The sequence below is a fragment of the Schistocerca serialis genome, chromosome 2, assembly GCF_023864345.2.
Source record: "Schistocerca serialis cubense isolate TAMUIC-IGC-003099 chromosome 2, iqSchSeri2.2, whole genome shotgun sequence".
In the NCBI taxonomy this organism is placed as follows: Eukaryota; Metazoa; Arthropoda; class Insecta; order Orthoptera; family Acrididae; genus Schistocerca; species Schistocerca serialis.
In genome coordinates this window covers 702,603,963-702,748,141 of record NC_064639.1, presented here as the reverse complement: position 1 = coordinate 702,748,141, position 144,179 = coordinate 702,603,963, and the positions used below count along the sequence as shown (strand labels likewise).

Below are 144,179 nucleotides of genomic sequence, written 5' to 3'. Positions count from 1 at the left end.
AAAACACAGCCAATGAAAGGGTTTTCTTGTCCGTTTCTTGCTTTTAAGAAGGATGTGATGTCTGCATTCACTTTTCACTAGAATCTTTCCCTTTGATACTGGAAGTATAAGTAAAAAATTAAAGAAGTTTTTTAATCTGTCTACTGATATACTGATTTATTAAGGGGAACGACCAAATCTCGTGATTTTTCAGCTTGAGCAACGGTTGCTCAACCTAATAATGAAATTGCTACTTTTCATACTGATATATTCACGTTTTTCAATAATGTCACTTCCTGTTATAATTGTTTACGTGATACGAGCGTTGACTGCCCTCTGTTCTGCAACAAAATCTGAGCTATCTCATGTTAGCACTAGCAAACAGCATTACGCGACACAGTTAATGATAAGCGTCGACCGTTGCTACAACGGTCGGTGTTCTGTACGCGCTTTTAATTTGATTGCTAAGCCAAGCAGCAGTTCAGTCCCATTCCTGAAGCGTGAAGTATATCAGTAGTGACTAGTGGCGAACTTTCACTTTAAGTGAATATTGTTTTGCTACGAATTACGGCTCCACGGGACAGTTCGAGTCTCGGTCCGGCACACAGTTTTAAATTGCCAGGAAGTTTCATATCAGCGCACACTTCGCTGTAGAGTGAAAATCTCATTCTGGAATGAGGGTGTTGTTTGCATATAAGTAGTAACAAACAGCTGAGGATTAACAAAGACGTTACATTTTTTCAAGTGACGAAATGATTGACAATATTCAAAAAAGGTGAAGTAATGACAGATATCGAGAAATTAGAACCCACAAAAAAATTAATTTAAATCTGTTGTGCCTCAGGGCACGGCATTCCCCAACTAGGTAAAGTCTGAGAAACTTCAACAGACTGATACAGAGCGGCGTTTTTTACTCAACAGTGATGTCCTATTTGATAGTTGCAAGCAAGACTTTTGTAATACGGTTATGAATATGAAATACGAAGACTACAAGTCAGTCTTTCCTCTTTTATCGCAGTGTGTGTGTGTGTGTGTGTGTGTGTGTGTGTGTGTGTGTGTGTGTGTTTCGTCAGTTTACTTACTGAAAACTAAATCACGAAACAAACTGGCAACAAACACGCTATGTGGACTATTACACACCTAAAAGCTATTATCGAGTGACAGTTGTTATTCATTTCCTGTAGCCAGTACAAGGACAAAACGAGTGAGTAATGCTTCATGTGTGTGTTGAAAGTGAAGCCGACCGTTGTGACCGAGCGGTTCTGGACGCTTCAGTCTGGAACCGCGCGACCGCTACGGTCGCAGGTTCGAATCCTGCCTCGGGCATGGATGTATGTGATGTCCTTAGGTTAGTTAGGTTTAAGTAGTTCTAAGTTCTAGGGGACTGATGACTTCAGATGGTAAGTCCCATAGAGCTCAGAGCCATTTGAACCATTTTGAAGAATAAAATTCTATCAGTATCACTCGCTACAAGGGGAGGGATAATGGGAGTGGGTCAGATTTATTAGTTTTCATGCCATATTCGTTTACTGTTCAGTTATCCTTTGTTTTATCTGTTCCCCTCCCACTCCCATTATTTAATTTATGTGGCACCTATCTTTCATGCCATTTGTATTTATGCTCTTAATTGTGAAAAAAACTTTCCATGCAGAACGGCGGTGGACCATTTTTTGAGATGATATGGACAGTTATTAACTGAAGGCTTCGCTGGTTATTAAATACCTGGAACTTCTGCAAGCATTGTAACCTCCATATGTCGTCAAACACACCTAGCTGTGTACATAAATACTATTCACTCTAACCCTGTTATAATAAAATGTTCACGATTTTAGTGATGTCATCTTATTCACAACAAATGCAATCATCCCAGTCAACTTGAACATTTTTGCACATTTGTACATTTATTATTTTTAAAATTGTTTTACGTTATTTTCTTCTTCAGATTCAAAATATGTTTGCAAATCTGACCACTTTCTTTCTTGGGAGTGCTAATGTAAACTTTTAACGAGCAAGGCGAGAGTGTAGTATATTTACTCGTACTTACGAGGGGGGATCAAATACACTACTGGCCATCTAAATTGCTACACGACGAAGATGACGTGCTAAAGACGCGAAATTTAACCGACGGGAAGAAGATGCTGTGATATGCAAATGATTAGCTTTTCAGAGCATTCACACAAGAATGGCGACGGTGACGACACCTACAACGTGCTGCCATGAGGAAAGTTTCCAACCGATTTCTCATACACAAACAGCAGTTGACCGGCGTTGCCTGGTAAAACGTTGTTGTGATGCCTCGTATAAGGAGGAGAAATGCGTACCATCACGTTTCCGACTTTGATAAAGGTCGGATTGTAGCCTATCGTTAATGCGGTTTATCCTACCGCGACATTGCTGCTCGCGTTGGGCGAGATCCAATGACTGTTAGCAGAATACGGAATCGGTGGGTTCAGGAGGGTAATACGGAACGCCGTGCTGGATCCCAACGGCCTCGTATCGCTAGCAGTCGGGATGATAGGCACCTTGTCCGCATGGTTGTAACGGATCGTGCAGCCTCGTCTCGATCCTTGAGTCAACAGATGGGGACGTTTGCAAGACAACAACCATCTGCACGAACAGTTCGACGACGTTTTCAGCAGCATGGACTATCAGCTCGGAGACCATGGCTGTGGTTACCCTTGACGCCGCATCACAGGCAGGAGCGCCTGCGCTGTTGTACTCAACGACGAACCTGGGTGCACGAATGGTAAAACAACATCTTTCGGATGAATCCAGGTTCTGTCTACAGCATCATGATGGTCGCATCCGTGTTTGGCGACATCGCGGTGAACGCACATTGGAAGCGTGTATTCGTCATCGCCATACTGGCGTATCATCCGGCGTGATGGTATGGGGTGCCATTGGTTACACGTCTCGGTCACCTCTTGTTCGCATTGACGGAAATTTGAACAGTGGACGTTACATTTCAGATGTGCTATGACCCGTCGCTCTACCCTTCATTCGATCCCTGCGAAACTCTACATTTCAGCAGGATAATGTACGACCGCATGTTGCAGGTCCTGTACGGGCCTTTCTGGATACAGAAAATGTTCGACTGCTGCCCTGGCCAGCACATTCTCCAGATCTCTCAGCCATTGAAAACGTCTGGTCAATGGTGGCTGAGCAACTGGCTCGTCACAATAAGCCAGTCACTACGAACTGTGGTATCGTGTCGAAGCTGCATGGGCAGCTATACCTGTACACGCCATACAAGCTGTGTTTGACTCAATGCCCAGACGTATCAAGACCGTTATTACGGCCAGAGGTGGTTGTTCTGGGTACTGATTTCTCAGGATCTATGCACCCAAATTGCGTAAAAATGTAATCACATGTCAGTTCTAGTATAATATATTTGTCCAATGAATACCCGTTTATCACCTGCATTTCTTCTTGGTGTAGCAATTTTAATGACCAGTAGTGTATGAAAGGAATTTTTGTTCCTGAACATCAACAGTTGGTGGGACTGGCCACGCTCTTCTGGTATGGTTAGGCGGGACCGTTAGAAGTGAGGAGAGCGTGCTGTTAGATATTTCCCGTCGTTTCGCTAGTAACGATCACGATGTCTGAGCAAAAGGTGCACCTCTCCATTGCGCAACGCATAATTATCAAATTTCTTGCTCGTGAAGGAGTTACAGCGGCGGAAATTTGCCAGATTGACTACACTGTTCGGTGCTAAAACATTATCAAGGACGAATGTGTTTGCCTGGCATAAAAAGTTCAAGGAAGGACAAGAACGTGTGGAAAATCAGCAACACGATCGCCGTCCTCGGACTAGCATTACAGAGGAAAACATTCGTGCGGTTAAAGGTATTATTGACGACGATCGACGGGAGAAAGTATCAGAAATTGCACAAAAAGTCGGAATCAGTTATGGGAGCTGTCAAGCGATTTTCACAAACGACCTACAGTTCCGTATAGTGTATTCCAGATGGGTCCCCAAACTTTCGACCGAAAATCTGAAGTTTGGAGGTCTTTCAGAGGCTTACAGAAAGTTTTGCGGAAGGTGCATTTTTGAGTCGGATCGTCACCTGCGACGAAACATGGGTTCAATACTACACTCCAGAAACCAAACATGCCAGTAAGGAGTGGCGGAGGAAAGGGGTGACAGCACCAGTGAATGCCAAGACTCGACTGTCAGCTGGCAAGGTTCTTTCAACCATTTCTTTCGACCAGCCAGGCACTTTGCTGATTGATTTTTTGCATGAGCGGTGCACAATCAATGCTGCTTACTACTGCGAACTGTTGAACAAGGCTCTATTGATAATCGCCACAAAGGATGAAACCAATCGATTTGACAGGTCAGTAGTGGGACAACCGGTGTGTCACCCCATTGACGGCATCCAAGACGGCGGCCGTGACGTCAGCTGATGACGCGAGTACGGTTACCCAAGTTGGCGGCTTTTGGCGAGAAAGTGCCACGCCCCCCTGGCGGGAATTTCGAATTTTGAAGGGAATTTTGCTCTAGGAGCTTAGTGCTGCAGGTGAGGGGAGTTAGGATGGTGTTGCCACCACTAGAGACTGCTCATGATGCCGTTCAATTCGAATATAATTTGTTTAAATTTATTATCTACTTACAGCATTAGTGTCGTGTTACCACCACAAGAGGCTGAGATATCAGTTGTCAGTGTAGAATGAGCATGAGGAAATGTTGTTTCAAGGCAGGGGAGTTTTAATAGCTGTATTACATGCACTCATTCAGCTGATGAGTGCACCCATAACCTCCTACATGAAGAATGGAAGCGAGCATTAATGCTTCAACATATGAAGAGGAAGGGTATGGTCCTACAAATAAATGCTTTACATAACACAATGCATGGAAACATCTGTCTCAGCTCCCACCCCACAAGAGACAACTGCATAGTGATTCGCTGCTAGGGAACACACGCAGGTGTTCTTAACAGCGATTAAGAAAGAACTCCTTCAAAGCTCTTCATTCGTTATGCTTCATAACATCGAGAAAACATTTCCAGACCTATCTAAGACTATGAAATGCGTCTATTAAACACATTAGATATTTAACTCCAGCTCTAAAGAGTTCGAAACATATAACACTTAAGTACAAAAGTTATAACCATGCACTTCGAGAAAAATTTTTACCAGATTCCTGCTACGTGTGTGACAGAACAAAAGAATAATAATTTACAATGGGCTTTCCCTTTAGCGTTCATCCCTTTATAATTCTCTTGCACGTATCATTCTGCCACTCAATCAAGATGATATTCACCTTTGAGAAACATTTCCAGACTTAACAAGACAATGAAACACATCTATTAAACACATTAGATATTTAACTCCAGCTCTCAAGAGTTCGAAACAGTTTAGTACAAACGTATTCACATTTAGTTATAACTATACATTTCGAGAATTTCGACGTAAATATTATCCAGCATCATGGTAGAATAATTTACTAAACTGTCAGTGGTCATATAAGCCGCCTATTCCACCGATAGCGCTACTTGAAATTTCATCTTTTCCACTGTACACCTTTCCTAAATAGTAAAATTCTCCGTTTTATCATCTGGAGACTTTGTAAATCACTTGCTTCAACGTTTACGAAGCTAAGCTAAAAGTAAGAAACACTAGTGTTAATACCAGCAACATAGAATTTCTCGTATATAACATTCACCGTGGAAAATCACGAAGCTCGCAGACTTTGAGGGAGGTGCAATATCTCATCAACTGCACAAGAAGTGTTGAAAACATTCTTGCATCCAGTATGGTTGTAAAAAAATGCTCCCTTCCTTCATCCAGAATTTTTCTAAAGTGTTACGAGCTCTAATTGCATTCTCCACAGCTGAAATATCTGCTGAATGCACTGAGCTCATAATACACATAATGATTCCAGATGCAGACGTTGAATTCAACATCATCCAGTACGTATGCGAAATAGCATCGTTACTCGTAGTGTGAATTCTATCGCTTTAAATCCATAAATTATCAAAGACTCAGGTCTGTTAGAGGTTTGGAACCCATCTGGCTAATTTAAGTTCCAGTCGCCAGGGATGCTAGTGGGCTCACACCAAGAAACTCATCAACCATTGGTTAGCATTTTGGTGACGTGTGAGGACGCTTGGCATCCTATTTAAACCCCAGCATGCTTGTATTCCATCTCATTCCGATACAGTCAGACAGTCCATCAGTCGGCTTTTCGTTTTCGCAGTTATCATTCAGATGTCTTCAGCCAACTGCAGGAGTGAGGGGAAGCACCCTTGCCTGAATGGGGTCCCACGTAAGTTATTACTTTCGTATTACTTTAGTATGTGAAGCCCCGTTTAGAATACAGAACTGCTCTGTGCACCTCTTCGCTGAGGTGCTGGACGTGCTGGATGATGCGACTGGGAAGGGGGAATCTGACCCCGTCAGCTCAAAAACGTGAGTATGAAATTTGTTCTGTGTTTTCGTAATATCTCGAGTGTCCGATAATATCACAATATAATGTGTACTTCATTGTAGGTGTTGTAGATGAATCGGGTTCAGTACAACCCTCTAATTTAGAACATGGAGTTATTCGCCAGGAGGAGGTGCCATCTCTCCTGCATAATATTCGATTTCATCGATACGTAAATACATTTTTTCTGCACATACACTTTCTCTAATTCTATTTTTTTTTCTTTTGCTATTAGTGATTTGGATCAGCTTGATGATTTAAATGTGCAATTTCAGCGTGATGCGTTTATTGATGCACAGTTTGCCATGGATGGGGACTTCGATCCCAAAATTCACGATGAAGTGCTGATTGCTGTGACTGAGCCATGGTCCGGGAACAAACAAGGTGACTATTATTATAGATTACATATTCTTATTACCATTCATACTTCCATATCAGTCTATTTGTAATTATTTAAACATACTCTATAATGTGATGCCTTTTTTTCACAGAGGTGAAGCATCAGATGGCCGTAGCGCATGTGGCAGGTGGCAGGGCGTGGCACTCTGTCATTAGAGCCCCAGTATGAGGAGCAGAGCCATGCGTTGTACCCATCACCGTGAAGCTATTGGCCAAAGTTCATCCCGCCCGGACCTGCGCATCACGGAGTCAGTCATTGCTGGTTCCCCACCCCCCATCCGCCCTGCTCTTGGTCGCCCGTGAAGACTGCGGACAGTGGTACCAGATGACCACCAATGCCTCAGCAATTGGTGGTGGACTGGCCATTCAGGGGTGAGCCGCAGCCTCAAGCCAGCGTTATCCGCTATACCCTGCCTGCAGCTAGGCCCAGCTGCTCCCACTGGCTGGGCACTGGCGCTTCACCCTTGGCTCCACCCACCCACCAACACCAGCGGCTACTTTGCAACCTCAGGCGTATGACACAGCAGACTGCATTGCCAGCTCAACCTAATATTAGTAGTAGTAGTATTAGTAGTAATGATACAGAACCCATGGCTAGTGGCAGTTCCCTATCACGTCCTTTTAGTGAAGGGCATCAGGTCAGTGATACCATACCACAGTTATAGTACTCAGTGACTGCAGACACTTTTGAGGAGCGAATATCGTTCAGCAGGATTGAGAACCAGGCAGGAGGATACTACAGCCCTGTTGGTTTTCTAAGGGCATGCCTTCCTGTCATGGGAACAGAGCTCCTCAAGGTAGTCAATGATCTGCAGTTGTGTTTTGTTGTTGTGGTCTTCAGTCCTGAGACTGGTTTGATGCAGCTCTCCATGCTACTCTATCCTGTGCAAGCTTCTTCATCTCCCAGTACCTACTGGAACCTACATCCTTCTGAATGTGCTTAGTGTATTCATCTCTTTGTCTCCCTCTGCGATTTTTACCCTCCACGCTGCCCTCCAATGCTAAATTTGTGATCCCTTGATGCCTCAAAACATGTCCTACCAACCGATCCCTTCTTCTAGTCAAGTTGTGCCACAAACTTCTCTTCTCCCCAATCCTATTCAATACCTCCTCATTAGTTACGTGATCTACCCACCTTATCTTCAGCATTCTTCTGTAGCACCACATTTCGAAAGCTTCTATTCTCTTCTTGTCCAAACTGGTTATCGTCCATGTTTCACTTCCATACATGGCTAAACTCCATACAAATACTTTCAGAAACGACTTCCTGACACTTAAATCTGTACTCGATGTTAACAAATTTCTCTTCTTCAGAAACGATTTCCTTGCCATTGCCAGTCTACATTTTATATCCTCTCTACTTCGACCATCATCAGTTATTTTACTCCCTAAATAGCAAAACTCCTTTACTACTTTAAGTGTCTCATTTCCTAATCTAATCCCCTCAGCATCACCCGATTTAATCTGACTACATTCCATTATCCTCGTTTTGCTTTTGTTGATGTTCATGTTATATCCTCCTTTCAAGACACTGTCCATTCCGTTCAACTGCTCTCCCAAGTCCTTTGCTGTCTCCGACAGAATTACAATGTCATCGGCGAACCTCAAAGTTTTTACTTCTTCTCCATGAATTTTAATACCTACTCCGAATTTTTCTTTTGTTTCCTTTACTGCTTGCTCAATATACAGATTGAATAACATCGGGGAGAGGCTACAACCCTGTCTCACTGCTTTCCCAACCACTGCTTCCCTTTCATGCCCCTCGACTCTTATAACAGCCATCTGGTTTCTGTACAAATTGTATCCTGTCATTAAATGCAGTACGGTGCTTTGCATCGAACAATCACCCCCCCCCCCCCAAAGTTAAGCCTGCTGTTGAAGAGACAACTCTTCATTGTCTTTGGGGGGGCGTGATAACATGGAGAACACCAATCACCGAGCGGTTTCGTAAATCCACCTTGAATGCTATACTGGCCCAGTTTTCTGAGGTGGAAGTCAGAGGGTCAGCTAAAGCACTCAGCCGAATACTAGACCTGGACATCCATACACATGTCTACATTCTGGTAAATGGAGGGTCAAGCTATATCAAGCTCCCTAAAGATATAGCTAACAAGAGGGCATCCATTAATGTCGAAAATAGAAAATATCAGGCTTGTTTTGCATGGTCAGTCCTGGCTTGCGAAAGGAAGTTCAATTACTGAGATCATCCTGAGTAAGTACATACGATGTAGGTGATAACATTTGTGGGTGTTATAACTTTAATGGTATAGAGTTCCCCCTCAAGCTCCAGGACATACCTAAATTTGAGGCACAGAATACCAGCATATCGGTCCATGTTTATGGTCTGTTTATGCAGGTGCCACTCCAGAAACTCGTTGAAACTCTACCTTGAGGAGGATATGCATACCACTCGAGCTGCATTTCCTGACAAGGAAAAGTTTAACTTTTGAGTAGGAATAGGGTTTTCCCATATGAGTATGTGAACAGTATGACGAAACTCAATGAAACCAGGCTACCCGACATAACTGCATTCTCCTGCAACCTTACAGATTATGCCGTAACGGATGCAGATTATGAGCATGCTGTGAATGTCTAGTGGGAATTCAATATTTCAACTTTAGGAGAGTACGCATGGCTTTACATGAACACAGATATGCGCTTGCTTGCAGACGTTTTCGAGAAATTCTGGAGTCTATGCATGACCACATATTCCCTGGATCCTGCCTTTTATTACACGTCACCTGGATTGTCTTGGGACGCAATGCTCAAGAAAACAAAGTGCAGCATTGAATTATTGATTGATGCTGATGCACTTCTTTTCTTTGAGCAAGGGATCTGTGAGGGACTTTGCCAATGTGCTCATAGGCACACGAAGGCAAATAATCCGCGGATGGGTGACAGGTTCAACGCATCCCTTGATTCGAGTTACATAATTTACCTGGATGTGAATAACTTATATGGGCACGCCATGCTGCAATCACTGCCGATTCGTGAATTTCGATGGGTGCCGAAAGACGAATGCAAGGGATTAGGCGGAAAAATCATGGGGGGTATGACAGCTGATTTTGATGTAGGGTATGTAGTGGAGGCAGAACTCACATACCCTATTAGTTTGCATGATGCGCACGCCGATTTGCTGCTGTGTGCAGAGCAACTGGTTCCACGAGAAGGCTCCACCCCAAAACTGATCACAATGCTGGGGGATAAGTGGAGATACATCATTCATTATCGTAATCTCCAGCAGTGTCTCAGTTTGGGTATCGAGTAGGTTAGAATCACCTGGGCTATCTCCTTCAAGCAGTCCCCCTAGTTGAAGGAGTATACTGATTTGAGTATGAGACATAGAGCTTCCGCGACGTGTGACTTTGCAAAAGATTTTTTTAAATTAATGAAAAATTCAGTTTTCGGTAAAACAATGGAGAATTTGAGGGAACGACGTGAAATTTTTATTAGAACCGAATGGGATAGGAATTACGGCGTAAGAAAATGCATTGCCAGACAAAATTGTAAGCGGGTCACCATATTCAATAAGAACTTTGTTGCTGTGGAGATGGCGAAGACAGCAGTAAAGTTTACGAAACCTATTTATGTGGGGACGCGCATACTAGATCTATCCAAACTCCAAAGGTACTGCTTTCATTAAGAGTTTGCGAAAACTCATTTCGCAGATCCTGAATTACTTTACATGGATACAGATAGCTTCATCTATTGGGCAAATAACTGGGATCCATGTGAAGTAATGAGTTCGTTACGTCCTCATACATGGCCGATAATCCTTATGGTATTATTCCACAGAACAAGGTTATCGGTCTTATAAAGGACGAGGTGAATGGATTTTTGATTATGGAGTCTGTAGGTCTGCGCTCAAAAATGTATGCATGTCGCACACTGGAAGGGGCCACCCAGAGGTGGGCTAAGGGTGTGCGTTGTATGGGATTGAGAGCCATCTCTATCACTATTTGCGGTGTCTGTGCAGCAGCGTTCGCGGTGCTGCACAGCAACCACAGCATATGGTACGGCAGACCAGTATTCGATCGAGAGAACAAGAGGTGTACACTGTGCTGCAGTCTAAAATCGGTCTGTCGCCTCATGACAGTAAAATGGTCATTCGTGATGACGGGATTGAAACTCTCCCATACTCACACTACTTGCTTGTAGCGAGAGAAAGGGTAGGTGACTCTGACTGAGTGATAGTGAGAGAGAGAGAGAGAGAGAGAGAGAGAGAGATTCCGCAGAGTAGTAGTATGATCCTTTTTTCATACTGTAATTCTGTGTGTGTGTGTGTGTGTGTGTGTGTGTGTGTGTGTGTGTGTCGTGTACTATGTACTCGTGTAAATACATACGTAGAGAATGTTGGCTAAAGGAATGGTAAAAAAAAAAAAAGAACAAAATTTATATATGAAGGTTGGAACTTTAATAGTGGCAACTATTTATTTACAGCTCGTACAAAATAGATACTTATTTCAAAGCTTTACTGACCTTCAACGTAGACACCTGCATTGGCATTGTGTATAACCCGTTGCCATCGATGTGGAAATCGTAGGATACACTTAGCAGTGCCAGTTGTGTTGACAGTTCGAGCGGCGCGATCTATTGCCCGACGAATTTGTAGCAGTTCTGAAGCAAATGCCGTGAAGTGCTTTCTTCAGTTTAGAAATCGAGTTGAAGTTACGAGGGCTTAATTCAGGGGAGTGGAGTAGGTGGTATAGCACTTAGCAGGCCTGTCAGTCAAACGAATCAGTAACAGCTTGCACTGTACGTGCTTGAGCATTGTCCTGCAAAATGATAGTCAGGTCCTGGTTCAAAATGGCTCTGAGCACTATGGGACTTAACATCTATGGTCATCAGTCCCCTAGGACTTAGAACTACTTAAACCTAACTAACCTAAGGACAGCACACAACACCCAGCCATCACGAGGCAGAGAAAATCCCTGCCCCGCCGGGAATCGAACCCGGGAACCCGGGCGTGGGAAGCGAGAACGCTACCGCACGACCACGAGATGCGGGCAGTCAGGTCCTGCAGAAACTATCATCACTTCTGTCTCTATGCTGTTCATTTTTGGAACACAGCCATCAGTTTCCTCAAATGTGCAGTCCAGATGTAAGAAGCTCTTACAAGGTTGTGTTAAAGCGTCCTGGTGTTGAACAACAATCCTAATTTCATCATTTTTGTTAAATGTGGTTGAAGTGTAGGGCTTATGTGGGTGGAATTCGTGACGTATAATTCGATCATCATACCCGACTGACTGCGTTACGTTGAGTGACGTCATCGCACGGCTTGAGACCAATTGAAATAAGGAACTCAGAATTAAGGCGTGTTATCACCTTGCGATTTTGTGGCACACTGACTGTGAGCTTTATACCTTACCCCCTGCTTGTCTTAGATGCAGACGTACAATGATTTATTCACCCCGAAAGTCGACAAGTCGATTATTCTGATCCACAATACGTAGCTCCAGATAGTCTAATGTCTGAACTGTGGGGGTCTGAACTACCTTATATCCGGTTCCAACTGTACGGAAGAATCCGTAAATAGAGTGAATCAACTTATCGTTGAGATAAGTGTTTGTAGCTACATTACACTCAACGTGGATTGTGCTGACTGGTAGTATGTCCACAGCCGTATCTGATGCGTAAAATTTACTGTAATCTTTCACCAAAACACAGTCTTTCGCAAAACCTAACAGTGAACCTACTGAATCTTTCTGCCAATAGTCGATCGTCGCATTCTCCATTTGTATTTCAGATTTGAGCGTATTGATATTTGCGCGTAGTTCAATTCCTTTTCCAGAGTGTTTTAAGACTTCGTTTGAATCATCAATGTCGTAGGCACCAGGTTGTATTTCTAGACTCTCCATCTGACCGTCAATTTTCAGATGCTGTTTATTGTTGGCCTTTGTGATATTTGGGATGCTGTTAAACGCCTCCAGAGCAATCAGCGCAGTACTCAAATCACCATAGCTCAATCGGCGAAAAGTAATTTGCACGTAATGCAGACACTCGGTCTTTTAACGTCAGAGTGTACGACATCGCATCTTAGCCTCAACTGATGGGGGGCACGTTCAATGATTGCTCTTATATACGTCATCCTTCCTGGATGTTGAGCATGCAGTTATCTTTGGTGTAGTTTTACAGGCTGTTTCATCAAGGATGTGAGGAGTAACATGATGCAGAGATGTCCACACAAGTATGTGTTAAAGCCCTGATACCGCAGAAAATTGTAGAAGACTCTCTTTTGCTGGAGAAGTATCATTGCAATTCTTCATGTGGCTGCAAATCTCGAAATGAATCAAAATAATAAACTGTATTTGCACTTTTCTTTACATATGAGACCCAAAGGGTTCCTGGACCGCCTACACCATCTAAATTCACAATTCCACATTCATTAGTTCGCCACATTGTCTTCGGTAATGTATCTCACATAAAGACACCACGGAATTCTGGAATGGGGAGTTTTTCTTTAACAACCTTAGGGAGATCTTTATTCGTGAACGCTCGGTCAGGTAGAATCGCTAAGGTTTTTTTTTTTTTTTTTTTTTTTATTTATGAAGAGGTCCAGTCTTTTTTTGTACTGTTTCAAGTATAGACCCTTTCCAATGGCTGCTGCTTCCACGATACGATTATGCCTTCTTGCCTCCTCTAGCTGTGCTTAGGCGTTTTGAGCATTCTTGACTGTTTTCACTACATCTGCAGCCCCTCCTGTGAGTGAGCCTACTACTGAGAGAGCCGCAAGAGCTGGAACGAGGAACGGAATAATTCCGCCTGATGTCTTGGGTAAATTTAATTGTACCCTTCTTGTTGTTGTTGTTCTTCTTCTTACTCATCATTGCATGCTTAGCTGCACACATCGAGGTGAGAATGCAGCTTTTTCAAGCAGCCTGATCTCTTCTTCTTCTTCCCCAAAGCGGACCGCGCTGCTTTCATAATTCGTTTGAAATTCATCATTCCTAAGCCTAACTTAATTTTACCACGCATGGTTTTATCAACAACGAATGCAGCCATACATTGACCTATACCACTATCTTTTCTTCGTCTTATTTCCTTGCCTCTATCAGCTAAAATTCTGTCTGCGTCGTGACGTGCTGGGAGGTCTTTATTTGTGGTGTAAGCTAGGTCGTGCCCCAGGCACGTTTCGTCGAGTAGGTTAACACCTCTGTCGCCATGTGCCAAACGTTTCTGAAACTTTGTTCCTTGTACACAGAAGTTATATCCTGGAATGTGTAATTCAACTGATAATTTGTCGAGAATACCACATCCACCTCATTATGGTGTGTCACCTATCATGCATTGTACGCTACTGAGGTGATTGAGATCTACGCATCCTATTATATAGTAATTCGTCAGCATCAGTCCAGCTATTTTCTGATGAAGGAGATCCCAGCCATTAAATTAGTGCTCTGTTCCCACGACGTCTTATTACACGTTTGATGAGGGTTACATCTGGTACAGAGCTCTTCTGCAATTCCTCTGTGTAAAAGCATACTGCAATTTCTTCACCCTTGCTATTCTTTAAGATACATGTTCGGGGGTTCGTTCTCGGCACTTTGGGTACTGTTAATATTTCAGCTGACCAGTTTCGTAAGTACGATTTCTCAAATGCAGTCTTGTGCTTTGAAATACGTACTAAGTGACCTACATTAAACCTTTGTTTGCGTGGATCCGGCATTTTAATGCGGAAATTTACCGACTCTATGAGTAAATTGTCATGAACATCAATCGGTCTCATTTTTATTGTACTATGTTTGGTTCGATTATATCGTGCTATTATCTGCGGTAGGATATCCATCCACTTTTACGAACCACGAAGATTAAATCGCTTCCACTGTTCTGTTCAGACGCTCCATAATACTGGCTTTCAGGTGGCTAAACGTTGAGTAGTAGTGTATTCCATACCGCTAAATCACAGTCTTGAAATGTTCATTGTAAAACTCTCCACTATGATCGGTTTGAAGGTTGTCAGGACATAGATTCATTCCTGTTTGCAGCAAACGCTTGAATACTGCAGCAACATCTATCCCTGTCTTCGTTCTCACAGATTATGCCAATGCGCATTTAGAGTATGTATCAATGACCATTAAAATATACTTGAAACTTTTATTCTCACAGTTGTTCAGACCCATATTCACAAGATCCTCCTGCCATGTCATCCAGTCCTTTACTCATCACATGTCCGCGAGGGTATGTTCTGTGTGCTGGTTTGAACAGCTCCTGAACTACTGTTTCCATACTTGCTATTACTATTCAATGATTCCTCAATCTCTAAGTTCTGAAATTATTGAGACAACCTCATTGAATGTGCTCTATTACCAGCTGCAGCTGAAGCCATCAACAGCCAAAGTCTATCTATTGGTTCATCTGCCCCATCGTAATACATATATACTGGGGAATGGAACTTGCTGGTGCTGACAGGTTGGATCTCGCTGACACGTGTCCTGATCCTGACAAGCTGGATGGGGACTCTACAGATACATCTGGTGGAGAGAGAAGAAGAATCATCAGCATCATATGTTGCTGCTACAGAAATAATAATAATAATAATAGAGCAAAGTAGATACAATACATACCTTTCTGCTGCTTCCCCCACCTGTTCTGCTGAGCTGACTGGCACTTCATCATCCTGGCTGACTGACCGATGGCGATAGATTTTGAGCAGCTGCTGGGCTCTCCTTATATACACCCTGCCTACGTCATTATGATGCTGTGCTCCTATCGGCTGAACTGCAACATGACCTGTCGCAGCGCTGTCTAGCGGTGAACTTGCGAACTAGCTCAGTTCTTTGGTCTGCTGAATCGGAGGCAGTTGTCTCTTGTGGGGTGGGAGCTTATATGTAGGTTTTAGAAATGACAGACAATTCCAGCAGAAACAGATGTTTTGATGCGTTGTGTACTGCATCTTTAATGCATCTCGATGTGAAGCATTTCCTCTTCATATGTTCAAGCATTTAATGCTCGCTTCCATTCTACATGTAGGAGGCTATGGGTGCAGTCGTCGGCTGTATGCTTACAGGCAACATGGCTGCTAAAGTTCTCCCGGTCAGACACCAACAGCTCTTCGATAGAAGACATCCTGCACAGCCATGAGGATGGGGATGAGCAGCTGCTCTTCATTGGTATGTTTCGCGTGTACGAATATGCTTCCACTGAAGTGAATTGACATCAACTGCCTGCCTCTTCTGTTTTGGGAGAGTGAATGCTTTATGTTGAATATCTCAACAGTTTGTGCATGTGCATGAGCATGTGTTGGTTATGACATGCATCTTGGCTCCATCCCTCTGCCTTGTCGCAATTGCTGAACTGAATTCTTGTGCTTCTTCCTCCTACACTCTGCCGTTATCATACTCTTCCATACCTCATGTAGTGAACTGTGGCTACAGTCCTCATTCGAATGCGTACATGTAATGCTGCTATTGGTAGCTGCTCCATCTTTCACATTCATCTTGATGGCCGAACACATCACGATGGTTCCACAATGACAGGTCAGCAAAGACTGAATGTGCGCCACCAATTCTGGTCACGTGAGTGGAGAAAAGAAAAATCCCTCCAAAATTCGAAATTCCCACCCATTTTCCAAGAGGATGACGCATCAACATTCAAAAAAGTCAGAAAGGGGGGACCTGTAGACGAACATAATTCAGTTTCCCTCCAAAAATTCAAACTTCCCAACGGGGGGGGCGGGGGGGGGGGGGGGGCGGCACTTTCCCGCCAAAAGCCGCCACCTTGGATAATGGTACTCATGTCATCAGCTGACGTCACGGCCGAGTACGTTATTATTTCGCAAGTAGAGAGAGAGTCTTTAAGGTTCCTGTAACTAGCATCTTTCTTCGGAGAAGAAGCTGGCTATCCAGAGAAGAAGATCGGCTGTGTACATAAAGTAAGTCGACTCGTATAAGAGAAGTGGGAAGTTTGCACATACACTTCATACACTCTTCGTCTCAAAATCGTTAGAGTATGCATGGCATTTTATGACTGGCAGTTGTTGACAGATTTGTGTGTGTCGAATGAACGGCGAGTTGGCCACACTTTCTCGAATGTGATTCAGTGTTAGAGGTAGATGATGTTTTAACGGACTTTGTTACTTTACAGAGGCTGCAGAATTTGGGTACTTCGGTTGACAACAGATTAAAACTAACTTCGGTAAGTGGCGCAAATAAGGGCCCTGAAATTATTAAGCAGAAGTGAACGGATGTACACCAGCAAACATTTCACAGCCTTTTTTGTTTAATGTTAGAGGCTGTGCAGAATACAGTGGTCTATGCAGAGCGACCAGTTTTCGTCCAAAGCTCTGGGCGAGACAGTGTTAGCACCTTTCAGCCAGTCACCAATGGCACAATAGAGCCGCACATCCTACAATCTTTCTGAAAGTAGCCTATTTAGATTTTTTAGATGAAAGAATGTAATTTTTATGGGCCATCGATAGATGGTGAAATGGTGAATGCTATGGGGTTTGGAACAACATAATTGCAGACATTACATGTTTATTTTTGTACTGAGGATGTACTTTTTCATACGCTGCTGACCTGACTTTTTCTCAGTTCCTCACTTAATAAACCTTTGTCTCAGAAGTCTCTCACAATTGCATCTGAACAACTTGTTAGTGAGGTGACACTGTGTAAATTCTGCTATGTTTTGGCAACAGAAGCAAATTTTAACATGATAAGAGAAATGTGTAGGTTTTACTCAAAATTACCCACTCGTGATGGTTTTCTCCAAGTGACATATGGTTAACAAGCAAGACAAAAGTAAATCGCTGCTTTTGTTACATTTCCATCAGAATTCTTTCCATATTGTACCCAAAGCAGAGGTGACAGATCATTTTGAATGGTCGCCACACAAGTGTGAGCCTGGAGGGACTCCACTTAATATTTTTTTTTTTTTTTTTTTTTTTTAATGTGAGTGTAGGCTTCAGTTTAGAATGGCAGTACCCCTCCAGCACTCACCATTTCCCCTACAACACGTCCCCATCACCCCCACCACTACTGCACTCCCCACATGTCAATCACAAAAGCCCTCCAGCAAAGACACAGCAATACCCCACGGCCCACCATTGTAACCAGAAAATATTAAAACGACAGAAAAATCTCCCTCCAGAGAAACCAAAGAAGTAGCACTGGCACAATACAGTAACATAAAAAAACGCAACGTAAAACAAGAAAAAATATCAGACTCACCAACAATTAACTAACAAAACTGGGCTTGTACATTTTGCTGACTACTTTCATAAATGCAAGAAATTAACAATAACCTTTAGGAATACTCTTCCTCCAACAGTATTCATCCAAATGGCCTTGCAACACAGAAATCCTTCTCTTTCCCCGCCCGACAATAGATTTTACAGCTCCCCCCCCCTCCTCGATAGTATTAGAACATGCCCCGTCTTATAATCTTATAATCTATAAACTGAATATTGTAATTCACGACCACCAAATGATGATAACCCCTTCCATCCAACCCCTTGTACGAGGCAAACCCATCCGACACGCCTACAGAACCCTCTTCCACATATTCTTCTATTAAAGATGTCAAGACTTCCTTTGTCCGATTTGGTAAACCCTAAATACAACATCAGCACAATCTCCTCCAGAAACTACTACTCCAAAATCCCAAAGCCCAAACAACCTCATGCACCCTTTCGTACTTTCTCTTTCCAAAATGTGACTCATCTACTTCAACTATAACCCCTGCCCCTACCCCCCCCCCCCCCCCTCCAATGACCCCCTATACTTTATAAATTCCCTGCAGACTTCTCTACAAAATGAGAACCAGTCGACTACAGTGCCACGCAAAACCCCTGCTTCATCCATGACAGATTTGCAAGATTATTCCTAGCAAAAATAGCAGGTTCGCATGACATGAATTCGTCGGAAGTTCGTGATGACGCAACCTTCATCAAAACCATATAATTTCCACAGACACTGCACTTGCAAAATTCAGCAAAGAAGTCCAATGATTGCAAAAATTTTATAGTTGATTTGTAGTCACTCATTTTCTGAAGCAGAATTTTTGTTGTAAAAACAACTGATTCATCCATAACGAACAGCGTCAGAAATCAAGACCTTATAAATCACGGCTACTTATAAATCACGACTGCTTTCATTAACAAAAGTTGCCAAAAACAAATTATGAGATGAAAACAAAACAATCTACATCAAATTTTTAATATTTTTAATATACATGCGTAACGAGGAAATCCAGAGAAATCATTTAACGTTCATCGACAGCAATCTGCGGCACAAACAAAAAAACTATCACACATTAAGTCATTGGTCAAAGCCGATGGGTGGTATCAGACACTAGAATTGACCCCAAGATGTCTACACAATACAAAGGTCAAACCAGACACTGTTTGATCTCTAGTCCCACAGATACCCCATTTTAGAGCTATAGCTCGTTGGTATCTGACATCGATAGTGTTGTTGTCCACACAGAGCCCCTACTCCCCATAGTACACAGCGCTATTAAGAGAGGTGACTGACCCACATCGACTGTGGTGTAGTGCAGATGCAGGTGCACGTGACTAGTCATGCCATGACTCGCTGCAGGACAGGGCATGGCTGGACCATTTCTCACTGTCTGTAATGTGGTGGAGGCAGCATGTACTTGAAAGAGCCACGTGTGCTGGAGGTCGTAGTGTGCACCTGAACCATGGCTGCATTGGAGCAGGTGGTGGCGGTAGGCATCACTCGGGCGTTAGAGATGCTGCAGGGGAAAGGGGCATACTGGTTGCTAGGAGGTGTCAATAGATGCAGTTTAAATACAGGTATGATGGTAGGGCCCTGCAGTTGACATGAGAGGGTAACCCCCGTCCCCCCCATCCCAAAATTGCCACCTGGGGCAGACACCCCGCATGCACATGAGCCCGCTCACAACTGCTCGAACGAATCTAATGTAAACAGTTGTGATGCTACACTCATGGGAGGCAATTTGTTGTTATGAAGCATTGCATAGTCTTCCTAGAGCCTTTGATTCATTTTGCTATTTGCAGACGCTTCTATGAGCACTGTGTTTTGTTGTTGTATGCGGCACATTTCCTTTGCAACGGAAGTTTTATTTATTTATTTTTTTTTTTCTTCTCTAGTTCATGTTTTATTGCCGCAGTATTATTCTGCAATAGCGGTATACAGTAATATCCTTTGTTAGAGAACTGGTTCTTGCCAGCCAAAATTACAAAAATTTAATTGAAAACTAAATCAATGAAAAATTCCCGGAATTCTAAAAACTTCCAGGGTTTTTCCTGGTTTTCTCCTGGATGAAAAATTCTCGGTTAATTGGTAATGATTGTCGCAGGGCAGCCAACGTGGGATACCAATGGATTGATGACTGTGAGACACATGGTCGATGACTGCTAATATGTATTTATAGCTTCGTGATTTGGGAAGTGTGCCAAACAGACCCAGACATATGTGCCACAATCGAGTGCATGGTACCTCAAAGCGACTGAGTGTCATTTGTGCATGACACCCGATCAAGCTGTGTTCACATGACACAGGCCTGCACTCATGTATGGCAGTTTCATTTGGTATTAGGCCACATGAATCATTCAGTCATCAGCCATATCATTGGTTGAACACTTGGGTGAGCCAGGTTGTGAATTTGGTCAAATAGTGCATGTAGTCTGGTATGAGGGGCCTCACTCTATTTTGTGAGACCTCACATAGTAAGCAAACATAGATGCGTCATAGCACACTGCTTGATCCATAAGATTAATGTGTTGTTGATGAGTTTGGTGATTAATGGGCTGATCGGTTGATCATGAACAAGTTAGTGTAGTCTATGCGGAAGAAGATTGTGTTAATGCAAGAGAAGTAATCTGCAACAATATTATCAGCTCCTCGTAAGTATCCAACACTGTTAGTATACTGAAAGATCAAGTAAAGGTGATGGAAGTGACGGGTTGATAACCTCTGATGGATTATGTATTGCATCTGCTACTGGTTTATGGCCCATATACATCACTACATGTCTTCCTTCAATGTCCTTGCACAAGAATCATACCGCTTCATACTCCATGTTTTGTTCTTAGTCAAATGCAGACCACTTTGACTATGAGGTTTTAAGTTTCTTTGAGAAAAAATGTACGGGTTGCATCTCGCCATCTATTCCTTGCTGCATAGACTGCACCGATAGCCTTTTCAGTTGCATCTATCGTGACCATGAAGGGTGCATCTGGAAGGGATGGGCAAGCACCATTGCTTTTCCGAGGTTGGCTTTTGCTCATTTGAGTGCAGTTTGCATTTCCAGTGTCCATACCAGTTTCTTCCTGCCATGTATGTTTGGTCTGGCAAGAGCATTGGTGAGTGGGGCTTTAATTTCAGCCACATGTGACTGATGGCAATGGTAAAATTTGAGAATTCGAAGGAATCATTGTAAATTGTGATATTTTTGTGAAGCTGTAGCTGTCAGATGAATTCAGTCCATTGCAGTATGGGTTTAATGCTCGGCGTTCAGAGTGTGTTTGAGAAAGGAACCTCTGATTATTGCAGTTGCATTTTCTTCATTTTTGATGACCCAGTCTCTCAGAGGGTGGTGCGAACTAATTTGAGCTTGCACGCATGGTCTTGATTGTTGTAAGAGGAAATCAAGAGATATGCATAAGAATAATCTAATTTAAAGAGAATACCATCAATTAATCTCTACCATGTTTGGGCAGCATTTTTCAGACTATAAGGCGTGAACAGGATTTCGAACAGGGTAATGATCACTGTTTTATCATCTTCTTTATGCATTTGGTATTTGCAGATATGACATTTTGCAGTCTATCACACTGAAGACTGCACCTGTGAGTGAATAAGTGAAGTCCTGTGTGTTGAGAATGGGGTAACTATCCTATGTAGTTCAGAAATTAAGCACTCTGTAGTCACCGCTAAGTCAGAGAAAATTGTTCTTTTTCACGCCAAGTTTAATGGATGACACTCAGGACCTGTCAGAGGGGCAAAAACAATCCCTGACTGAAGGAGGTCGTTGATTGCTGTCTTGAGTGCTTGCAGGAGCTAATTGGCATGCCTTGTGGCAAGTCCGTAGGCCAGGGTTAGTAAGGAAGTGATGCATTGTGCTGTTGCAAATGGCGCACTGGTGAGCATTTGTGCACATCATGTAGAGGGTAGAATGTGGAGTCCATGAACTGGAAGGCAAAGCAGAAAGTGATAACTAACCTGTGTTTGCTGTGCAAAGTTGTGCTGCGTCACCAGCATGACTGCTTGGTGGCAATCCGATGGGGTGGGGCTGTCAAGAGGGAGGGCAGCCACTAGCATCTTATGTTACTCGAGAACGTATGCGAGATCCCATATCATGTTCTGAAGTTGAAGGTTTAGGTTTTCATTATCTCTGCAGAGAATCTCTGATTGTTGATGAGTGTTGAGGTATTGGTGCTGTGTCGTCATGATTGTGTTGACGACCATAATGCTTTCTTGGATGATAGTCAAGCATTTGTCATTAACATTGTTAATTAACCAGTAGATTCTAAGAAGGAGTGCCTGCCAGAGGTGAAACCAGGGCAAAAAGCCCAGTGATGAGATGTTGGGTCTCACAGCAGCTGCTTGTTTGAGGTCAGGTGAGAGGCAGAACATTGAAGGAAGTCCACAAATAATATGTCAGCAATGAGGAAAGTCCATGAATAGTGTAGATTTCTGCCGAGTTGAAACGTGATTAATTGATCCACATACTGAGATCATGGAGTTGTCAGCAGCTCATGTCCAGCTCAATATGTGTGAGGTAGCTTATTGTTCCTGTGTAGCCCAGTGTGCCTACTTCGCTCCACACTTGGCATTTTGGAAGTAGAGAAGCCAACAGTTGCATGCAGTGCTACCAAATTGCATTTGGTACCAGTACAGTTGTGTAGCACTGGCAGTGGGGTTGGATGTCACTGCGTTGTGAGCTGCAGCATAGATGCCACATGTAACTGGCAAGATCACAGGTTAATGTAAGCGCGATATAAGCCATTGCACGTGTGAAATACTGATACATTAATAACCAGTGTAACCACCAGAATGTTGAATGCAGACATGGAAATGTGCATTAATTGCATTATACCAGTGCTAGATGTCAGTTTGTGGGATGGAGTCCCATGCCTGTTACGCTTGGTAAGTCGGTACAGGGCCCTACAATGGAAAGTTTGTATATACTTTGTAGTTTGAGGGTAAATGTCCCCAGTCCCCCCCCCCCCCCCCCCCTTCCCCCAATACTGCAATGCTTTACTATTTCTAATGTTGAAATGTTTGTAGATTCTGGTGGGTGCTAAGGCTTAAGGCCAGCACTTTCTGCCGTCCCCCTCCCCCTCCTGGGCCTGTGCATTTGTGTGCCTGTTGTGTTTGTGGCATACATGCACCACAACAACAATGTAGTAAACAACAGCAGAATAAATACCTTAACTTTCCTATCATGCATACAATAATAAGAATGTGTGAAGGGGATTATGAGAACTAAAAATATGTTTCAGTCTTAAGTTTTGTAATCGTAACTATTCTTAAAGGCCACTCAATAAAGCAGTTGACTGTAGAGTCAAAAGAATTATTTACGCTCTGATCAGATGGTACCGATGCCAGAACCATCTAGTGGCTCTAACACGCTATACAAGCGTTACCTTTGCAATACTACCAGACAGTTGTATCTTATACACCATTTAAGGTGGATTTTCAATGTTTACAATATGCCCAGCTTATGTAAACAGATGTGCTACTGTGTTTTTGTTATGTAACAATCATCTGATTGGACATGGCTATTTGCCCAAGGTGCTTTGTTTTTAAATATTTTAGTTAAGGCAAACCTTTTGTAATGTGCTATTTTTTATCCACATGACTCCTTGGTGTGAGGTCCAACATAAAATGAACACATTTTATAACAAAAAGATATTTTGAAGTATGTAAATGAACAGTTTCACTTCCATTTTTGTAATGCCAACCTCATTCCAAATATCACATCTTATGTTATGAGACATATTCCATGTACATGCACTTTTTTACAGACCTGATGATGACAGCAAAGTCTCTTGAAACTGGCTGTTTTAAATAAAGAAATATTTATGCGATCTTGGCTTTAGTATGTGTTTAGCAGGTAAAACAGATCGCCCCTTCTGTCTTCTCAAAATGAGAAAATTCAAGCCATTGTTTGTATTTTTTTTTTCCCTCTCGCAGTTTCCTAACGTAATTTTAGCAACCTCCCTTTCTCCATCCCCACATTCAGTGTCCCTTGACTGGATTTACTGATAAATTTTCTCTGTAATACCTGATAAATTTTATCTTTTTCTTTACCAAAATAAGGTATAAATATTTCCAAAGGATCGTGCAGTTACATTTGTAGTTTGTGTGTGTGTGTGTGTGTGTGTGTGTGTGTGTGTGTGTGTGTGTGTGTGTGTGTCACTGCCACGTTGTGAGCACAAAGATACTTTTTCTTTTTATCGATTTCTGATCATAGCTTTACTTATAAGGGTATTCAGCTTTGAAATATGAAAATACCACATTTATGTACAGGCAATTTAACATGTACATGCATGCACATATACATAAAAAAACTGCTAAATTTCTCTGAACTAATAGTGAATTACTGAGACTTTGTTAATATTTACGGATGAACATTGATATAAAGGAGTAAATGACAAGACAATAAGAAAGTTGATTGAATATATGAAAAAAGCTTATATTCTGAAGTAAGCACCACAATTTATTTTCCATCTGAATAACAAACTCCACAAAACGTGTTATATTTAAATCTCATTGAAATTTCAACTACAGAACAATGGAATGTTTAGAAAGCTCTCAGGGTCTATCTTACAATAGGCATATAGGAATGTAGATACCACATTTGTCAATGCAAACAAGTGTCTCAGCTGCAGAGACAGAAATTAACACACCACAATACCCTAGTTATGAGTAGAACATATTTGCATGATCCAGGCTCCTTCCATGCTTTAGGAAATGAGTATAAAACTAATAGCCTTACTTCAACTGATACAGTCTTTAGGGCTGCACTGGTCCATACTCAGTAAACAATCATATGACTCCATTCTTCTTCTTCTTCTTCTCCTCCTCCTCCTCCTTTCGTTTCCAATGTTGTTCTTTATTCTCTTTGGTCCAAGCCCTCCCTGTCTTCAACTTCAGCTACTCCTAGAAATCTTTGTACATTCATGATTTTTTCTCAAGCAGATTGTGCTCCTGGATATCTTTAGGAGAAATTTCCAGTTCTCTTGCATCTTTTTCAACTTTTGTGAATCTTGCTCCACTGATGTCTGTTTTTAATTTTTACATACAGCAGACCATAATATTTTAGTAACATACCATCATCATGATTAGCACCATAATATACTACGTACAGCAGTTAAATGTTGGCGTTGATTTCAGTAATTATCAAAAATTAGTTACAGAAAAGAAGGCACTGTGTAACAATTGCCCATTTACAATAAAATGGTTAGAATAACAGACTTAAATACTAACAATATGGAAAGGATAGATTGCTACTCACCACATACAGGATGCATTGAGTCACAGACAGGCACAATGAAAAGACTGCTATACTTTTAGCTTTCAGACAGAAAAGTCCTCCATCAGAAGCGACGCGCGTGCTCTCTCTCTCTCTCTCTCTCTCTCTCTCTCTCTCTCTCTCTCTCTCTCTCACACACACACACACACACACACACACACACACACACACAACTACTGTCTAAGGTGGCAAAAGCTTAAGTTTAACAGTCTTTCCATTGAGTCTTTCCGTGGCTCAACACCTCCTCTATGTGATGACTAGCAGTCTACCCTTTTCATATTATTATTATTGTTATAATTATTATTATTATTCCATCCTGGACTTCCCATCATTTTATCTTACAATACTTCAGTGTGTGTAAATTACTGCACATATGTTCTATCACAAATGTGTAGTATTACGAACATAGAACAATATGTTCATCATATACACAAAATTTCACTTGTTACAGTCCTTCAATTGTCTACTTCTTGCATAAATAATGGTGTACCATATCTCCTTTACTTTCCTGCTGCAATTCTCTTCATATGATTAAGGGCACTCCCTGCCTTGAACCATTCTATATGCTGCTCATTCAGTGTGTGATTCAATTGTATCCGTTCTTTCCTGCCATCTGCATGTTTCAGTTCTGCAGTTACAGGCTGAAACAAACAGCAAAAATTACAATACTGCAGCATTAAAATATTGTTAAAATGTGTTAATACAGAGTGAGCAAAATGCCAAATAAATAAGGCTTTCATATTCTACATTTACAGTCAGCAAACCACCAAAATGTATGTCAAAGAGTACTTCCCACTGAACCACATATTAAGGTTTCCTCAACTTATGGTCTGTATGAACTCCTTGAATACCTCTGTGCACATTGTAATTTAATCTTGTCTTTTCAGTATATAGGGGATCAGTATGTAGAGAATTCTAGTATATTCTTAGATTCTTCACTTAGTATCGATACTTCAAGCTTCATAAATAGAATTTGATGGTGTAGTTTGTGTGTCTATACCTCCTCTATATACACTCAACATCCACTGTTAGTCCTATTTGGTGAGGTTAAATACACTTAAACAATATTCTAGGATGTGCTGCTTGAAAGTTTTATAAGCAATTTCCTTTCTAGACCTCTTTCACTTCCCCAGTATCCTACCATTAAACCAAAGTTAGCCACCTGCTTTACCCATAACTGAGTCGATGCAAGCGTTCCATTTCAAAAAGCGACAAACTATTATACTCAGGTTTTTAGTGAGATAACCGACTATGACTCAGTGATGTTTTAGTTCTAGGATACTTAGTTTCTGTGTTTTGTGAAGTGCACAATTTTACATTTCTGAACATTTAAACACGTTTCCAATTGCACAACTTTGAAATCTTCATGCGCTGATAAAGTATTTCTGCATTTTTTTCAGACACTTCATTATAGGTAACTGCATAATATGAAAAAGTCCAATGTTACTCTTAATGTTGTCTTCCAGGCCAAGAAGTATTGCATTAACCTGACAGCCTTGACTAGGATGTCATGTGGGGAAAGTGCAAGTTTGGATTTACATGGCCATGTTTTCAGAATCCATGCCGGTTGGCATGGCAAAGGTCATTCTTCTCAAGATAGCTCCTTCTGTTTGACCTAGTAATACATTCTAAGATTCTGCAACAGAAAGGTACTGAATGGTAGTTGAGTGGATCACTTCTGCAACACTTCTTGTAAACAGGTGTGATCTGCGCTTTCTTGAAACTACCAGTCACAAATTTTTGTTTGATGTTTCTATAGTATATTCCAGTTAGCCGGGGGGCTATTGCAGTCACTGACTGTGTATAGAATCACACAGGTACTGCACTTAAGGTGTTTCTCAACTGTCACAAATATCACTGTTACTCGTCTTTGCAGTGGTGCCAGAATTGTAATGTAGCTGCACTCCTGGAAATTCCTTTAAAAAGGAACATTTGAAAAACAGAATTCAGCATTTCTATTTTTGCTTTTGCTATCCTGTGTAAGCCATGAGTGTATGGGTACTAACCCTGGTATAGCTCACAGGCTTTACATACAACCAGAATTATGGGTTCTGGGAGACATCTTTTCATAAAACTTTCCTACAGCAGTTAATTATGGCTTTGTACATTGCTGTTTAGACAAACATGTTTGCCTTACCATTTCTGCACCCACACTCTTGTGCTTTGTTTCACAACTTGTATACAGCAATCATTGTTTATTTACAAGAGAATGTATATCACTGAGGCTCCTTCACACCAAGAACTGTTCTACCAAGTACACCTGTACCCAATACTTGGTCAACCTCCTAGCCTTTCTACCTGTTCATGGCCAGAGCTAAATGTCTGAAGTTACTCTAACAAATATGAACTGACAGTCTCTTTGTACTTTGGTAATCATTGCTGGTAAAACCACATTATGGTCACCAATACTAGCTTCAGTGTGTAGCTCCTTAGAGGGTCAGGTCTATTTGTTACCATGAGATTTAATGCATTTCCATCACACGCACGCTTCCAACTGTCTGTTCTAGATTGTTTTCAGAGGAGGTATTCATACAGTTTCGCAGGATGTCGCATCACATCCCCTTACAATACCACTATCAATTTTTGATGATTGATGAGTCTTCCATGATGACAGTATGATTGGGGAACCTATGTATTAGCAAGCTGAGGTCCTCTCTACAGTTCTCTGTTATATATTAAGATATAATTACCCCAAAAGTTTCACTGTTGCCAACTTCTGCAGCTAATCATTAGAATTTTAGTAGACTCTTTTTTGGATCTTACATAAATATTTCAGGGTGACCTACATATATCAATATCTGAGCTTGATGGATAGCCACCTCATCCAAAATATCCTTTTGTGGAACCCACACAGTGTCTGTGGTGTGGGTAGCCACTTCTGACATGTAGTACACCCCTGGTCCATATAGGGGACCCCCAAAGCTGAGCCACAGCCCAGCTTGCCACACAACATTCAAAGTCCATGGTTCATAAATTCCACTCAAATCAAAACCAGGGGGACCACAAACAGTTTTGGAAACAATTCTGCAGGTTTCCGGTCACTAGACTGACTTAAGTTTGGCTTCTGAGCCCACACAACAGCCATCATTTGTTCCAATGTGTACCACAATATGCAGTTGGTTGTACCCTGTTCCACCTGCCAGAAAAGCCTTTTCAATGTGTTTAATGAAGTATCCACACAAACACAGTGCACCATCTTCCTCCCCACACATTGCTGCCATTTTTATATGAAGAATCATTATTCACTGCACATTCAAACTATCACACTACAGCACTAGCTCCTCACTGACGTGTCACAGCAAGCTTTCCAACAGGTAGAGTGTGTCTCACTGCCCCAGTTGTAAATTTTATTGGGAGGCGGCACCAGAAACTTGGGGATGACTGTAATATTCTGATTTTGTTCTGGTCTCTGGTTTCCTTGTACAGTTATCTATAACGAGCATGTCATCACTGATACATTAAAACCTAATTACTGCTCTGCAAAAACATTTCAAAAGAAAGTGCAACATTACATTCCCCTTTATAAATGAACATAATTCAACATTATCTCAAGTAGCAATATAACTTCAGAGTTCAAGCCATTAAAACAGTCATATTCTTTTTCTCAATGAAATGTATAGACATCAAATGAGAAATGCAGCTGTTCTTTACATGAATATAAGAACAACTCATTCATCAAATTTCATTATGTAGGAATCCAAATTAGAGAACTATAGAGGGACAAAACCAACTACCTTAAATCACACTACCTCAATGAAATACTGATGAAAAATAAACTTATGTTGACAACTTACAAAACAATGTAGAAGGGAAGGTAATATTTGTACATGTATGAAATAGCATTCGACCAACAATATTGTGCAGGATAGCAGGAGCAAGTGTGATATGGGCATCTGGATCAGAAACATCAATTGAAATAATAAAGCAATAAATTCCAAAAAAGAATCCAGGAATGTTTATTCATGAAACGGGAAGTACATCTGAGGCATCTGGGGAAGCAACTAACTGCTTGGGAAGGTAGCCACTATGACCAAGTCTCAAGGATGGCATGTGAGAGCAGAAGAGGGACATGTTTGCAGGTCAGGTGTAGGCAGGCAAGAGAGCGGGCCAGGAGCATGCAGTCCTGGCCTCATACTCCCATTGGCCAGGGACTGTGAATGAAGTCCGTTCACAGCATCTCACGATCAGCAATCCTTACCATGAGAACAGCAACAGGTCAGCAGTGCCTGCTGAAGCCTTGGGTAGGTTGTGAGCAGTCTGCACAGTATCTCAGCTCGGAGCAAAGGAATGGAAATCATCAGTAATCATTTTTAAAATTTACTGTCCCTCTCCCTACCAGCATGTGGTTCCTGTACAATCTACAGGCCAAAAGAGGCTAATTTATATTAACAGGCTAGCAATGAGGTCATGAGGCAGAGTGAGTGTTTTAACTGTGAGTACCTAGCTATCTTCAATTTTTATCTCATGAAAGATATTCAAGATACCATCTTAACTACGGAGAAGTTGTTGAAAGAGAAATAAATTATCAGTGCACATCAATCCTTACCTTTCCAGGGGCAAGATTTTGAAGTCCAAGAAGTGAGATCTTATCTGAAGCCTGTATTTTGTCATAGTCTGCAGGATTAGCGAAAGTGAGTGGCAGTAGACCCTGCTTCTTCAGGTTGGTCTCGGCAATACGAGCAAATGACTTCACAATGATGGCTCGACCACCCAAATAACGAGGTTCCAGTGCAGCAAGCTCCCTGCTGCTTCCTTCTCCTGACAAACATTTAGTGTTGAGTCACATAAGGAATAATAGTCTTTTCTTTCTTTTGTCTTTTTAAAACAGAACACACTCTCAGACACTCTCATTAACTCCTTAACTTTTTTTCAAATTATGTCCCAAAAAATAATATTTTTTTATTACTGAAAAACATCTTATAATGAATGACATTACATGAAAACATATAAAGATAGCTTTAAAAGCTCAAAATAATGAGTTACAAAATTCTGAAGTCCACCAATAATAAAATACTGAGTATACTCATACACTGTACTTTGACTAAAATATCCCGAAACTTGAAGTCATTTTTGTTAGTTTCCGTATAGTTATGGAGTCTAACCGTGTATTTCACAGTGGCTTCCTGTGAACCTGAATCTTGGAGGAGCTGGCTGGAGCACAGCGGATGTATTTATCTTGTACAACTGGTGAGTGCTTGTCACTCAACTGATGTACTGTCATCACTTTCAGTCTCTAATCAGGGTGTATACGCAGATAAGGAAAAAATTCATGGATTTTTTTTCCCAGATTTCCCGGTTAAAAATACATTTTCTCCTGGGTGAAAATACACTTTTTCCGTGTTAATTATACTTTCCCTCGGAACTGTAAAACTTATCCTTTGAGTGGATATGGTTTTATACTGCAGCGGAGAACTTTCCGGCACTTTAGAAAATGAAACTCAGGGTGGAAGAAACACATTTTGGAAAGATCCTGCATACGCAGTAACATGTACGCTGCATATTTTCGTATTATCTTAATTGTTGTTATAATTGTTATAACCTTAGCCGAGTGGTGTGACTGATAGTGACTGAATTCACACAACAGTGTGAATTCAATCACTACTGGTCACACCACTCAGCTAAGGTTATAACAACAGGGTGTATACGACCCGGGACAACCAGGAGAACTGGGAAAAACCTGGGAATTTTTTCATCCAGGAGAAAACCGGGAAAAACCCAGGAATTGTTTAGAATTCCAGTAATTTTTCAGTGTTTTGGTTTTCAGCAAAATTTTTGTGATTTTGACTGGTAAGAACCAATACTCTAACAAAGGATATTACTGAATCCCACTACTGCAGAATAATACTGCAGCAACAAAACATGAACGAGAGGAAACAAAACGAAAATAAAACGTAAGTTGCAAAGGAAATGCGCCATATACAACAAAGCACAGTGCTCATACAAGCATCTGCCAACAGCATAGTGTGTCGAAGGCTTAGCAAGACTATGCAATGCTTCATAACAACAAATTGCCTCCGATGAGCATGACGTGACAACTGTTTAAATTAGAGTCGTTTGAGTAGTTGCGCGCGGGCACTTGCAGTTTAGTCGCGTATGAGTACTACGTTGTCCCACTTCTGGTTGCGGAAGTGTGACTGGGCGCCACTACCTAATATTGCCCCGGTTCGGAAATATAGTAAATCTGGGGCTGATGCACAGAGCAGTTCGAGTTGTGGTGGGGAGCTGGGTCATCTCCACGTGACCCGTGTTTACGTTCAGTGATTTTGTTGTTTTGTCTTCCTTTATTGCTCTCACATTAAATGATGATGAAATTGATTTTTGTGGCCAGGAGCTATCAAATGAATTAAAATACGTTCGCTTAGTAACGGAAGGCTAAAATATGTTATTAGTTTCAGAATTTTTTCCAGTTTTCTGACAGTCAACCATTAATCGCCTTGCAGAACAATGAAGTTATTTTTGTCGGTTTGCTAAAGAGATTTGGCTTTTATTAATCTTTTCTGCTGAGGCAGTCAATTTATTTGAAACGAAGTGTTTAATTTCATACTCTTGGCTGGTTTCAACTGTTCGCTGCATTTCAAGTGCATGTACGGCATTATACCATAATAAAGAACCAAACATGAGATAATACAGCACTGGTACTCCAAGAAAATTTAGATCCGAATGTGGACATACTTTATGTACTATAAGCCGAATTATGCATTTTAGTATGGATCACAAAACTCTGATGCTCTTGAAGTATCTTCTGATTTCTTGTTTCTTTTATGACATGATGTAAGATCTTTTAATGTTTTGTTTTACCCTTACAAACATATGGGCTTCCTGCGTTATCGTAGCTGCGCAAGCGAGGTGACGCCTGTCATCTGGTGCTCTCTTGCAACAGCTGAAATGAAAGTATTTCTAACAGGTCGCGGGAAAATATTGCGAATGGTGGTTTGAAAAGTGTTACATTCAAAGTAAATTTCGTTTTGCGCAAGATCAACTATGTGTGAGAATGTACGATGAATTTCTTAAATCACCAAGCATTTGACTCCATTTAAAAATCAACTCTTTGAGGACGACCATTTAGAAGAATTTAGAGCCCAGATCAGACATTTACGTAGTTATTAAAAATTTTACTGGCACATTTGTGTGATGTATCTTAACTTAAAGCATGAACTTTTCTTATTTGTGTGTTTGCGCTACTTAAGAGTAATCTTGCTATTGGTTGACTACATCACGTGTCTTCTGCTGTCATCAGCGGGCGGCTTACAAAAGCGCATCGCAATCTCAATTTCAATGCTTTGGAAAGTGACATGCGGTGTTTGGTGGAATTCAAATTTATACCATCATAATACGAAAATATGCAGCATACATGTCCCCCCCCCTCCCCCCCCCCCCCCCTCTCCCCCAGGAGTTTCGTTTTCTAAAGTGCCGGGAAATTCTATGTCGGTATATAAAACCATAAACATTCAGAGGATTGATGAGTTTTACAGTGACGAGGAAGAGTATACTGTCACTTAACACGGAAAAAGCGTATTTTCACCCGGGAGAACATGTATTTTGAACCGGGAAATCCGGGAATTTTTTTCTTTGTCCATTACAATATTCTCACAACAAGATTGGTTGAAAGTTATGAACAGGTTGAGTGGTAGAACACACACATTAATCACTGAAAAAAGGCAAAATCAAAATGACAAAAGAAAATTCTGATCTTCGTTTAAGCTTCCGTTTTTCTTCCCTAGGGAATAAATGGTTTTCCCACCCCCTCTTCTCTGTAGAAAGGCAAGAAGCACTTGTTACAAGTTAATGTGAACGTTTCTGTAGGTCTGTTGTGATAAAGACAGAAGAAATTATGTTAAGGTAAAATAACTGGAGTAGCTGATACAGTTCTTACTGAAACAACACATATTGCATTGCTGCTTTAACACCAATCCACCACACAGCATAAACAACAACAACAAATACATAAGGGACAACCAAAAAGTTCCCATTCAAAGACTGTACAGTTCAGAATCCACCCAGGAAAAACTGGCATAAGCACTGAGGCAATCATCCCACTGATGCATCGGTTTGAAGATACCTATTTGGTAAAACAAAATGTCCTCCTGTGTGGAGAAGTCCATAACTACCTGCTGCACATCCTCACCCCAGACATACTGTTGACCCTTCAAGGTCTTTTTTTAAGGAACTGAAGGTGCAGTAAGAACAGCAAGAAAGATCACGACAAGTGGGAGGGGTGCCCTAGTGTTTCCCACTTGAATTGGTGTAACTTCTGCACTGCTACATTTGCGATATTATAATGTGTGTTATCATGAAGCAGCAATACCCCTAGTTGCAGTTTTCCTGCATGTTTTGCCTTAACTGCAAGCTGTAATTTCTCCAGTGTTGTGCAGCACCATTCCACAGTGATGAAGACACTAGGTACCTTGAAATCAATAAGCAATGGGTCCTGGTAATCAAAGAACAGAGTGAGGATCACCTTTCCCACAGATGAATGGCTCTTTAACTTCTTGGAATGAGGGAATGGTGGATCACACCTTTACATCTTCTACACTACCAACTCTGGTTCCCAGTGGTGGCATCATCTTTGGTCGGCTGCAACAGTGCACTCAAGGAATGTGTTCCCTTCAACACTGAAATTCACCATCAGGTGCTTCAAGCAAACAGCCAACCAGATTGTTTTTTATTTCGCATCTAATGCCTGGGGTATGCATTAATTAGCTGCAGAAATTGCAGTAGCCTGACTCCTGCCAGATAATGTGTTGCATGCTACAAAAGCTGATGTCAAGACCCTCTGCTAGTGCACAAATAGTTATGCACTGGTCTGCCCTAATCACATCATCAACCACCCACTTGTTGTCCATAATTGATGAGGCTAGCCTCCCAGACAGTCTGGTGTCTTGTGTCAAATTGTGACAAGCACGGAACTTGGCACACTATTCCAAAATGATGATTTTTGACAGACATGCTGCCCCACCCACCTTCTTCATTCTCTAATGGATGTCGTCTGGTGCTTGTCCTTCAGCGGCCAAGAAAAGAATAACAGCATGTCGGTAATAACGTTGCACAGTTCATGTTTCCACATTTACCGCACACATGTTGGAAAGACACAAATGCTACAATTATCCCTTGCCTACGTGTTGGTGCTAGTGCACCATCTTCAGAGTTGCACTGTGTTGCATACACGCTGCAGCAACGTCCTCAAATGGAAACTGTTTATCACTCCTTAGGCCTATAATGACTAGCAACAACGTGGTTGCAACTGACGTGAAAGCAGGTAAGTTTTGTTTATCTCCAGAATTATCTGACACACCACCAATTTGTGTTTCAGCATGCTAATGGCCGTCAATTGTCATTGTGCCCACTTACCAACAAACAAGTCTTAGTAATGTACGAGACACCAGTGAAGCACACTACTCACCATAATTCTCATCTCCAACAGCTACCCAACGAATACCCTTAGCTTTGTAAGCTCTCGCGACATCTGGGACTGGTCCCCATTCACCAGTAAGTTGATTTTTCACTTTGTTCATTTCACCATTATCAGCATTCACAGCTCTGAAATTCAAGAAATAATCAATCAACCAAACATTCACTCACTCGCTTTGCTACAGCAATGCCAGAAAATTAATGTACCTCAGGTTTCCAAATATGAACCAATCCCCGGGTCTTACAGCGTACACAATGCGAAAAAATTATATATGTATAGTAATCCAATACTTCTACTGTTATGATACCACCAGATGAAGAGACATGACAACCATAATCAAATTCAGCTTGCTCAGAAACTGACATCTATCTTACAGGGTGATCCATTACTCATTAATTGACATAAGTTTCTACTGTGCCCAAGATTAATACTGACCTTAACATTTTATGTATAAAAATGAAAAATTAATGTCAATTTGCTGCTACCATCTACTATGGTCCCATTCCCTCCATACACAGTATCATAGATGATGTTACAACATAGCTATCATCATTTAGTACAACCAGCACTGTTGTCATGCTAAGGGGTGCGCACAACAGGTGCTGGAGGGGTGAGTCAGGGGAGGGAGAGAGGAGGAGGAAACACCCCCCTCCCCCAACCACCACCTCCAGCTCTCAGGGAAAGAAAAAATAGTGTAGCCAGGTGTTTTCTTTCAAAAAGATTTGAAGGTCAGTATTATGCAAGTTTTTAACAGGGTTGAAACTGGAACTTTTCTACGGATGCTAACAAGTCCTACTCATCATCTAAAATTCTAAAAATACTCCATACCCCTTGGTCTAGGCCCACAAACTATTGTATGGGCACAGTTTGCCATGCATTCTCTGAACTGCACCACGAGTTACCGCACACACTCACTGTAGTTACTTTTCCCCCTTCATTTTAAGACATTTCATTCATGAGAAGATGTAGTGATTAGCACATATTGCTATTTGATTCATCTTGAAATACTGTTTAGCCAATAACAAAAATGACACACCAATACCAGTTTCAGTATTGCATGACTGTCTGTGTGTAGTGTCCAAGGCAACTAACATGAACTGACAATCACTGTTGGTGACAACAAAAATCAGTAATGTTGTAAAGCTACTAGGCAGTCTTCTTGATGAATAAACAATTTTTTAAGGGCAATACCATCATTTTTCAAACAACCTTTTACCCTATGATTAAGCTAGCATCTTTTCTGAAAGTTTGCTTTAATGTAATATGAACTTTGTGATTCTATTTTCCCTCCAGTTCACAAAAGAAAGCGAACTTAATGATTAATGAGCACCTTACCCTATGAACAGGTTGTTCGAAATGTTATCCAGATGGCCTCGATATTTCAGCCACGGTCCTGCTGCAGAGATGTGATCAGTTGTGCACTTGCCCTCTACCTACAGCAATGAAAATTATATTTAATTTACAATCAAAACCTATAGCTGTAATGATATTCAGTTCTGTGCTTCGTTACAAAAGCTGAAACCAATGAAGAAAAAATATAGTGTAGCCAGGTGTTTTCTTTCAAGAAGCAATTTCTTTCAAGCACCAATTTATAAATTTGTACTAAAATATTTTCTCAAAAATGCTACACGAACTACCAGACAGAAATTATTCTGGTGACAAAAAAAATTACATTTATAATAAAATGCATGAAAGAAGCAGTTTTAACATTAAACAAAACGCTATCGGCAACTAATACTGCCAATAACCAGTCAATATTTTAGTAATCGTATTTTGTATGTTCCCATATAATTCATATGGGGCTGCAGCATCCTTTGTACTGAGAGGCTTAATTTGCTCTGTCACAGATATTAAAGTAGAGAATAAATTTAATATGGAATGTGCAGGGGTGCAAAACACACACAAGAAGTAAAGTTTACATGGGTATACAAAGGGCAAAATTTTCATAAACTACACATTTTGTGCTTTTGAGTCCATACTGAACAAAAATAATTCCCCAAACTTGAGTGACTCGCTGGTTACCATCTCAAAAAATTGCTGGTGCTGAAAAACATTTGCCCACAGTATACAATAAATTTATGATGTGCATCTCTATTTAGGGACTCAGTGAATGAATGCTATTTTGAGGCTCATTAAGCAATAATTTTAAAAATATAAAAATGTCAAGCCTCTGTTATAAGTCTCTCCCTCATTCACTCTTTTTTTTTTCTTCATATCTTTGTTGTCCTCATTATTGCTCGATGTCCCCCTTACATTATTCCATCCCAAGATGCCTTCCTTAATTTAAACTGAGCTATACAGGGCTAAGCCTATCAAGCAGAAGTAATTAGAACAGCCGACTTTTCTTATTTTTTATATATTCTTTCACAACCAGAAACCCTACCCAAGTGTGCCCATACCAAGGGCCAATTGGGGGCACAGTCATTACCATGGAACTACTTCTATGGCTACACCCCCCCCCCCCTCGATTTTTTTAAGAATCTAACTCCCATGTACACAAGAACTTCAAAAGTCTGATTATTTTACATGTGAGTTAATGTGTTAAACACACTGAAGCACCAAAGACACTGGTATAGACATTTGTATTCAAATACAGAGATATGTAAACAGGCAGAATATGGTGCTGAGGTCGGCAATGCCTATATAAGACAACAAGTGTCTAGCACAGTTGTTAGATCAGTTGCTGCTGCTACAATGGCAGGTTATCAAAATTTAAGTGAGTTTGACATGGTGTTATAGTCAGCACACAAACGATGGGACACAGTATCTCCGAGATAGCAATGAAGTGGGTATTTTCCCGTATGACCATTTCATGAGTGTAACGCGAATATCAGGAATCTGGCAAAACATCAAATCTCCGACATCGCTGGGGCCAGAAAAAGCTCCTGCAGGAATGGGACCAATGACAACTGAAGAGAATTGTTCAACATGACAGAAGTGCAACCCTTCCATAAGTCGCTGCAGAGTTCAATGCTGGGTCATTAAAACGAAACATCATCAATATGGGCTCGCGGAGCCCACTCGTGTACCCTTGATGACTGCACGACACAAAGCATAGGAACATTGGACTGTTGATGACTGGAAACATGCCTGGTTGGACAAGCCTCATTTCAAATTGTATGAAGCGGATGGACATGTATGGGTATGGAGACAACCTCATGAACCCATGGAACCTGCATGTCACCAGGGAACAGTTAAAGCTGGTGGAGGCTCCGTAATGGTGGGGGAATGTGCAGTTGGAGTGATATGGGATAACTGATACGTCTAGATATGACACTGACAAGTGCCACGTAAGTATCCTGTCTGATCACCTGCATCCACTCATGTCCAATATGCATTGCGACGGACTTACACAATTCCAGCTCGACAATGCAACACCCCACACATCCAGAATTGCTACAGGGTGGCTCCAGCAACACTCTTCTGAGTTTAAATGCTTCCTCTGGCCACCAAACTCCCCAGACATGAACGTTTTTGAGCATATCTGGGATGCCTTGCAACATGCTGCTCAGAAGATATCTCCACCCCCTCGTGTGCTTACAGATTTATGGACAGCCCTGCATGATTCATGGTGTCAATTCCCTTCAGCACTACCTCAGACATTAGTCAAGTCCATGCCATGTCGTGTTGCGGCACTTCTGCGTGCTCGCTGGGGCCCCTCCACGACATAATGCAGGTCTACCAGTTTCTTTGGCTCTTCAGTGTGTTTGCTGATAAGAGTGTAAAACATTTATGATGAAGACACAAAACCCTAATTATGTTGGCTTTATTTTACCTCATTATTCACCCACAGACTAACGAAAAATTTAATTATTCACCCAGAGACTAATGAAAAATTTAGAAGTCTTGAAGTTATGTGCAAAGTTTGCTGTAAGTTGCTAAATTATCTCATTCTCAAATACTGGATGAATATAATCTGTGTAATTTGCATACCATGTGTTGCCCTGCCTCAAGACATATACACAGTTTCTAACTAGAATAATCGGTTTATTGTGATAAACCTTTAATGTAAGATTATACTGCTTAATGAGTAGATTACATTGGCATTTCAAATTTTTAGAGATGGTCAATAATTATATGACATCCTGAAAATCAATTTTTTCAGTGATCCTGGAAGCCATTAAACAGGCAACCCGCAACTTCATCCATGCACAGTTTTAGCTGGTTAGTAATACGAACGACAGCCTATTGCCTTCAGAACTAAAATCTACCACCTAATCCCCTATACCATTTTACATTTTATTATTAGTATTTGCTACATGTCACTCTAAGAAAATACTGCCGCCAGAGAATACAAAACTACCATTGCTCTTTAAACTCACAATCCCTATATTTCTACTAGGAATACTGTCATTACCTTTTTTTTTTTTTTTGTTAGTTCACTAAACTCTTTGAAGAAACCCCTTTTAGGAAGCAAGTATCAGATGCAGCTTTCAAATTTCTGTGGCAGAAGGTACGAAAAATCAGTTGATAGAAGTGCTAGACAGTCTAGACATGACAAAAAGTAATCAAATGGGATGGAGTCTCCTACATCACCTGACTAATGGTACAACACAAAGGAATACCCATGTAAACATTTCCCCAAAATCAAAAGCTTCATAAAAATGGTAAAACAGACAAATGGGGCAAAGGACCTAAGAATGCAAGAACATCTAGTAACAAATGAGCTCTAAACTCAATTCTGCAAAAAATCTATACAACAATTTTAGAACTAGGTAGCTGGTTTGGATGACAGACAAATGGAGCCGATAAAGAAATTCAGACCAACTACACTTAAATGGCGTCTGGACTTCTGCAATAACTGCTTAAAAGAGAACAATATTCCACAACCATGGAGGAAAACAAAAGTAATTGCTATCATGAATGTGGGAAAAGAACATTATGACCCTCAGAGCTATGAACCATCTCATTATTATGCCATTTCCGTAAGATATGTGAAGACATGCTTTTAACTGTCACCAAAGAGTGATAGCTTACATGTACATGAAAAGGCCAGTTTCAGACCCTAAGGTAACTGCACAGCACAAATAACTCATCTAGGTCAGCACACAGGGGACAGGTTTGAAAGGGAGAAGATAACTGGAATGGCATTTATCATCCTTTCATCAGCTCACTATACAGTTGCATTGCACAATGATTCACAAAACCTACACTCGGACTGAAGATTATGGTTTTATTAGAATAATTGCCACCTTACTGCACAATCTAAGATTATATGTTGAATTCCAAGGAAGACACAGTTGATGGAGGAACCAAAGAAATCTTCTACTCACAAGGGAATATACTGTCACCTGTGCTCTACAACATTTACACAAATGATCAGTCAAAACCTAATCTGTACAAAAGTTACATATATGCTGATGTCTTTGCTTTGACTGTGCAGACAGATAATTCTTCAGAAACAGAAAAGATGCTGACCAGAGCTCTAGGGATGTTTTCTGATTACTATAACAAGAACCACCTGAAGCTGCACACAGAATTAGGTTTGCATTTTACACCTGTGAAATAAACAGGCAGGAAGAAAACAAAGTGATTTGGGAAGGCATTAAGCTAGAACACTGTTTGACACCACTATACTTTGATTCTAACACTCACTGATGGCACTACCTTAATATCAAACTTAAGGTGTCCGCCCAAACCATCACATGGAAACTTGGTAGCAATTCGGGTGGTTAGCCCCAGCTTGTCCATACTTCTACTATGGCACTCTGTTTCTTGGCTACTGGACATTCCTGTCAGGAAGTAGCTGCAAAAGAAGAGTGTCAAAGAAAACTGAGTTACACCCACTACATGGACATTCTCCACCAAGACCTATGCTGAAGTATATAAAGAGCTTTTTAGTCAATATCTGCACTAAATATACCAGCCAAGAAAGCCGAATAAGAACTGTGAGCAGCTGAAATAAGTCATGTCCAAGCAGGGGTAAAGCCAAAAGAATACTCACCAGTCAGACAAAACTTTGACTGGACACAAGGAGATCATTGAACAGGTTACAAATAGGGGTTCGTTAATCGGACAGCCAAATGTAATGGGGATACTTACAAGTGCTAACTCTGATGATGTGGAGAAGTACAGACAGTGATACATCTGTGTCATTATTTACATTGTCCTTGGAATGAGGAAGATTTGTTCAAGATACAAGAAAATGCTGTAACTGTGTTTCCGGGCAAAGGCTGATTTCAATTTTGTATGTGCCTCTACATATAAATTCCTTTACTTTCTTGCCTGAAATTGTAAATTTCTTGAATCCTGTTTGTACACCCTTGGAATCTTGGTTCCAATAAATAAATCAGTTCCCTCACCAAGACCCTCCCATTCCTTCCACCTCACGTTTCCTTGTGTATGTTTAATGCTAATTCAATGACGACACTGTTAGGTCACTTCGTCCAATGGTCAATGATCTCAATCACCTTCTCTCCATCAGCAGAACACTAAGTGGAACTAAGGGTAACAAACTTATGTGGCTGAATTTCTTGTGAAGTCATTCCTGGATACTGCAGCTGCAGTTTTGTCCAAAATGCATCAGACTGACTTGTTCCCCACTGTTGTTTTGGGCAACTACACCTGAAATGTCTGTCAGCCAAGCCCCTACTACATCAACAAAGTCCTTTGCAGGTCTTCATTTCATACAGATATATGTGCACCATGAACTACTCAGAAGTAAATCAGACTGCCCAAGCGATTAAAAGAAAAATCATCTTGATTTTAGGAGAAATTAATTTACTTCTACATGCACTACATGTGTTTCAATCATTTTGCCACAGTTGTAAATTATATCTTATTTCTTTGTTCCTGTTGGTCTCAATTCCATATATTCTAGTTTCTTCTGTTTGATTACATTTCTTTAAACAATAGTGTATATACTTTCCTGATTTCCAGAGGATATGTCTGTAGGACAAACTTGAATGCATTGATTGGTGTCTTAAAGGAATTGTCTGTAAAGCTCAGTAGTACATCTTACTATGCTCTTCTTAAAGCTAAAGCTGGCTTCACAAACAGTAATCTACAGGTCCATATCATACCATACGACCAAGAGACAGGCCGGTGGTGGACCTACACTCTGGCAGTTTTCAAAGGAAGCCCAAACTTCCTTTTGTTATGAATGTAATTTTAAGCATCAGTTTTGTTCCTGTTCTATCACTTCTACATGATGGCTTCGGTTGGGTTGTTTGGGGAAGGAGACCAGACAGTGAGGTCATCGGTCTCATCGGATTAGGGAAGGACGTGGAAGGAAGTCGGCCATGTCTTTTGAAAGGAACCATCCCGGCATTTGCATGGAGTGATTTAGGGAAATCATGGAAAACCTAAATTAGGATGGCCGGACGCGGGATTGATCCATCGTCCTCCCGAATGCGAGTCCAGTGTCTAACCACTGCGCCACCTCGCTCGGTCTTCTACATGATGTATTAAGTCTCTGCATTGATTCTAAACATTACAACATTTAGTTTTATTTTAGTACTTCATTATAGCTTCACAAACACACACACACACACACACACACACACACACACATACACACACACACATAAACCTCCGACTACACTGACCTCAAAGGATGGCCTTATTATGTTTTGTTTGTGATTTTTTCTTTTTGTTACAGACTTCTATATAGAAGCAACTAATTTTGATTTACCTGTGTGCTTTGTAGCTTAAATTTCTTGCATGTTAGTGTATTTAATATGCACACTCCTACATTTAAATAACTGTGTAGTGCAGACATTCCTAGACTTTCTGTTGTTGCATACTACTTGACATTTTTGGAAATTTGGGTGTACCGCTATAGCTTGTTCACATTTTAACGAACATTGAGGCGGTAGAGGGGGAGTGTGGATGGTTGAGAGATGACTGCCGCAGGGATGCTATGGGGGGAAATATTTTACCAACTTTCTCAGTGCAGACAACACACACACAGTTTTTGTGTCGTGTCAATCAACTACTAATACTTTGTGAGAGCATCTTTTTCCAATTTTTTTTTTTGAAAGATGTTGATGTTAGCATGTGGTACTGATTCGCAGCAAATAATACGAAATTAAATTAAGCCTGTTTGGATACAAACGTTCAGTGAGTGAGAGAGAGAGAGAGGAAGGATATTTAAAATATTTATTAAACTTCTACATCACAAATAATATAATCCTGTTGGGCATGAGAGTATAGTAAATTAGAGTCCAAAAAGCAAAAAAATTCAGGATCAAATCAAACTGTGCCAGTTAATCAAGATTCAGAATCACTAATTAGGTTTCAAACTTAGATTTTGATTAAAGAACATCTACATATTTCAGTTGGAGGCATGTTGCGGTTTATCTTTAGTCAGAGCTTCAAAATCTGCCTCGACTGCACTCAACTTAGTTCTCAAGTTGTCATCAACACTAAGTCTGTCACTGTACTTATTTTTAATATAAGAAACACTTTTACTCCTGTAAGTATCAACAAATGACACCAAAAATCAGATTGCTTGTTTTAAAAGATCCTGCTTTTGTTCCTCAAAAAACAAAGCAGTGTTTTCTTTTAGAAAAGATCTTCTATTGAACTGTTTCTAGCCATGTCGATGGAAGTTTCTTTCTTGATTACTTCTTATTCAATCAATGTCGATAGAGTGTCAACCAAAACTCTGATTTAATTCATACTATGTGTTGTCGACCGGCAGAACGGGTGCAAGCATTAATTAAAAGTAACACCGGAACTATGGAGAACATCAGAAGCATAGCTATGAATAACTGACTGACTTTGCTTCTGTGGGGAAGTTAGTAGAGTGTTAGATCCTCATGCTAAGGGTCCTGGGTTCAAAGCCTAATGACAACTATTTTTTTTATTGTATTATGTGTGAAAGTGTTATACGGGACAACGTGTTTATGACATGTAAAATACCTGTTTCGAGTTTACAGCAATATTCTCTTGGCAATCTGATTTCAGTTTGTTTCTTTGAAAGTAGTGAACCTATAGAGAGCATTTTTAGAGTCACAGAATATACAATCAGAACAGAAAAATAAAGAAACAACTGCGTCACACGTGCATAACTAAACAGCAACAGTAATAGTAATAATTATAATTAATAATAAACAAAATAATAAGATCAATAATAAGTACATAACGTTCAACTAATGAAGCGAAAGCGCCGGCCGCGGTGGCCAAGCGATTCTGGCCGCTTCAGTCTGGAACCGCGCAACTGCTATAGTCACAGGTTCGACTCTTGCCTTGGGCATGGATGTATGTGATGTCCTTAGGTTAGTTAAGTTTAAGTAGTTAAGTTCTATGGGACTGATGACCTCAGTGCTCAGAGCCATTTGAAATGAAAGCAGACTGCCAAAAGAACATTGCTGCAGACTCTGAAAAGTCCTTTTACATGTCAGGAAAATGCTCTCCCATATAACAGTTTCGCACATAAACAGTTAAAAAAAAGTTCTCATCAGTGGGATTTGAATGTGGGACCTTTGGTACAATGACCAAACACTTTACCTTCTCACCCATGTGAGATCTACAATACAATTATTTACATACACATTTTTCCTGTGCTCCGTAGCTCTGGTGATACTTTTAATTACCATTTACACACATTCTACTGGACGATAACACAGAGCATGAACTAAATTGGTGTTTTGGTTCATACTTAATCGACATTAAAACATTTGATACCAATCTGAGTGTCTGAAATCTGGAGGTTTGGTTGTGAGAAACATAAAAACCTTAGGCCTAAGTTCAAATACTCAGTTTAAAATCTTGCTTCAGTATCAAGGAGCAAACTTTTTACAATCAGTTCTGAAGCTGTAAACAGTCATAATTGCATTTGTTAAGAACCAAAGATTAAAGTACCAATAGAAAGCAGTGAAGCCTGAATCATTACAGGTACTGAAAGTTGACTATAGCCTGAGATAAGTTCAGCTGAAATTTTTACAGAGGACCTAACAGTGTTCTGAAAGGATGGTTTAAATACAGTGGTGGCATGTTCGTTGCTGTTAGTAGTAGTTTATCTTTTAGTGAAAATGAAGTAGATTGAAGAAAATGAAGTAGAGGTAGCAGCTTACCTGACAACCAGAATCCATTAATAACTGGTTACTTTTACTAACATTTCCCCCAATTCCCAACTCAAATGATGCATTTGCAGAATGGTTCATAGAAAACAAGTGAGTCATTTCAAATAGGTACCCCACTCATACAATTAAAGTTGGTGGTGACTTAAATCTATGATGGTCAAAATACCTTTTCAAAGTCAGTGACAGGCACAAAGCATTGTCCAAAATCATACTAGATGTTTTCTCTAAACGTTATTTTGATCAATTAGTTTAGGAGCCAACAAGGTGCAAATGGTTGTGAAAACACACTTGATTTCTTCGCAAGAAATACGCCTGAGCAAATTGGGAGCATCACAATGGATATAGGGGCTCGTGGCCACCAAGTCATTGTAGGGAGACTGAATAGAGTAACAACCAAATCCACCAAAAATAAATGAAAACTATATCTAAAACAGCAAATAAAAATGCACTTGTTGTCTTTGTAAGAGACAATCTCAGTCCCTTCCAAAATTACTATGGAAGTGCAAACCAGGTGAGGCCTAAATTCAAAGAAATACACACATCAAAAAAGTTTGCATCAACCCGGTTCCCAGAAATCCTGAAGACAGACGTTGACTGTGAACATTATATCACAGACACAGTCCCTTTGACTGTTCAGAGATGTCATTAAAGCCCCCACACATGTAAACAACCATGCATGCGCAGTGCCTATTAGATGGAGTGGGTCCGACAGCCGATCAGTTCCAGTCATTCCACCAGGAAGGAGGCACACAGCTTGTGTTGTCTGCAATTCACCCACGCCTAGATTGTTCAATCGCTATGTACCAGGAAGGGCTCTCAACAAGGAAAGTGTCCAGGCGTCTCGGAGTGAATCAAAGTTATGTTGTTCAGTTATGGAGGAGATACAGAGAGACAGGAACCATCGATGACATACCTCGCTCAGGCTGCCTAAGGGCTACTACGGATTATGGCTTGGAGGAACCCTGACAGCAACATCACCATGTTGAATAATGCTTTTCATGCAACCACAGGACGTCGTATTATGACTCAAACTGTGAGCAATAGACTGCATTAAGCGCAACTTTCCTCCCGAGATCCACAGCAAGGTCCATCTTTGCAACCACAACACCATGCAGCGTGGTACAGATGGGACCAACAAAATGCTGAAGGGACCACTCAGGATTGGCATCACATTCTCTTCCCCGATGTGTATCGCATATGCCTTCACCCAGACAATCGTCGAAGACTTGTTACGAGGCAACCCACTCATGCTGAACGCCTTAGACACACCGTCCAGCGAATGCAGCACGGTGGAGGTTCCCTGCTGTTTTGGGGTGGCATTATGTGGGGCTGACATACACCACTGGTGGTCACGGAAGGTGCCGTAAGGACTGTATGAAACGTGAATGCCATCCTCCGACTGATAATGCAACAATATCGGCAGCATATTGGTGAGGCATTCGTCTTCATGGATGACAATTCACGCCCCCACCACACACATCATGTGAATGACTTCGTTCAGGAAAATGACATCGCTTGACTAGAGTGGACAGCATGTTTTCCTGACATGAATCCTATCGAACATGGCTGGGATAGACTGAAAATGGCTGTTTATGGACGACTTGACCCACCAACCACTCTGAGGGGTCTACGCCGGATTGCCGTTGAGGTGTAAGACAATCTGGTTTTCTTAAATCCCTTCACGAAAGAAGACAAAGTACATGCTCCAGAACTCAAATCAAGAACACCTGCTAAGATGAGTAGCTTACAAGCACATATCCTATGTGTAACAAAGCAGCTTGAATCACTTAATAAAGGCAACTCTTCCAGCCCAGGCTGTATATAATTTAGATTCCTTTCAGATTATGCTCCTAGTTGCTAAGCATGGAGCAATTGTATGTACAACAACTAACTCAACAAAGGATCTGTATCTACAAACTGGAAAGTTGCACAGGTCACACCAATTTGCAGTTGGATTTTAGAACACACACTGTGTTCAGACTTCATGAATTACCTTGAAGAAAACTATCTGTTGAGACAGACCCAGCACGGATTTGGGAGAAAAAAAAATATTCTTGTGACACACAACTCGCTCTTTATTATCATGAAGTAATGAAAGCTGTCAATAGGGATCTAAAATTAATTTCTTATATATCTAGATTTCCAGAAGGCTTTTGACACCATTCCTCATAAGCAGCTTCTAACCAAATGGCTTGCTTATGGAGTATAGTCAGAGTTGCATGGCTGGATTCATAACATCCTGTCAGAAAGGTCACAGTTCGTACTAACTGATGGAAAGCCACCAAGTAAAACAGAAGTGATAGCTGGTGATCCTCAAGACAGAGCTGTAAGCTCTCTGCTGTTCTTAATCTATATAAATGATTTACGAGACAATATGAGCAGCCTTCTTAGATTTTTTGCAGGTAATGCTGTCATTTACCATTTAGTAAAGCCATCAGAAGATGAAAACAATTTGTAAAATCATTTAGACACGATATCTGTATGATGTGTAACTGACTCTCAATAACAAAGTGTGAATTCGTCCATTGTTGTTGTTGTGGACTTCGGTCCAGAGACTGGTTTGATGAGTACTAAAAGTAATCTGTTAAATTTTGGTTATATAATAAATCACACAAATCTAAAGGCTATCAATTTAACTAGGGATCACAGTTACGAATTACTGAAACTGAAGGAAGAACCAAAGAGAGTGTTTTATTAGTGGAACCCTTAGCAGAATAATAGGTTCACTGAAGAGACTGCTTACTGTACACTTATCTGCCTCTTTGCAATACTGCTGTGCAGCATGGGGCCTGCACCAGATAGGATTGACAGGGAACATGGAAAAAGTTTGAAGAAGGACAATTCATTTCATATTATCTTGAAATAGGGGAGACAGTGTCACGGATATGGGACACATGATGGGGTGGCAATCATTAAAACAATGGCATTTTTCACTGAGACAAGAATTTTTCACAAAATGTCAGTAACCTACTTTCTCCTCCAAATCCAAAAATATTTTGTTGGCACCAATGTACATACAAAGAAATGATCACTGTAATAAAATAAAAGAAATCAGAGCTCATGTGGAATAATTTAATTGTTTCATTTCCCTGCACGCTGTTCGAGAGTGGAACGGTAAAAAAATAATACGAATGTGCTTTAATGAAACCTTTGAATTTAAGTATGAATTGCAGAGTAGTTGTGCAGATGTAGGTACCATTGTGCACATACTTGAGTTACAGTCAATGTACTTGTCTACATCACACAATTTTAGAAACAGAATGTCAGTCTTAGTATTACAGGCACAGCACTATGACCTGGAGTCACAAGGTGTTGTCGTCTTAGTTCAGTGCTCCACTTGATTATGCCGTGTAATTATTGTTTTCGTGAACACGTGGTGTTATGCCTATAATTGCATAGCCTGGCCAATACAGCTCAGCTAAAATGGTGTGACTTAAGCAAATACACTGATTGTAATCCAAGTATACACATTTCAGATGTCATACACTACACCTGTGAATGGTTACACAGCCAAAACTAATTAGTAGTGAACAATATGAACTGAAACAATGGTTTAACCATAACAATAACAGCCAGTGCAGAAAACTGATATCATTCAAGAAAGGCATGTTGTATTTCTTGCCTATTCTAAAGCCTTACTGCTGAGGAATTATGCCATGTGTCAATGTGGTGCTGCAATCCTTTAAACAAAAGCTATTCAAATATTTTATCTATAATATTTAGAAGATTAAATGGTCTGTAATATTTGGATACAATGATATTCTTGTTCTGCCCTTTACTGATAGTCACTAGTCAGTAGTCTTCAAAGGCTCGTGTGCCCTTCCTTTTTGAAGGTGCATAACAGGCTGCAGTAGACGATATCTGCATTAGTTCAGCAGGGGACCCATATTTGGTCTGCAACTATGTTGAAACATTTATCCATGTAGCATTTGGATTCTTTTTTTCTTTATCACTGCTACAGCTCCACCCCCCCCCCCCCCCCGCCCCCCCCCCCCCCAAGCCCCTTGTCTCAATTTATAATTTCTGCACTGCCTCAAATCAAATAAAGGGTGACTTGTGGTTTTACTCTTCTGTTGCTTTATACATGACCTGTTTCAGTTCTCAAACTTTCTAATTTATTGTTGCCCAGCACTGGACATCCCAGTTCGCTTTCTTGATTATCTTGCCAGTAATAGAATGCTTTCAATGCTGTTTCATTTCCTTTCCAGTTATGATGTAGTGTATGATTTTACAAGTCAACTGGTCAATGTTATACCAGTCAATATTCCAGACATTTACATGGCTTACAACTGCGATATTTGCTAGAGTTGTTGCCTTCTATTAGCCTAGTAATTCTGCTACAACATGGACTTTGCATTTGTATTGATGGCAACCACAACAGAGACCTTTCTGTCAAATAATAATGAAGTGGAAAAGGCCACTGATCAAGTTCAAAAAGTACAGCAATATTACATTCTGAAGCATTTGTTGCCTAATGTCCAGACTAACATTTGCCTGAAAGTGACTGACATCCGATTTCACTGAATCATAGAAAGACGTCAGATACAGATTCTTACAGTCACATAATGCTGAGACTATAAATGTAGTTTGTACACTAGCTCAAGAAAGGATTAGTCTGAAAGCTAGCAAAGTTTTCAGTCTTGTTTGTGAGCCTGTCACCAGCTCAATGCCTCTACTATCCATTGACTTGTTACATTTACTACTAAATTAATTCTACTAATGTGAGACTTTCTAGGAAAAGCAGCAATCAAACAAAGCCATCACCACCAAAAGTTACAGTGTGACCCTCTTACATCATAACATGAAATGAGAGGCACGAGGATGTTGTCAGCTTCATGATTTATTTTTTGTGCATGGAAAGGGAGGGAGAAAGGTGGAAAGAGCAAGGTCTTTACCACCTCAGTCTGCCCATCAGTAGCTTAAATAATGAAAGAAGTAAAAGTGTTTGCTCAAGGTACAATTACAATTTTATAAACTACATATCTGAAAGCAAACAAGGACAAGAAGTGAGCATCAACAACAAGATGTATAGTGTTTGAAGTCTCCTTATGCCATTCCTTGTTGGTTTTGGAATTCCAAAATATTTGATTTGGATTGCAAATCAAAACAAGCAAGTTAGGTGCATATTACATGGTCAGAGACAAACGTCACCCATTTTCAATTTTAGATCACCTAACTAGTAACAATTAATTGTGTGTTATGTTTGAGTGTCTACTTCAACAACATTCACTGAAATTATCAATGATAAAATGCAAATTGTATCAAGATTGCATAAGAATACTTTCATACCTTAATGAGTATTGCCATGTCAGTGAGGTCCTTTCCATCCCAAGCATCAAATGGTTCTAGAAGTTGTAGACGTTGGCTCTTAGGATCAACATTAACTTTCAAGTTGCCACCGTCTGCTGGAGGAGCCTGGTATGTGTCCTCACCTGGATCAAAGCCTTTTGGTGGCAGTTCATCAGCGAAGGGGTCATCCAACTTAAATTCCTTGCCTGAGAAAAGAAATGATCCAAATGGCTCTAAGCACTATGGGACTTAACATCTGAGGTCACCAGTCCCCTAGACTTAAAACTACTTAAACCTAACTAACCTAAGGACATCACACACATCCATCCCCGAGGCAGGATTCGAACCTGCGACCGTAGCAGCAGCGCGGTTCCAGACTGAAGCGCCTAGAACCGCTCGGCCACAGCGGACGGCTCCTGAGAAAAGTTTTTTCCTTTAGCAATAGCACAATTTTTTAAAAAAATCACATACAAAAGCCATTAACAAACAATCATTCATGCCAGTGATTTAAATCCAGTATTTAAGAAGTGCTCACAAAGGGGACCAAGACCATCTTCACATAAATAAGATTCCCTCCCACACTGCCCTGCATTCTAACAATATTATGACTGAATATGTTTTGGCAAACAATGACAGAGAGGAGGTTGTTGTCAGAAGTAACATTCGAGGTGGTGTACAAGAAAGCTAGACTTAAAAAGTTGCTGCGGAACCATTAAAATTCTGATTGGCTCTACTGGGTGAGACACTTATACCGAAGGTACACTGGACAGTTCAGCAAGCTGTATGGAGTTCTGTACGGGGTTTAATAGGGGCAGTTAACTACTATAGGCAGGGTCTAGGAAAGAAAGGGGAAAGGAAGAGTACACTATGAATTGTAGTGACATAGGTACACAAAGTCTAGGAGAAGTAATGCAAAATGTAAGGAGCAGAAACATAAAGAACACACCAGAAGAGATGGGATAGAGAGAGCAGTAGCGCATTATAACATAGTTCTAATAAATTATTTAACAAATGCGGTTCAATTTCATGTTTAAGACCACATTTTTCCTCCTTGAAACAGTAACTGAAAAAATAGTCCTAACGTTCCCACTGAAAATACAGGCAGAGGAAGAATGCACTTAGATTAACACTACTTGAAGTAGATCAGATGATGCTGCTATACATTTCTTTACAAGATCTAGAAAATTAAACTTCCATATGGCAAAAAGTGATTAAAAAAAATTACCTCGGAAAAATGCTTATGCATACTCCACAAAACTGACATGTTGCAATTTTTTCCACTTTCTGAAGGTAGTAGCAACAGAATTCGCCTTTTCAGTGTGATGAAGCAGTGACAATTCTGTATTTGAGCCATCCTCCTTTTTGCCTTCTTTTTTTTTTTTTAAATTAAGACATACAAATTATATGGAAGTCTGTACAGACTAAATTAACCTGTCTACCAACATGGTTTGTTAATAACCCAGAAGAGTTGTCTTTGTGAGCCATCATATACGAGGAGCTGTTACAGTTTATATTTGTTATGACATTAACAGCACTACTAAATCTAAGAAACATACCATCTGCTCCCTTCAGGGTATCCCTCCTGGGGTCAAAGTCAAGGGTGCCTGCAATGGACAGAGCAGTAACGAGCTCAGGTGATGTCACAAAGGCATGTGTTGCAGGATTTGCATCATTTCGTCCAGTGAAGTTACGGTTGTATGAAGAAACAATTGTGTTTTTCTCTCCTTGCTTAATATCTTTTCGATCCCATTGTCCAATACAAGGTCCACAGGCATTAGCCAAGACTGTGCCTCCGAACTGTCTTAGTGTTTCTGCCTGAAACATTAATTATAGCACTAAAAATGTTGCAGTTCTCAATAGAGGACTATTATTATTATTGTTATTAATAGTAGTAGTAGTAGTAGTAGTAGTAGTAGTAGTAGTAGTAGCAGCAGCAGTAGCAGTAGTTCCCATTAGTGAAGCAAACAACACATAGCGAATAATTTCTTTCCCTCTTGAACTGATGATTCAGTCCCCATAATGGTCTCATAAAAAGCTATTATCCTAACATACAAATGGGAATTAAAATAACAATGTAAGACCTTCTTCTTCTTCTTCTACTTCTACTTCTTCTTCTTCTTCTTTTCCTCCTCCTCATTACGCACTCATGGAAAATCTTGAGTAAAACTGGGACTAAATGAAGAATCAGCCATAACATCATTTAAGGGACTTTACTAGCATGTGTATACTATGGTCAATAGTAGTAACTGTGAAAAGTTCAATTTCCTTCAACATACAACTTAAAGGTCTTGTCTGTTATATGTGGTTCAGTTTTACAGGGTGGCTACTCAAACTTGCAAAAAATTCAGAGGATTCCAGGTATGGTGTCAAGATTCTCCTGATAAATTAACAGTGAGAGGGGGGGGAGGCAGCATATCACAGTAACGATTTTTGTTTCCTCTCAGCTGGACCATATACCAGCCATAAGCACTAGTTTCACCACAGTTCTCAAAAGCAGTAATTTATATAGAATGATATTCAAATAATTAACACATTTTGAAATATTATTTTAAAATTTGTGATTTATAAAACTCAATAAAATTTAATTTCAATGCTACATTAAAAATTAAGAACTCCCTGAGATTTATGAAATTCCTGGAATTCCCAGAGAAGAATTGCCATCCTCATTTTAGTTCATTAACTGGGCCATATTATAATTATGAAACTAATCTACATTATGAGACAGAATGTAAATTATGAAGGTTAGTACATCTCATAACTGTTTTGTTTTTATGGCCCTACAGAGTTATTCTAAATGATGAACCCATTTTCAAAAATTCATATTTATTCAAGTACAAATCCAAAATAAACAAGCTTTATACCAATGAAAAGATGAAGATTCAAAGTTTTTGGCAGGCAGCAGCAGGCAGGTGGTGATGGTTTCAGAAGTGACCAGTAGAGTTCGCACGGCAATAAGGCCATCGTTCCGTTTCACTGTCAGTTGTGAGTGAGTCGCAAACTGCAGTGCAGCAGGCATTTCATACCAAATTCGGTATTCAACCACCGACTCACAAAAGCATTAGCCATTGGTTTAAGCAATTTAAACAGATTGGGAGTGTGTACAAAGGAAAAAGCACAGGCCGAGTGTGTGTGTCAGAGGATGATGTCCGATGGATGTATGAAAGTTGTGTGTGCAGTCCCAATAAGTCTACCAACAGAGCCAGTCAAGAACTTGGAATACACCAACCATCTGCATGGAAAGTTCTGGGATGATGTTTGCTGTACAAGCCCTACCAACTACAACTTGTGCAGCCTCTCAACCCCAATGACAAAGAGAAGCATCTCGCATTTTGTGGTTATGTGCTAGCAAAGATGGAGGATGACACATTTCTACAGCGTGTAATTTTTAGTGATGAAGCGACGTTCCACCTTAGTGAAAAAGTCAGACAATGTTCGCATATGGGGTTTGGAAAATCCACATTCAACATTGCAACACGAAAGAGACTCACCGAAGATGAATGTATTCTGTGCTGTATCACGTACAAAGGTTTATGGACCATTTTTCTTTGCAGAAAGAATTGTAACAGGAATTATATACCTGGACATGTTGGAATAACGGATGTTCCCCAAGTTATGGAAGATTCCCACTTCATTTTCCAACAGGATGGAGCACCGCAACATTGGCACCATGATGAATGAGGCTTTTTGAACGACTCCCTTCCTCAACGTTGGATCAGTCACAGGGGACTTGAGGACCTGGCTCTGCACTTCCAGCCACCGAGATCTCCTGATCTCACACCATGCGACTATTTCTTATGGGGTTATATGAAGGAAGCTGTTTATGTCCTGCCTCTACCAACCACTCTGAATGATCAGCGGAACCGGATCACTGTCACCAAGCACTCAGTAATAGCAGATACGAATTCGCGTGTATGGGACGAGTTTGGCTACCACGTCGATGTTTGCCATGGAGCCAATGGTGGCCACATTGAACATTTATGATTGAAACTTCCTCTTTTCGTTGCTATCAAGCTTGTTAACTTTGGATTTGTATTTGAATGGGTCCATCATTTAGAATAACCCTGTGTTTATGGATTTCAATTTGAATATGAATGATTTAATTTGAACATTGTCACAAAACAAGTCTTTATAATTTAACACTGAGCTGCACTCACAATTCCATCCCTCTCAATTGTTGCTCGCACTTGTTCAGATCCAGGTGTTACATTGAATGGAATCTTCGATTTGAGTCCATGTTTTAGTGCTTGCTTGACAATGCTTGCACATCGGCCCATGTCCTCATAACTAGAATTTGTGCAACTACCAATGAGACCTAGAAAAAAGAATAGTAATGCATCAATAACAAAATGGCACATGAATGAATGTAGTCCACCATACAAAATTTTCCAAGTGAAAGTTCAATACTGACTACTTTTTAATATTTGTTACAGTTTGCCTATGACAACTGTAAGTAAATAATTTTAATCGTCATGCAAATCATTACGGTAGGAGAATGTATGAATGGAATTGCTGAGCAGCCAAACATAATCACAAGCTGGGGATTTATTTTGTGCTAATTTGATGTAAAAATTGTAGAAAAAGTACTGTGATGACATGCAGTATCCATAAGCACTGAGGAAAAAGTAGTACCTGGTCTGGACTGTGTGTGCAGTGACAGCAGCACAATAATACTCCGGCAGCCACAGAGCATCAGGATGCCATTGTTGCTAAACAAGAAATACGAAATTAAATTATGTACTGTCAGTCACTGGAATGTATTCCTGATTCACTGACGACATGCCTTACACTGAGCCCGCCAGGATTTTGTTCTGTTCAATATCGAATTAGAGTTTAACTGAAATATTTTAAAAAAATTGAGGGAATATATGAAGCATTGCAAGTGATATTTGTTGGAAGAATGTATGTAAAGTCCTTTGTAATATTTATCCTCTCTATGATCTGCAGCTTGAACTTAGTTGTGCGACAATAAGGAACTGAATTGAAGTCCAATAAATTAAATAGTTTTATTTCACTGTGGAAAAAATTTACTCTCTGGAAATGCTAGAATTTCTTAAAGAACTGAAACTTTTAAGCCAGGGTCGCACTCACAACTAAAGTGACGCAACAGCTAGCAGCATACTGCCGTGGCACAACAGTTTTTAGTGGTGTTTCTTAAGAGATGAAACTTCTGTCATGCCAAAAAAGTTCAACTCAGTTGTACTTTGTGACACCAATATCCTTCCCCCACCACTGAGCAGCATCATCCAACTGGTCCATAGTAGCTGTATTTCAAAACACCAACAGTCTGTTGTAGTTATTGTGGAATAATAGCTGCTGTGCTCCATTTGATTCCAATATGTTTTCATATAAATGGTGTGTGTGTGTGTGTGTGTGTGTGTGTGTGTGTGTGTGTGTGTGTGTGTGTGTGTACTTGCAAATGACTGATGACTGACGTATCTTGAAAGCTTTTTGTATGAATAACTACGCACCATAACTAGAAAAGTAAAGTGCTTATAAAACCTTAATTTGAGAGAGCAAGTACTGTATAAATTGTGGATTGTACGTAGGAAAGAGCCCCTGAGTGTGATGTGGCTGCAGCAAAACTGAACATTACAGGTACCATATTCAAAATACTCACATTAACAAATACAATAAAATTCCAAAATCTTATTTAGAAACCAGCTGTTGGTTGGTTTGTTAGACTGCATTTCACCTTCTAGTATCACTTCTTTTATAATTGTGTTTCTTGCCACTTCTCTGTTTGCATGAAATATATTTTTGGATCCAACATTTGCATTTCCCCCCTCCCCCCTTGTATTTAAATCTAGTCAAAACTCTTAATGACCTGACCTGCGCTACAACAATAATATCTGCCCATATTATTTCATTTGATGCCATACTGAAAAGTGTGCAAGTACATTGAATTTGTTGCATCCTGTACAATTGATAGCTCATGGAATGCTGTGAGCTGTGGTATCACTTAAGCTGTGTGTGTGAATCTCAATTCACATTTTGTCCAAAGAGAGAACTTTAACTGCAACACAGTCATATCATTTTATTTCAAGTTGTTGATATAATAAACCATAGCACATGGCCTTGGAGATGTAATATTTGGCCCCTCCTGCAGGATATCTCAATTGGACAGAAATTAAAAATTTCTGAACAACCAGCATTGGGAGTACGGAAGCAGATAGACAGTCTCAAAAAGCATTCTTAATCACTTCATGATAGAACACAACTCTGGCAACTACACACAACTCACAACAGGCACAGTGCCACACACTTTTAGACCATTTCATCTGAAAGGTACAAAAAGTATTAAATTTTAAAGAACAGTCCATTCTGAGAAAACACTGTCAAGTTAAATAGTACTCCAGCCAAACGATGCATAATCCTATGTCTACCTAGCCAATAAATGACTGACATAATTGTTGACCTGTATAATAATTTAGTAATTAAGAATATGAGGCTTTTTGGAGGTTTTGTTATCTGGTTTTGCATGTAATGAGTGTATGGACAGGTGTCATTTGTCTTCAGAGTGGGGCAGCGATCACAGTATTATCATAAGTATCATAAGTGTGGGCCTTATATATGTTCCTTGTGTCATCCAATGTTGGAGTAACGTGGTGGACCACTGAGTAAATGCACAAAACCTAACAATATAGCGTTATGTCTATGTAAGACACAAGAAGAATGTTGAAATGTCACTAATGTCATTCTAATGTCTGAGCTCATGATGTATACTCCTGTGGTATTCCCTGTCTCAACAAGTTTGAAATACAAGAAGTTATTGTATTTTGTGCGATAGTGTATGAGCTTCATTTCAGAAGAAATGCTTTGTATTAATCTATAGAATTTCTGTGTTTGTTGAAACTCTTCAATTACAGCATAAGCGAGACTGCATCAATGAAGAAGTCCAGCATAATTGCACTAGTACGGTCCAAAGAACATTTAATTTTAGTTGTGGATGCTCATGTCTCCAAATATTAACAAGCTCAAATTTGAACACTCATGTGTAAACAGGGGAACCTCACAACATATAGCTACATACCAAATGAAACCTATGAACACACATCCAGATAGAAGCATAGTATGGACACAAAAGCTGACATAGTGTTTTAACAGTAGTAGGTAAATCACTATTGACAGGTCACACTGAACTTACTTTTTTTATTTTATTTAATATTTGTTTTACTGTAGCCACTGTGCACCCCTGACAAATGATAGATGCAGGAAAAATTCTTTTAAATGATAAAGTAATGAATGACACAAAATCTTGAGTTTTTAGTGACTAAACTGTGATTAAATGACATAACACAAAACTGGCAGCACAAAATGAAAAATGTGAAATCTAAAGAAGTCAGTGGCAACTGGTAGCCATTTAATGTTGAAATTACATACTGACTTTTTCATCCTGGTTGATTATAGCACACTGCCAATGTTAACAAGTAAACAAAGTAGTGTACAATAGTAATATGGTTGTCATAGCCGAGTATGGTGTTTCACTACCACTAATGTGTATTTTTGTAGCAAAAGTACCATTATCATGCATGTAAATATACTACACAATTTAAAGTTCGATTAGACATCAAATTTCAACATTCCATGTATGGGTAAAAGCATGAGATCCTCTGCGTCTATCACACGGCAAAATCAGCTTGTAATACATATGACTTATAAAAATATCATTTAATATTGCCGTAATTGTTTGGGTATCAATTTCAAGGTCATTTGAAGCATTTCTGCATTCAGAGAAAAAATGTGTACAACTATTTATTGAGTTGCAATTCATCTTGTTGGTCTTTTTTTCTTATATAGCTGTTTCGCATGAATTTTCAAAGTTTGCAGCAAAGCAGCGCTATCCATATTTCCTCCAAAATTCTCATGAAATCTTAAGTGAGAATATATTTGCCTCTATTCATTGTATCAAACTCTGTGAAGGATACATGCTAAAGTAATTCACAATTGAAAATGTCATAGGCTGCAGTGTGTGCTGATGCCAGGGCATGGGAATTATCACCGCTGAACAGTGCTACCATATGTCTATACTTTATGTTTCTGCGTGCAACTACTGAGCTTGTTTTGCAAAAAATTGAATGGATGAGGCAACAAACTGTGGGGTTGGTGTTTTGCACCAGGTGAAGGAAGGCCTGTGTAATGTTTGAAGTAAGGAGTATAAGAATACAAGATTCACTGCAGAAAATTGCTGCTATTTCCAGCACCATCACCAACTGCACAGAGAAAAAAAACTTCAATCACTTATGGTGCAATACCAACTGGTTATGTAAAACTGGTAAACAACCAAAGATTGGGCAGTGGTTTATACAAACCTACATGGAACGTCTAATGATCAGATGGATGTAGAATCTGAGCCCCTAACTTTAATGAAGAACCTAATCCAAAGACTGAAATTATGTAAACTTTTCATATTTATGGTAAACTGTTGTTATTTTCAAAGTCTGATTTAGTATTAGGCTGCAAATGTAATAAATATCAAATACAAGAGCTTTAGGTATGAAAATAATTATTACTTTCTGTAAAACCATATTGTAGAACATACCAGAAAATAAATTAACTTAAAAATACTTATGAAATTTTGATGGTATTAATTTGTTAAACTTTACCAAAGACTCAAGGATACTGTTAGTATCAACCACTATGACAAAATTAAAGCATAAATCACTATTATTTTGTACTAATTGTTTACAAAATCTACTTTTCAGTCTAAAAATATAGTGCTATCCCATTCTGCTTGTATAAAATTTGTGATCATATTTTGTAGTAAGTGATCCTCTACGTAGATTATCAAAGATGTACAACTATCAACTGTAATTCCAACTATGCTCTCATTTAAACAATGCTATGTAAAATGCTGTGATTGTTGTATATTTATAGTAGAGTTGGGCAACACGATTCTTTTTCCAGATTCGATTCCTACGATTTAATCTCACATTGCGAATCGATTCCTACGATTCGTTCACGATTCATTCTAGTCTGCGATGGCACGATTCTTACGGAATGCAAAAAGTTCTACATCTTACTCAAAGATGGCAGGACAGGTCTAAAATTGTCAAAGAGATATGCCAGAAGTAGTTTATTTATGAGTAAACATGCACATGACGTTACAAGTGCAATTCTCGATTTATACGTGCAATGCCTTAATTGTTGAAGGTCACGTTTGATTTGATTGCATCTATTGTTTTATTTCAGTATGCCAGGAGAGAGGAGTCGATTTGTGCGGAAGGTGGTGCAAAATTACGTGGTATGCCAGTTTGGTTGTGTGGCTTGAACGCGCCTAACTGCAGACGTCTGTTTTATAATAACAAAATCTAGCAGTGAGGCAGATGTGGTTTGGCTCATATCATTTTAAGTTTTCCTGTGCTAAGATGTCTTTCCAAGTCCACATCACCCTTGTAATTCATAACGCAGCTGACAGCCCTCCCACACAGGAAATTTAGCTTAACTTTCATTTCTTCTAAATACAAAGCATAGGTATTTGGTTTTTAATTTGTCTGAGAACTTGCCGCTGTAACTACTGTTTACGTGAGAAGACGACATACTTCTAAACAATAGGATTCAATCGTATACGTCGACATTACTTCACTAAAATTTAATATGAATGTGAACAGGATAACATTTGAAAACTCGAACTGGAAACTATTAATTAAAAAGCTTTTGTTTAAAGACTGTATTACACGGCGATCTGCCAAGAAAGGTATTGGTTAGAGAGCCTATATTCTCTCTATATAGGCCCTGTAATATTGGTCTAGTGCGACAGCCATTTAGTGGCGGGACTTGTGGAACTAACACAATTAGCAAATTAGCAGTGAAGTAATGACGCTGTATACGATTGTATCCTACACTTTGGAATTATGTCGTCTTCCCGCGTAAATAGTAGTGGCAGAAGCAAGTTCTCAGACAAATTAAAAGCAAAATACCTATGCTTTGTATTTCGACGAAGCAAAAGTTAAGCTAAATTTGCAGTGTGTGAGGGCTGACAGTTGCTTTATTGTGAAATATAAGGTGCTGTGGAATTAGAAAGAGCACAGAAAACCGTAGGATGATACGAATCCGCGTATGTGCACTATATGGGGATAGTAAATGGGAAATGCCTTTACGCTCGTTCCCGTCAGCCACCGCCAAGCGTCAGCTTGGTTTTCACGTCGAGTAATATTACGGCCCACGAACTTCGTTTGTTCCTTCCGAGCTTCCTTTGTTCACACGCATCCTCCACTTGACTGCCATCTGTCGGTCGTAATCATTCGGCACGACTCGGCATGATTCGGGAAGTTGCCTTCGAAGCATAGCGTACTAAGAATCGATGAATCGTTGGAACTTGGAATCGTCACGACTCGGAAACACGCAATCGTTCTTACAATTCTTTTGAATGACGATTCGTCCGTATCACGATTCGATTCTTACGATTGTTTATTTAGAGTCGTTCAAATGAACGACTCATTCACGAATCGCCACAACTCTAATTTATAGGGGGTGGGGTCCACTGTCACATTTATGGCTCTGGTAGCCATAATATTCTATCCCAAGCTTCACTTCATAGTTGAAAATGTATGCATTAGTTGATTTATGACATACACAGGGGAGCGAAGTCGAGAGAACAGATGGTTCAACATTATCTTTTAAAATATAATTCAGATTTAATCAACAATCATAGTAGCTATCCTCTCAACACTAGCTATCATACATTCCACTGTGATTTTATTTTATGGTCATTTTTAATAACATTAGAATTACACTACACAGATGAATGACTTCATGCCAGAAACGTACACTGAGCAAAGTGTTTTGGGCTGACCAATTCAGTTCAACAGGAGGGGGCCATATAGGACGCTTCTAAGCAAGAGGCAACATAATTGAGGTTTAAGTTGCATGCCCTACATATAACAAGTTTAAGAAATCACAACTACGCGAGCAATGCAGAACACGAATGTACGATTGTAACTTAGCTGTAATTTCTACAATGTATTTAGTGCACCTGGTTTATAGCTCTTACACACTTTAACAGTTTTAGATGTAATGTTGTAGGCAAACATTTGTTAAATTCCTTTTTAGCGGTTTATGAATCCCTGCTCTGTGTGTGTGTGTGTGTGTGTGTGTGTGTGTGTGTGTGTGTGTGTGTGTGTGTGTGTGTGTGTGGCATTAATAAAAGGAAAATCACTGGCATTCCAGGTGACCTTGAACCTTCATTTAATAGCTTAGTGAGCCATAGCCAACTCGCTAGAGACTTTCTTACAGCTGCCCACGATGAATATACAGCCTATGTGCTACTTCTATGCAGGGCAAGGACACCCTTAGAAGATGACAGGTGGGTGGACAATTTCAGAATCTGTCTTTCACCTGGATGTGGCAGATAACAAATAGGCCCCTCACATGTACCTTATTCCCAGTACAAATGGGAGGTCATGTGCAATCTGCAGTAAACAAATGAGAGAATATGCAGAGCGCATTTGGTTTGGAGATTGCATCTCCATATGTATTTGTCACGAACATTTTTATACTTGTTATGAATTAATGAATTGAGAGACTTTAATAAAATAAAGTCCATATAATGTAGTAACTACTGATAAAGGAAATCAATGACCTTGGAATATAAGATTGTTAATTCTACAAAATGTTACTTTTGAGAAAACCAACGACAATAGAGACTTGATATAATGTGCGACGAAACAGTATATTTATATCTGTGACTCCTACAATTTAGTATATACATAGAAGTTCCACTGTAATAGTCTCTCTCTCTCTCTCTCTCTCTCTCTCTCTCTCTCCCTGACAATTCCCTTATTGGCACTCTCTAACCGACCCCGTCATTGTTATAGGGTCACTCTGTGTCTTCCATGTCTGCAAGACTATATAACGTGTTATTAATTACGAAATAATGTATGGACAGTTATGGTTGAAAATTATGAATTATTTAGGAATAAAGGAGACGACTCACCACAAGGCAGAAGCTCTGCGTCATGGATAGGCACAAAAACAAAAGGCATGAAGCTTGACTAGCTTTTGGAATGCACTTCCTTTTTCTAGCTGTAGGAAAAACATGCACAGAAACACACACATATTCACTCACTCATGTGCATACACCTTTCGCCCTACACTGTGCTCAGCCAACTGCCAGTTCTTTAATGGCCCACAGTGAGTGACCTAGGATGAGGAAGGGGGTTTGGGATGGGGTTGGGTGAGGGATGGAGAGAGGCAAGAGACAGGGAGGGGTTGGGGGGGAGCGTCTAGCAGTTTGTGAGAGAGTGGGGACCAGCTGTGGGCTAGCTGGGGTGCTTTGTGTGTGTGTGTGTGTGTGTGTGTGTGTGTGTGTGTGTGTCCTACAGCTGGAAAGAGGAAGTGAATTCCAAAAGCTAGCCAAGCTCCATACCTTTCATTTGTGCGCCTATCAACGACGCAGCACTTCTGCCTTTCGGTGAGTTATCGTCTTTATTCCTAAATAATTCACAATTGTGAAATAGAACTTTAGCTTGAACTGTTATTTAATGCTTCATTTCACGCTTAGCTGGCTGAGCAGTCCAGACAACATAGAATCGCAGGAACTACATTACATGGCGAATTTGATTTTAATACTTTTCTTTACACTCACGCAACTGCTCGTGCAGCTGGTATAACATTTCTATTTCACAGGAGCTTACAGACTTTGAGGAGATTTTATTTACACTGAAACAATTAGGTGCACAATAAAGGATTGATTTTTCAGCTGGCCTGTCTGCGAACCAATAAAGGCATAATTTCAAGTCATGTTACAAAGTAAACGTGTGGGACCATGCACTGTTTAACCATTAGAGTGAGAATATTTGCAATGATAGTCATTGACAGTGGCATAGTTGATTACGTGGTGTGAAAATAGGTATTTTACATAGACATAGTTACAGACTCTTATCATCACGAGATTTTTTTTTTCCTTGGTCATTGCTTATAACACCATTTACACCACATAATCACGATAATTAGATGCTAGGCTCACAATTCATGATTACTGAAGTACATGTGGCTAAGAATTGTCCTTTAATTTATGTTGCAAATGAAAGTGCTGGGCTCAGAACCCATAAAATATTTTATGATCTAATTTCCAAACAATATCTGCCATTTATTTACAAAAAAGGCACTGTATGACTATGTACTTCCCATCAACTGCTCCCATACAATGGGAGAAGTGTTGTGGCTGAGAACAGGCATGCTTTTGGTAAACCTTCCGGGATGTTAAGGTCGTGGTCCATGAAACTCTTCAGCTCCTAACGTTTCGTCCAGAGCTGCGCTGGACATCTTCAGAGGGGTGTTTCTCCTCCGGTGAGTCCTGCCGACTCGAAACGTTAGGAGCTGAAGAGTTTCATGGACCACGACCTTACATCCCGGAAGGTTTACCAGAAGATATGTCATCCGGTCGTGAAAGCCTTCATACTATGAACAGGCATGCTGTTCCACACCAGTCTTTTTCAGTCTGAAATAAATAAATCTGATTTCAGGTTTCAGAAGATTTTATACTGGAAAGAGGTAATGAACAAGTTCCTGGCTCTTCTACATCATCATCATCATCATCATCATCATCATCATCATCATCATCATCTCTTACACACAAGAAATTAAGATGAATGGGTGGCAAGATACGTACAATGTCTCTTCCCAACTACTTCTAGAAGTACTGTAGAATCAGGAAAAATGAGGATACTGATGAATACTGCATCTGTGGCCTATAAATGGCACAGTCACTAAGAAAATTGCCATAAGTATAAAGGGCAATCACAAAACAAAAGCTGAATGACATCTTGCTTCAGCCAGAGTTAAGCCTTCTACACAAGTATGGAGTCAGCGTGTATGGGTGTGCCATGTGCATCAACATGCAGTGTTAATTCCCCAGTTATATTTGCAAGCAACACAACTGAGGAAGTATTGCTTTTTGATTGTGGGTGTCCAGTTCTTGGAAAAAAAAAAAAAAAAAAAAAAAAAAAAAAAAAAAAAAAGAGAGAATAAAAAAATGGACAAAATACATATTTAACAAGCTTTTATGTTTAGTTACCTTTGTATAACCCTTCAAGACCTCCAACAGTGGTCTACAACTTCAGGTATATTTAAGATAATGCTTGCTTTGAAGTGTGAAATAAACACAAAGGGCTTTGAATGAATCCCCTGTTGTCAAAAAAAAAAACATGGAGAGTAGCCAGAAAGTCTTTCATTGACTGGAAGTGCTCCCTGAAATCTAGGTCTTTTTTTGAAACACCTGATGCTACCAAATCTACCAGAATTTAAATATCTGTTAATGACATTGAAGAGATGTTACAGAAATCAGAGCTGTCTTCCATATTCAGCTCCTGTAGCAAGTTATTCTTACATGTTGTTCTGCAGCAGTTCTTCATCCACTAATAATGTGTGTTCTTTCATTTGCATGTACCTTTAAGTATTAATAGTGCTGGAAGTGTGTACAGCAACCTTAACACTAAGCAGCTTCAAACTTGTTATGGAACACTGTTGGAAACACAACTGCATCCAAAAAATATATCCAGTAGCAGTGCGTACATGGCTTTCAGCCAACGAGTGTACTCACAGATGAGGCCATTGTGTTTCTGCTGTGCTGTTGAGGCCTGCTGAAGTGCGAAACCAGCAGAAACTTTGGCTGCAAGTATACAGGTTCTCTAGACAGCAAACTCAAAGTAATAAACTTGGGCAATTTTGGGGGTCTTGAGAAATACTATACACAGAAAGATAACACACAAGCAGTAGCGAGTGACACTTCTAGACACATTAAGAAATGTGTTGCCTCTTCGATGATAATAATAATAATAGGTAATAACTTAAACCACATACAGTGCAGGGCACATAAACTGCATCTGATTGTAAAAATTTTTTCAAAGGAACTTAGTAAGTTGTACACTATTAGCAGCAATTCAAAGCATACTTTCTTCAACACCAAGAAAAGGAAACAATTGTATTTGCATTTTCTGAAGGAAAATAATGGAGACAAAAAGTTTTTTGATCTTCCAGTTTTAACATGCCAGGACTCACAGCTCTCCACAGCAATTTCACGTAGCAGATCATTTTGAAGAAATGATTGAATTCTTCTGCAGTGATAAGTTCAGGAGTCTTCCAACGTGGGCAGAGTGCTGATTGTAGAGCCCTCTGTGATCAGCGAAAGTCAGCTGACTTTGTGCCACTCTGGAATGTTTACGCTCGTTGCCAACCACAGCTACCTAACAATATTGTAGTTTGTAACAATAAATAGCCATTGTGAATAAAGTGTTGATCTGTGTGTATTGTTGTGCATAATGATTGTTTATATTACTTACAAAAATGAGAGAAGAGGCTGTACCTGGTCCTTCTAGTGATTCACCATAAACTTTCCTTTCATGTCACTTCTGCAACACAATAATCATTACATGTTCATTTCTTTTGTAAGCTATAAGCTGGGTGACATGGGAAAAGAAGGCAGGGCTTGTATCCACAGCCAATGTGTTATGAGCCAATTACAGGCTTCTGCTCCCAGCATCCTCCACTCAGGGGTCAAGTAAAAGCGTGCAATCAGAATGTAAATTTGCTGTCAGATGATGAAGTGAATTGGACTCTTGCAGAGGCCAATTTCATTAAACATGCCAGTGACTTGATATAAATATTTCCTTTGGGACTTCAAAATATCTGTCATCACATGAGCTCTACTTAAAGAATGTTTCAGTATTTTGTGCAACAAACAAACAACATTTAAAAAAAGGTAAAGTGGCAAGTGCTTCATGCAGAAGTATAGGAGGGATTGAAGCATACTGGGTTGCATTTTTATATTAGGATAACTCTCAAGGCCACAGATCCAAACAAATCGGTCCTCAAGGCTTTAGATTTAGGTTTCAACCCAAGGGCAATAAGCTGGGACATTCATTTATGTAGACATGGCAAAGATCCTGCACTCTTAGCTGGAATGACTGGTCTCAGTAGTATGGACACTGTGGAATGGTGCAGGGAAGAAAATGTCCATGCGATCAGCATACGCCGACATAGCCAAATGTTTAAAGGCAACAGCAGTTGACAATCAGCAGTCTGGAGTTGTGGGACTGAAGGCTATTTGGATTTCCTCTTCCAATGCTGACAGTGAGAGACGGTTTTCTAACTACAGTGAAGTCTGCCTGATGGTAATCTAGACATAATGACAAGGTACTTGAAAAACTGTCTGCAGTGTTTGTCTGAAAGTGTAATTTTTTCTTTAATTATCAAGCATAACAAATTACTTTTTCCTTTCAAGTCAGTGTAAAGTAAATAATGGTGATATGTGTAGTGCAATACATTAATGTAAGTGATCAGTATAGTTTTGTTTTCAGCACAACATCTAGTTTGAGATCATCACTATAAGGGTTGTATCATCAGTAAATATTAACAGACTTGTTGGACAATGAAGATCACATATATTTAAAAAAAGTTAAAGTGCAAGAACAAAATGTTGCGGGACTCTTGTAGCAATTGGAAGGGCATTCGACCTTCAATTGCTTACTATGACAACTTGTTTCCCGTCTAATATATACGATTTGATTAATTATAGTTCACTGTCATATAATTATAGTTCACTGTCATATACATAATGTTGTTCAAATGTAGGTACTACGGTATCATGTGATACAGTCAACTGCTTTGTCTAAATTAAGGAGCATAGCACGGGAAAGGAATTGCTTTCAAAACATTGGAAAACATCTGAGAACATCACAGTGTTAATGGTAGACAGACTAAGCCTAAAACCATACAATTAAGACGAGGTTATGGACATGACGGATACTGTTCAATAGCGGTCAAGACATTTTATCTTCCTTATAACTTGAAACAATTAAGGATTTCAAAACATCAGGGAAGTTTCAGGCATGGCACTTGCATTTTACAAGGTAAGTAAAGAGAAGTAGTTATAATATGAACGATATGGTTTAGTGTGTAATTTCAAGACACTATGGATATATTTATTATGTTAGTTACCTCATTTACATGCAATTTGGTAAACAGTCTGGCAACTAACATGCGTCTACTCCATACAATGTTTTACCATTCGCTTTTTGATTAAGATGAGTAACACAGAATGTGAGTCTTTATGCAGCTTAGTTTCATTTTTCAACATTTTCAAAGTAAAAATACTTACCCACTCTAATGTCCACAGGCCATCCTTTCTCCTTAGCTGTTTGACCAACTTTTGAAACAGGATGACATAAATCTGGAGTGAAAGGACCATTGATGTGTGGTTCTAATGTGTCCAAGTTCAGCTCTATTATCTATATAAAAAAAGAAGAAAACTGAAATGAATTGTGTATCGGATGTCATTTGTTATACAGATAACTAAATGGCAAACTCAACTTGAACAACACATAATGGAATAATAATGGCAATTTTTATGCCTGTGATGTTGACAGAATGAAAAATTAAATACACATCAAAACTAGAACAGAAGGTAAGAAATTGGACAGCAATAAATGACACGCTTCACAGTAGTTGTTAAACAATTATTTCACTTTCTTTATTTAAAATGCCAAGAAAAATGTTTTCATTTCAGAATTTCATTTTACATCATATCACATTACAATAATAGTGACATTTCTATATTGTTTAAACTGAAATATCCATGTAACCGATTAGTTTCAAACAATATAAAGTAATCAGACAGATAAAAATCTACTCGCCAGCAGGAGAACACACATACAGGGTGGCGCATGATAAGTCACCTGATTTGTTTCATGAATAACACATTTGTTGTTGACAAGATCTGTAATTTATTGGTGTAGAAGTAAAGAATACAGCTTGGAAATACAACCTAATGAATCATATGTTCAATATGACTGCCATTTTGGTTTACAACATCTTCAAGTTGCACACTTGCATTTGTAATGACTCTCCAACACAAATCTTCTGGAATGGCGCGGCATAACTCCACAATGATGGCCCTAAATTGCACTGCATTTTGGAGTTATCTGTAGTACACCTTCTCTTTAAGGAACCCCCAAAGGAAGAAGTCACATGGGTTAATGTCCAGGCTGTGTGCAAGCCACATTCCACGTCCTGCATAACATTCTGGAAATCTGTTTGAAAATACACTAAGGCCAAGTCTTTTGCGTAGGAAATCAAGCACAATGTTGGCAGTATGGGCGCATGCTCCATCCTGCATGAACCATTGTATCTGCAATGGAAAACATGAGGCCATGAGCTGAGAAAAGAACTGGTTTCGCAGCATGTATAAATAGCATTCACCAATTACTGTATGGTCAAAGAAAAATGGGCCGATGATTCCAGGCCTTGACATCGCAACCCACATGCACACTTTCTACCCATAGGTGTCTTTCGTGTGGATTATTCATGGAGGTTCACATGCCCAGAATAGAATGTTCTGTTTGTTCGCAAAACCATTCACGTAAAAATAAGCTTCATCAGAAAACCATGTGTTGCATAGCATTGCCTCTTTGTCTTGCTCAACTGCCCACCTTGCAAACTGCAGTCTCTGCTCCTTATCTCTCGCAGTAAGCTTATGTGCCACACTCATCTTGCATGGATACAAGCGAACGTCACATTGAATAATTCTTTGTACAGATCGGCACTGGCTCTTCTTGTTGATTTACTTGGACTACAAGTCAAAGCCTCTCGAACTGCTTCAATGTTTTGCAGCGAACATACAGTACGTGCATGTGGCCGTTGACACTCTGAAACAGTTCCAGTACCTTCAAATTTTTGATGTAATCTGGGTATTGTCTGTGGGCTGGAAGCCCACCATGTGCTGAAGTGAGCACAAACCCTTCTCTGCGTCAATGTAACACAGTTTGTCACCGTGTACTGTAACACAATCTTCGTCTTTTGCGTGACGGTCAACCGTCCTTCGTCCACCATTGTGGAAAACTGAAATGGTGGACTCACAATGGAAGCGATGAACTTGTTAAGACATCTGGTGTGATTTCCATGAACTGCATCAAGTTGAGCGCACAATTTGAAAGCTATTGCCCTAATAGTATACTTGTAGGATCAAAATTCAATAAGGTGACTTATCATATTCCATCCTCTATAAAGAAAGGTTTTAGATATGCAAGCTTTCAGAGCCAATAGCTTCTTCTTCCAGCACAAGGGTTGTAGGATAAGGAAGAGCATTGAAGTAAAAGGACTGGATAGGGTTAGGAAAAGGTGTAGTGTTTGGAAAAGTCTCCCAGAACCCTGGGTCAGAGGAGAATTACTGGACGGGATGAGAAGGAAAGACTGATTGTTGAGGACAGCACTGGACGAGATTTGGAAACCTGAGAGCTTAAAGGTAGAAGACAGGGTAATATAACAGAGAGATTAGTGCACAAAACATTATGAACGAGTTAATATGAGTGAAAAGCTAAGTGCATTGTAAGTAATACACATACAATGATCTTACCTTTGTATGTAAAACACATACAATGACGTCAACAAAAGATGTAGTGAAGCAATGTAGCAGATACATATGACTTTAATATCATCCAGATTTGTGCATTAGCATATTAGATTGCCACAGTGACACAGACTCTGGAGGTGCAACAAAACATCTAGTGTCCTTATTACACTTAAAGATGGAGCTATCTCCTGACAGTCAAAGAAAGGCAATGACTGCCAATCTATAACCAAAACAGAGGTGGTCAGTGCAACAAAAGTTGATAACAAAATAATTTATCTGTGTAGACTTTTTAGGGGGAATGAGAAAACTGACTGACGTTTTAGTTGTCAAGGTTGATAATATGGCAATATTGAGACTCAAAAAATCCTGAATTCCATTGTTGCACAAAATACATAAAGACAAGGCACTTTTTTACTCAAAAAAGTTCTTGAAGGACAGTTAAAACATTCAGCAAATTTCAATTGAAGATCATATAGAAGATGAAGCACTTGGCAAAACCAAAACTGTCAGTTTTATGTCATAAAATGGGTATTTTATGCTGAGATGTGTGGTTTCTTATTTTTCGTTGCTCTCTTTCTCAAATATTTGAAAATGTGATGTATTTGCATTTAATTAAGTGTCAAGCAAGGTTGGCAGTACCTACTGCTAAGAAAAGCATTTCCATTTATCTTAAAACCTATTTTTAATGAGTCTCTGGGACCAACTTTTTCCCTTAAGTAGGTGTGCAGCTCCATACACCAACAAAGTGACAGTATGATTGAGGTTTATATATATATTGAAAAGTTGTTTTATTCAACTGATGACAAATACGATTACAGAGAAAAGAAAAATCCTTCAATATTATCCTTTATTTCTTGGAGAGAAAAAAAGAAGAAGAAGAAGAAGATGATCCAAGAGTAGTTTGCTTTTTCCTGCCAACATAACAGGCTGACATTATTTCTCTAGCTGCTTGATACACGGCAAAACCACCTCATATACACTGAATGAGGAAATAATAGTTTCCAACACCTGCAGCAAAATTTAATTCAGTTGAACCACACCGCCGGTGCCGCTGCCACCACCACTGATTATCATATAATTGCCTTTGTGCATAAACACATGAGTAATTTAAATTTATGTGACTGTTGTGTTGGATAGACAGCACTCCTATTGCAATGGTTAGCAGGTTAGTGCAGCGTGCCGTATCACAGGTGTCATCATCTTACACTGACAGTCACTACAATCAAGCAAAATATGGGTGAGAAGTGTGGCAAGTATATCTGATTACCACCAGATCATGGATGCTCAGTGCATGGAACACAATCTCCAAGGTTATGAAGGCACTGAGCTTTTCACATGTTGTCATGTCAAGTGTGTACCATGAGTAATTTGATTACAGGAGAAGCACCACTTCCAGATTCCACTTATGGAAACGGATAGACTGCCCACAATTCACTACACCAATCTCCAATTTATGTTCAACAACTAAACAACAACCACAACAAAAACAAATGGCAAGCAGTCAGGAGGAGGCAATGCAGCTTGTTTGCCAACATGGCACCACTCACTATCAACACACTAAATTAATTGAAACAACAGTTAAAAAATGAGCTGTGCTGCTCGAATAAGAATGAATAATGTATCAAATTTCAAGTGGGCGAGAGTAGCTGCAGGCCAAGCTGAAATTCTAAGGAGTGTAAAGGCACTGATTATATGAACATCTCGTGTAAAAAGATGCAAATAAAAGAAAAAGCATATCTCCACCACTGAAAATATTAATGTTTCAATATTCATTTCATTTCACATTGGTTGGTTACCATGAGTACACTTTTTTTTTTTTTATTTGTGTTTTAGATATGTTCCTGTCGCAAGCATATCTGTAAATATGTGGAAGTGGAGTATTTGCCTCACATGCGAACTTTCACTACAGTTATATGCAACACAACTCACTTAAGTCACCGACATAGATGGAAGCCACACTGTAGAACAGTGTTGTAACCACAGGAGCAAACTGTTTGTTACACTCAAGGCATGAAAATAATGTATCTGACCCAGCATTGCAGCACCACCTTCCCAAGCCAACTGCATGACCCTGCAGCCAAGTGAGCCGGCAGGCTGCCTTCCAAATTCCACTGCCAGAGCCAGAAATTTGCTAGCTGGCACAGTGACAACTTCTCCTCTGGGACTGCGGCAGTCAGGGTTACCACATGCTAAGCTCTGACACTTGATCTCTGGGCCCCTTAGGTGACTGGAAGCGCTGCTCTGGCAAAATAAGACCGTGATGAGTGAGTACAAATAGTAGCCACTTCTGCCATACAGTGGCTGTTTAGTACTGTCCACATCCAGAAAGCCATCAAGCCAGCCATCAACCCAACGTACGTTATCCGGCCTAATCTACAAGTAGCCTTGCCTCTGCTAACCACTGATCTACGGAGAGCCATACCTAGTCCTGATGCTTTTGGGGATTGAACTGGCACCTACCAAGTGGTAATCAATGCAGGCTGATACTGAATAACTCCTGGGTACCTCCAAGAGGTCCTCCTTCACCTGATCCCTGGTGAGCTGCTGTCTGGATGCCACATTCACACCTAATGGCATGGCTGGTCTGTACACAAGTGTGCTCCCACTGCACGTCTGATGCCTGCAGGCCCAACATGGCTGTGTACCAGCCAGCTGAAGCGTTGACACCGCTCCTTTGCTGTGGCCACCTTTCCAGTCTGTCGTCCCCACAGGCATCTCATATTGTCACCTACTTCAATGAGCAAGTGGCACTGCCCAGTGTTATCACAAGCCACTGCAACACTGACTACACTGATAATATGAAGTCTGCTAAATAAGCATGCTGTTGTTACGATTTCATAGTGGCCGAGGAACTTGTTCTGCATACTGCTCCCAAGCCACCAACCTGCACCATCATCCTGACATGTAACAGGGTCAACAATGCTCGGACAACCCTGACCCCTCATACCCGATGAAAAGTAGCAAGGCAGGGAAGTTAAGAGTAGTGATGAAGGTCTGCTAATTTCTTAGTTTAATACAATTTATAAACACAAACTTCATTGTTGGAATGGAGATGATGATGTAACCTAATTAATCAGCCTCAGCAAATTAACTTACACGTCTTAAATGTGCCCTCCACAACACCACCGACAGGCACTGCTATAAGTGTGTGTGCGCACTGGGAGAGAGAGGTGGAAGAAGGGAAAGGAGATGTTAGGAAGAGGGAGTTATACCTGATCATAAGTTGCTCCTGGATCTGCTGAGAAAAGTGACTCAACATGTTTGTCTGCCTCCTCAGCAATTTCCTCTCTATTTGTGGCTACCAAATAGTCTCTCATACGCCGATTGTATGGGAAAATTGAAGTGGTTGCACCAATCTCAGCACCCATGTTACAAATAGTGGCCATACCTGAAACAACATAATACTTTTAATTAGTGTATCAAGATTTACAAGTGAAAAAAATTCTTGAACAGTTAGCCTAGAGAGGTGGTAACATGCCAAACTGTAACAGAGAAATGAAAATATTTTTCAAAACCAATATTCTTTGAACAGTGCGAAAAGTTGCAAAGAGAGATGACAAGATGGAAGCTGTAGATGAATAATGAAGCTGTACTACATATCATTACTCAGTCAGTAGCACAATTTTGAAGTTTAGGATACTAGGGACCAAATTTTTGTATTCATACCATTTAGCCAAATAAAATTTTCTTGTCCACGCTCTTAAAAGGAAAAAAAACTTAGTACGTATGGGAATAATCAATGATCAATAAGGCAAGGCAAAAAGAAATACCAATGCAGTCAATTAAAAAGAGAATGCTATATCCAAAATAGCACAGATCAAGGCCAAGAATGGAACTTGAATTTATCTATGAGCAGATGTCAAGAATTACCTCTCTCACTCTATCCTTACTTGTTTCTTAGTGCTGTTAGTCACAAGCTTGCCACCACATTTGTGTACGTAACTATTTCCACTAATTTCTCACAGTATGAAATGACATTAAGCAGTGCAACAGTCAATGCAGGAACTGGAAATTCTTCCCTAAGAGCCATGTAATAGCAGTCACGAGCTATGATTGGTATTTAAGATGGCAGAGCAATACCTTATTCTTGGTGGGCAACGACAACAACAAGATACGCTTTTGATTGCAGTAACAAATATAAGATGGTAACATAAGTAATACTTGTATAGCTTCATATTTATGGCAGCAGACAAGAGTCCAAAGAAATCTTATTTTGGATTTTTTTTAAAAATTCACTTGCTCATGATAAAATTATGTTTTTTATTACCTAACCTGCACATTATGCTATACTCAGAATTGACTGCTACCAAAATTATAGTATTTTGTATTTAATACAACACTTACTTCAGCATTACAAGTAAATGTAAAAGTCATACACAAAAAATACTCAAAATGCACAATGTAGAGAAAAGGCCATACATATTTTAACATTTATAATACCCTCTGGTGGCCAGATTAATTCTCACTCTAAATTTAACAACTGTGTTGCTGACAAACTGGTCCTATCTACCGCTGAAAGCTATATTTTGCCTCCTTGCATTTCACTCTCCAATGAATAAATTCTGATAGGCTCACTTCATTAAAACACAAGTACGTCAAATATACATACTCTGATACTTAATTTTCATCATTCTTATTGCAATAAAATACTGCATCAGTTAACAATTAATTTTCTTAATTATTATGATTAATTGTAGAAAATTATCAAGTTTAGTGGACAGAATGTTATGACAGCAAAATGCCATGTCTTAATCTGCTGCAGAGCTCATTATTTGCTGCCCCATACTTCACACAATGACTCATGTCAAGAAATCAATATCATGCACAAGTGCAGTGTGTAAATTGCTTTTAGTCAAATGTGTGTCTCTACTTGACACCTACCCATGAATGCTCAACTTTCATGACTGCTCACCAAGAGCAATTTTTGAAACATCAGTAGTTTCAATCTCACCTATCACTGACACTACGTTCCTCAAATGCAAACATACTGTGTTCCATCTAATGTTCTCTTGAACTAAGACACAAATGTGCCATTGGTAGAGGAGTAATAGTGTTCTCAGTTACTATTTGTGGCATGTAAGGCTCCCATGTGTAGATACATTTAGATGTGTTATCTGTTGCAGTATACACACTTTACTCACCAGTGCACGAAATTGAGTCCACTCCAGGACCATGGTACTCCACAATAGCACCAGTGCCTCCTTTCACAGTGAGTATTCCAGCAACTTTCAAAATGATATCTTTGGGTGATGTCCATCCCTGCAACTTGCCTGTCAGCTTTACTCCAATTACCTGCAAATGACATACCAATGTAGAATTCTGCAACATCTGGCAGCATATAAAATGACTCAATACAGAAAATTTTCCAATAGAAATGCCCAATCCTAGTACGAAGTTAACTCAGAGAACTAACATAGAAGGTTCAATGAGCAAAGGAACCGAAGATACAGTAAATCATAAGTGTCAACCTACTTTCCATTATACACTGCAAAACCAACTTCTTCAGTTACTGCAGGGCTTATGCTCTTCCAAAGCCTTGGGAAACTACTTTCTGTCCAGAAAGTCTCAGAATGCAAATCATTACAAATTTTCTGTTCAGTACTCAATCAGTCCTTAGAATAATTTTACTTGTCATGATGCATTGAACAGTATGTTCAGTGTTTCACCTCTTTCTGCATAGAACTTATCTGTATGTTGTGCTGAAGAAGCTCTGAAAATATATTCTTCTACCGCAGGTATTACACTTACTTACTAAACTCTGATTGGATTCTTTATAAAATTTCCAAGTGAGATGTCCCCAGTTTTAACCACAATATACTACAGATCCTCTAACAATAAATGTGCCCAGTAGTTAGAAGAAAGCAAAGTTCACACCCACCTACTAGAAGGGTGCCAGAAGGGTACAACAAAACTTTCATCCAATCTCCACACTGATCCACCTACTGTGGAATCTTAAAATATCTTTACTTGTCTCTAACACAATTACTTCCTCCATGCCAGTCGGCATGGAACAAGGCCATCTGTAGTACTTCTCGATTTCCAAAGAGCACTTTTCTTGTACCACAATAATGCATATTAGTGGAAGTATTATCATAAGTGGAATGAATTTGTGTGTCTAGAGTAAGGATTTCTTGGCAAGTAGGATATAACATGTTAGCTTGAATGTGTGTTTTGGGATTACTGCTGTATATATGTTATATTACCATCTTGATAGTGAATATAATGAAAATATGAATAAAGGTCGGAGATGGGGATACATTTATAAGGATGGCCTGCACCTGAATAGGAAAGGGGGGGGGGGGGGGAGGAAAGATTTACTGAGCATCTTGTAAAAAGTGTAAGGGGGGGGCCACAAGCACACATGTCAAAAGTGGCACATTTTTTAGGTTATAGTCAGTTTACGGACATTGAGAAGCATGTGCTTTTGAATCCTTACTGCAGGATACTTCTCCAATAATTGTAAAAGTCTATAAATCCCCTCTAAGAAACTTTCAGCTATTTATCAGAACTCTAGATGCATTGCTAAGCTACATTCCAGAAAAGAAGAAAAGGTTTTCAATGTAGATTTATTAAAAGATACTGATAGGACAAATGAACTAGAATTATTATTTGGGCATTCCAATCTAATTTCAGTGCTCTATTTTTCAATGCACCAAGATAGTAAGACATATATTTTTATAGACAGTGCTCAGGCTGAAACAAAGTTTACACAATTGTCAATGGAATACCTGATCATGATGCACAATTAATGGAGAAAAAAAACACTATGAGACCTTACAACCCTCAGACAGGATCATACAAAGCTGTGAGGCATATTAATGAGAAAAGGATACAAATGTTTCAATGGTAAGTTAAAGGGGTGGTATGGAATGAAGTACCATATATGTAAAAAGAGTTGGGAATGTCAAATTCGATTTATTCCATAGTAAATTTGTGTCAACAATTGAAAGTTTCTTTTCTAAAAAGAAATCCTGAAAATCAATTTAAAAAATACAAGGGTAAGGTGTCAAGAATTTGGCGAATTAAAATTTCATGTAAGAAGAAGAGAGAAATTTGTGTAAATGCCAGAGTAAGTCATGTCCCGGGCCACCCTGCATTCAAACCAACACGCTTATCAAGCAGGTAAATCATGTGAGACAGCTCTCCACCAACTCGTCGGGAAGGTGGAAAAAGCACTTCACTTTCAAGAAATAGCCCTCTGCATCTTCTTAGATATCGAGGGGGCCTTCAGTAAAACGACCTTCGATTCCATGGTAAGGGCAGCAGAGGTGCATGACCTGGGGACCACTATATGCAGGTTGACCAGGGCCATGCTTAGTGGAAGGAAGGTAGAGGCTACCATGATGAATGAAAAGATGGTAATTAACACCACTAGAGGCTGCCCACAAGGAGGAGTTTTGTCCTCTATTGTGGAATCTAGTGGTGAACGAACTCACTGAGGAATTAAATTCCAGACAATGCTTCTGCCAAGGATATGCAGATGACCTTGTCATAGTAATACTTGGCAAATTTACTGACACAGTTAGAAATATGGCACAAGGAGGTTTGGACATTGTGCAAAATTGGTGCATTAAACAGGATCTGAGGGTTAATCCTAAGAAGACTGTTGTGGTGCCATTTATGAAGAGACATATTCAACACTCAAGTTGGAATCTAAAATCTCTTCGATGAAACTACCTGTGAAGGGGATAGTGAAATATCTAGTGGCAACATTAGATGAGAAGCTAACGTGGACACCTCGAATTGTATCTGCTCTAAGGCAAAAAGTACTCTAGTGAGTACTAGAACGGCTTATGGCAAAAACTGGGGCCTAAGCCACAGGGGTATGCACTGGATATACATCACAATGGTCAGACCTAGGATTTCCTACGTGGGCCGTAGTGTGATGGAAGAAAGTTGAACAGTGGGTTGCAGCTAAGGAGCTTGCTAAGGTGCAGAGATTGGTCTGCTTAGCCATAACTGGAATGGAAGCCATGCTGGACATGCCTCCACTATACCTTTGGGTCAAGGTGGAGGCAGCAGCTGGGGCACACGGACTTAAAGCAGGCAAAATCTGGGATTCATTCAGATATCCAGAATCACACACTACGATAGTGAATGAGGTAAATATAGGAATGGCTGGGGAAATGTCTGCCGACTGTATAATAACTCCCTACTGCTTTGACAAACCTTACAATATAATAATTGGAAGCAGGGAGCAGTGGGAAAAAACAGTTCGACACCATATGGGAGGCATCGTTGGTTCACGGATGGGTTGAAAATAGACCAAGGCATTGGGGGAGGGGTGTATGGGGGTTCAGCCAAGACCAGGGGCCATAATCTCTCTAGGAAACCTGGCCTTCGTATTCCAAGCTGAAATTACTGCAATCAGGGCATGTGTGGAGGAGAGTATGCATAGGTGCTACAAGGATCACAACATCTACATCTATTCAGACAGCCAGGCAGCCCTGAAATCATTGGCAGCTCCTGCAACAAGATCTAAGATTGTTGCAGAATACCACAGGGCTCTGGTGGAGCTAGGGGGAAGCAATAAGGTAAACCTAGTGTGGGTCCCTGGCCACTCAGGGATCTGTGGCAATGAACAAGCTGACAGACTGGCTAGGATGAGGCCAACAACCTCATATATTGGACTGGAACTTGTCCTGACAATCACCAAGGCTATGATTTAATTAGAACTACAGAACTGACTTAGAAAAAATAACGTAGGATATAGGACCAAGGTCCATAAACAGAAACATGGTAAGGTAACGATGCCCAAGCCGTGTTTTAAAAGAAGCTCTGTAATCTTGGGATTGAACAGGAAAGAGATCAAACTCATGACTGGATTGATGACTGGCCATGGGAATTTCAAAAAACACCTACACACAATGGCTACAATGGAGGAGGACCCTAAATGTAGGATCTGTGATGAGGGTGAAGAAACTGCATCACGCCAAATCTTCGAATGCATGGTATTGGAGAGTAAAAGATACAGAATCTTCGGGACAACTAGACCTGAAGGAATTGTGTCTAACAAAGAACTGGTAGAGGGACTCACTCCTTGCACTATTTAAGGGCACTGGCTGGCTTTACTAGATATACAGCAAGCGATAACGCACAATAAACTTAGTTTTGGTGTGGGCAGTGGTGCGTTAGACCAAAGCTGTTTTAGCTTCCCTGTTAAAATCAAATAAAATCAAATCAAGCCAAGATCCGACATAACATGCTTACTACAAAAAAATACAGTAATATTTTAAAGAAAGGCAAATGTTCAGAAGTATGCATGTCCCAAAAGAAATAAACAATGTAGATAATAAGATTAAACCTATATGGGATAGTGTCAAATGGGAGAGGACAGACAGTCAGTGTACAAGATAACATAACAGTTAAACTAAATGGCAATGCTGCGACTGATAATTCACAAGCTGCAAGTACTTTTAACAATCACTTTATAAATGTAGCAGCAAAAACAGGATTAAATGGTTTCATTTAAGAAGCAAGAGAATATATTAAAATGCCATTCCACATAACTGTAAGCAACTATAAGTAGCACCAACAGCCTTCACTTAAATTAACAGAATTATAAAAAGCAAAAGCTCCAGTGGTGTTGATGGAATTTCAGACAAAATTCTAAAAAGTTGTTCTAACTTAATAAGTAATGGCCTTAGTATGCTTCACTGGTGCAAGGAATTTTTCCAGACAGTTCAAAATATTCAACTGTTAAACCTCTTCATAAGGTGACAAGACAGACTTAAACAACTATCATCCAATTTCCTTACTGACATCTCTTTTACCAAATATTCAAAAAAGTAATGTACTCAAGAGTACTCTCACACTTAAGTGGAAACAATTTACTTAACATATCGAAGTTTGGATTTGAGAAGGGTTGCTCTACCGAATTTGTTATTTATACTAGATGGTTATAATTAAACTTTCCCTATTTACCGCATTATAACATGGAAACTAATTACCGTACCAGTACCAAACTCGGCAGAATTAACATCCAGAGTATGGGGTGCATGATTTCCATGCATCACAGTGCCACCGTCCAGTTCTAACTATGGCCACCAGGCGCCATGATCAGTCATCATGATGCTGCTGCTGCAGAATATTGCTGTCTGAAAGGATTATGGAAGGGTCCTCTTCCTCCACCTGCTGTGCATAGAATGATGAAGAAGCTCAAATCAACTGGAGAACTAAGTGTCGCTCCATGAAGAGGCTGATAACTGGTTGCATCACAGGTGGTTGACAAAATCGCTGTCGCTATGGCAGACAATGCTACGCGCAATTTGTTGTGACTTGGCAAGACAGCCAAGCCACTAGGAGATAGCCGAAAGGCACGCGTTTAAGCTCACGCAGGCTGGCGTGAGGTCTGGAACAGGTAAGGGAATTTATAGTAGCAAAGAACGTATATAATTACTGGAATACTTAACTTTAATTCATAATTGGTGAACATCGGTCTGACGGTACATGTATCACAAGGTAAATAGCAAATGATAATGGTGCCTTGCTAGGTCGTAGCAAATGACGTAGCTGAAGGCTATGCTAACTATCATCTTAGCAAATGAGAGCGTAATTTGTCAGTGAACCATCACTAGCAAAGTCGGCTGTACAACTGGGGCGAGTGCGAGGTAGTCTCTCTAGACCTGCCATGTGGCGGCGCTCGGTCTGCAATCACTGACAGTGGCAACACGCGGGTCCGACGTATACTAATGGACCGCGGCCAATTTAAAGGCTACCACCTAGCAAGTATGGTGTCTGGCGGTGACACCACACAATTCACAATTATCAGGCAGTGCACATGCTGTGTCATGATTGTTGAATTTCCTATGGTCCACTGTACAGAAGGTGCTTCAAACCATTCTCAAGTAGTATCCATACAAGATCCACATGATACAGTAGCTTGCACCACAGGACACACGACGACGTTTGACTTCGCCCTCCAGTTTCTTGCAATGATTGAAGTTGATGAGGGCTGGCCCTAGACCATCCTATGGACAGATTAAGGTCATTTTTCTCTGACTGGTGCGGTGAACACACAGAATTGTCAGGTGTGGGGAACTTCACCTCCAGTCACTGTGCATGAAGTTCCTCTGTATGGTGAATGTGTCACCATATGGTGTGGCTTCAATGGTTCATTCATCATTGGCCCATTCTTTTTTGAATAGGATGGAACTCAAGGCCCAAACACGTGCAGTGCGGCTGGGGAACATTACTGCAATATGCTTCGCCAGCATGTCAACTCGCCCTACAGGAGAGATGCATTGAAGTTAAAAGTTTTCTTGCAAGATGGTGTCCTCTACACATCGCTCATAAATTTCACGTGCTTCTATGAAACACATTTGGAAATGATTGAATTATCAGCTGGTTGTTTCAAAATGCTTGGCCAGCATGATCACCTGATCTCACTTCCTGTGATTTCTGGTTGTGGGGCTACCTGAAGGACAGGGTTTGCCAGGAGAACATCCACACATGTGCTGATCTGAAGTGCAGCTTATCAGGAGAGGTAGCCAGCATACCTACTGGCATGTCTCATGCAAATGCAATCCTGCACTTTCAGTTTCTTCTGGACACTGACTGGCACCATTTGAGTCCTTTTTGTAGCAGTAATGGTACTGGTATGTAATGGTATTATGTACCATAGTAGCACATTAAAAGTGTTTCTATTGAATTGATTCTGCATTATTTCCCTTCCCCATGTCATTGACATTAATGCTATGAAGTTTGGTCCTCATATGGTAATTAGTTTCCTTGTTATAAAGTGTTAAATTGGGGATGTTTAATTATAACTGTCTGGTACATTCACTCAAAACAGTATAAGCTTTAAATAAAAAAATATCTCCAGCTGGTATTCTTTTTATCTTTCCAGTGCACTTTGTTGTGAGATCATGTTACTCTCTTAGAAAAACTTGAGTTTTACAGAACTGATGGCTTTACACACAGCTAATTTGAATCATGTTCAGCAAACAGACTACAAAAGCTTGTGCTGAATAGTATAAACTATGCTGAGAAGTTGAAAATTTTGGTGATAAAAAAAAAATTTAAAAAAATATCACAAAAGGAGTCTCATAGTGTTCAATTTTGGGTCCAATCCTATGCTTTAACATTCAACAAGCAGAATTGGTACCTTTTGCAGACAATCTTAGTGTTATAATAAATCCCATTACAGAGAAAACATCAGAAGATATGGTAAATGATATTTTTCAAACAATTAGAAAGTGGTCCTCAGAAAATGGACTCTCCTCAATTTTGGAGGAAAAAAAACCACACACAATATTCAGTTCTGTACAGCAAGTAGAGTCATACAAACAATTGAGGTACCACATGAACAGGAATCAGTAAATAGAGTAGAATACTCCAAATTTTTGGGTGTACATATTGACAAAAACTTGAAGTGGAAGAAGAATATTACTGAGCTTCTCATGCAATCAAGTTCAGCTGCTTTTGCTCTTCATATAATTGCTTATCTTGGAAACAAACGAATCAACCTCCTGACATATTTTTCATATTTCCACTTAATAATGTCTTTTGGAATTATTTTCTGGGTTAACTCATCAGTTAGGAAGAAATTATTGTTTGCACAAAAATGATCAGTATGAATAATGTGTGATGTTCACCCACAGACTTCATGTAGGTATCTCTTCAAGAAGCTGGGTGCTGTGAATTGGCTCCTGCCAATTCACGGAGTTTGGAGGAAGCTGAAAGGCACGCGTTTAAGCTCACGCAGGCTGGCGTGAGGTCTGGAAAATGACAAGGAATTATAGTAGCAAAAATAGTACATAGCTTCTGGAATACTTAACTTTCATCCATAATTGGAGAACATCGCTCTTGATGATACATAATTACAATCTCAATATAAACTGGTAATGGCGCCTTGCTAGGTCGTAGCAAATGACGTAGCTGAAGGCTATGCTAACTATCGTTTCGGCAAATGAGAGCGTATTTGTCAGTGTAGCATCGCTAGCAAAGTCGGCTGTACAACTGGGGCGAGTGCTAGGACGTCTCTCTAGACCTGCCGTGTGGCGGCGCTCGGTCTGCAATCACTGACAGTGGCGACACGCGGGTCTGACGTATACTAACGGACCGCGGCCGATTTAAAGGCTACCACCTAGCAAGTGTGGTGTCTGGAGGTGACACCATACTGGGCATTTTAATTGTGCCATCACAATACATATACTGGCTTAGAAAATTTGTCATAAAGAATCCATCACAATCTTAGAAGAACAGTGATATCCATACCTAAAACACCAGAAGGAAAAAGAGACCTTTATTAGTCATTCTTAAAGCTCTCAGTGGCTCAGAAAGAGAGTTCAGTAAGTTGCAATACAAGTTTGATCATTTCCCCAATAACATAAAATGTCTGAAAGACAATAATGCAAGTTTTAAATATAACTTAAAATCATTTCTCCTGGACAACACCTCCTTTTCCACTGACAAATTTCTGCTTAAAAACTGGTAGCCAGAAACAAAAAACTCTTAAGTGTAGCTGCACAACTAGAACTAAAATAATAATGTATTCATTAAGATTAATGCTAATCATTTATGCATACCCTGTAAACTGACTTGTTCCACACCATTTTGATAAAAACTGTTCACATGATCTATCAAACATGTAACTAACTACCACAATTATGATTATTAATGGAAGTGTTTTCACATGGGGAATCAATTTTTGTGACTTGAGTGCGAATTTCTTAGTAGACACGACATAACCTATTATCTTGAATGGAGAATAACTTCAAGTCGTGCCACAGGAGTGTGTTCTGAAATGACTGCTGTGCATATTTTATATTAAAGACCTGATACTCAATAATAACAGCAATCTCAGAATTATCACATAATGCGGTTACCTATAATGAAATACACTATGAAACAAAGCGCATAAATATTCAGTTGGTTGCTATGATTTGAAAGTGGTCCAGAGGTTGACAACTTGCTTTAAACGTTCAGAAATGTAAAATTTTGTACTACACAAATCTCAAAAACAGGGTGCTATGACTACAATATCAGTAAGTCAGAACTGGAATCAACAGTCATACAAATACCAGAGAGGAACAATTTGTATTTATAAAAAATGGAATTACCATCAAGTGCAGTAAAGCACTTGGCAGACGTAACTGGGAAAATGAAGTCACCCTATCATAGGAACTTGCCTACAGAACACCAGTGCACCCATCCTAGAAGTTTGTGAGACACGTGGCAAGTAAGTACAGCAGGGATACTAAATATATGCAAAGAAGGGCAGTTAGAATGATCACAGGTTTGTCTGACTCGTGGAACGATGTCGTAAAAATGCTGAAAAACCTGAACTGGCAAATATTTGAAGACAAATGCATACTATCCCACAACAGCCTACACACATAGTTTTTTAGAGAGAGATCTTTCTGAAGAAAGCTCCCTGTATAAATTCAATGAGGACTACATGGAAAATAACATATTTCTGAAGCTGTTAACTTACCTTTGGGCATCTGAGTTCCCATGGAATATCTGCCATGACATCAACAGCATCAGCTCCACCAACGCCAATACACAGACCACCAAGCCCTCCACCATTTGGTGTGTGAGAGTCCGTACCAATAATTAACAGTCCTGGGAAAGCATAATTCTCAAGGATAATCTAGAACACAAGGTAATTAACTGTTAAAAGACTATTCAATATTTCTCAATAACAACATGTTTGCCATGAGCTATAAGACTTTGACAAGCACATTGTAAATCAGACAAACACACTTCTCTTAATAAAAGCTCTTTGTATGCATTGTCAGTTAATGTGAAGTACATTGTAACCTGTCAACAAATATCAGGGAAAGGTGCAAACAAATTAACTGTTTAATGTTTTTCCCTATCTGTACTTGAGCAATGTAACACTTCCCAACTTTTTATAATAAAATAAGGAGGAACAAAATTGACTACTTCCTGTTCACATTTTCTCTAGGAAAGTACACCAAAATATTTCATAATTAAATATGAAAAATATATTTAACCATTATAAGAATGAAGAGCAAAACTATAAAAAATCTCTTGCCTGTGAGAACAGGAAGCAAAATGTATGACACTAGCTAATCAGCATATCTGCAATCTTTTCAGCTTATATTGTCAGAGTTTGGCAATCTCAAACTTCTATTTCAGTTTTGTGTGAAACTTGAGTGGTCAAAATGAGAATATGCTAAACTTAACCCTCGCAATACCAAGCCATTTTCAGTAACATGTATTTCCAAGAGGGGGTTACTTTGTGCTCACCATAAAAAATTTAAAAAATGAATAAAATTTATTAATTGTTCTTTAATTACATTAATAACATACTTTTGAAAGATCTATTGATGCATGATCAGGATCCAGAACCTGAATATTTATTTTAAAACTGTTTTCAAAAATGCATCTTATATCTTTCACTTACTTTGTCATTTAAGTTTACTAATTGTAATTATCTTGAGAACAATTAGTAGTAAAACTCATTACAGTGCTATTTAAGTACACTTCACTATAACTAAAAAAATTACAAAAACTTGAGGAAATATACCAATAGCTTAGGTACCTAACATAGTTTTGAGAGAAGACTTATTCATCACTTTCTTCGGAATCTATTTCACACTTGGAACATATAACAGTCTTTTAGCTGTGTTTACCACATGTGTATCTCTTACAATTGTTGCAGATTACTGTTGTTTTGTTCACTTTGTTGTACTGTTCTCCTTTTGAACGGCTTTCACTAACACACAAATGACATCTACCTTTACCTCCATGAGCCTCCTTTTCACTGAAGTCCTGCTTGATTTTCCATACCCGAAACTACAGGCTTTGACAGTCTTGCAATATTTGTAGCCCTTTCTTCAATGTATGGTTTCATGACCTGTAGTCCCAGTTCTTGAAGAAAAAGTTGTTGCTTATTAGGTTTTTTCTTATTCCAATTCGGGAAGTTCAACAAAAATAGTGTGTAACTATTTACTGCTGCTATGTCCACAAGAGTATAGAAAACAGACAGCGGCCACCTCCCTGTAGCCCTCTTAGTTTAATATTTCCTCACCATTTGATCTACTGTGTCAACACCACCTTTAGTCTCATTATAATATAAATTTGTAACTGTTCTCATCTTATAGTGCATACCGAATTAGTTGCGACTTTTGACAGCTCAGTACAGGATGAGTGGTGGGTAGTGTAGTTGCCATAGCATGCTGAATGGGGAACCTGTCAACCTCGCTTGACCACGTGAACAGCAAGCCATGCAAGCCGGCAAATCTGCAGTCTTTCTCAAATGATTTTAAAGAAACTATTTAGTACTAAATTCTGATTCTCGCCCTTCTCATAGCTTCATTCGTCAGCTTCATGGTGAACTGCCTATCATTCCATTAATGGTCACTGTTTTTGTGATATTTCAATATTAGGTAAACTACTGCTCAAAGTTCTTAAAAATTTGCAATGAAAAACATGGGACTCTATGAGTTTGCATTTGGTATGTATTAGGTTATATGTAGATGCATGCAATTTAGATGACATACTGAATTATCCTTTAAACTTGGAAGGATGTCACTATCTGTCTCCAACGTCATGGATATGGAAAGTATATAAAGGGCTCCGTCAAGAACGCACGCATCAGTTAAAAAGACAGAATGAAATATTCATAAATCCCTCATATCTCATAAAAGGTCTGAGATATGGAAACAAGTTTTTAGCAAATGATGGCACACAAAGCGGAGAGTATTTTGCAATATGAGTGATATGCAAAAATACATATCTACTGCGATATTCAAAAAATACACATTTTTAGATGAAATAATGTGACATTTAAGGACCACCAATAGCTGGTGAAACGAGATTTTCCGTGGGTTTTGCAGCAATGTAAGTGAAGTTACACATTTATTTTTAAACTGAGAATAGGCTTTTTCATAACTATCGACCAGTCTTGCCCTCAGTTACTAGTTCGGTAATACGCTGTTTTAGGATTCTGTCACAATTTCAGCTGCATTAAAATGCTAGTGGGATGAATATTTGTAAACTCTTCCTTTTTGGAATGGCACAAGAGGAGTTATATATTACTCAAAACTCATCACCGTCTTTCATGAATACATGTCTCTTCAGCTACCTTCTTGATATGGCTGTGGTGCAACATTTGCAATGGCTTCTTTTATCAACATTAACCCTGACTGAGCATAAATTTCTTGTTGTTTTTTGCTACATTGCTTTTCACCTAGCCCGTATATTCTCAGTAGAATTCAAGCATGATAAGGAGGATGTCTGGTTAAAAAATACCCTTTAGTGTTAGCCAGTTCATCGAGCTGGTAGCATGGAGTTTTTCGCTTGTACAAAAGTTCCATTAACTCTGCCATACACAATCTATGTTCACCTTTAACCAATGGAACATTTATTTGTACCAGAGCAAAATATAAGATTTCCTCCAAGCATTGTGATTTTCCTAAGTCACTTGAGGCAAACACAGGGACAGTTCCTTTGAAAGGGCATGGTCGACTTCCCAACCCATCCTTCCCTAACCCGATGGGACTGATGACTCACTGTTTGGTCCCCTCCCCCAAATCAATGAACCTCCATGCATTGTTGGAGCTTTATGCATCACAATGGAGTGATATGATGCATTGTCCATTACTATTGTCGTATTCGGAGGAATATTCTGCAGGCACAACATTATCTTCACAGCCGCTAAACATGTTCGGACGACCACTTTTATTGCAAATCTCGTCCTCAGATGTGCTGCATTGTTGTTATTAATGTGAAGCCAACACAAACACTTGTTCACAATATGCGATTTCTGCAGAATACTTCAAGATCAGAAAAAAGTACCTTCCAAAGAGAGCTAAGGACCGTGACACTACGTGGTGCTGTTTATCCACATAGTGGCAACAGAGGTGCTTTACCAGTTGAACTGCTGGCAGCACGGTATGGAAAGACGGCTCGCCATTGGTGTTATCTGGGTGACGGTGTCATGTCCCCTCGGGTGAACTAAACATCAGAAGTCGCAACTAATTTTAAACGCACTATAGTGTCAGTAGGTAAACCCACTGCAGCAGCATAATATTGAGATGATAGAAACAGCAGATTTCTTTTGGGTTTTTCACGGGGAATATAAGGAACAATTGTGATTGGAATATTTCCAGTACTAATATCACTGAAAGCAAGTTTACTAGAATATAATTCTCATCTTGAGATATCTTTCAGTTCTTCAGGTGTATGTTTCCTATTAGCTTGTAATGTTCCCAGGAGAGTTGGCTTGTGATTCCTCCATAGATCTTCAAACAAATCAATTGAAGTGTAATACCTGTCTGTAGACATTTCACCCTGAACTATGTAAGGGAACCACCAGGCGTTTCACCACAGCTGCAGCGGAATTTGATTGTTGTGTACCATCATTTCTTTTCCCAGCACAAGGCTCCATGCTGATAACATATCTGGTTTTAGCGTCTGTGAGCATGTGTATACGTAACCCGTATTTACCAGGTTTTTCCTTCATGAAGACCTTGAGGGGACACATGCCACGGAACAATGACAACATTTCATCAATAACAGTGTGCATCCCAACAGAATAATATTTTGCAGTCATTCATTCATTCATTCATTCATTCATTCATTCATTCATTTTATCAAAAACTTCTCATATTGCTGCAAACTTATCATGTTTCCTGTGATTGCTTCATGACTCTGTCATCAAATCTTACTATTTTAGTAAACTAATGATATGAATATAATAGAGGGAAACATTCCACGTGGGAAAAATATATCTAAAAACAGAGATGATGTGACTTACCAAATGAAATCGCTGGCAGGTCGGTAGACACACAAACAAACACACAAAATTCAAGCTTTCACAACCAACGGTTGCTTCATCAGGAAAGAGGGAAGGAGAGGGAAAGACGAAAGGATGTGGGTTTTAAGGGAGAGGGTAAGGAGTCATTCCAATCCCGGGAGCAGAAAGACTTACCTTAGGGGGCAAAAAGGACAGGTATACACTCGCGCGCACACACACACACACATATCCATCCGCACATACACAGACACAAGCAGAGAAAATGTCTGCTGTGTGTGTGTGTGTGTGTGTGTGTGTGTGTGTGTGTGTGTGTGTGTGGACGCGCGCGCGAGTGTATACCTGTCCTTTTTTTCCCCCTAAGGTAAGTCTTTCCGCTCCCAGGATTGGAATGACTCCTTACCCTCTCCCTTAAAACCCACATCCTTTCGTCTTTTCCTCTCCTTCCCTCTTTCCTGATGAAGCAACCGTTGGTTGCGAAAGCTTGAATTGTGTGTGTGTATGTTTGTGTGTCTATCGACCTGCCAGTGATTTCGTTTGGTAAGTCACATCATCTCTGTTTTTAGATATATTTTAGTAAACTGTTAGAATCTGGTTCAACTCATGGTGGCAGTATAAACAAACCTTCCCGAAGTGTAGGACCATAAATCTAAAACAGATGATTTATGTCATTTTCCTTCCCCATAATGCATGCCATGAATTCAAGCCTGTCGGTCTTCGGCATTTGCTGCCTCATTACCCGAGTAGGTTTCAATATTTTCGAAAGGACCCCCCCCCCCCCTTCCCCAATATTGCGAGGGTTAATCTTAGGTTTTCTGCTGCTGGAAGACAATGCCCTGGGTGTGATCACCCCATGTTGCCACCCAGAAAATAGAAGATAACCACATTTTAATACTATTAAAATCCCCAATGAAATCCAGTAAAGTGTGTTTGAAATTTAACCCACAGAAATAGGGAATTTTGTAGTTACAAAATGTTGCACAGCACCTTCAATAATCAGTAAAATGCAATGTATGTTGTTCACAAAATTGATACCTTCCAGATCCACAGATCACAGAGCGCTGGCTATGGACCTTAAATTACATGTAATTTGTGCACTGGATACAGAGAAAAGCTCTAAGATGATAAACACAAGAAGCAGAATCTTTTGGTCTGAAGAAATATTGACACAGTGGTGATTTTACTGTTTAACCCTATTAGTGGCATTCTTGGAGGCATTTGAACTACCAAACAATCAATTACAGCACAGCTTCTACTTGTGGAGAATGTGTATGTAACCTTTTATACCAAATATGCTTAGTAGAATTGTAAAATATTTGTCTCACAGACAAAAAGATCTATATCAAATCAATGATCTTAATTTACATGTTATTCACCTTTGAAACTATTTGAAGTTACGTTTTTATCTTCCCTCCAGTCTTGTATCACAGCAGCATAATTTCTTGTTTCCAGCAGATTATGTCCATCTCTCAATGTACATCCTCTTCAACTATTTCAAAACACTCCCAAATCACTGCACAGTTACTCATGACCCTTTTCCCTGTACAGAATGTGCTGGTGTCAGCTAAGTGAGGGATAAGTTCACACAAAAGTAAGAGAAGAATTACTGCCTCTTCTTCAGTAGTTATTGCTAGTTTTTTCAAACTATATCAAAGATAAACCACTTTGCAGTTAACATTTTTTTCTAAGTCACGCAACAGACACTCCTCTTAGTGTGAAGAAAATCTGCCATTCTCTACTTTATAGAAAAGAATCAATGTCTTGTGCAAGATATAGTCATCTTGAAATAACAACTTTTTGTTCTTTAATATGTTTCAATTAAGTAAAAATAAACCCATGTTTTATTACCATTAAAAGTTATTCATGTGACGGATGTGCCATACAGAATTAAGAAGAGATCTTTCACCACGACAGTGGCATGCATAGTTTTTCATAAAGTGCACAATAAACAATTAATGTTATAATTAGGGCCCAGATTTTAATTACCTACAATACAGTGAAATATGCAAGCATTTGTGACCTATAACTTACATAAATATGACCTTAAAAAATAAAATACGACTTAATAGAAGTTTATGTACAGCACTCTCGTTTGTTCATTTAATTTTTTATTCACCATAGAGTAATACAAAATTCACTTCTCAAAATATTGTAAGAATAGTTCTTTCTTTCTGTAGGGTTTGTGGCTAATTTGCACCTATTTTTTGAATGTCTGAATGTTTTATTTTCTAAACACAAAGTACAGTGAAAAGATCATCTATTGAAACAGTAAAACAATGTTTTTATTTCTACATAGTATTTAAAGCATTTCACATTATTTAATACCGTATGTCAATCTTCAGTATCTGCAAAGTTGCACTGGATCACAAGGTGCATTTTCAGGTTTTCCATTGTCAAAGATCTACGGTTGTCGCTGAGGATAGTTTTGTACCTGAAAAAGCTCCTCTCCACTTCACAAGACGTCACTGGAGCGTATTTGAAGGCAGCCAGGTCACTGGAGTTCAGCTTTGTTTCAGTATCTTCAAATGTTGCAGCATTCCCTGAAAGACTGTCACTAATTTTGCACAGTGTAGAATATCCAGGATTCCGTTGGACAACACTTTGCAAATTTGGTTTTCACTTTGTCAGCCACATGACCACGAGCTCGACCCAACTCACTCTGCACTTGTTGCACAATACTCAGGGCCTCACATAGCGGAGTGCCAACAGCTTCTAGTCGTTTGATGGCTTTTGATATCACTGAAAAATTGGCGTTGACATATGCCAAGTTGCAAGACAATGTATCTATAAAAACTTTTTTCACAATTTTGATAGCACTTGATTCATTGCTATCAAGCTCGCAGAAGATTGTCTTTTTTTTGGATGATGTTGGTGCAGTAATACTCAGCACCATTAAGCCAAGAACCCCATCGTGTAAGAACAGGTTTAGGTGGGAGGGGTATTGAAGGTGCTAATTCCTTGAATTTCTGCACTGTAGCAGAGCCTTCACATAATTTTCTTCCCACAGGAAATTAATTTGTCCATGTCAGGGTAATTTGATCGTGCCTTTTGGCAACTCCGTGCAACGCATGTGCAAGGCAAGTGGCGTACACCATACTGGCGTAGAGAATCTGAAGCCCATTGGCTGCTTTAGCCATACATGAAGCACCATATGTTACAAGCAGCAAAACGTTGTCTCTTTCCACACCATCCGGCCACAGTAGTTTCAGAGAGTTGTTAAACAAAATAGCAATCGTCGAATTGTTACTCTATCGAGAGCTTCACACATTAGTAGGAACATATCCCCAGGGCCATCAACTTTTAGAACACCAACAACAACATCTGCAATATATCGCCCACTAATATCCGTAGTTTCATCTACCGACAGCCAGATCTTTTGCTCAGCAATAGTAAAACGTATTTTGCTGAGCACATCATTGTAGGATACGGATAAATAGTTCTTTCTCAGTGTAGATTCATCTGGAACTGGATGTGTTGTGCAGTTCTCCAAGAACCGTCTCAAGAGTGGATTCTTCTGCTTTTCCAATGGGTTGTTGCAGGACACCATCATCTCACACAAATCCTTGCAGAATGATTGCACGGTTGATGATTGACCTGTCTGTTCAAGTAACAGCATTTGCCTGCTGTTATTTTCAGCACTTCGCTGCTGTGTTTAGCGGTATTACAGTGTTGTTGCACATTAAAGCACTTTTCTGCACTAACTTTAACTTCACACAGTTTACAAAATAATATTTTCCCATCAGTAATAAAGAACTTCTCTCCAAATTCTCGAACATATCCTCGCAACTTCATGCCATCGGAGCACTTTGCTTTAGGCTTGTTGAACAAGGCAAAGGCTGTACTCAAACTGGTTACTGGGAACACCTGTGTGACTGCGATGATTATTACGGCAGAAGCCACCTTTGTTGGCTCTGAGAGCATATTGTCGACGCTGCGAAACAAAGTTTTATGTTCGCGAAATGACTGTTGTGGTACACCGATTTTCTGCTACAGTCCTCAGAAATAAAGCTGTGTACTAATTTATCTGTTTATCTTTCATAATAGCACGTTAAATATTGTCTCGTGAGCAACATATTCATTTTCTTATTCATGTGTTCCATAAGAAACGAGAAAAACGGTATATGCATTTTTGGCAAAAGTTGACGGACATATGACCTATTACATTAAACGTTAGCCGCAATATGACCTATTACTAAAATTTGTTGAAATATGACTTCATATGCACAATCAAAATACATTTTTTGACACTAAAATGCCTAGATTTGTGTATAAATTGTTCTAAAATTCACCATGTAGTTTACAAAAAAAATATGACTTGTCATTAAAATCCAGGCCCTAGTTATAATGTATGCAGTAATGTAAAAATGATGTTATTCAAGTTGTTTTGTGCTAAGGACATATGATTTCATTCATGTAACTGGAGATAAATGCAAAGGTTATGAAGCATTGCCGTTCTCTTTACATGTAGTTCATAGGGAATGTTCTTGTGATTACATATCATTTAAATTTGTACTAATATTAAAAGTTTATTATGTCACCCTGCAGCTGTAACTTTTTGTATAACTGCTCACCCATGTAGTTCTGTATGTGTGAGTGAGTGTGGAAAATTCAGTGGGTGAACATCTGGAGAATGAAGAACTCTAATTTTAATGGGTAATATTGTTCTCTCTTTGCCCTAAACCTTATCACAATGCCAACCCATGAAGGTTCCAGTACCCGTACTTATGAAGGCAGCAATGTCTCTTCAGCAAAATGGTCAAGAAAACTGTCCAAAGAACAAAGGCAGCAAAAAAAAAAAAAAAAAAAGCTACAAGTATGTTTCTTTAGTAAAGAAATGCCATTTTTTTGCTGCATGAGATTAATGTGCTGATAAATTTTGTGGCTACAATGTGAAGCAAACACACTTTGAGCATCTATTTCACTGGAAAAGCTAAACCTTACATGGAAGTAATTCCATTTAAGCTAGACTACATATAAAATACAGTACAAGCCACCTGCACTAATGAACCTAGGAGGTTTGTTCAAAAAATTCTGGAACATTCGGAATTTCACACCAATGGTGTGTTGAAGCGAAATGCAGTTGGCATCCCTGAACACGCCTGTGTTTAGTGTCTAACTCCCCGGAGTTTCATTGTTTATGTCTGCTAGTTATCGTACAGTGCTGTATTGAGTAGAATGTTGTTCGCACGGTTTGCGAATTTTGAGATGGCAGAGTTAGGGCAGCAACACTTCTGTATTAAATTTTTTGTGAAACTCAAGAAAACCTTTACAGTGACACAACAAATGATGCATGAAATCTACAGAGATGACTTCTTAAGCTGTACTTGGTGTTACAAATGGTTCACACAGTTTAAAAACGGCTGGGCAGAAGTTAAAAATGACTTCATCAAGGACACCCTTCAATGTCTACTGATGACACTCATGTCAGGAATGTCAACGAAATTGTGTGTGCCTATTGGAGACTGACTATCAGAGAGTTTGCAGAAGAAAGTAACATTTAAGTTAGATCTTGTCATGAAATCCTGGAATGCATTGGTTGCCACCAAGTTTGACCCATGGCTCACGAGTCAAGAGCAGTAGACCTTCACCTCACAATCTGTCAAGAGCTTTTGGATCGCGCAAATGAGGGTGGGATGTTCCTTAGGAGAATCATAACTGGTGATCGACGTGGGTCTACAGTTCTGATGTTGAGATCAAGGTTCAATCTTCACAATAGGTCAGGAAAGGTTTTCCAAGACCAAAAAAGTGCAACAGATCAGGTCATATGTCAAAACTATGTTGATAGTTTTCCTCGACTTTGATGGATTAGTTCATCATGGATTCATACTATAGGGACGAACTGTTAATCGATGATACTATCGGGACGTGGTGTGACATTTCCAAGAAAATGTGAGAAGGAAATGACCCGAAATGTGGCGAGACAATTCATGGTTCTTACATCATAATAATGCACTCACACATTCATTACTGTGGGTGCGTGACTACTGCACAAAAACCGATATCACTGTGCTGCCTTATCCTCCATATTCCCCAGAACTGGGCCCTACGGACTTTTTTTTATTTCCAAAGTCGAAAGCCCCATTGAAAGGACAAAGATTTGCAACGACAGATGATATAAAACAAAATTCGCACATACCAAGACTGCTTTTGGAAGTTGAAATGACACCGAAAGGTGTATCAATTGCAAAGGAGAGTACTTCAAAAAATACCACGCACAATAAATATAGGGTAAGTGTCAAAAAATTTTGTGGACAAAGTTCTGTGTAATTTTTTGAACAGACCTCATATAAATTAAACAGTGACTAAACAATGACCTTCAAATAATAACAAAAACATATTCAAGTGCTACACATTTTTTTTCAGTACTTACATTACAAGTCTATTGTAATTTATCACAAAAATTACAACTATGTGAGCACCATAACATTTCCAGGGTCCACCCTCCTCATCCTGAATAGCAAAATAACCTCTCCTGTGTTCAGTACTTTTGATATTGAATCTCTCTGCACTACACGCAAAGATATTAAAAGCTGAGCATTTCTCATGCATATGTGACAACTTGAATGTCATCACAAACCAACACAAAAAGAAAAAACAGTATAAGTGCTAAAAGAGCTAACCAACCTGATGAATGATCCCAGAACCAGGTTTCCAGAAACCAATTCCATACTTGGCACAAGCTGAACTCAGGAAGTCATACACTTCTTGGTTGAGATTCTTGGCTCTTGCAAGATCTTTTTCACCACCAACCTAAACGTCATACAGTCTCAATTATTCATTCATGATCAATGTGAAAGAGGAACCTTTCTAATGGCCCTCAAATTATAATAGTAGATAGGACAAGTTCAAAAAGATATTTTCTGCATTTAAAAGTTACGTTAATGAGGTGACACACACATCGCACTGTGGAATGGTGGCTGATACCTGAGACACATCTGACAGCAATGTGGCACCAGTCAGCTCACTCTGACAAGCACGCACAAATAGTTATGCACAGCGCAAAATTATGTTCAGGAGGAGATTAGGAGTGGGAGGCAAAACAGATGAAAAGGGAGACTGGGGGGGAAGAGGGTGTGAGTTTAGGATGAATGAGGTTGGGGCCATGAGGCAGCATGTTTTGGTGGATGTGACAGCAATGGCTATTGGGGACTGAGCCCACAATAATTACAGGATTGAAATGTGTTGCAGGAACAACTCCCATCAACATAGTTCAGACAAACCAGTGTTGGGGGAGAGGGGGGTGGTTGAGGGGGAGGGGGGGGGGGGGGGGAAGGATCTAGATGGCACAGGTTGTGAAGTAGACATTGAATACTGAGCATGTTGTGCTCAGCTGTAGGCTTTGACACTGAGTGGTCAAGTCTGGTCTTGGCTAATGTTTGATGAAGCCACTCATTTGACTGGAGGTTGTGGTCATGCCCACATAAAATGCTGCGCAGGAATTGCGGCAGAGCTGATATATGATACGACTGATTTCTTTGGTGGCCCTGTCTCTGATGGATCAAATAAGCATGTGACAGGACTGGAGTATGATGTGTTGGGTGAGTGTATTGTCCAAGTCTTGCATATGGGTCTTCCAGAGAGATATGATCAACTTCGCAAAGGGTTGACATCCTCGTTACTTCTTGAACTCCAGGCAAGGTGATACCTCAAAACCACGCATCATCACATTCAGTGGCCCATACTAAAATCCAACAGCTAATGTCTGAGTGGTTTTTAAGATATCCATCCTAAACAATTATGATGCAACTGTTACACTATTTGTCAGCTTATTTTCAGTTTATTCTGTACTGTCAGATAGTCTTGATAGAATAGATACATACCTGAGCTTCAATAAGATGATCACAGTGTATTGTTGAAGGGACAGCAACCCTTGGCAGACCTGATGAGATAAACTGCAGCATTGCCATCTGTGCAGTTACATCTTGCATTGCAACACGGTCTGGTCTCAATCTGAGGTAACTTGTGCCACGTTCAATATCCTGCTTCTCTGGTTCATCCAAATGAGAATAAAGAACCTTTTCAGCCAATGTCAGAGGATGAGCCAGTCTATTACAAAACGGAAGTATAATCATGCGTTATTCATTATTTTACCAACTTAAGCACCTAAACAGAATATGACCTCCATGCATTCAACCTTAATGCAACTTTTCTAAGCAACTGCAATTTAAACTATGGATGTGTCATGAACATATATGTATTTCACGTTAAGTGTGTGCAACATCGCAAATTTCAAGCAAAAAAGGTAGGCTTTGTATTTTCATCAAACATTAACAAAAACCCAACAATCAACAGGTAGATACCTACCTCTTTTTAACAATACCTAGGTTCTTTTCAAGTTTCTCGTAGGGCAAGTAACTGTCTTTGTCGAACCTGCTCATGGCGACTTTCCGAGCTGCAGCAGCAAGAGGCGAAACATGAAAGCATCGCCGTTGAATTTCTTGTGCAGCAATCAGCCATGGTGTTCCCTAAGTCACAAACATTAACTGTTCATGTTACACAGAAAAAGTTACTTCATAGCACACACACAAATACAAAATATTGTGCAAGCAACATCCAAACTCAAGATGGAAACTACTTGCAGCTACAATAATTACAGTAATCTGATTTGTTTGTCATAAACTTTTCACTAGCAAAAAAACTAATGGCATCAAGTAACAGGCATTTTGAAATTAAAGCATTAGCAGGAGTGACATAGTTGCAAACTTTGATGTGAAAGGCACAAAATGAGCTTGTAGGAAACATTTGAAATGCAGTGTCACCTTGATCTGTGAATCCCAGTAAAAAAACAACACCCCCCCCCCCCCCCCCCCCCCCCGGTCCATTCCCCTCTTGAATTCCTGGCATTCCTGGTTGTGGCAACTGATCTGTAGTGTAGCCTAAGGTCTAGGTCAGGTTGAAAGGTCATAATTTGGTCGGTTCATTGGTGGAAGTGGGTAAGGGGCTAAGTGGATAGGTCATCAATCCCTCGATCAAGTGGTCATTCATCTGGAGGTAGTGATGTCTACTACGAATATTCCATGATGATGAAAGTGCACAGGACCGGTAAAAGCAAGACACTGAAGGCAATACTAAAGCTAGATCTGAAAAATGAATTATGCACAAGTAAAAGTATGTGGATTGGATCAATATGTTGGATAGAGCAGATAAGTGGTCTCACAGGGCTTAGCTCCCATGTTATCAGTGGGGCCCAACCAAACATGACAACTACATATTAGATTGGCTACTGTGCCCGCTTTGAAGCGTATATAAGAGTCTATGCAGGTGCTGTGAACAGATGATCTATTTAAGTATTTAAGATATTCTTCATCAATGCATCCACACTACAGGGGGGGGGGACCCTAGTAAACAACCAGGTCGAACAGGAAAGGCCGTCTTCATGACAGATAGTCAGAAAAGGAAGGATAGTCAGGTATGAGAGATTGCACACACACACACACACACACACACGCACACACACGCACGCACGCACACTCATCTAAGTGCCGTGACCCCTGAGGGGGCAATGATTTGGTTGAATGTTGGTGAAGCAAACAAATGTGAATGTAAAATGAAGGTTGTGGTAACAGACCAACCTGTAGTGTAGCGTAATTTTTATGTTGACAATATTTAAGAGCATTTTGCCATATTTAACACACTTTTTGTCATAAAAACAAACCACAAGGTAAAGTCACAAAATATATATTAGATAATGAGGATTCTGATGCACATCACGTACATAATCTATGAAAAACACAAGGGAGGGGTCCACTACAAAACTTTTACCCAGGCTTTACTAGGCACTGTCCTATTGAAGGCTGGATATCACATCATTATCAACTATTGTTGCAACTTGGAGACTCAACGAATACACACTTAACTTTGAACAAATTGTAAGACAAGCAAGAAGCTGAATTTTGAGCATGAAATAAATGTGCAAGATTGAAATGCAACATTCCAATTTCTAGGTGATTACAATGACAATTTTACTGTTCACAGAATTTCACAGCACTGTGCTCTGAACTGTAACATGCCACTAAAATGTCAATTTTACATCATTGCAGATACAATGTAATCAAAACACAACCCCCCCCCCCCCCCCCTCCTCCATGGCTGGTCAATGATCTAGCTTTTGAAAAGCTTAATTAAATAGAAATTTATATTACTTATTGCAAAATATGCTGGCTATTACAGTAGGGCTACAACAATCATTAGTGTTGACAGATGCAGTTTGCAGTATAAAACTAAAACACGGCACTGCCCCCAGGGCCAGTTTAAGGTCCAAGTGACAAGTGGCCACTCAGAGAGCCAATGCAAGAGGGACACCAAAGATTTACTTTTCAGGTGTTAACAAGAGCCAAAGGAAAGACAACAAATGCTTGGGGAGAGGGGGTGTAAACGATATGACACATACGTGAAATAATGTGACATGGCCCAGAATGTCCCATTTATGACAGTGATATTGTGTTGTGCGGTACAGTATGGTATGTTTGAAAGATTCACACAGTGAACTACATTATCAGTTCTTGATGTGTTATTTGTAGGATCAGACTTCCTCCAGAAGCCACATAGTAAAACATATCTTATGGCCACTGAAATGCTAAATTTTCATTGATTAAAAAAAAATCATCATCATCAATTTTAATTCATGGCGTCGGTTTGGCATATTGTGAAGATGAATTGTGAAATGCGATACATGGAACACCGTACAACACCTACTTAAAAATATTGCAACAAATCTAGCGTGGTACGGTACGCATTTATCACATAAAGATCGGCACTCGCCTTGGCAGAAAACACACCGGTAGACGTGTCAGTGAACTGGCCGTGATCCAAAATCGAGGGCTATCATTTAATCATTCCCAATTGTAAGCTAGAGGTTAAGTTGAAGTAATATCACTTTTTTTATTCCATATCCGAAATACAGAAGCGATTACAATGCGAGTTGTTACATCAACGATTTTACTCTGATCTGCTATTCAAAGCTGCGAAGTCGGCTTATGCTGTCTTTTAAGTCATAACACCGTTATTACCTTAGCTAGTTGTTTCCAGTACGTAGGATTCACATGAAGTTTTACAACTGGTCACTGTACAGTATAGTACTTCACATTTTATAACAAATCACATCAAAACCAACCAGGTCTTCTTACCTGGCTTTGAAGAGCCCGAACGCAGTACATCACAGCAGTAGCAGACGACGCCAGTAATATCTGCAACTGTATCTGATAGCACTTCGCCTCTGCGTTCAGCCTTAAATACCCAGGAACTTAATCTCTGGGGCATGTTACGATAGGATGCCGATTGAACGAGATTTTATCAAGTGCTACATTGCGACACTGCTTCTGTTTCGACATTTTATCAACAGTCTAGCAAAATGTCATTCATCCATATTCTTTCGAACTAAAAGTAAATCTCTAGAGGTTTACCGTAGAGCATTTACTTTTGTTTTTTATTGCCACGCGTTGTCATGACTTAATTCACTAGCAAATCGCATAATGAAATCTGCTGACAGCTATTCCGTCTCTACAGAAATCCGTATTTGCCTTTAAATATTACCCTGGGGTCCATCGGACCCCACCCTTTCCTTTTTAAGTTATTTTTCTTTGAAAAAAGAAGGTAGGGATATTCCACTCCTATGTAAATTCTGTTGGCATCCATCTGATGGTTTTGCACTATCGCCCGGCAGCTGTCGGTCTGCTCCTGGCTGCCGGCAGAGCAAACAATATGCTGTGGGGTCTACTGGACCCTAGTGTTATATCAACGTGTGGGTTTTTTAAGTTGTAAGTTTTTGTTTACATTTGAGTTTCATCAGTTTGTATTAACTAAAGGCAGAAAATTTACGTTATAGGCCCGACTTAATTCTGGTTCTGTTAGAAGCAAGTGAAGAAGAAGATTCAGAAAGCCTATTTGGTGATGATACTGATTCTGATCCAGATATCGTTCTTGAAGATGAGTTATATTAACGTGTGCGTTTTTTAAGTTGTAAGTTTTTGTTTACATTTGAGTTTCATCAGTTTGTACTAACAAAATGGCAGAAAATTTACATGATAGGCCAGACTTAATTCTAGCTTTGTTAGAAGCAAATGAGGAAGAAGATTCAGAAAGCCTATTTGGTGATTATACTGATTCCTATCCAAATGTTGTTCTAGATGAGGGTTTAGATGATGAACTGGTTGCTAGTGAAGCTAATGATGCACTGAACAGTGGTGAGTCTCGTGAAATAGAAAATAAAGATGGTGAAGAAGATGATAACAGTGAAAATGAGGAACACCAACGAAATAGATATCTGATTTGGGGGAGGAACAAAAAGACGCCATATATTTGGTCCATCAAAGAGTCAGTACACTGTGGAAGAGTTCCAGAAAGAAACCTGGTAACTCATTTACCTGGTCCTAGGGGAGCTGCTAAAGAGGTAGAAACACCTGAAAAAGCTTGGAAGCTACTAATTGATGATGTGATGCTAGAAGAGATAACTATGCGAACTAATGAAGAAATAGACAGACAAGTATGCAACATTGTAAGGCAGTCGTATCAGTGGCTGGCGTACACAAAGATTCAAAAAGGAATTTAGAGGACTTTGGTCAACTGAGAGGATTTTCTATTTACAGAGCTACTACGTCCTTACCTCGGTTTCCCTTTACAAGTACTTGCTTGCACTTTGATGACGAAGCCACTAGGCAAGAGAGAATAAGAGATGATCATTTGGCTGTGGTATGATATTTGTGGGACACTTTTTTGGAGCACTGTCGTGCTTATTACACACCATTTCACCACTGCACCATTGATGAACAACTTCTAGGTTTTTGTGGTCGATGTGGATTCAGGGCATACATGAAATCAAAACCAGGCAGGTATGGTTTGAAAATAGTGATGCCGAACGATTGTAAGACCAGTTACATGTTAAATGCAATTCCTTACGTTGGAAAAGTAAAAACTCTGAACAGTGAACCTGTACCCACATATTATGTGAGGAAGCTATCTGAGCCAATATATGGGACAAATCGTAATATTACGACAAACAACTGGTTCATGTCCATCCCATTGTTCAACAAAATGCTTGTCGACCACAAACTAACAATGGTTGGAACAATGAGGGCTAACAAAACTGAGATACCTGCAAAATTTTTGCAATCTAAACCGAATCGTTATTCGCTTTCGACCATAACAAGACCTTAGTTTCCTGTAGCCCAAAAGAGAAAAATGTCATTTTGCTCTCGACAATGCATCATAGTGCAAATGTAGATCCCGAGACCAAGAAACCCAAAATAGTTCTTAACTATAACTCAACAAGAGGAGGGACTGATATTTTTGACAAATTGTGCCATGGTTACAGTGTCAGCTGGAGCATGAAACGTTGGTCAGTAAGATTCTTTTTCGGGATGTTGGATCAATGTGGCGTCAACTTGATGGTTTTGTACCTTTTGAATGCAAAAAAACCCTAAACTCAGCTGAAGGAAATATTTGCAGCTATTGTCAAGAACTTGATAAAACCATGGCTCTATGAACATCTGGAAATTCCAACAATTCAGAGAGGAATCAAACTTGCTATTCGAGAAATACTGCAGATTCCAGCAGAACATCAAGTTGCAAATGACGTTGACCCACGCAGAAAACAATGCTGCTCCTCCTGCCCTTGAGCAAGAGATCAGAAAACAAAACTCCTCCGTTCATCATGCCGATCGGCTATGTGTGAGGAACATCATGCAATGGTTTACAGAGATTGTACAGAGTAGAAAAACGACATACACCACATCAAGGCAAATAATCAACTTTTCTTTCATTTTTGACTTAATGGTTAATTAATTTTGTTAGAATTCAATGATCTAAAATTTATTTAACATTATGCAAAGTAAATGTAGTTTATAGTGTGTAAATAAAAGTCCTGGTAACAGATTTAATTAGTTTTCAATTTATACTTATTTTATAAGAGCCTATAACTATGATGTAAGAGGATTTAGGTAATTTTTGTAGTAAAAAGTATCTTTTTTGTGTGATATTATAAGGAAATCTTTAAATGCTTTCACTTTCCAAAAACACTAAATTATTCTACTTTCTGAAAATATCAGTAGATTCAATCCAGTTTTTAAAATTTCAAATTTTATTTATTTTTTTGGAAATCAATACTTTTTAGTAAATAATAATGTAACATATTTTGAAAATTGCTACTAAAATTCTATAAGACAAGTTTTCCAACCAAAAATTGTTTCAGCACAATTAAATGTACATGAGAAATATGTAAATAAAATATGTACAAAAATTTCAAAAAACTGTGGTAAAAATAATAAGAAATACATTGGGGTCCACGAGACCCCAAGGTTATATTTGTTTATATTCTAATAAGTGTTATATTTAAAGATGAATTGTTTCTTTGGTTCATACCAGCCAATAATTACCTAAGAGGCAAATAGAGTTTCATATCTGGAATAAAATAATAAAACAACCAATAATTTGGTTGATATATCGACTGCAATGTATCAATGAAACCCACAAAATAAAATAGGTGTTTGACAAAATGAAAGAAATCTCACGTCTATTGTCAGTATACAGATACCAGACTCAGAAAAGACCGACGGATCGCAGCGATCTGGGCCTGCGATTACACGTGTGGACAAATCAAATGCACAAATTGCAATGCTCAGTTGTTGATTGCATGAAAATCCCATGTTATCTGGTGAATCACATGCGATTCGAGCATGCAATACGTCTGCATGGGTGGATAACTGCAATCAGTTTGTTTACACATAAAACAGTTTTATCACCAGACCCATCCAAAACAGTGTTGAAAATGAGAGAGGTTAATAATAACTGACAATTCCTAATAACCCATCATCATGCTAGTAATTTACATAAATTGTTTACCAATTGAGGCCATTTTTGAAGCACATTACAATACTTTTTACGAAAATAAACCAGCAGGAATAATAGCAGTTGGAGTTTTATTCATCTGCTTTCATTCATCCATTCATTAATTAATTCTTTATTGATCCACAGAATCATTTTGTGTACAGAGAGTACTACAAGATATGGTACAAGTCATTGAAGGAGGAAAACATTTAAAAAATATGTAACACTTAATTAAATACACCTAGACTTACACAACTGTTTGATAATTATAGATTACAGGATAGAGCATTAGTATGCCCATAAGTTGTTCAAAATTAAGGTCAACAAGGCCTAGTTAAAATTAAAATTTGTGGATACTTTTAAAATCAAATTAAGTACAGATAAGCATTACTTAACTCATACAATAGTTAAGATTTACTAGATAAATATAATAAGTAAATACAAGTAGATCAATTTTTAACAGTCGGTAAGGCCTTACTGAAAATTACAGTTTGAAGATAAATTATAGTACGAAAGATATTTGTGCAAATATATTGCATACAAAAACCACATTCAAAATATTCATATAAGTTATAAAAGGAGTATTTTAATAATATAGATTTAAGCCTTCTTTTAAAATGTACTGGATTATTGATGTTTTTCTATGTTTAGCGGTAGATGATTGTAAAGTTTAATCCCCATGCATTTTACACTATCAGCATATAATTTGGTGGAATGGTTAAACTGTGTCAACAAGTATTTCCCTCTAGTGTCGTGCTGGCAATAGTCCTGATTCTGCTTCAGGCTGCCAATATTTAGCTTGGTAAAACTTAGTATCCCAAATATGTACTGACATGAAGTGGAAGAATACCTAGCTTTTGAAATAGTTGTTTACACGAGTCTATCTGCTTTTTAAATAAGATTATCCTGGCAGCTTTCTTTTGGAGTTCAAATGTTTTATTGGACTCAGAACTGTGGTCCCATAATATGAGGCCATATGTTAGGATTCAGTGAAAAAGAGCATGGTACACTTACGTTAGTATATTTATACTTGTCACTTCCCTGATTGACAGAAGCATAAAACATACTTTGGTTAGCTTGGTAGCTAAGCTGCCAGTATGCCTTTTCCAGCTTAGAGTGTCAGAGATAGATATTCCAAGAAATTTAGTTACATTTTCCATTTCAATACTATTTCCACCTATTTGTATAGTTGGAACAGTGGGGTCTCTGTTCTGGACTGTATGAAATGTTAGGCCTTTTTTGCATTAAGAAGTAGCCTATTAGCTGTAAGCCCTGAATCTAGTAGAGCTGTACATCGGTTAACTGCAGCTTCAATGCAATCATCTGAGTCAGATACCAGCATATTGGTGTTGTCAGCAAAAAGGAAGGTATTGCAAGTCAGTAGGTGAAGAGGAAGATCATTAATGAACAGGAGGAATACGATTTGGCCTAAAACTGATCCTTGAGGGACAGCATGTTTTACGGTTTGCATATTAAAACATGAAACTGGGGATTTTCCTGAAGGGGTGACCTCACATAACTTTAAGATGGATACTATTTACGAACAAAAAAATAACGTAATTCGTGCACACAGGCATTTACATAATGACAGATCTAGTCTGACAAGGAATGCGACAGGTAGTCGACCATGACCTGGGATTTGCCTGAAGTAATTTACCACAGAAAACGTAAATCAGGGTGGCTGGGTGAAAACTAAACCCTCCTGAATAAACAGCCAGCCTGTTTAAAGCAATGCTATGTCGTTCGGTATAGGGAGTGTGTGAATGTAGCATTTGTGGCTGTGAGCATCTCTAGCAGCATCACTACAGCAGAAAATTTTATGAATGAGAGATCGAGAGGTCAGATGTATTACGGGGCACGTCTTGTGTATAGCATCCACCACTGCAAGCCTAAATTCAGGTTGGCCTCCAGAATGTACAATGGGACTCGTCGTATTTCAAGTCTTCCTCGGTATAGAAAAGCATAGACCTTCAAAACAGTACCACATCATGGTTTTGAAGCTCAGAAAATATTTGGGGAGGTATTGTCCGGCAAGTGTTTAAGAGAAACTAGTGTCAATCAGAAACCTTATGTGGTTGAACTCGCAGTTAGTCATGTAACTAAGTTTATTGTAATTGTGTGATACGAGAATGTTATAACGTTACTGAGCGGTATGTGCAGTGCCTCTTTTTTTTTCATGTAGATTGTGACAAAGGTGATCCAATATGAATGTGAGTGCTAAGCAGACACGCCAGTGCACTATAAACGTATTGCTACATTGTGCTGCTTCATTAATAGTGAACGAAATTTTTCTAAAACACTCACATTGCAACATTTGAAAAATCTTAATTGTTCTTGCTGCAACTTGTACTACAAGAGAGAAATGACTGAAGAAATGTTTCGCGCCATAAAACACACACATTCTGTTAAATATACAGCAGTGGATCGGCAATCTCTTAAAAAGAGGGAACATTTGAAAAGATTAAAGAGGTTGGTGTACATTTTCTCACATATTACGAGGAAAATGTGAAAGTGAAGCTAAGGTTACGATTGTTAGGGAAGTTCGTTACGTGCCAAAGGCAAAAAAAAAAAAAAAAACAAGTAATTTGTCTTGTACTATTATTGTTTCAAAGCGACATTTTCCATTTTTCGAATCTAAAATTTATGTGTATGTGTATGTTCGTACTGGACATGAGCCCAGATTTATTTTGCTACGAAACGTGTTCTCGGAGTAAAGCTCCGATATTCAGGTCCAATAAACACAAAAATTAAGACACAAACAAACTGAGTAGACTTATTACAAGAAAATGTTGTCTGAAAGAATATTAAATGAACGAGTTTATACGCACTGGATAAGGAATACGATAATTTTAAAGATCTGTGGGATGCAATACCACCGTAAAACCAGAATTTGAATCTATTTACTGAAAATATTTTGCCATTGAATTGCTCGAACAGAGTACAATGGAAGCAACTGCATTTGTCGTTTCCAACACCTGAAATAAGATAAGAAAGTAACAGTGATATCAACATGTCAAAATAGGGAAAACTTGTCACAACAAGCAAAAGCTCGTGATAAACAAGCAAGTACAGAGAGCAGAACATAGGAAAAATGTCCCACACAATATGCCTTTTGTTTGTACGTTACTGATCGGTCCATCCTGAGGCCACTACATTAGACCCCCTCGCCTTGTTTTGACCATAGAGCACCGGAGATGAGGGGAAATTGGTGTTTTACTGCTCTGCCCGCTCTTGTTACCACTGCTGGTCGTGGTGACAGAGGCTGGAGGTTGCTGGGCGCCGGCGAGTCTTCCGCCATGTCGTTCAAAGCTCTCGTCATTTTCATTGACAGAGACAGGCTGACCTTAGAGCCAAATGGAGTAGAAGTTGTAGCCTATGGCCTCTGATCCATTGCGTCCTCCTCCACATGGGCTGACTTCAGTCTTTCGATAGAGACTGATTCTTCTCAATCATCCCACGCTATGTTGAATGCGTTTACTCCATGGTGGATGACTTTACACAGTCATGTGCAAGGAGGTCTTGAAGGTGGTTGTATGATGTCATAGTGCAGTCAAATATGTGAGGGTTTTTTGTAGGTTCTTGTGGATGAAGATATGTTTAGTACCATGCTTCTTTGGAGAAGTTGTCCCTCCGTTGTGACTTCTTCCATAGATAGAAGTCTTCGTTTGGCAGATATGATTTTGGCCATATGTCTCAGATGCTCTCCATACACCAGGCGAGCTGTGGTGTAACCCAAATCTTCCCTCAATACCTTCTGTAATCATAATAGCACTGGAGGTAACGCCTAGTTCACTGATCTCCCCAGCAGATAATGATCACCTATGCGCTCTGATAGAACCTCTCTACCATCCTGTTGCTAGTGGGATGGTAACTGGTTGTTGCAATATGCGAGTAACTGCATAGTCATAGGAGCTAGTGGAACAGTAACGATTCGAACTGCCTTCTTCAGTCTGTTGTTATCATCTGGGGTACCCCAAATCTTGCAATCCAGCCATTTACAAAAGTTCTGTTCACCATTTCTGTGGCCATATCAGTGATTGAAAAGGCCTTGGGCAAACATGTATATCTGTCAACCACCTTTAATAAGTAACTAAATTGTCCCGTACACGGTAAACGTCTCACCATGTCTACATGAACATTAATGAAGCGCGCCATAGGTGTGATTATGTTGCCAAGGGGCGCCAATATGCGCCTGTCAATCTTGTACTATTGGCATCTGGAGCATGCTCCAGCATGTTTTCGGCAGTCGTTCTTAATGCCCAGCCAAACCATCTTTTTCGTTATCCACTTCACAGTTGCTCTAACTCCCAAATGTGCTAAATTGTGGAAGGCCTCAAAAACTGGACATCAGATTTTCTGGATACAAAAATGTGCAGAAGGTTCCCTGATATGTCACACCACAATGAAGCTTGCAGTGGGAGCACATGTCTCTGGGACAAGTTGAGGCTTGACTGCAACTCAAGTGTGAGATATAGGCCATTGTCGATCTGTTGATGTTCTGCTCTGCTGTCCGATGGGATGGCCTTCACACTTGCACAAAAACTTGATTAAAAAATCAGCAAAAACATTTATACAGCTGCTGATGAGTTTTACATCTCTAATGAATTGAGAAATGTATTCAGACTGTCTACAGTGACTCAGTGAGCCGTGTGTAGAGACTTGAAAAGAAGTTGGCAAGTGGAGCATTGTTGGTCTAGATGGTGAAGTGTTTGCCTTCCACTGAGCCAGGGAAGTGTTGCATTGCAGCATATACAGCGTACAATTCTCTGTCTATTGTGCTCCAATTTTGCTGTTTTGTCTTAATCATTTGCGAGAAAAATGGTATTGGCTGCCAGACTCCATGTACAAGTTGCTACAAGGCAGTTCGATAGCATGGCTGATGTCCACCATTAATGCCATTGATGCATTATTCTGTGGGTGTGCAAGGAGCATTACCTGAGCTGCATATTCTTTAACTGAGTTAAATGCTATAAGTAGTTCTTGACGTCACTTCACTTTTCTCCTACAGGCCATATATTTTCCTTTCAATCACTCCATGAGAGGTCCCTGCAGTTCTGCTGCTTTCGGTACGTGCCCTCTGTAATAATTAAGCTTTCCGAGGAAGCGGCACAGATTTTTTTATGTCTGTTGTATTGGCAATTTGCGAATGTTTTTTACCCTCTCAGGCGTAGGAGCTGATATGTTAAAACCGAGAAAGTTTACATTGCTTTTTCCCAAGAAGCACTTGTCTTTTTTGATGACAGTCCCATATTGGCCTAGGTCTTGGGAAAGGTGTCTTAGATGGTTCTCGTGTTGCTCTAGAGACTCTGAAAACATTAGAATATCGTCCATGTAACAAAATACAAAATCAATGCCTGGTTTTGCTGCCATGTTTGTGCCACATTTTGCAAACTGTACAACATGACGTGATAATCATACAGATCGAACGAGTTAGTGAGTTTGTGGCTGTTGAGAGCACACTGCTTAGAATGCGTGGCCCAAAGCCACTGTGTGCAATTTGGAGCCATCCGCCCTACAGTATTTTGCTTCTGGACTGCCAATGTTGTACTATAAACAACTTGCAATGGCTTGTACCTCATCCGCTAGCACACCAAGTGGCAACTCTCTGTCTGCTGCCAAAACAATCCAAATGTTTTGAGGAAGCCGTTTTAGTCACAACCTTGGTAAGGAATTATATACTGTAATAAATCTATTCCCACTAGTGACCTAAGTTCATTGTGGCTCCTGCTCCTTTTTGTATCTTTCGTGAGTGCTAAATTTTAGTTTACTAAATTGGAGAGCGACGACCTCTTCGACCTCCAGTTTATTTTTATTTAAATCTAGGAGGACGAGTCACACACTTAAATTAAAATCTTATGAAAGAGTAATAGCAGACGTAACACATCTTGACATCGTCGTAAAATGTTTATTCACAAGCCCTGTTATTAAGCAAGCTCAGTCAATTTGGTGAACAAGCACTATTTGTTTTTAATTAGAATTAATTTCAAACACTTAGAATTGAAAATACACCTTTTATTCGTCGTAATTAAGTTTTCACGTCAGATTATAAGCTGAAAGTCAGAGAGTTTGCTGCAATGTAGTCGGTGAAATTCTTCAAATGCATGACAGTCAGCCGATCCGTCTGTGCTGCGATCGGAAGTTACCTTTTTCATGAAAATTATTTAACTGCTGTTGAACTGAGACTGATTTCAAAATTATAGTAAGTGCGTATATGAGAGGCTGTAATATGTTAGAAGGAGTGGGACAGAACTCACCTTTCAATTCCCCGCCATATTCTCGTGAATCTTCCAGTCTTCCATATATAGTATTTGAGCCCACGTGGTTTTGATGAGTAAGAGATATTCCCCGCCAATTGATAAACCCTTACTAATTCTCTCGATATCCCATCACGTTTCGACAGCGCTGTACTATTAATCAGAAATCTGTCTACTCCCCCATCCGTTACTGACTAGGCAGGGAGCTGTCATTAACAAGAAAAATCGTACATAAAATTTTTTTAGGCAGTGACATGGGCTTTGCTGCCCTGCTTTTCCTATTTATCTCCTTCCTAAGGTATTTATATAGCCGTATTACCTTCTTCCCGTAAACATTTTATACTTCCTCGATCAGTATGTCGATCATTTGAGGTATAGTCGCTAAGTTTTTCATTGCAGCCACTTTCATGTTTGCTCACATTTCATGTTTGCTCACTATGATTAGAAGAAGCCATAAAGAGATCACCTCTCAGCCTCCCTTTGTCAGAATAGTTATTTATTTTGAAAGAAACCTAGTACTTACACACTTATTCGACAGTCATACATTGAGAGCTGATTGACCAATAAGTAGAAGCCAGACCAAATTAGTGTGGATGTTTCCTCCAGCAACAGCAGTCATCTTAGTGCCCCTTACATCTCAATACAAATTGTAGTGCCATAGTCTCCAGTTGACATGCCAATGGAAATTCGAGCCACTCGCCTCCTACACTGTCACTTCTTACTGGAAGGATTATGCCCCTTTAATAATCCATGCATACAGATTTGAGCCTGGCGTATTCTTCTACTTTAGCTCACTGAACTGTCAGCCTTCAGCATCTGGGTTGCTTCCCTTAAGACTCCAGCCAATAAATCCGACCCAACATGTGTGTTCTTCTTCAGCTCCCTCCAGATGTTTACTGCTGAGCATTTTACTGCAGTTAATGCTTCCAATGATAGTGTACGGGATTTATAGTTCTATAACTGTGCAATAGATTTTGTTAAGATAAGATCACCTGCCAACTCCACAACAGGTCTTCCTGTTTACTAGCAGATGACTCCATCACCTACGAACATCCCACATCTAGAACAAATACACAATGAGCCACTGTACAGTGCATGCAGACTTCCCCCTTTTTAAGGTACTGGTGTATGGCATCATGCTTGCATCCAACAAAAACTGCATACATTAAGAAACCAAGTACCTTCAAAATTTGTTGTGTAATCCTTTATACTAAAGTAATATGATGCATGGTTGTAGGCAGCACTCAGATTTTCTTTTTCTTCCTGCAACACACTTCATTACAGAATGCAGTCACTACTAGCTCAGTGGGGTGTACACGTCACAAAGGCTTTTGTTACTGGCTCATATAGGACTGTATGGCACAGATCGTATCAACAGTACTCCATTGGGGCCGAAATTCTGTTTTTTTTTTTTTTCTTTTAACCCCATGGAAGACTGCATACATTGACAAAACAGTGATATTCTATGTCAGTTCCGTGCTTCGAGACTAAACAAATCACTGTCCTTCAACACAGGTCAGAAGGAGTTAAGATCACAATCTTACATAGCTATCATATTGAGCAGACTTAAGTGTGATTGGTGTAGGAAAAAACAAGAAAAGAACGTATTTTAACGATAAGGCTTTACTCTTCACAATGGGCGTTAACAAAGTATCCAGAGTATCTCATAAGAAGATGATACCTCTTACAACATCAGAGTGCCCTGCTTTCAGAGCTTCCTTTATACACTATGTGATCAAAAGTATGCGGACACCTGGCTGAAAATGACTTACAAGTTCGTGGCGCCCTCCATCGGTAATGCTGGAATTCAGTTGGTGTTGGTCCACCCTTAGCCTTGATGACAGCTTCCACTCTCGCAGGCACACGTTCAGTCAGATGCTGGAAGGTTTCTTGGGGAATGACAACCCATTCTTCATGGAGTGCTGCACTGAGGAGAGGTATCGATGGTCGGTGAGGCATGGTTCCAAGTCAAAGTGACAAAACATCCCAAAGGTGTTCTATAGATTCAGGTCAGGACTCTGTGCAGGCCAGTCGATTACAGGGATGTTATTTCGTGTAGCCACTCCGCCACAGGCCGTGCATTATGAACAGCTTCTCGATTACGTTAGAAGATGCAATCGCCATCCCCAAATTGCTCTTCAACAGTGAGAAGCAAGAAGGGTCTTCAAACATCAATGTAGGCCTGTGCTGTGATAGCACCACGCAAAACATCAAGGCGTGCAAGCCCTCTCCATGAGAATCACGACCACACCATAACACCACTGCCTCCGAATTTTAATGTTGGCGCTACACATGCTGGCAGAAGACGTACACCGGGCATTCGCCATACCCACTTCCTGCCATCGGATCGCCACATTGTGTACCGTGATTCTTCACTCAAAACAACGTTTTTCCACTGTTCAATCGTCCAATGTTGACACTCCTTACACCAAGCGAGGCGTCGTTTGGCATTTACCAGTGTGATGTGTGGCTTATGAGTAGCTGCTCCACCATGAAATCCAAGTTTTCTCACCTCCCACCTAACTGTCATAGTACTTGCAGTGGATCCTGATGCAGTTTGGAATTCCTGTGTAATGGTCTGGACAGATCAATGTCTATTATGACCCTCTTCAACCGTCGGCAGTCTCTGTCAGTCAACAGACGAGGTCGGCCTGTGTGCTTTTGTGCTGTACATGTCCGTTCATCTTACCACTTCACTATCACATCGGAAACAGTGGGCCTTGGGATGTTTAGGTGTGTGGAAATTTCGCGTAAAGACGTCTGACACACCCAATCACCTGACCACGTTCAAAGTCTGTTAGGTCTGCAGAGGGCCCCATTCTGCTCTCTCACGATGTCTGACTGATATGGAGTACCTGACAGCAGGTGGCAGCACAATGCACCTATTATGAAAAACGTAAGTTTTGGGGGGTGTCCGGATTCTTTTGATCACATAGTGTATATAGCCTACTCTAAAGGTCCAAGATGTTGATACTTCTGCTCACATTATCATGACATCAATTCTGGCCACATATTCTAAATTTGTTTGTAAATGAAGTACTGTTGCAAACACCTATCATAACAGTGCTGTTTTTCTGTGTGTGTGTACTGGTTTCGCATGGGACTCCCCAGACCCTATTCCAGACTTACTGCTGGTGAATCCACCTTCAGACACCACCCCAGGCGTATCGCAGGTGTATTCACATTCGAAATTTACTTTGGACCCACTGAATCCACCTTAGGACTCCATCCTGGACATATCATGGATAGATTCACCTTCAAACCCTAACCCATCTATAATGCTTGGTTGAGTCATCTCTGGACCTTACCCTAATCATAATGCATGATGGATCCACCTTCAAATCCCATCCCAGATGAAATGCATAGTGGATCCACCTACAAGTTCTATTCCTGTCCTATCCCCAACTAACCTTGTACCAGAGCATCCCATGTAAAACCAAGACACATACACATAGAAAAGTAGTGCAGTTGTGCTAAGTGTTTACAACTGTACTACATATACTAGCAAATTTAGAATCGTGGCCAGAAGTGACGTCATGATCATGTCAACAGATGTGTCAGCATCTTGGATCTTTAGAGTAGGCTATATATAAAGGGAGCGGAGCACTCTGTGACATTGTGGATATCTGAGGGTGTTGGGGAGGTATATCGGTGTGTTGAACTGTTTGTTTTGTGTGATGTGCAGAAGATTAGGTTAACTCACCTTAAATATAGAACATACAATGTAAAGGCTGGCGTCTTTTAAAGGTTGTCTTCAGCTATTAAGCAACGTCTTAAGAAAGTAACTGAAGCTGGATTCATTGATACTGGCGGCCAAGATGAAACCTTGTGTTTCCATTGTTTGCAACTAACATTAAACCTCCATCAAATCTTCTGAAAGCAGCAACAGAACACCATTTGACTGTGTAAACTTCTGACAATGCACACCTGTGCAGGGAGGGAAGAGATGGGGAGGGGAGGGAGAAGAAGGGAGTGGAAGGGAGGAGTTGGGATGGGACATGAGAGGAGGGGAGGGCAAGGGATGCTTGTGCTGTTGCTAGTTGCATGCTTGTGCTTGAGGTATGGTTACCCCTGAGATAGGCAAACTGCACGATGCTGCGCACGTTTTCTTTGGTCTTACAACTGTCAGCGCTAACAGGCAAGCAACATTGCGTGAAGTAACTGCTGCTGTTGGCTCCATGATGGTGTGGACTGTGTTTACATGGAACGGACTGGGTCCTCTAGTGCAACTGAACAGATCATTGACTGGAAATGGTTATTTTCGGCTACTTGGAGATCAAAGAGTGATGGAATTTTTATTGATGACGGTGCGCCATGTCACTGGGGCACAATTGTTTATAATTGGTTTGAAGAACATTCTGGACAGTTTGAGCAGATGATTTGGCCATCCACATCGCCAAACATGACTCCCTTCGAAAATAATCGAGAGGTCAGTTCGTGCACAAAATCTTGAACTGGCAACACTTTCGCAGTTATAGGCGGCTATAAAGGCAGCATGGTTCCATATATCTACAGGGGACTTCCATTGACTTGTTGAGTCCAAGGCACATCCAGTTGCTGCACTAAGCTGGGAAAAAGGAGGTCTGACACGATATTAGGAGGTACCCACGACTTTTGTTACCTCAGTGCATACAAGCACAGATCGCTGGGGAGAAACGGTACCATTACATTGAGGTCACATGCAGCAGTGCAGGAGCCTATCCCACCATCCTGCTACCACTGCTGCCACCACACTTGGTCAATAATAAGTCAATTAGGCAATGATTGCCATCAGAAAACACTTCCCTGTTTGTTTTTGACAGAGATAAAGCACCAATACCCAGCTACACACATCTTAGAGAGGGAGTTCTTGTAGCCATCATAGGATAGTGGGTACGGTGTTTCATTCATAAACAGACAATAATCCAACCAACTTACTAAGATGCAGTGACTACATACATTTAAAAAAATTAGGAAAAATAATGCATTTCTTATTTGTCATTCCTCACAGTGTAGTTGTAATAGGTGGTATTTGTATTTTGCAAAGATGATATAAATTAATTTTTTAAAGTTGCATACACTGCTGCTAATATAATATATATTTACAGTGTCTGATAAATCATTCATACAGTCATGTGGGAACTCTTGAAGGTAAACATTTCGATATGCATCTCAACACTCCACACTGCAAGACAGCCCTCATATGTGGAGATGTCACCCGATGCGAAATTAACGCTATTTAATATTACTTATATGTTTCACAGAAATGCTTACTCTCCATCAGCGATACTCAGTGATCATACAAATGCTGTGTGAGACTTCATAAGAATGGTGAAACTGTACAGTGAGAGAGAGAGAGAGAGAGAGAGACTTCACCCTTCTACAAGGTCATATGTTTAAGAATCTCATGTATATCAGTTATATGATCCTATATGTTCTAGACCAGTAGCAGTCAGCCTGGTCTCTACCACCCCACTAGTCATCGTGCAAGCTTTCATGGTAGGCAGTAACTGGAAGGGTTTTAAAACATTTTCATTGTGTTTTCATAAAACTCCCCACCATGGTTTAAATTTCAGTAAACACGTAGAATTCCATAGCAACTCTCTCCACTAAAAAACAGCCCTCTTGTGAGCAGGTGGCACTCAACGTGAAGTTAACAGTATTTAACATGACTTACAGCCCAAACATCAGTGGCAGTATATGCATCAGTGTGGGAATGGTGTCAGATCATGGGTTCTATCTGGTGGTAGTTAAAATAAATGATACAGTGATACCAAAGTCATATTATCCCTGGATGAATGAATTCATCTGTGTGACACATCAGTGCAAATTGTGGTCGTTTCACAGAACTGTTCATTCTCTCTCAGTGATACTTGTTGATTATACGATCTCTGCAGGGAACTTCACATAAACTGTTAAACAATACAATGAGAGAGAGAGAGGGAATGAAAGAGAGAGAGTACACCCTTCCACAAGAACATGTACTTAAAAATCTCATGTACATCAGTTATATGATCCAACATGCTCTAGACCAGTGGTAGTCAACCTAGTCCCTACCACACATTAGTCAGTACTCCAGCTTTCATGGTGGCGGTAGGTGGTAAGGGGTTTTAAAACAATTTTCATTAGGTTTTTACAAAATTCCCCATGGCTAAAAAATCTATGCTGTTAGTAGTGCCCACGGTTAAGTTCAGTTCACATTATGTTACGTGAAATTAAATGGTGCTGCGGTGTGACTGCAAGCAAAAGAGTCTTGCTCAGAATAGCTTGTGAATTTCTCCACAAACCACCAAGGTGCAATAGATAAGCAGGGATGATACCTGATGCTGCTCCCAACTCAGCCACAATCCACAATGCACGAGAGGCATCTACAGACAACGATATATGGCGCAGGTTCTTTTGTTTGGAGTCAGTTCTAGTGCTGGTACTGAGCATGACACGACCAGTTCAAGTAGTAGACGCCACAGGTCGAGAGATTTGGGCTTTGTTTGAGCTTTCGATCGACACACGATCTATCGATTTCTGTTGGTGCTATCTTCAATGGATTTTAGTGGATTTTAATCATAAAAACAACCGTGAAACACCTACTGCAGTGTTTTACAGAGCACAGGTCGTAGTTAAACACAGCCACAAATAAATAAATAAATGATCACAGTCACGATTCATTCTCATTCTCGATCTTTGTAAGGGCTCTCGATCGAGATTAGCTCGTCCTGCTATATAGTGACGTCTGTAGATACTATGGGTCTTGTCACTGTTATTACTTTATTCTCACGATGGCAATTACAGTCATTTAAGAAACGACAGGCAGCAAATGAAGATAGATAAATTGCCACTTATCATTTTTAATAATTAACTGCAAAAAGTGGTAAAAGCTATAATATTTTCATTTACTGTGTATTCAGTTCTCTATTAATTTCTTTCTTGTTTGATCTGAATGCTAATAGCTTGCAGAATGAAATTTTCACTCTCCAATGCAATTTCAGAGGAGAACTTCTTTGAAGTTTGAAAGACAGGAGATGAGGTACTGGCTAAAGTGGAACTGTGAGGAGGGATCATGCATTGTGGTTTGGTAGCTCAGGATGTAGGGCCAAGTTAGTGATTTTATCTGCCAGGAAGTTTCTGTTGACACCCTGTTTTAAAGACTCTTAAAAACTGTGATGTTTTTACTCATTATTCTAATATCTTAACAGAAATCGAAATGCTCATTTGCAGTTCACTTGGTAAATTATTATAGTCTCTAATAAATAAATAAAAGATTTATGAATTCAGAGTTGAATAATATTTTAGAAAGACATTGCCTTCGCCTTCGTTATCTATACATAGAAAATCACCATATTTTTTTCTGTTAACACTGTATGAGAACTGTTATTGGAAATAAGTTCAAATTCAACAAGAGTTTGTATAACTGATGGAGTAGCATTTTATACTGTATCGAGCTCTGTGGTGTATCAGGAAATTTCAAGCTTATTTGAATGTTTCTTTAGTCAGTACCGCCATTAGACTGCTGTTTATTTACAGTGTTACATTTACACTTACACAATCATGATTTCGACTTAAAAATGCCATTATCAAGTGTTTTAAGTGTTATAATTTGCCTAAGATGGCACACTGTCGTATTAGACAATTTATAACACTTGATAATGGCACTTTGAAGCCGAAATCATGATTGTGTAAGTGTAAATGTAACACTGTAAATAAACAACAGTCTAGTGGCAGTATTGACTTTAAAGAAATATATTATGACTGTGGCCCTGCATTATAAAAAAAAATTACTGCTTGAATTTATCACATGCCCAGCAGTAGTCAGTACATAGTTAGGTTTATAAGAATGAATACATACCTACAACTTCAAACAAAATATTGTGAGCGCATGTCTCAAAAAAAGAGATACTTTAGTACCATTGGTCAGAGAAACTGAAGATGGATTTCGTAGAACCTGTTTTAAATAAACAACTCCCAATGTGTTTATTGTGTTATATAACATTATCAAAAGAGGCAATGACACCATGTCAATTGTGAGAACATCTTTCCAAAAAGCATCCAAATGATAAGGGCAACTTCACTGAAGAAACAACCCCATTTAAGAAACGTCAGGCAGCAAATGAAGATAGATAAATTGCCACTTATCATATTTAATAATTAACTGCAAAAAGTGGTAAAAGCTATAATATTCCAGAAACTATAAGAATACACTCTATAAAAGAATCTATCTCAACAGCAGTGCATCAGAATATATATCTGAAATTTTGAAATCGTTGCCCCTAAGTGACAGCAGAGGAAAGTGATGAATTGAAGAAATGGTAGTTAATGTTGAAAAAAACTTGTAAGTATTCTTGAAAACTCTTCATTTTTCATGCTGCTGAATGAGTCTATCATTGCAGATAATAATGCTTTACTGATTGCATATGTATGATATTTTGATGAAAACAAAACATTACCATAAGAAATGCTATTTGCAGTGAATATCATTAAGACACAACAGGATTATCTATGTTTAATACTACGAAATCATATTTTTAAAAAGATAATATTCCTCTGAATAATATTGTTGCATATGCTACTGATGGAGCACCACCAGCAGTAGGTCGCTATCGTGAATTTGTTGCTTAATTGAAGAAACAAGTGCCAAATGTATTATGTATTCATGGTCTGGTGCACAGACAACGTCTTGTAGGAAGGCATATAGGTACACATCCCCATTCATCAGTAACTATAATAATCTGTGCCATAAACAAGGTCAAATCCAACTTGAAAAATAACAGACCATTTCGGTCAGAACAGTAATGAAAATTTTATTAGGTTAAGTTTGCTGTGAAAGCGTACCTCTCTGGTTCGTTTTGTAGCTTTATCTGATAGGGTCACACAGTATTTTGAAAATAATAGTGAGACTGATCTGCTTCAACAATTAAAACAATAAAGAAAGATGCCTTCATTTGGCAGATATTTTCAAGATATTTAGTTACACCAATTTACAGCTTCAAGGGGCTAATAAAACTATTTTATTTTGCCAAAGTAGAGTGTCATTTTATGTGGACCACGTTTAACTACTTCATTATAATCTATTAAATAAAGAATTTTATAACTGTCCTGAATTAGCTTCTACAAAAGATGATGTAACTCCAGAGGATAGTTACAGATTCAGAAGCCACCTAAATGAACTGAAATTGGACATGGAAAAACGATTTGAAGATATTCTGAACTGGTAGGTGTTTGACAGGATGAAAAATTCCTTTACTGCAGTTACTACTGCGACTGATAAAACTAGCCTAGAAGAACCATTAGAAATGAAATAAGACAGAGAAAGTAAACATAAATTTGATAGTGTTGGGTATGAAAACCTAAGGTACTACAAACAAGTGATTGTCTTATATCCAAATATCTAGGAAATGATGTTCAGTTTATGCATACCTTTCCCTATCTCATATCTTGTGGACTCAGGCTTCAGTCCTGTCAGTCATATTGTGGACGAGGAAGGAAAGCACCTGAATTCACTCTCAGACAAAAAAAGAAAAAAGGCTTAGCACAAAGGAATGGCCCGAATGGGGCGGAAATCGGTAGATGTGATGTACATGCACGGACAAAACGGATGATTTATTCAAGAAAGAGAGCTTTACAAATTAAGCAAGTCAGGAAATGCGTTGGTCCATCTGTAGCCCTTATGCAAGAAGTTATTTGTCTTGGCACTGATAGACAGAAATGTTGGATCTCCACCTGAGGAATACTGTGGCAAATTTTCTCCAATCTGCGAGTTAGACAAGCAAAATTTCGACCTGGTTGGAGGGTCCTGCCGATAATGCTCCAAACGCTCACAATTGGGGGAAGGTATGTCACCGTTGCTGGCCAAGGTATGGTTTGGCAAGCACGAAGACAACAGTAGAAACTTTCTCCATGTGTGAGATGACATTATCATGCTGAAATGTAAACCCAGGATGACTTCCCATGAAGGGCATCAAAACGGGGCATCGAATATCGTCGACATATCGCAGTGCTGTAAGGGTGCCACAACTGACAACGAAAGAAGTCCTATTATGAAAAGAAATGGCGCTGTGGACCATCACTTCTGGGTGCATAGCCATGCGGTGGATGACAGTCAGATTGATATCCTGCTATTGTCCAGGCCATATATCAAGACACGTCTTTGCTGGTCATCGGGGCTCAGTATGAAGCAGGACTCGTCACTGAAGGCAATTCTACTACAGTCAATGAGATTTCGGGCAGAATAATTGTCTGTAGGCGCCTGGACATAGGTGGGATACATACCTGAGTGTCGTATGCGATATGATACGACAACCACGAGTAATAGTCTGCAGTGCCATTTTTGGTTGTCATCCGTGCCACTCTCACAGCACAGCTGTACGTTGACGATATTTTATGCCCCATTTTGTTGACCTTCATGGCAAGCCATCCTAGGCTTACATTTCAGCAAGATAATGCCAGCCCACACACGACAAGAGTTTCTACTGCTTGCCTTCATGCTTGCCAAACTCTGCCTTGGCTACCAAGATCGCCCAATCTCTCCCTAGCTGAGAACATTTGAAGCATTATGGGCAGGGCCCCAACCAGCTCGGGAGTTTGACGATCGAACGTCCCAATTGTACGGAATTTGGTACGCTAACCCCAGGGGGAGATCCAACAACTCTGTCAACCAGTGCCAAGCCGAATAACAGTTTGCATAAGGGCCACATGGGAACCAATGCGTCGCTGAGTTGCTCAATTTGTAAAGCTCTCTTTCTTGAATGAATTATCCTATTTTCCTGAAAGTGTAATCATTTGTTTGTCTGTGCTTGTACATCACATCTACAGATTTTCGTCCCTTTGAGATAATTCCTGTGTGATATGTCGCTTTCTTTTTCTTTTTCTTTCTTTCTTGTCTTATAGTGATTTTCCTCAAGAGGAGACCTTCGTTTATTCATTACAAAAAACGAGCCAGATATTTAGTGTTACTGTCTCAGTATCAGCCGCCGGCCGAAGTGGCCGTGCGGTTAAAGGCGCTGCAGTCTGGAACCGCAAGACCGCTACGGTCGCAGGTTCGAATCCTGCCTCGGGCATGGCTGTTTGTGATGTCCTTAGGTTAGTTAGGTTTAACTAGTTCTAAGTTCTAGGGGACTAATGACCTCAGCAGTTGAGTCCCATAGTGCTCAGAGCCATTTGAACCATTTTCAGTATCAGCCTCAAGGATCGTATTAATAATGTAATTACCTAAATTAAATTTCATAAGAATTCATGCTTCTATATGTGCAAAATATAAATAAAAATATAGATTTAACTGGTGTATGTCATTTTATAATGATTTACTCTGCCAAAATTAGAGAAAGTTTGACATAAAATACTTGGTAAGTTATTATTACTGTATGTTTAACTTGCTGTAATTCTGCTTTATAAATTGTGCAAAGTAAGGTTACTTCCCTACTTTATGAATCTGTGGCGATAAGAAAATTTACTGCTGACAGAGATAGAAAAGAGGACGGTAAGTATAAAAAGGTTGACTACCCCTGACATAGAGCCTCCTGACGGCGCTTGTTTGTCTCGCACCGGTTTTGTTTGAGACGTGACAGGGAAAGTATCTCTTCACTCTCTCCGAGTGCCACTGGTTCCGTTCAGTCTGAATCCCCTTCATTCCTCGACGACATTTGGTCAACTTTCGCTGCCAGAGTGTCTACAAGAGCAACTATTTTTTCGGCTACCTCATAAGCCTCGGCCCCCTGTTTTTGCAACAAAGTCTCTTATTGGATGACTTGTTGGCACATTCGTTCGAGAGTCTCGTGGTGTTGGCCATAAACCTTTCGACAACCCCTCTTATCTTATCAATATCTGTACTCGTCCCAACTCCTGTTGGTTCCCTTGAACCTAATCAGTTTTCATTACTATTTCGTCTTTCCATTGGGTGACCACACTAAGCTCCTCCGTTATTTCAGCCATTTCTTGGTGCATGGATTCTACAACAGCGTTAGTCTCTGCAACTACCAATTCCTAATTCTCCAAGCTTTTTATCCAGCGCCGGCCGGGGTGGCCGAGCGGTTCTAGGCGCTTCAGTCCGGAACCGCGCGATCGCTACAGTCGCAGGTTCGAATCCTGCCTCGGGCAAGGATGTGTGTGATGTCCTTAGGTTAGTTAGCTTTAAGAAGTTCTAAGATCTAGGGGACTGATGACCTCAGATGTTAAGTCCCATAGAGCTCAGAGCCATTTGAACCATTTTTTTTTTATCCAGCGTCTGTCGTCTATCTTTGAACGTCTTGTTTTGATCGGCAATTTTTTATCTACGCTCTTTTTTGATCAAGTTATAATTTAACTCTTGTTGATCATCAAGTTTTTTATCTAGCACCTGTTGTCTCTCATTAACAGTCTTCTCTTATTCCCATTGTTCCTGTAACGACAGTGCGAGGATTTCTGTTAGTGAGTGTCCCGAGGTTGGCATTGTGATGTGCCTGGCGCCTCTATCTAGACGCATCCAGCTCTTGAGGTAAAAATTGTCTCTTCGCCTTGTTGTCCACTTGCAGTCTCCGCTGTGTGGATTTCGGAATTTTTTCTGCTGTCCTGGTATATAGCCAGTCCCGTCTCTATCTGTAACTCCACGATACTTACCTTATTTTGGTCAGAGTCGCCTGCCTCGGTTTCTCCAGCCTCACAACGTGGCTACTCACCGTCCATTGTGTTGAAAATTTAAGCTTTCATTCTTGTATTAACTTTCATTCCTACTACTGCCGTAATATGACCTTCAATTCTTTACCATACTCCCTCAAAAATAGGGAATAACGAACCACAAAATAAAAACGTCCACTATTACAAAAATCAACCTGAGCACTTATTAAACTATTTTCATATGAACATACTCTCTTAAACAAACAAATCCCTAAAAGAATACAATGCTACTATGCAACTGCGGATTTTTAACACAAGCAGAAAATTACAAGTTATTAATCATCCTAAGATCCACGTTTGTTACAAGAAAACGCATATGAATACATCTTTCGTGGGAAGTCACCGAATAAAAATGACCTATTATGCCCATTATCTCGACGGAAGGTCGTAAAATAAAAGTTGTGCGTCAAGCTGTTGCTACTATCCCGCAAGGAAATTGCCGAACAGAGCACTTTTGTCTACTTCGAACTATCTCTTTACCTTTGATTTACTCCTTCATGTTGGATTCGTTACCTGTTGCTTTAGATACTCGGATAAAACAACTAAATCATGGCCGAATGAAAACGGTAATCTACACTGAAGTGCCAAAGAAACCGGTGTAGGTATGGGTATTCAAATACAGAGATATGTAAACAGGCAGAATACGGCGTTGCGGTCGGCAACGGCTATATAAGACAAGTGTCTGGCGCAGTTGTTAGGTCGCTTACTGCTGCTGAAATGGCAGATTATCAAGATTTAAGTGAGTTTGAGCGTAGTGTATACTCAGCACACGACGATGGGACACAGCATCTCCAAGGCAGCGATGAAGCAGGGACTTACCCACACGACCATTTCACGAGTACCGTGAATATCAGGGATCTGGTGAAACATCAAATTTCTGACATCGCTGCAGCCGCAAAAGATCCTGCACGAACGAGACCAACGATGACAAGAGAATCGTTCAACATCACAGAAGTGCAACCCTTCCATAAATTGCTTCAGATTTCAGTGCTGGGCCATCAACAAATGGCAGCATGTGGAAACATCATAGATATAGGCTTTCGTGGTCGAAGGCCCACTCCTTGATGATTGCACGACACAAAGCTTTACGCCTCGTCTGGGTCTGTCAACACAGGCATTGGACTGTTGATGGCTCGAAACATGTTGCCTGGTCGGACGAGTGTCGTTTAAAATTGTACCGAGCGGATGGACGTGTGCGGGTATGGAGACAACATCATGAATCCATGGAACCTGCATGTCAGCAGGGGACTGATCAAGCTGGTGGAGGCTCTATGTAATGGTGTGGGGCGTGTGCAGTTGGAGTGATATGAGACCCCTGATACGTCTAGATACGAGTCTGACAGGCGACACATACGTAAGCGTCCTGTCTGATCACCTGCATCCATTCATGTCCATTGTGCATTCCGGCGGACTTCGGCAATTCCAGCAGGATAATGCGGCACCCCAACACGTCCAGGGTTGCTACAGATTGGCTCCAGGAACACTCTTCTGAGTTTAAACACTCCCGCTGGCCACCAAACTCCCCAGACATCAACATTCATCTACATCTACATCTACATTTATACTCCGCAAGCCACCCAACGGTGTGTGGCGGAGGGCACTTTACGTGCCACTGTCATTACCTCCCTTTCCTGTTCCAGTCGCGTATGGTTCGCGGGAAGAACGACTGTCTGAAAGCCTCCGTGCGCGCTCTAATCTCTCTAATTTTACATTCGTGATCTCCTCGGGAGGTATAAGTAGGGGGAAGCAATATATTCGATACCTCATCCAGAAACGCACCCTCTCGAAACCTGGCGAGCAAGCTACACCGCGATGCAGAGCGCCTCTCTTGCAGAGTCTGCCACTTGAGTTTATTAAACATCTCCGTAACGCTATCACGGTTACCAAATAACCCTGTGACGAAACGCGCCGCTCTTCTTTGGACCTTCTCTATCTCCTCAGTCAGACCGATCTGGTACGGATCCCACACTGATGAGCAATACTCAAGTATAGGTCGAACGAGTCTTTTGTAAGCCACCTCCTTTGTTGATGGACATTATTGAGCATATCTAGGATACTTCGCAACGAGCTGTTCAGAAGAGATCTCCAACCCCTCGTACTCTTACGGATTTATGGACAGCCCTGCAGGATTAATGGTGTCAATTCCCTCCAGCACTATTCAGTCATTAGTCAGTTCATGCCACGTCGTGTTGCAGCATTTCTGCGTGTTCGCGGGGGCCCTACACGATATTAGGCAGGTGTACCAGTTTCTTTGGCTCTTCAGCGCAGTTTCGCGCAATACGCTATAAAGACTTACAAGCAAACAGGTGTTGGGAAGTGACATGGTCGAGTGCAAATAGCGTTTGGACGTATTGTACATAATTCAATTCAGACGTGATTAATTACTGAAAGGAATTACTATAAAACCTCTCCTACTATTTCTTTTCTTGAACGTTCTGGTGTGGGAAAAGTCTCGGAAATGCACGGGATCTCTTCGCATAATAGTGAAGCGCTTCCACAATTTACAATGCGAGTCTTTTATTTCTTTAAGCAAGGTCAGATGGTTCACCACAAAATCTGAATCCGAACATTTGCAACAACAAAAAGTGTTTCCCTAACACGCAATATTTTAAAATTCAGTTAAAACGTCAAAGATGCACTCTTTGAGGAGGAACTGAGGTAATCACTTGTGACAAAGAAAAATTATTATTCTCTCTGACAAAGAAAAATTATTATTCTCTCGTATTCATCCCAGATACACATAGACAACATGTCTTTCTGTTAATTACTGCTCACTACGATAAAACAACGGTGACAAAGTGGGGAAACTGTACTGCCTAATGTAGAATGGAAGTCCTACGAAAGTCTTATCAAATCCAAAATGCCTGTAAAATGAGATAACAACACGAAACATTTCACTAACATAACTGAGCTGGAACAATCGTAATCTAAAACGATAAATCACAAAACTAACACATTCTGGTACCTTTTCCCCCAAACCAGGGAAAAATGCTCTGATGAACACATCTGCCCTCTTACCCAGTTCGCCAAAGGTGTTCCGAAAACACCCCCACAAGCGGAATGGTTCAAATGGTTCAAATGGCTCTGAGCACTACGGGACTTAACATCTGTGGTCATCAGTCCCCTACAACTTAGAACTACTTAAACCTAACTAACCTAAGGACATCACACACATCCATGCCCGAGGCAGGATTCGAACCTGTGACGGTAGCGGTTGCGCGGCTCCAGACTGTAGCGCCTAGAACCGCGAGACCACCGCGGCCGGCAAGCGGAATGACTCTCCTGCTGTTAAAAATGGGAGGAGGGTGGATTCGTTTACTTCGAAATGACCATCCAGACTCTCTTGCTCCCTTCCCAATTTTTTTTATCCCTGTACGAAGGTGTCTTCTTTTCTGCCGTGTCTACCATCACGCTATCTAGAGAACGGTTCCTCTGTTCAAAAAGCAGAGTGGAAAGGTTTGTTGGTTTCGAATTGTCCAACCACACTCTCACTCTAGGCCTCAACTTTTTATCCTTATCATTGTCTGTTCCTTTCTCTGTCATGTCTAAAACGAAATGCTCAAGAGACTCGTTCCTCTGTCAAAAAAATTGGAGGATCAGGAATTTGTTGGGCTTGAAACTACCAACCAACTCTCTCACCCCGAGCCTTATATGGCCCATTCCCTTCTCTGCCTGCACGCTTCGTTAATTATCAAACACCCACACAATCTAAAGACACTCACTCATGAAATACAGGGTAAGGAAAAATAAAATAGCACCGATAGGAATAAATGAAATAAGACAGTTCGCTTGGTCCACCTCTCCAAAAGTTTAGTGCACGGTAAATTTTAGCGTGGCAGACTCGATAATGGCGCAACAAAAATGACGTCCAAGTGACACAATAAGTCGATGGGCACGTTTCAACATATCTCAGTGATGACATAGAACCTTTTTGTTCACAATTAGCGCTGTGCTTCATGTTGTTTAGTAGATCTGGAGATCTCTTATTGTATAGACATCAGTGTATATGAGTATAAACGAATTTGAAAGTCACACGCCTGTCAGTTTGAAGCATGGGGGTGGAAGAGGATGGAGCAGGATATGAAAAAGAAGAACTAAAGAAGGGACGAAAAGGAAATAGCAAGTATTCAAAACAGTGCGCAGTTTATACATTCAGTATTGTATTGTCTAAAGCACAACGTCCGACTCTCCAATCATCTCTCATGCAGCTGGTCGAACGAGGTGGTTCTGTGATTAACCCTCTTGACTCACAGTCGGAAGAACAGCGGTTCAAGCCCCAGTCCATCCATCGTGATGTGCGTTTACCGTGGTGTTCGTAAATCCCTCACGGAAAATATCAGGATGATTCCCCTGAAAAAGATTCGGCCGATTTCCTTCCACATTCATGAAAGTCTGAGCTTAAGCTTCAGCTTGGATGACCTTCTTGTCGACGGGACCTTAAACACTGATCTTGCTTTCTTATCCAGCTATTACCCTTTAAGAAAAACTATACGTTCAGACATCCTACTTTCCCCATGTTGTAACTCAGTTGTTTGAGAATGGCGAGTTCACATTATCTTATCAACAAATCGAGTCGTATTCTGTTCGCTAACAAAGTATTTGTAAAGCGAGCTTGCTGAAAATTGCATCGAGAAATCTTCCTGCGGCCATATTCGGCACTAACGCAGTGGGCTCCCGACTTCTATACGCGGCTCGTCAGCAACGTGATGGTGGGGGTCTTATCTTGACAGAGGAGAACATTGTGCCTAATTACGCATGAGTGCCGTAGAAAATTACGCCTTATCTAACAGCCTCGCACAGTCCAAATACGTAGAAAATCAAGCTGCACAGGAATGTGGACGTCAGAGTCTGTCAACGTGGGTTACGTAACTGACTTGTTGACTACGTACTGATAAGGACAGCAAGGTCGTACACAAGTTTGCGGATTATTAACAGCGTCAGAGCTTGCGGTGAAAAACTACGCCACCTGCACATCTGAAAGATAATATTAATTGCCTGAGTGCATGGCACCTACGGGTAGAACAGTTACGTTATACTCTGTTTCTTACTTATCCTGCGTAGGTAGAACAACAATTCGTTGATTGTGTATTGGAGAGAGATCCTGTTGCTTTCAAGAGGAACTGTAAGATTAATGGACAAAGTTTCACGCCTACACAACTGACATCAATTTGTTGCAGAAATCTAAAATTTTAAGCTGAAGATATCAGTGACCAAGAGCAAGGCGATGGGCTTCCGATGGAAACAATATAACATCTGAAAAGTAACTAGTGTATTTACAACTGATGTAACTGTGGAACAAATACTCAGTTACAACTGATAAGGGTGTTATGTAACTTATGCTGAAAGAGTAGAGCTTACCAGCTTAATAAGTATATTTAAAGTGACGCCGGGTTCAAGCAAAAGGACGTTAGGGGAAAAATGGAGAAATCAATACAACTGAATTTCCCTAATATGATGGCAGTCCCCTTGTTAAATGGACTGTAAACAGAGCAGATGGAAGAGGATCAGAAGTCGCCGAGGTGAGATTTTTAAAATCTCTATTCACTCCCCAATTAAAAATTAAGAAATGAGATGCCGAAGAATGGAAATTTTCTATATAAAACAGAATACAGGACGATAAACTAAAACGGAAAGAGCATATTGAACAAATGAACAATAACAGATTTCCGAATATTTTGCTGAAATATAAACCAATAGTACGTAGGATTCTAGGAAAACCGCTCATCATGTGAGAGAACAATTTCATCTGACGAAGGCAGCAGGTGATGTTGATCCATTCTGCAGTATATCCTGTAGGTGAAAATAATATGTTCGTTCTACACTGGACTAACGTACTTTCAAAAGTAGCGTGGAAACTGAAAACAGCAGCCGTAGGTAATCCGGCTCGCAATCTCTTCATTCAGGAAATCAAGAACTCTTAAGTAAATACGATAAGGTGTGCGCAGCGTTATTCTACCAAGAAGTCATTACAGCTCACACTTCAGGGCAGGGAGGTAATTTAAATCTGGTACACACACAGTGTTACTACATTTCCTCAAGGCGGCTGGTTAGTAATTGGAGAAGCTGGACAAGATATGTAACTAAGTTAACGTTTTTAAACTAATTTACCTGGCTGGCAATCATACCCTTTCTGTTCCATTCCGCCGGCCGAAGTGGCCGAGCGGTTGTAGGCGCTACAGTCTGGAACCGCGCGACCGCTACGGTCGCAGGTTCGAATCCTGCCTCGGGCATGGATGTGTGTGATGTCCTTAGGTTAGTTAGGTTTAAGTAGTTATAAGTTGTAGGGGACTGATGACCTCAGAAGTTAAGTCCCATAGTGCTCAGAGCCATTTGAACCATTTGTGTGGACAGGTGCATTTTCAGCGCTACACAAAATTCTCGATTACGAACTGTTGCTATGGTCGGGGACGCATGTTATCATCTGCTGTGATATAACGCTGTTTAATTCCACCACGTTTTCTGTCAGTCATGGATCTACGGCAGCCACTCACTCGACATATAATCAATTGCTTCAGACGGAAAGCTCTTTGTTCCTCACGTACCTAAATTTTCATACAGTAAAATTTTAGAAAAAAGGTTTAGAAAACATATTAAATAATATCACACAGCTATTTCTGGAAAATAACAATACCGGTTTCACTTCGAAAGTAATAGTAGGGTGATCTGAACCGTAACAGAGAATTGCATGGAGTTCTGATACAAAAATTTCGTAACATAACGTCGTTACGCCGTAAAGTGTTGTCACAAACAGGAAGTACAGACAGTTGCTCACGAAGTGAAGGAGCTGTTCGGTGATTCCAAAAACAATTTCATTTTGCTAAATATCTCCTAAAACAAACCTTGTATCTATTCCTGTCATAGCTATTGTATTCTTTTACCAGGTGTCTTCAAAATGATTGTCGTTAGTTTCGGTACAAGCTACCAGTCAAGTACGCAGCTATCGCTGAATATTACTTAATATTTGCGATGAAATGTTCGAACATGCTGCTCTTATGTGGCCCTTCATGTAATTCAGCGTAACAGACGTGTACTTGTAAACAATGTACCTCGTGGTGTCAGATCAGAGAAATGGGACTAACAGCTTTGAGGTCCTCTTCGCTCTATCCTCTGACGGAGAAACGTTTGTTAATCACAGACTGTAGAATTTCCCGTGATATAAGTTGAACGTTTATCATGCAGATACCACACGTTTATATTGATAACTCATATCTTGTCCTTGTTTGTAGTAGAAGGCCCTTTGACAGCAGTGTAGACACTCTGCCAGGAAGTTGAAATGCATCTCAACGATCACTGACTCAAATAAAGCTGTCATCAACCCAACGGTTCGTGTGAATGCCACAGTGCTTTAAAAGGCATAGCCTTATTGAGGTGGTATGCCATTGATTTGCTGCATCCTTTGAAGTGATTTACCCCAGTGTTTACTGTGGTCTCCAAGCCACGGTGCAAATGGGCAATTTTCTCATCAACGAATATTGCCGGAGGTGAAAGAAGTGGCAAGTGACAGATTTAAATCCTTGGAGTGACCAGGAATTGAACTTGTGATCTTTGGACTTATAATCTGGCCTTCTACTACTGATCCACTTCCCTAGTGGAACAGTCAGCGCGTCTGACATCTGTGCGGAGGACCCACGGTCCACTAGACTTCATGATGCCAATTGAGGAGCTCCTTGATTGAGAAGCAGCGGCTCCAAAGGTCTGGAAAAACAACAGCCAGGAGAACGGTGTGCCGACCCCATGCCCCTTCATACCGCACCCGAATGCCCCATATGGCAGAGGATGACACGGCGGCCGGTCGGCATCGTGCGGTCCTCCGGGCCTGGTCACTGAGTTACTTCATCACTGGACCACAGAGTCGCGTGAAAAACTTGCTGTAAGAAGACTACACAATATCCTGCACCTCAGAATACACTGCACTACTCTAAAACTTCAATGTCACGAAACCAATGTGAGTAGTTTGCTGGAAGACACGTTTTGCTAATGGTGTGTCTGATGAGGAAGCAACGCTCATATAGGGTGTTGACAATGTTTGGTGAATTGTTTGCATTATGACTATGAGCATCCGCAGAACATTTTCTGGGCTAGTTTAACTGATTTGTTGAATCTGAAAACTCGCTCTACCCCAAGAACTACAAGGGTTCTCAGAATGAAATAGAAAAAAAGTACTTACATCACTGAAACTTTATTTTTATTTTTCTGTGTAGTCTCCTTGTAGATTAATGCACTTAGTCCAACGACGCTCCAGTGACTTGATCCCATCCCGAAAATGAGTTTCCTCCAGGCCTGCAAAATAGTTGTCAACTCTGGCTATCAGTTCTTCGTTTGAAGTAAAATTTCGTACATCAAGAAAAATTTTCAGTTTTGGGAAGAGATGGATGTCTGACGGAACCATATCAGGAGAATAAGGCAGATGCAGCAACAATTCCTATCTTACTTCACGTAATTTTGCCATGGCAACGACTCGTGTGCGTGCGCGCATTATCTTAATGGACACTGACTTTCTTCCTTGCTAAACCTGGCCTTTTTTTCGCATATCTTTTATCGCAATTTCTCCAGGAGGTTAGCATAGTAATCTACAAACAGAATCATCTTCGCATCCCAGAACACTGATGCCATGACCATGCCCTCCCGAAGGAACTGTCTTTGCTTTCTTTGGTGGCGGAGAATTAGCATGTTTCCACTGCTTTGACTCTTATTTTGTCTCTGGGATATAGAAGTGCACCTAAGTTTCATTTGTGGTCACAAAAAGGCGAGAAAAATCTTGTTCGTTTCTCCTTAAACCGAACCAAACATTGTTCCAATATGTTCATGCTCATGCATCAAGAGTCAGGGCCCCCATCTTGCAGATATTTTTTCATTCCTAATTCTTCAGTTAAAATGTGATATACCCTTTAAGATGACATCTGAAAAACGTGTGTAATCTCAAGCACTTTCAATCGGCGATTCTCCATGGCCATTTTGTGCACTTTTGCAATGATTTGTGGAGTAGTGACACGTCTTTGCCGATAACTGCGGGGATCATCATCTAAGCTCTCCCAACCAAATTTAAATTCATTTGTCCACTTGGCAACAGCTTAACATGAAGGAGCAGAGTCTCTCACTGTATTCTGGAATTCAGCACGAATGTCCTTTGCTTTCATACCATTCTTTACGAAGTACTTAATCACTGCTCGAATCTCGATTTTTTCCATCTTCGCAAATCACTACGTGGGAACAATAACAGAGCCACATCACCGCCACAGCTCTCTTCCAAGAGCACCGATGTAGCACTTTTTTAGAGGCAACGGTCCAATGAATATCACGTGAACAGCTCGTTGCGCTAGCGGTGACCTCTCGTGGTGATTCCGAGAACTTTTCATACCACCCTCATAAATCTGACAAGAAGTAAATAAACCTTATTGTATATCAAAGGACTGATAGTTAAAGTAACTCCGCGACCAGGGCCAGAGAACCACACTATACTGAAAATTAGTTAACCACTTTTTTTATCTTTAAGGTAAATTACAAAAGTATCTGAAAAGCAGACGGTAGCGCTAAGCAAATTTCAATTGTATATACAAAGTACATCCTTGTGTGTTATTAATATAAATATGGATGTCCTCTTATTATTAAATCCAGTGTATTCATGGATTTATGAAATGAATCTAGAAAATGTTTACAAAAATGATTTATCCACAGTTCCACAATGTTAGATTGAAACAAAAATTAAAAATCTGGAACAGGAAAAAACAGAATGATTCTTCAAAAAGAAATAGGTTATAAACTTCGAAAAAAGACTTACTCAACTTTGATGTCATCTATAACTGTTTGCTTCTAAAACTTGATATCTGTCCACATTGATGGATTTATTGCATTGTTTTCTTGATTGCTACTTTTTAGTACCGACTGGAATAAATGAAGGTGTACAATATGTGTTTTCAAAGGTACATTTATTGGTTTGGTTAGGTAAAGTAGTAGCGACTGGTCTGCAGTCGATGAATGATGTTACTGAAAGTGAGCCAATCATTGCCTATTACCCTCTGAAACTGAAGAAACGACTTCAATGTGTTCGTCGCTACAAAAAGGCAAATGAACTTCTAGTTCTCGAAGATATTACAAGGCCTCGCTCAAATCTGCACACCCTAGTGGAGCTCTGGCGATTTTGTACGACAGCAGGAGCACTCTCATGGTTATCTCACACGACCTGACTGCAAATTAGTAGTCAGTCTGGTGATTCGACCTGTTGTTCTGTCATTCATGAACAGTACTCTAGGGGGTGTTTTCCAACAGAACAACGATCGACCACATACCGCTGTTGTAACCCAACATGGTCTACAGAGAGTTAACATGTTGTCTTGGCCGACTTGATGACAAGATCTGTGTCCACTCGTGCAACCATACCTGTATTGACCAACCAAGTGTAACAGGCATTGAACTCCATCCCACAAACTGACAACCAGCAACTGTACAACACAATGCATAAACGTTCAAACGCTTAATTGCTGGTAAACCTTTTAGGATGCGAGGTCGTGGTCCAAGAAACTCTTCTGTTCCTGACATTTCGTCCAGAACTACGCTGAACATCTTCAGAGGCGCTCCTCCGCTGAGTCTTGCCGACTGACTGGTTGGATTTTTAAAAAGAGGTGGAGCCCCTCTACGTCCACACCGGCATGATGGCCAACACAAAAGGTCTACTGCCATCTCTGCATAAAGGTTAGTATTCACTAAATTGAGGTGTCGCAGGATGTGGGTACTGCGATGTTTGCGTACGTCTGGTTAGGATTAATCATTAATACGCGCTCATCTGGAGATATATTTGTCAAAATCTGACGAAGGATAGCGGTTTGTAGGGCAGAGGAAAAAAAGTGCCAAGGCAAGAGCCAAGGGAAAAAAACCTCTGCGAAAGTTAGGTCGGGCGGCAAGAGCAGTAGCGGTTGTCTTGCTGCCTGCGATAAGTTGTGAAATGAAATGAAATGTCGTATGGCTAGGGCCTCCCGTCGGGTAGACCGTTCGCCTGGTGCAGGTCTTTCGAGTTGACGCCACTTTGGCGACCTGCGCGTCGGTCAAGGATAGGCTTTGTTAGTAGTGGGTATCATGCATGTCGATACCTTGACGTTGTGCGTTTGTGCTGCTCGGCGGCTGGCGCTGGGTGCTGGTACAGAGTCCTCGTTCAGCGTCAGCAACCTGCAACAGTTAGGTTTGTTATCGATCTTGTGTCCGATAGGTCAATACCGGAGGCACAGTGTGAGGGAATGTTGGCAGATTGTTTGTGCGTCTGTGGGCGAGCTCGTCGGTGTCCCTGCTGTGGCCTGTTGGTCGGCACTAATAGCAGCTGGTAGTTGCCAGTCAGTGTTGCTGATATGCAGAGGCTTGCCGACGTTTGTCGCTGTTTGCGTATGTTAGTTAACCATAGGTGGCTATGCCCTAGCTAGCAGTGTCTTTGGCCGCTTGTGTTTCCACCTGTGGTTGTGATCGTAGTTTCCCAGAGTGAGGATGAAAGGATTGTTCGAGTGTCTCGAGTTCCTGTATAGTCGTGTGGCGTGTTTTTTGAATACTTCCTTGAGGGTATCAAGGCGGTATTCATGGTGAAGATCCACGGTGCGTGTGTAGCGTGGAGCATTGCTAATGATTCGTAGCACCTTGTTCTGTATGATCTGCAGGCGGCGCAGTCGTGTGGGAGCTGCATATCCCCAGACGGGAGCTGCGTACGTCATCAGAGGTCTAATCAGTATCATGTATAAGGACACCCTCCTATTCAGTGTGCTTTCTCTGTTGAGCATTGGGTAGAGCTGTTTGAGCCTGGCGTGCGCTCGGTTGGCAACGTATTCGATGTGGTCCCCCCATGTAAGTTTCCGGTCCAGCCAGACACCAAGGTACCTGATTTTCTCTCGGAAACGTATTGGGCGTGTATGTAGTGTTATTGGTCTACAGTGTTGGTGTTTGCGCAGTAGTTTCGGTCTGCGTGTGAACAGAACTGCTTCGCTCCAACCAAGGCTCAGCTGTTCTAAGTGCTGTCTGTATTCGCGAATTGATGTTCGACGGTTTCCAGTCTTGCGCGAGGATGGCTGTGTCATCCGCGTAGATGGCTAACGTCATGTTTTGTGTCGCTGGGAAGTCATTAATGTACAGGTTAAACAAGATGGGCCCTAGGATGCTCCCTTGGGGTACTCCAGCTTGGATACCGTGTTGTGTTGATTGTTTATCCTGCACGTTAGTGGTTCAAATGGTTCAAATGGCTCTGAGCACTATGGGACTCAACTGCTGTGGTCATCAGTCCCCTAGAACTTAGAACTACTTAAACCTAACTAACCTAAGGACATCACACACATCCATGCCCGAGGTAGGATTCGAACCTGCGACCGTATCAGTCACACAAGGTTCCGGACTGCGCGCCTAGAACCGCGAGACCACCGCGGCCGGCTGCACGTTAGTGTTGAAACATCTGTTCGTGAGATATGAGTATATGAGACGTACGAGTCCGTCTGGGAAACCAGCTTCGCTTAGTTTGCGTATGAGTCCGTTGTGCCAGAGACATTCGAAAGCCTTTTCGATGTCTAGGAACACGGCCCCTGTGGCTTTGTTCATGTTGTAGCCGTGTGTTATATGTTCGACTACGCGGAGGAGTTGTGTTGTCGAGTGGTGATTCCTAAAGCTGAATTGCTCCGGTCTTAGGGTGTCGTTGGCGATGCAATGCCTAGTGATACGTTTCAGTATTACCTTCTCAACAATATTGCTGAGCGAACACAGCAGACTGATGGGTCGGTAATTTTGTGGGAGGGAGTGATCTTTCCCTGGCTTTCTGAACATCAGGACGTTGGCCGCCTTCCAAAAGTCAGGGAAGTGTTGGTGTGTCAGGATGGCATTCGTTAAGTGTGTGAGGACACGGTTTTGAATGCCATCAGGCCCAGGGGCTTTTCTAGCGTTGGTGTGCTTGATAGCCCATGTGATTTCATTTGTGCTAGTACGTCTTATTTCGTTGCGCGAGGGCTGGGCTACAAGTCGTGTAACCTCCTGGTCCGTTTCAAGTGTGAATGCTGGGTCTGAAGGAACCAGATTCGGCATGAAGGACGCTGCAAGTGTTGTGGCCATAAGCTCTGCCTTTTCCGTCGCGGAGTAGGCCGGGCCGTCTGGTCCTTGTATCGTGGGAATGTAATGTTTCTCCCTGGTGAAGTGTCTGGCCAGCTGCCACACGCCAGGACGTGTGGTATCCAGCCCAGCGAGTTTCTGTCCCCATTGCTCGTTTCTGAATGTTTGTATTTTATTCCGTATTATGCCCTGGAGTCTGTTGGCGTGCAGTTTATAGAACGGGCGCCTGGTACGCTGCCAGTATCTCCTGAGGCGGTTCCTCATTGAGATAAGGCCCAGGATTTCCTGGGGCAGGGCCGTCGAGTGTTGTCTTGGTGTTGTAAATGGAATGGCGTCAGTCATTGCGTCTTGGACGGCAGTTGTGAGAGCCTCCACAGCCTCATCGATTTGCTGTGTGTTGTTAATTTCGTGAGTGTCAGGAATGCGACTATCAAGCGTTTCCTTGAACAGTGTCCAATTCGCACGCTTGTAGTTAAGCATCCTGCGTGGTTCGATGTCCTGCAGTGTCTCTTCCATGTGCAGTATTACAGGCATGTGGTCCGAGTCCAGATCGTTTTCAACCGTTAGGTTGAGTGTGCATGTGATGCCCTTTATGAGGGCTATGTCTAACACGTCTGGCCTATGTCGAGCCTGTGTGGGCACGAACGTGGGAACGTCCGGCCCAAGTATAATGTAGTTTCGGCTTAGTGCGTGTTCGTACAGTTTCTTGCCGTTGGAGGTTCGTATTCGTGAGTTCCAATCAGGGTGTTTTGCGTTGAGGTCTCCAGCGGCTATTACCCGCGGTGCTATGTTGAGTACTGTGCTGATGTCACGTGTTACTATGTTTTTAGGAGGGTTGTATAATGATACCAGTGTGGTGTTGGCCCCGTTGAACTTGACCCTGATGGCCGTAGCCTCTAGTCTTTCAAGTGCTGGGAACTCGATGTTCGTGTGTTCTATGTCTCTGTGTATGATGATTGCCGTGCCGCCCCCCCCCCCTCCCCCTCCTGCCATCCGCTCGGTCGGTACGATAGACGCAATACCCTGGGAAGTTTAATTGTTTGCGAGGCGTAAGCAGTGTTTCGTTCACAAGAGCTCCATGAACGCAGCCATCTCGGCTTTTTTGCTTGCAATCCCGTTGGCATTCCAAAACAGGATCTGTGAGATTGTGTTTAAGTCTGCGTTTCGGGGATGGTGTGGTGTATTATCCATGTAGTAGTGTAAAAAGCGGTGTGATAGTGGCTTGGAAGCTAGTCCAGTTGAGCGTACCCGACATGAACTGCATGACTGGTCGGACGTTCAAGAGCGACATATATACTACAAGAAAGGGGGCGTGGTCGAATTAACACGTGATAAGCAGAGATAATCCTTGTCAAAGATAAAACTTAACCATCGATTGCCGTCTAGTCAAATATAAAATTGTGTAGCTATTCTGCAGAGCTTCTGTCCATATGTCGCCAAGTTTCATTACCTCCTCTTTTATGTTAAAATTATTCTGATGCTTATAAATTTCAATGGCTTCTCTGCATAGTCATGGATAAGAATATGACGTCGTAGATAAAGTTTGTGTTTCAGAAAACTTCACTTGGTGGTTTCCTGACTGAAGAGCACGTCCTGCTACAGCTGATTTCTCTATTTTTCCTAATCAGCAAAGACTTTTGTGCTCATTTAGCCTTGTATTTACGCTCCTCTTGGTAGTTACAATATAAACTTTACCACATGTTCACGGACTTTTATATACACCACATGTCGACAGAGGAGGGCGTTTATCCTTCACAGATCGGAGTACTACGCTGATTTTCTTTGTTGGTCTAAGGACCGGTCTGATGTCATGTTTCTGTAAAATCTTACCAATCTGATCCGTTACTTTTTTAATAAAAGGAAGAGAACTGTATTTTGGGTGGCCTCACATCATGTTATCTCCAATGGATGAAGTTACTGGTGGAGTGACAACTCACATGTGCTCCACAAATTCTCGTAAAACTATCGTGTCAATGGTCACTGATGCGGCTAAATTAGGCTCGCAATCTGAGCCCGCAGCTCAGTTCTGGGGTAAAATAAGTGCAGTGACTGACTGAAATAACAGTACACAACATTGGTTTTAAACGTCATTTATTTGTCACCCAATTTAATAGCGCTTTTACATTTACTCAGTGACCATATTGGCTCCAAAATGGAAAACAACAGAGAGAAGACACAAATTCTGAAATCGGTATTCCGAAATTGTTTCGCCACAGAAGCTAGTAGCACAGTCCTTCCTTTCAATCACTGCAGGAAAGTTAAAGTGGCAACTATTGAGAAAACCGATCCCAGAATACAAAAGCAACTACAATCGCTTAGTAACAGAAAGGCATCGGGACCAGATGAGGCACCAGCAAGGCTCTATAAAGATAATGCGAAAGAATTTGCTCCCCTTCTAGCAGCAGTTTATCGTAGATCGTTGAAGCTACGAAGAAAGAAACAATGTTCATTCCAGTTTTCAAGAAGGGTTGTAGGACAGATGCACATAATTATAGGCCTATATCGTTAACATCAATCTATTGCATAACTGTGGAAATTATTTTACGCTCAAGAATTATGATATTTTTGGAAAACGAAAATCTCCTCTATAAAAATCAACATGGATCCCACAAACAGAGTTCTTGCGAAACTTAGTTCACTCTGTTCCTCCACAGGGTCCATACCACTGTAGGCAACGGCGCTTAGGTCGATGCAATGTTCGTTGTCTACGAGAAGGCATTTGACACCGTCTCGCACTGCCTTTTAGTGAAAAACAAATCCGAGCTTACCTAATATCGGACCATATTTGCGACTGCATTCAACACTTCCCTGCAAATAGAACCAAACAGATCACTCTTAACGTAGTAAAATCGACGAATGTAAAGGTACTGATTTCCGGAGTACCCCAAGGAAGTGTGATAGGACTGTTAGTGTTTTCAGTGTATATAAATAATATAGTAGAAACCGTCGAAAGCTTTTTAAGACTCTTTGCTGATGATGAGGTTGTCAATAAGAAAGTAGCAACGCAAGAAGATAGTATCGATTTGCAGATTGATATGTAGACGATTGATTAACGGTACAGACTCTGGCAGTTGACCCCAAACATAAATAAGTGTAACATATTGCACATACATAGAAAAAGGAATCCACTACTGTACAACTACACTATTGATGACAAACTGCTGGAAACAGTATCTACCAGAAAATACCTAGGTGTAACTATCCACAGCGACCTTGAGTGGAAAGACTATATAAAACAAAAGATAGGAAAGGCAGATGCAAGGCTGAGATTCGTAGGAAGAATCTCGAGGAAATGGAGCCCGTCCATGAGGGAAGTGGCTAACAAGACGCATGTTTGACCCGACCGATTCTTGAGTACTGTTCACCAGTCTGAAACCCTTACCAGACGAGACCAGTAGAAGAGATAGAGAAGATCCAACGAAGAGCGCGTTTCTTCGCAAGTTCGTTTATTCAGCAAGAGAGAGTTACAGAGATGCTCAAAAAAAATTTTTTTGCAGACATTACGAGAGAAGCACTCACAAAGAGCTGCTATTGGAGTTTCGAGTGCGTACTTTCTCGGAAGTGTCGGACAATACGAGGGTAATCCCAAAAGTAAGGTCTCCTACTTTTTTTATAAGAACATAGACCTGTTTATTCCTACAATGGTTTACATCAGTTTGCAGCTTGAACATTTAGCCATTTTTCGACATAATCACCATTTCTGACGATGCATTTTTGTAGACGCTGTGGCAGTTTTTGTATGCCCATATCATACCAGCTCACCGCCATGCTGTTCAGAAAGTTATGAACCTCTTCTTTCACCACGTCGTCGGAGCTGAATCGCTTTCCGGCCAAATGTTCTTTTAACCTAGGGAACAGGTGATAGTCACTGGGCGCCAAGTCAGGACTACAGGGTGGGAGGGTGATTATGTTTCACTGAAACTGTTGCAGGAGAGCAACGGTTTGCCGAGCGATGTGTGGGCGAGCGTTGTCATGGAGAATGTGTACCCCTTGCTCAACATTCTTCTTCTCCGGTTCTGAATTGTCCGTTTGAGTTTTTTCAGAGTCTCACAGTACCTGTCAGCGTTAATTGTGGTCCCAGTGGGCATAAAGTCGACCAACAATACCCCTTTCCGATCCCACAAAACGGTTGTCATGACAATACCGGCAGACTGTGTTTGTTTGAATTTCCACAGCTTTGGCGAAGAAGTATGCCGCCACTGGCGTGATTGTTGTTTGGTCTCAGGTGTAAAGTGGTATGCCCAGGTTTCGTCACCCGCGACAATGGAGTCCAGAAAGTTGTTCTATTTGGCTGCAAGGCGGTGAAAAATGCGCGGGAAGCATCAAGTCGTTGCCGCATGTGGTCTTCAGTCAGCATGCGTGCCACCCATCTTGCGCACACCTTCCGGTGGTTCAATGTTTCCGTTAAAATTCTGTGAGCGGTGCTTCGGGAAACCTCAGGAACCAACGTGCAGGGATCATCCAGGGTGATCCGCCGATCTTCACGCATGCTTTGCTCAACCTTCAACACCGTCTCCTCAGAAATTGACGGTCTCCCGCTCCTTTGTTCGTCGTGAATTTCGGTCCGACCAGCTGCAAACTATCTACACCACTTACGAACATTTTTGACATCCATGCACGACTCACCATACACTTCCATCATTGGCGATGGATTTCAATCGGCTCAGTGCCCTTTGCGTTCGAAAACCGAATAATTACGCGCAATTCGCACTTGGCAGTAGCATCCAACGGTAGCTCCTTTCTCAACGGCTGCTAAGCCAAGACTGAGCGCCTCAGCGCGGCGTGCGCATGTTTACACACAGCGCTTGAAGCACTCTTCATAACTGTGTCGTCAACTGCCACCAAACAAAGTTCCCGTACTTATAAAAAAAATAGGAGACCTTACTTTTGGGATTACCCTCGTATATTAACTTCTTCCCACACACAGCTCACAGAGTGACCACGACAGGTAGGCTTGAGAAATTAGAGTAACTACAGCGGCTTGCCGTCAATCATTCTTTCCATGTGCCATTCGTCAGCAGAACAGGGAAGGTGGGATCCGTTAGTATTACCAGAAGCGTATATTCTCCAGTGAATATTGATTCATATGGTAAGATTCAACTTTCTGAAGTCATCCAAGCCTTGTATTACAACATGTCCATATAGGAATGTTTTGAGTGTTTATTTGTGGAGTTCACAAACTACTGCCTCCCTAATTATCTAGTGATATGTTTTTCTTTAACAAGGGAACATTCTCAAGTCTCCATAAACGATCTTGATGAAACTTAGTCGGTGTGTTGAGTGTGCAAAATAATGCAATATGTATTTTTTTGTTTGTGCCCAATTTCACTTTTAAGTGATAAAACAATCCACAAAAGGTAATTTGACATATTGTATTTGGAGGGAATATCTTCAGTGATGTATATAAAATTATTTCTCACAAAAGTTGATACATAATTAATGTTCTTTAGAACTATGTAATCGAGCTTTGTAATAATTTGAAATTTTGCAAAATACCCCTCCACCATTAATTAATTTTGAAAAATTAAAACTTTTGCTACAACAGAAAGTAAAGCTATATATATATACACTCCTGGAAATTGAAATAAGAACACCGTGAATTCATTGTCCCAGGAAGGGGAAACTTTATTGACACATTCCTGGGGTCAGATACATCACATGATCACACTGACAGAACCACAGGCACATAGACACAGGCAACAGAGCATGCACAATGTCGGCACTAGTACAGTGTATATCCACCTTTCGCAGCAATGCAGGCTGCTATTCTCCCATGGAGACGATCGTAGAGATGCTGGATGTAGTCCTGTGGAACGGCTTGCCATGCCATTTCCACCTGGCTCCTCAGTTGGACCAGCGTTCGTGCTGGACGTGCAGACCGCGTGAGACGACGCTTCATCCAGTCCCAAACATGCTCAATGGGGGACAGATCCGGAGATCTTGCTGGCCAGGGTAGTTGACTTACACATTCTAGAGCACGTTGGGTGGCACGGGATACATGCGGACGTGCATTGTCCTGTTGGAACAGCAAGTTCCCTTGCCGGTCTAGGAATGGTAGAACGATGGGTTCGATGACGGTTTGGATGTACCGTGCACTATTCAGTGTCCCCTCGACGATCACCAGCGGTGTACGGCCAGTGTAGGAGATCGCTCCCCACACCATGATGCCGGGTGTTGGCCCTGTGTGCCTCGGTCGTATGCAGTCCTGATTGTGGCGCTCACCTGCACGGCGCCAAACACGCATACGACCATCATTGGCACCAAGGCAGAAGCGACTCTCATCGCTGAAGACGACACGTCTCCATTCGTCCCTCCATTCACGCCTGTCGCGACACCACTGGAGGCGGGCTGCACGATGTTGGGGCGTGAGCGGAAGACGGCCTAACGGTGTGCGGGACCGTAGCCCAGCTTCATGGAGACGGTTGCGAATGGTCCTCGCCGATACTCCAGGAGCAACAGTGTCCCTAATTTGCTGGGAAGTGGCGTTGCGGTCCCCTACGGCACTGCGTAGGATCCTACGGTCTTGGCGTGCATCCGTGCGTCGCTGCGGTCCGGTCCCAGGTCGACGGGCACGTGCACCTTCCGCCGACCACTGGCGACAACATCGATGTACTGTGGAGACCTCACGCCCCACGTGTTGAGCAATTCGGCGGTACGTCCACCCGGCCTCCCGCATGCCTACTATACGCCCTCGCTCAAAGTCCGTCAACTGCACATACGGTTCACGTCCACGCTGTCGCGGCATGCTACCAGTGTTAAAGACTGCGATGGAGCTCCGTATGCCACGGCAAACTGGCTGACACTGACGGCGGCGGTGCACAAATGCTGGGCAGCTAGCGCCATTCGACGACCAACACCGCGGTTCCTGGTGTGTCCGCTGTGCCGTGCGTGTGATCATTGCTTGTACAGCCCTCTCGCAGTGTCCGGAGCAAGTATGGTGGGTCTGACACACCGGTGTCAATGTGTTCTTTTTTCCATTTCCAGGAGTGTATATATATGTGTGTGTGTGTGTGTGTGTGTGTGTGTGTGTGTGTGTGTGTGTGTGTAGTAAAGCTGGTATCAGAAATAAATTTTCCAAATTAAGTTGTACACAATGTGTTTTAAACAGTTATTTTACGATTTTCATTCACTTTTGCAGGATTTCAAATTGTCATGAGTGATCCTCTAAATATTCTGATTTGTATCAGGAATATTTCAAGCAATGGCGAAAATAATTTTTATGTACTATTGACTGCAGCTTAATTATATAGTTTCTCGAGTGGTGATTAACATCGAAATCACTCAACAGAACTAGATCTGAATATCTTCTCAGAAAGTTCTTCCAATATCGAAAACTATATATGTAGCACATCTGTACCTCTGCCATCGAATCCTTTGGGATCACTGAATGAGCATATTTGTTGTCCTTGGGTATGATGGTCAAAACTGTTTTTTCACACTGACCACCACCTTTTCATAGTTTTAAAGGAAACTAACGGTGGACTTGGACTGAGAATTAGAGAACCTGTTTTTGAAGTCCCAAATGGCCTTGTGACAGCATTGAAATGTGGTAAAGAAACGTCTGACCATACCGAAACGTATTTGAAAGTTGTTTCCTTTCCCAGTGAGGGGGAAAAATTCGTACTATTGTTAGATTCTTAGGGCTGTCAGAATGAAAGGACCATATAGAGCACCATACCTGAGGACAAGGAACTTATTCATCCGGTGATACGAAAGGATCCTGCAGCACAGGTAAAGTTGTAAGATGTGTACAGCTTTCGGTGTTGGAAAAACTTTGTGGGGATATACTCAAATCTAGTTCTGTTCAATGATTTTAATACCAATCCCCACTTGAGAGTGAAACTTCCCCTTTGAGCAATTCTACAGGACTGTGCTTAAACTGACACACAATATTTTGTTAGCGCAATGCAATCTGACTTTCAAAATTCCCTACACAAGAATGGCCCTGACTAACATTAAACTATACCTTTCACAAATCACTTACCTCACAAAAATCTTCGCTGCTCAAGCTACTGCAATACAGCGAGCGCCACTACTGCCAGCTAAATAAAAGATTCAAACTACTGAAGGCACTAACTACTGATAGGGATAGTTAGCAAATGACAGATATTAATAGAGAGCAAACAATGTATTTACCTTAATATCATCACAAGTCATAATATATATATCAGTTCATGACAAATTAGAAACCTCCGCCATCTCTCTCCCCACATCCACCACTGCTGGCGGCTCACCTCCAACTGTGCAACGCTACGCGCTGTTAACAGCCCAGCTGCCGCTGCCCAACACTACAATGGCAGACAACAATGCAAACTAGCCACAGACTGCACACAACACAGCCAGTGATTTTCATACAGAGGTGGCGTTACCAATAAAAAACCTAAACAGCCTACTTACATAGAGAAAACATAAACAGCCTACTTACATAGAGAAAACATAAACAGCCTACTTACATAGCCCCCATGCTCCCCACAAAAATTTTTACAAATGATGTTGGGCACTGGCCAATACAGATTTGACAAAAATTTTTCACAATTACAGTAACAAAGATATAAAATGCGCACACTTATTGATACATTGTTGGTCAAAAGCTAAAAATTTCTCACAGTCCATAAAGACAGTCCACATTGTTCATCACAGTGAAACTGCCGTTTCTTTTCTCAAAGTCTGAGCAGTAAAAGACAATGCACACAGAAGTAGTGGATTTCCATGCAGTCTTGAAGAAGTAGTGTTGTCCTTCCAATGGAAAGACAGTGCTGACTCTTGACATGCTGACAGGTAATGGGCCACAATGGAGCAAACCCACAGCAGAGTCATTCGAAGTTTTGAAGAATATTGGTAGGTAGGTCATCACAGAGCAGACCCACTGGAGTCCTGGTAGAGATTGTGGTATTGGTGGGCCACCAGAGGTGCAGACCCACTGTAGTCCTTGTAGAGATTACGGTATTGGTGGGCCATCAAAGATGCAGACCCACTGTAGTCCTTGTAGAGATGGCCAGCAGCCATCTGTTGTGACTGTGCAGGTGCACAATCACCATTGAAGAGTCTTGCGGATAATATAGCAAGTCCATAAACCACCACTTGTGCACTCACAAAGTTTTTGAAATTGTCCTTAGAACCAGCAATGCTGTTATCCAGTCCCTTGCTGAGTTATTAACACACGTGCAAACACTAACAGTCCCTACTTCTCACATATTGTCCACATACTATGACCAACAGAAACGTGTGCAGTGAAATGTAACTAACAAGTTAATAATGTCATGAACTGGTGACAATTACAATTTTATAACAGAAGAATACAATAACAAAGGTACAAAATACATCATTAAAGAACATAACAATATTGAT

General features: G+C 40.4%; 1 protein-coding gene across 2 annotated transcripts; it reads right to left on the bottom strand.

The window, feature by feature from the left end:
• Positions 1–24,456: 24,456 nt before the first annotated feature.
• LOC126457849 (aconitate hydratase, mitochondrial-like) lies at positions 24,457–99,383 on the bottom strand. 2 transcript variants are annotated; one of them, XM_050094489.1, is made up of 15 exons: positions 99,201–99,383; positions 96,379–96,539; positions 95,895–96,120; positions 94,699–94,824; positions 83,782–83,940; positions 74,486–74,636; positions 72,557–72,732; positions 67,095–67,224; positions 54,154–54,311; positions 51,556–51,814; positions 50,000–50,205; positions 36,018–36,115; positions 34,674–34,810; positions 29,820–30,031; positions 24,457–25,914 (listed from the first exon to the last, which is right to left on the bottom strand). In XM_050094489.1, the coding sequence occupies exons 1-15, from the start codon at positions 99,228–99,230 to the stop codon at positions 25,774–25,776; spliced, it is 2,370 nt and encodes a 789-aa protein (XP_049950446.1). In that variant the 5' UTR covers positions 99,231–99,383; the 3' UTR covers positions 24,457–25,773. The 2 variants fall into 2 exon arrangements, with proteins under 2 accessions (XP_049950446.1, XP_049950447.1); XM_050094490.1 differs by lacking the exon at positions 99,201–99,383 and adding an exon at positions 99,084–99,189.
• Positions 99,384–144,179: the final 44,796 nt, after the last annotated feature.

What these genes read in the sequence shown, in the direction of transcription:
- LOC126457849 (XM_050094489.1), bottom strand. Translation starts at nt 99,230, where the DNA reads ATGTACTGCGTTCGGGCTCTTCAAAGCCAG. An exon ending in CTAGGTATTGTTAAAAAGAG is followed by an intron (nt 96,121 to 96,378) that starts GTAGGTATCTAC and finishes GTTTTGTAATAG; the next exon opens with ACTGGCTCATCCTCTGACAT. An exon ending in TCGAACAACCTGTTCATAGG is followed by an intron (nt 34,811 to 36,017) that starts GTAAGGTGCTCA and finishes CTTGAATTTCAG; the next exon opens with AGCTGTGAATGCTGATAATG.